Source organism: Neolamprologus brichardi, chromosome 11 (assembly GCF_056152115.1).
Source record: "Neolamprologus brichardi isolate AB-2024 chromosome 11, ASM5615211v1, whole genome shotgun sequence".
In the NCBI taxonomy this organism is placed as follows: domain Eukaryota; kingdom Metazoa; phylum Chordata; class Actinopteri; order Cichliformes; family Cichlidae; genus Neolamprologus; species Neolamprologus brichardi.
In genome coordinates, this window is record NC_142114.1 from 14,835,505 (window position 1) to 14,979,391 (window position 143,887).

General features: G+C 40.8%; 6 protein-coding genes across 13 annotated transcripts; 2 read left to right on the plus strand and 4 right to left on the minus strand.

The window, feature by feature from the left end:
* Nucleotides 1–14,370: 14,370 nt before the first annotated feature.
* ino80c (INO80 complex subunit C) lies at nucleotides 14,371–17,946 on the minus strand. The gene is made up of 5 exons (XM_006801339.2): nucleotides 17,661–17,946; nucleotides 15,949–16,068; nucleotides 15,733–15,844; nucleotides 15,227–15,294; nucleotides 14,371–15,116 (listed from the first exon to the last, which is right to left on the minus strand). The coding sequence occupies exons 1-5, from the start codon at nucleotides 17,838–17,840 to the stop codon at nucleotides 14,985–14,987; spliced, it is 612 nt and encodes a 203-aa protein (XP_006801402.1). The 5' UTR covers nucleotides 17,841–17,946; the 3' UTR covers nucleotides 14,371–14,984.
* Nucleotides 17,947–27,831: 9,885 nt separating this feature from the next.
* galnt1 (UDP-N-acetyl-alpha-D-galactosamine:polypeptide N-acetylgalactosaminyltransferase 1) lies at nucleotides 27,832–80,842 on the plus strand. 2 transcript variants are annotated; one of them, XM_006801337.3, is made up of 15 exons: nucleotides 27,832–28,241; nucleotides 44,051–44,163; nucleotides 58,396–58,535; nucleotides 58,631–58,799; nucleotides 68,460–68,626; nucleotides 69,240–69,367; nucleotides 69,467–69,546; nucleotides 69,925–70,095; nucleotides 73,353–73,470; nucleotides 73,783–73,963; nucleotides 75,489–75,628; nucleotides 75,727–75,825; nucleotides 75,948–76,082; nucleotides 78,356–78,493; nucleotides 78,599–80,842. In XM_006801337.3, the coding sequence occupies exons 3-15, from the start codon at nucleotides 58,397–58,399 to the stop codon at nucleotides 78,608–78,610; spliced, it is 1,677 nt and encodes a 558-aa protein (XP_006801400.1). In that variant the 5' UTR covers nucleotides 27,832–28,241; nucleotides 44,051–44,163; nucleotide 58,396; the 3' UTR covers nucleotides 78,611–80,842. The 2 variants fall into 2 exon arrangements, with proteins under 2 accessions (XP_006801400.1, XP_087704297.1); XM_087848171.1 differs by having other exon boundaries at nucleotides 27,835–28,241; nucleotides 78,356–80,842.
* Nucleotides 80,843–86,035: 5,193 nt separating this feature from the next.
* Nucleotides 86,036–101,291, minus strand: tmem245 (transmembrane protein 245). Of its 4 annotated transcripts, XR_015719774.1 has the most exons (19): nucleotides 100,617–101,291; nucleotides 99,410–99,527; nucleotides 98,783–98,878; nucleotides 98,371–98,478; nucleotides 97,811–98,020; nucleotides 97,543–97,712; nucleotides 94,420–94,443; nucleotides 92,348–92,452; nucleotides 92,181–92,263; nucleotides 92,005–92,095; nucleotides 91,821–91,919; nucleotides 91,601–91,729; nucleotides 91,131–91,253; nucleotides 90,355–90,500; nucleotides 90,171–90,271; nucleotides 89,891–90,065; nucleotides 88,353–88,547; nucleotides 87,995–88,266; nucleotides 86,036–86,685 (listed from the first exon to the last, which is right to left on the minus strand). XR_015719774.1 is itself a non-coding variant. In XM_006801334.3 (18 exons), the coding sequence occupies exons 1-18, from the start codon at nucleotides 101,289–101,291 to the stop codon at nucleotides 88,215–88,217; spliced, it is 2,700 nt and encodes an 899-aa protein (XP_006801397.3). In that variant the 3' UTR covers nucleotides 86,036–88,214. The 4 variants fall into 4 exon arrangements, 3 of the variants coding, with proteins under 3 accessions (XP_006801397.3, XP_087704298.1, XP_006801399.2); XM_006801334.3 differs by having other exon boundaries at nucleotides 86,036–88,266; XM_087848172.1 differs by having other exon boundaries at nucleotides 86,036–88,263; nucleotides 100,617–101,263.
* Nucleotides 101,292–101,581: 290 nt separating this feature from the next.
* On the minus strand, nucleotides 101,582–105,946 carry frrs1l (ferric-chelate reductase 1-like). The gene is made up of 6 exons (XM_006801333.3): nucleotides 105,810–105,946; nucleotides 105,370–105,594; nucleotides 104,947–105,031; nucleotides 104,543–104,681; nucleotides 103,322–103,568; nucleotides 101,582–103,234 (listed from the first exon to the last, which is right to left on the minus strand). Exons 1-6 carry the CDS (start codon nucleotides 105,886–105,888, stop codon nucleotides 103,062–103,064), a joined length of 948 nt encoding a protein of 315 aa, XP_006801396.1. The 5' UTR covers nucleotides 105,889–105,946; the 3' UTR covers nucleotides 101,582–103,061.
* Nucleotides 105,947–121,611: 15,665 nt separating this feature from the next.
* alg2 (ALG2 alpha-1,3/1,6-mannosyltransferase) lies at nucleotides 121,612–126,760 on the minus strand. Of its 4 annotated transcripts, none has more exons than XM_006801328.3 (5): nucleotides 125,777–126,189; nucleotides 125,380–125,551; nucleotides 125,151–125,288; nucleotides 124,376–124,543; nucleotides 121,612–123,428 (listed from the first exon to the last, which is right to left on the minus strand). In XM_006801328.3, the coding sequence occupies exons 1-5, from the start codon at nucleotides 125,785–125,787 to the stop codon at nucleotides 122,688–122,690; spliced, it is 1,230 nt and encodes a 409-aa protein (XP_006801391.2). In that variant the 5' UTR covers nucleotides 125,788–126,189; the 3' UTR covers nucleotides 121,612–122,687. The 4 variants fall into 4 exon arrangements, with proteins under 4 accessions (XP_006801391.2, XP_006801394.2, XP_006801395.2 ...); XM_006801331.3 differs by lacking the exon at nucleotides 125,777–126,189 and adding an exon at nucleotides 126,596–126,760 and having other exon boundaries at nucleotides 121,613–123,428; XM_006801332.2 differs by lacking the exon at nucleotides 125,777–126,189 and adding an exon at nucleotides 126,335–126,388 and having other exon boundaries at nucleotides 121,613–123,428.
* On the plus strand, nucleotides 126,327–129,684 carry sec61b (SEC61 translocon subunit beta). Its single transcript, XM_087848173.1, has 5 exons — nucleotides 126,327–126,407; nucleotides 126,616–126,762; nucleotides 127,229–127,326; nucleotides 128,173–128,277; nucleotides 129,147–129,684. Exons 2-5 carry the CDS (start codon nucleotides 126,760–126,762, stop codon nucleotides 129,232–129,234), a joined length of 294 nt encoding a protein of 97 aa, XP_087704299.1. The 5' UTR covers nucleotides 126,327–126,407; nucleotides 126,616–126,759; the 3' UTR covers nucleotides 129,235–129,684.
* The last annotated feature ends 14,203 nt before the right edge of the window (nucleotides 129,685–143,887 follow it).

The following is a 143,887-nucleotide window of genomic DNA, read 5'->3' on the forward strand; positions in this document are numbered from 1 at the left end:
CTGTATTTTATTTTGTTTGTTGTCCTGGTTGGTCAGGGGTAACATCAGTAATACCAACACTGAATTAGCACTGAACTCCTCCTGTGGTTTTCCTGCTGCTAAAAACCTAAAAACGAAGACAGCAAGAAAAAAATAGACTGTGAGAAAAAGCTGTTTTCTTCCATGCAGTGTTTACCTCTGTCAAATTCTCCTCTCCAGCACATTCGATTTTTTATTTATATTTATTAAAAATTAAAACATACCAGAAAAAGATACATTTCTTGCAATATTTTCTACTTTTGACTCGCTTCCATGCTCACAAGACTCAACAGATGAATAAATTCTGTATAGTAAGCTATACAAGCCACAATTAAATAGATTATGGGTCAACAGTGAGCTTAGTCTTCATGTGACCATGGCCAAGGTTGTAAAAACCTTTCAGTCAAACAAAGAGAATCTCATCTTAAAAGTACTTAAATTAAACCTGATTTTAAATTAGCTGCTGTTCACTTCGAGGTTGTCGTTTTATGAAGTGTAGCCCACTTGCAGGAATGTGATCACGAGCATGTTTATGTTTTTCTCTTTCTTTTTTAGGAGACAGTCTTTGCACTGTGAGTTCAACACCAACACTGAGTTTTCCTATAAAATCCACAGGGATCCGAGCAAGAACATTTGGTCCCATTGACCTGAACTGTGGTGTGTGCCATCATGCACCATTCACAGCACATTAAAAATTGATTACGTTTTTTTTTTTTTTATCAGACCAACACAAAGGTTGCTCACCAACAGTCATACCTGCCAAATTTGGTTCCCTGCAACTACACTGTTGTCCCCAAGTGCATTGCAAAAGCTCAGCAGTAAGCAGTGCAGCCTCAGAGGGATATAACCATGAAGGCAAAAGTGCTGTTAAAATCAGGTTTAGAATTCAATTCAGTTTTATTTATATAGCATCAAATCACAGAGACAGTCACCTCAAGGTGCTTAATATTGTACAGTATCTACAAAACAAGTTTTTACTTGAATGGATGGTTGGACTTCAATTTAATTTTATTTATATAGCAACAAATATCAACAACAGTCGCCTCAAGGTGCTTATATTGTAAGATAAAGACCCTACAATTATACACGGAAAACCACAACATTCAGATAACCCACTAAGAGCAAGCACTTGATGACAGTGGGAAGGAAAAACTCCCTTTTAAAAGGAAGAAACTTCCTGCAGAACCAGATTCAGGGAGGGGCAGCCGTTTGGAGGTGACGGGAGGAAGACAGGACAAAGACACATAGTGGAGGAGAGATAAAGATTAATAATGATTACATGCAGAGTGGTGTATAAACACACTATTTTGTTTACACCTGTAAAGTGCAATTTTTTTCTAAATGTCATCTTTCAGCTTTTTTCCACAAATAAAAACTGTGCGCAAAAGACCCCCAAACTCTATGTTTTCCAGTGTCCTTAATGTCTACTTGTCCTTGATTAACTGTGAGATCATTCAACCTATTCATAAGAGCCGAGACAAAACAGCACAATTCATCTCGAACTCCTGCATTACCCATCATTTGCAGACGGACATTTAGTCAGGGATGTATCAGACCTCTTCACTTACCATACTTTGTCAGAGAGTATATCATATAACAACTTTCTATTTCTGTGCAGAACCTTGTTTTGTACAGTAAGTGGAGCTGTCCGTTGCCCGCAACCCTCTTCACTCTCGTCTCTGCCATCGGTGGTTCAGCTGTTGTTTCTCATTATAAAAACCACCTTATTGTGTTTCCTATTATCCCAAGCTGCTCCGAGCAACCAGTATACTCTGTGCATCCGAGGGTGTGAGTGTGTCTGTACAGTAGCTGCCAAATGGAGTCTTCATTTGCCTCCAACCTTCTCTCTCTCTCTCTCTCACTCTACTCAGGTGTTTGTCTCTTCTGTCCCCTCATTATAAAGCCACATCACCCCCATCTAACCCCTTTCTCCTTTGCATCTCTCTCTCTCCTTTCTCCTTCGTCCTCTTCATTCCCTCTCCTTCCACTCATCTCTCACCCTCCTTTTTCTCTCCCCCCTCCCTCCCCCCCTTCTCTTTACCTTTCTCTGACTCATTATCCAACAGCTTGAAGCAACCAGTCAGCCATATGTGAGTGAAAACTGCCACCTCACACTGTTAGCTTGTATTATATCGAGCCTTCTCTCTGCCTTTAACTTTGCCCGAAACCTTTGGCTATTTCTGTTCTTTTTAACAGTCAAACTAATTAACCGAGCAGCTCGCAGCCAGTTTCCAGCCGTGTGAATCTATCTCACAATTCTAGCTGGTTTTAAACTCGTGTTTGTGTGAAAATCCTTTCTCTATTATCCTTTTTTCTCCTTCTCAGTGTAGCCAATTAGTGAACAAAATCACTATCAATCTGGCTCACCGAAACCGTTGGCCACAAATCATAGATGCCATTTTAAATTATGTATCTAGAAATTATTCATATGTCTCAAAGTAGTAAATTAAAATGATTATCTATCATATAACAATGGAGCAAATGACTGCAGTGTGAAAGTTATTCGTCGTGGTACTTCCACAGAGAATTCTTTCCTTCTCTACCTTCGCAGCAGGTAGCAACTGGTGAGAGAGCACAGTGAGACATTTAATGGTTTAAACATTTGGTATAAAGCAAAACCAGAGCCAAAAACAGTAAAAAAATAAATAAATAAAAATCCTGGATTTGCATCTGTGAAGCTGTAAGAAAAAGTGCACAGAAAAAGTCTGCTTTTGCTGTTGGACAGATGTCCTCCCTTCTGACTCTAGAATACTTTGGTATGCAGAGGAGCTCATGGTCGACTCAATCGCTGCAAGGTGCCCACGTCCTGTGGATACAATACAAGCTTTAATCATCAGCGCCCCGCCACCGTGCTTAACAGTTGGTATGAGGTGTTTGTGCTGATAGGCAAACATCTCTACTTTGTTCTCATCTGTCCAAAGAACATCATTGCATTATGCAGTTTGTTCAGACACAACTTTGCAAACCTAAGCTGTGCTGTCATGTTCTTTTTAGAGAGAAAAGCGGGTTGTTCTGGTTCGCCTTCAGTACGTTTTTAGTCTTTTTCTAACTGTACTGTCATTATCGCTACCTTTAACAAGTTAACTGAGGCCTGTATAGTCTGAGATGTTACATTTGGGTTTTTTGCTGCTTCTCTGAGCATTGTGCAGTCTGACCTTGGGCGTTTACATCTTCAGTTGTGCAGAAAATGTTACAGTTCAAACCAGAAAACCTGGATCACCAAGGAAGTGCAGACCCTGCTCGTGAACAGTGCCTCTGCATTCAGGTTCAGAGACAGGACCTGGGACAGGGCTGACCTAAAAGTACACATCAGGAAGGCCTAAAAGGACTATAAGAGGATAACTGAAGACCACTTTGCTGACGATGCCCTCAGGTGGGCTTGGCAGGATACACAGAACATCATTAACCACAAGGAAAGCATTCCCACAGTCACCAACGTGGACACCACACAGGCCGAGGTGCTGAACCGCTTCTTACACTTTGAGTTTAAAAGACCCAACTCAGACACTCCATCCACCCACTTACTGTACACCCATAATCATTAAGTACTTTGAGAGGCTGGTATCAAAGGACATCAAATCAGTCTTCCACTGGCTCTTGATCCACACTCATATTATGCCAACAAAGTGAAAAGACCCACAAAGGATGCCATCGCCACAGCTCTGCATTATCCCTTGAACTATCGGGAACATAGTATAAACTATGTGAGGTTGTTTTTATGTTGACTACAGCTCAGCATTTAACACAATCATCCCAGAGAGATGATCAGGAAGCTGTCTGACATTGGCCTCTCCTCTTATACCTGCTGCTGGGCCAAAGACCTTCTCACCAACTTTAGTTTGCTGACAACACCACACTGGTGAGATTCATATCAGGGGTATACAAGTCCTATACAAGGGCTAAGATCCAACAACTGGTCACATGGTGGTCAGCAAACAATTTGCCAAGAAAACAAAGATTTCAAAAAGGGCAAAGCAGACCACCTCTTCCTGTTCATCCATGGAAATCAATTTTAAATTCCTTGGGACTCTCATGTTCAACAATCCAGTGTGTGAATGTGTGTGTGAATGGGTGGATGACTGGATATGTAAAGCGCTTTGGGGTCCTTAGGGACTAGTAAAGCGCTATATAAATACAGGCCATTTACCATTCAATCTCACCTGCTCAGAATCACAGCCGCAGTTATGAAGGTCCAGCAGAAACCTCACTTACTTAAGAAGAACTTTCTCGATGAGAAATGGACACCATGGACACTTGCTGTTTGACCTGTTGGCATCTTGTAGACGCTACAGGTCCATCCAAACAATGAAAGACCATCCAAGTGCAATCACTGCTTTAAATCAAACACAGCACTTTTTTTATTTAATTTTTATTTAATCATACTTATAAATATTTATTTCCCTCTGCTGAAAGGACTTGGTTTTACTCTGTGGATGGCTTGTTTTGATACTGTTTGTTATTTATTCTGAGGCACCAGCAGAATGAGCACCTAGGTGTCATTGTGTTTATAATGCAATGACAATAAAGAAAGTCTAATTCTAAATTTGCTTCAGTTTCCCCTCCTGGGAAAACCGTGCCATTGTGTTAATGCACAGCTGAATAAACCAGACCAGCAAAACACCAAAACCTCCACTTTTGCAGAGATGACTACACTTTCTGATGTACATTTGATTAGCAGCACCTGGGTGTATTAGCTTAGGTTTTTGTATTTTATTTTTTCACAATACTGCAAAGGATTTACACAACTGTTTCAAATTGTATGAAGCTTCATATCAACATATGTTAGATATCAAGCTATAAAGGCTTTTTTAGGGTCCCAGTTGGTTAATCAACATTTTATTTTTTATTTTTTTTATTTATTTGTTTATTTGCTAATGCACTATAATTATTTATGTACTGGAAAAGACAGTTTAAACAGATCTTGATCCATAGTTGATGAGAAAACAGAAATGCATCAGTGATTGTTCTTTGACTCAGATATGAGAGATCTGTCCGCTGACAGAGTCACTCGAGTGAAACTGTCTTGCATCTCACTGCCACTCAGGTTAACAAGATGATTCTATTTCTTAAGCAAGCAAGTCAGCAGTCTTTGCAAAAGTCCTCTCCACAACGATGACAACGCTGTAATTCACTTCCTGTGTCCCAGAGGGTCAAGCGTGACTTGATCCAATCAGAAATCATGCCAATTAGACGCCTCAACTGGCACTTAATTACCACTCTGAAGAGGCTGATGGGCCATTAATTAGGAGGACATTAACAGGACTGATTGTTCATTAACAGCAGAGCATATTAGAGAAGATAAGACCCGATGTTGTAATGGACTCTGGTTGGGGAGGAGAGAAAGGCTGACGTTGCCTCCAATGGAATTAGGTGACCTGCTACGGTGGTCAACTCTGGGATAATAATGTTAGCAATGGCTATTTAAGGGAAATACCACTTAATTTTAATATTGGGACTATATCATTCATATTGCTGAGGTCTGTGTTAGTGCATATTCCCATCTCATAGATATAGGAGACACATTAACCCAACAAGTACTTGCAAGGCACTGGAGGTGGCTAATTACTTCAGGCTGTAAAGCTGTCACAAACACAACAGACCAGGAAAACATGAAGATGAATCAGAACAGTGGAGACATTAGATTTCTGTCAGAGCTGAGGAGGCATATTGTACACTGAAGATATGGGGAGTAGGGGTCCAAAGAAGGATGTTTGGGCCACAAAGTGAATCAGACGATAAAGTAAGGCATATATTACTTCATACACAAAATAAGAGAAAATGGAAGAGGGGTTTATTCATCAAAGCTAATGATCAGTACCAGGCTAGATCAGTAACTTGCTGCTAATTGTAAGTGTACATTATATATGACTAAAAGAATATAACCAAAATTAATTGTTTGTTCAGTTCTACTTACCCACAACTTGCTTTTTGTTTTTCCCCCCCATAAATCAAATAGGTAGTTAGCCTCTTCAATGCAAACCACAAGTGACTTTTGCAAACTTCTAGGGTTCAAAGCAATGACATAGATGTTTACTCCTACCCAGTTGTCCCTGCCCGTTGGTACCAGAGGTTGGCAGCAGGTCGCTCATCTGTCTCTCTGCCTGTGTGACGGAGACTTTAATCAACACATATATTTGACTTGCCATTAAAATATGAACTGGCTACCATGCCTTCTGTGTTGGCTGAACATCAGTACTCCAGGACTAGGATGTTCCCTCTGATTTGTTAAAGGGCAAGAAACACAAAAAACTCATCAGCTCAAAGTGGCAAACATCAGTATGGCATAAGACTTTGTAATCTAGAGAATCCTACATTCTGTTTAAGTTAAAGAAGAAGACGTAAAGTAACTCACAGATGTTCTTAACCACGCATATCATGCTCTACCCACCAGGGGGCGTATTGATGCAGTGACATTAACGGTTTGATTTCGTTTGTCCTGATCTATCTTGGCCCGGTCTGTGTCAGTCCGCTGTAGAGGTTCCCTGGGGAAGGAATGTTCTAACATTTCTGACTCTTCATTTCACGCTTCATTTACCACCACAGTCTCCTAAAACACTAACTGTGGTGCATCTGTGTGTGTGTGTGTGTGTGTGTGTGTGTGTGTGTGTGTGTGTGTGTGTGTGTGTGTGTGTGTGCGTGTGTGTGTGTGTGTGTGTGTGTGTGTGTGTGTGTACTTGAGCTTGTTCTTTCTCTCCTTTTAAATACTCTTTGTCTTTCTCTTACTGTACATATGCAAACACACACACACACGCATACGTACACACCATACATAAATATATATGGATGGACACACACTTTAAAGGGTAAATTTTAATTAGTGAATGAGAAACCAGCTTAGAGGAGCTGGAGTCAATAGGTACTGTGTTGTTCTCCAAGGGCAAGCAGAGCATAAGACAGAATGGGCCAGAGTTCTCTTTAATGCGCACTGATATTGATGGTTGAGAGGTTTAAACACACATTACACACAAATGCACACCCACTAAGTCTGTAACTGTTGTTTTACTTCTAAAGTGAATGCAATTATCTCTTTCCTCTCTCTGCGGTGTATCCAGTGTGTATGGCTATGGCTCGGAGACATGCAATAAAAGTGTGTCTCAGAATGTGTGTGTGTGTGTGTGTGTGCGAGAGAGAGAGAAGGGAGAGTTTTTATATTGGAGACACTGTATCTCATAAAGCCTCTGCAGTATCAATATCAGCTTCTTTCATACAGCCACAAAATAAAGAATTTTGCAGCTAAACGTTACTTTTTACTTTGAGTTAGTTTTTGCTACACGCAAACAATAACTGTGAGCGTACTGCTCCCATTTGTGTATTCATTTGTATAGATCTGAGTGCATAATTGTGTGATAAAATCTTTGTACACTTTGGTGAAACCAAATATTTCAGTACAGGCAAATCCGTCTGAGATTATTTTTCCAATTTGGCAGCAGAAATTTGCACAGTTTGGCTCAGACAGTGAACTGCCTTTTGGAGCTGAGCTGGTGGTAAAACATCAGATTTGGGACACAGGTTTGAAATTACACACACACACACACACACACACACACACACACACACACACACACACACACACACACACACACACACACACACACACACCTGAAAGCAGACAAATCTAGCCTTGATGTGTAATAGCTTTTAAGCACAGTGAGGCATTGAGTTGTGTCACCAGAAGCAGTGTGAATGGATGGACACTATCATTACAAGCAAACACACACACACACACCACGCTTGGTTGGTATGAATAGATGGTCTGTCTCGGATTTGTGAGATTGGTTCCATCTGTTGTAGAGAAGGTTGTGGGGTCACACCCCGCCTATTACCTTTTTCTCTGTCCAATGACACTTTATTTGCCCGACTATAGGTTTGGCAGTGTTCGATGGATGGAGCTAATCTGAGAAGGAGAGAGATGGGGAGGACGGCAAGTAAAAGTAGATACAATATATGGACAGATGGATGAAAGTTACACATACAAACAGGGCTGAGCCAGAGCCTTTCGATATAGGCAGTGCTTGCGAAGATTGAGAGAGAAAGAACAGCAGAAGGCATATCAATCAGAAACCCAAGAAGATTCGGCAGAGGAGAAAGAAGACGGGAAAGAAGTTGAGGAGAGATAGGAGCAGACAGGACACCAAAATGAAGAGGAGGAGAAGGACGGAGAGGAGACGGCGAATGTGGCCCACTGAAGGACAATCATTGTCTATCAGCATGAAGAATTGCCTTTCTTTCTGTCCCTTATGGCCACATGTGAGCGCACATACACACAGAGGGGAACAAGCTGACCTGTGAGGGAGCACTGATTGAATCTTCAGTGGGATTAACAGGGATTTAGCCCAGTGTAATGATATCTGAACGAGTTGATTAGCTATCTGATGACACTGTCGTTTGACCTCTGCAGCACAAGAACACCTGGTAACTCATTGCATTCACTGAGGCTGCATTCAAACAAGGGGGTGAAAAATTGCTACCGTGGGCCTCCTTGAGGCAGCCATCAGGGCTTCTTCTTAGCTAAATGAACCATGAAACTGTGTCACTGTGTGGGCAGCCACAGCATGATCAGCTATAGTTAAAAATCTGTTTTCCCATGGTCTGTCCCTCTTAGGACAGTGCCAAATCACACAAGCAGTGGCAAAGGGCAAAGGCTTCCCAAGAAGGTGAATAAAATCCCCCCAAAAAACAAAAGAAATTTTGGTTATGATAAAAGGAATGAGCTGATGAGTGCTGCTGCTGTCTGCCTAGCCTGTTCTCATTCTCAGGACATGAAATATTGCCGTTTTACTGACCACAGATACAAACAAGGTGTCCTTTGGTGTCAGTTCCATAACACACCAGGTTTATGGCAGCAGTGAGAAGGGTCTCATTCCCAGCTCATCCCATATGTCAACTTGAAAAGGACCCTTCGTCATCACATTTAAAAGCATTGTGTAAGCTTTCAATGTGGAGGTCTAAATTAGGATATCCAAAGTCATTTTTGGTCCTATTAGCTAACCAGCAAGGAAAATCGAAAGACAGTCCTGACTGAGAAACTTGTGACTTATTGCACCGGCACACCTAGAAATGTCTACTGTAGATTTTATTGCTCTTCGAAAGAGGACCATCATCTCTCTTTGTCCAATGCTGAGCAGCCAGTGCATCCCGGCACTCAATACTGCCTGTATATGTCTGCAACAGTAGTGGCATCTGACAGAACGGTAGACCTTAAGTTCACCAGTTAGCACATTATATCTCTGTTTATTCTTCCAAGACCAAAGCAAAGATGAAAAAATGTTAGTTTGGTTCTGATTATTATATGTGTGGTTATAGACACTTAACACTGACCCATGAACAGTGTTGGGGAGTAACGGAATACATGTACCGCCGTTACGCATTTAAAATACAAAATATGAGTAACTGTATTCCGTTACAGTTACCGTTTAAAAAGGTGGCATTTAGAATACAGTTACTTTGTTGAAATAAATGGATTACACAGCGGTACTTCCCTGTTTCATATTGTGGCGGGTCAGGACTGTTTGGGTTTTGTTTGACAGCTATGTTCTGTTGTTCCAGGTGGCAGCGTTACGGTTGCCATGGTTACAGGGTGACGCTCTCTCTGCGTGTTTCCTGGGTGAGAGAGGCCTTTTTGTTGTTGTTGTGCTAAGTTAATAGGCAGAATGCTACCGGTATAGCTCTAAAGAATGTAGCATCATAGGCAGTGTAGTCCGTGCTGCAGGAAGAATGGACTGCCATACACGTTATGTGTCTGTGAGCGAGGGAGGGAGAAAAAGGAAAAGTACGAGCTGTCATCGAGCAAAAAGGGGAGCTGGAAGCATGTAAATATAATAATAATCACTGCAGCCAAGAAGAGTGCCTGACGAGCCCAGTTGTAAGTAAGCTATTAAGACTGACTGTACACCGTGTTCGTGTTTTCCTCCAAAAACAATAAGTTCCGTTGGAGCAGCCTTTCAACGCCTCTCTCTGTCTCTCGCTAGCAAAGTTGACCCAGACAACAAAGTAAAGCTAGTTTTCGGCTATGAGCCCGACACAGAACCCACCATATTAGCCAGAGGTCCCTTTACTACGGTTCGGAGCCGCGGACCTTCAGTAACAGTAATAAATCACAGCAATAGTACATTCATGTAGTTGTAAACAGCATGATAATATATTAAGTAATCCAAAGTATTCAGAATACGTTACTCTCATTGAGTAACGTAACGGAATACGTTATAGAATACATTTTGGGGCATGTATTCTGTATTCTGTAATGGAATACATTTTAAAAGTAACCTTCCCAACACTGCCCATGAATCATTCGAGCATTAAAAAATGGACTTTTCTACTAGTATCTCATATGGTACTTTTCTATTCTACCTGAGCACTAAAAGGCTTGTGATACGACATGCTCAATTCACACAAGCACTTTTTTCCCTGTGCTTAAGAACTTTCTAACATTCACATTCAGAACCAGGCATCAGAAAGCAACTAACCTAACCAAAGATATTTGAGCTGCAGCCACTTCAAGGGATGCGTCAGTGTTGTGTCTACACATAACTGAGAATTTAGCAAAGAACCAACTTTAATTCCTCGCTTTGTTATTAGCAGACAGTCACAAAAACATAATTTATTCCTATTTTTTACATTTAATGTACAAAAAATTCTAATGATAATACCGTTTGTTGTAAAATATTATATAAAATATCATTTTTGCACCAATAAGGTAATTTGCAAAGAGCTGTTACCTGGGATATCTCTGCATGGTGTCCAATATGGCCTTAAAGAAATTTGAGGAAATTGGACAAGTGGGGCAGATGAGCAGTATCAGAAAGATATATTGCTGAGCAATAGGCGGGAAAATTCTCCATCATCATCCACAAGTTGTTATGTGAAAGACTAATAATCAGTTAATAACGCAGAATGTATGTAAAAGATGAGCACGAGAAGGATTTTGTAATCAGTAAGATGTGAAACTGCTGACTGAAACTATAACCTCATCAAGAGCGTTTTTTTATTGTCTCCCTGATTTCCAAATGTCTTTTTAGACCACAGTTCTTGCCTCCTAACCAGAAACAATGTCGTTAAGGCACTTACATGTTAGCTTTATTTTTAGCTATGTCCATCTTTTTATACAATCTATACTTGATACGTGGGCGTTTAAGAGTTTCACTGCATTTCAGATTCATTCTTTTCACATTAAATCATCATCCCGAGGACAAAAAAGAGCTTCTATATATAATCTGAACAAGATCAAACAGAGCGACTTGTGAACTGGAAGCCGTCCTCATAGTGAAGAAAATCCATAAACAGACAAAAGAAATTAAATATTGCATTTACAGGAATGGTCCACAGGCAGCCTCATTTTCTGGTGTGTGTTGAACACGAGCTGTGATGGAAAAAGAGGCCGTCCGCAGAGAGTTTGTCTGCCATCACCAGTCAGATCTTTCCAATCTGTTGTTTAGAACTTGATTTGGATTCAGTGGCACTACTCACATCTCTAACAGTGTGGTTACGTGAAGATTGAAACGAGAATTTAAGGACATTGGGAGCGTTGCCCTTTTTAAGATCTATCCACATGTGATCAGCGTGAGAGCTGATTTGTGGAAGATACAAAAAAGAAATCAAAGATATTTTTTTTCTTTAGTTGTTTTATCTCTGTAATTTTTAGTACTTCAGCTCTACTAAATTATTTTGTCTGGAGAGAAGCTGTGGAATCAAAATGAATTATTTTCATCTTGAAATTTTCCAATAACAGTTGATCGCTGTTATCGGCATGATATTTACCTTCGTGCTGAATCTACTGTGAAACTGATGTCCAACATAAACATTGTGCTTCAACAATAATTCAGGTGTTGAAGTAGCATCAAACGGATACAGACTGTTAAGTCTTTGTTTACAGGGAGTAAAAAAGTTCACTCTGCTACTTTTGCTGTTCCAATAGGTCAGAAACATAAATATGAAAGTTTCCCTGCTGACTCGGCAGGAGCTGAAGTTTGTCTATTGATCAGCCTACCAGAGCTGCTAGTCCATTTTTCTGACCTGGCATTTGAGACTAGCTCTCTTCAATTTTTCTTACATACTTTGAGATTGCAGATGAATAATGTAACATGACCGCTATCATTAGAGTTTCCCCTGTCTGTTGTGAAGGGCTTGCCCATGTGTCCACATAGTTCTGAGGGCTCCTCTCTGAATGTGAGGGCACAGGTGAAGCCAGTGAAGCTGTGAATCTGATCTGGTAATAAGTTCTGCAAACCTGAACACATGCGGTAACAACTATGTATCCGCTGAAGAGTTAAATGTCCCAAATGATGCTTTCCTTGCTTCATGTCCTGTTTACATTCAATAGGCCCAATAATGTAGGTGAAAAGCTGCCCTGTAAAAAAAAAATCCATGTGCTGGATGTGAAATAAATGAGTACAGCTCCACCACCACTAAAATGTGACATTGAAAAAAAACTGAGACAAACTGGATGAAAATAGGCACAAAGACGATTTTAGATCATAGAATGTGTCTCCACAGGGTATCAGAAACTTTCAGAAAACTGCAAAAGTTCAGCGAGGGAAGTACTAGAAAACAAAACCGACAGAGAAGTCACTCATTGATTTCAGCCGGTGCGTGTGCGTTCTCCAAAAACGCACATTTTATGCAGTGCAGCAGGTGCCAAATCCTCCATCAAAGCGAGATGAGCCTTTTTATGCACATCACAATCAATTTCTTAATGACGGTTATTATATGATTGAGCTGTAGTCCTCGATTACTTACATCCTTTGCCATGCCTATACTAAAATTAGTGATAATTATCATCAGCCTGTTTAAATCAGTGTGCTCGTGTTTATTAAAGTTTATTACATGCTTTAAGGTAATTATGGATTCTGTCTGCATGGCGGTCAGTGCAAGCTTTCACTCTGTTGTGTCTTTACTAGCCCAACTATAGCAGAAGTATTTCTAATTTTTCATTATACTCTTCTTAAACTTGAATTTATGACGACTTCTCAGATGGTAGTGTTTATCCTCCACCACCACAGTGGCTGAATAAGTTCTCCTGCCGCAGTTCGACTTAACGAAGCCAATGTTTTGCTCAGAAATGGACACCCTGCTGTGACATCCATGACTCATCATGGGACACAGACTTGGCAGAAAGGGCAGAGCTCTGGCGCACCCAAGTGGAGATGAACTGTGACTACAAAGACAAGTGCACCATAAAACCTGCTGGTTTCCATTTCTGTTGGGTGAGATACACTCACTTATGCATGCATATGTCACAAATATTCATATATAAGTCGTGCAAAAAAGCCTCACATAGCATGTTTGAGGCCTTCTATAAATCCTAACTCTAAGCACAACATAATACTGTGTAGCTTCTGGCATGTGAACGCAGCAAAGAGGGCCCAAAATGTAAATGCACACACGCATGGAGACACACTCTGCTGGGCTGTGTGCTTGGGTAGTAGAAAGCTCTGATGACATTCATTAATCACGGTGTTGAGGTTTTGATGCCACAGCAGGAACGGCTCATGGATAAACTATACTGCCTTCATCAGCTTCACTCCAGCCCAGAGCTGGAAGAACACTCAGCCACGAGTAAGACGAGTCTTTTGCAGAAGGACTGAAGCATTGTGTTTGTTTTTCTGGAACATACCACCCAGTGTGATAGTGTTATTGGTGTTTTAGCTGCTGTTAAACAGCAATGGTGATCTTATGTTTTATATACAGGTTTTAGCTGAACAGGCAGTAGTGGGATCAGTTTATTTGTATAGAAAAGATGTCAGCTTGTCCTTCATTGATAACACATGGCTTATTGTTTGTATTGGGCTTCAAGACTGAAGGGAGGATACAGGGTAAAGTGTAATTACACATCTTGAGCAAATTTAAAAAATGTAAAAAAAAAAATTAAAAATCAAGGAGGAACTGAAGGAAATTATTTAGATTGTTGCACCTGTTTCGCTGTCTCAACAGGTTGGGCTCACAGCTTAGTGGTTCTTGTCGTATTCACGTATCCTTATTTGTGCTGTTTAGCCTGTATTTTTATTATTTGCATAATAGGAATCCCTCTCATGAGAAATACAACAGAATTTATTCTTTAATTTTTCATAAAGCACCATGAAATATCTTATGAAAATGATTGTGGCTGCCTGCCAAGTGCAATTTCTAACTCAGGTAAATTGTACGTAAAACGCTGCTTGTGGAACCAATGCTATATTTTTGTAAATGATACGTGAAATTAAGTCCATCTGATGATTTGCTGCTTATAAAAATATTGATTACACCTTTTTGGCTTCATCTCTCTTTGACTGTGTGACTATCCAAGATGTAAATGAAGATGTAAATTTACACATTTCATTTACGAGAGCGCGGGTGGAAAAGAGACTCAAACTTTAGTACCACATTCAAGCTAGTTTTAATAGGCACATTATGAAAAGTAACTGAGTCAATGAAAAAGACGGGGGGGGGAAAAAACAGGTTAAAAATTGGTCTTCTACTCTTCATTTCCACCAATGAAAGCACAGATCATTATAACAAAGTGGGACACAGAAACTTGCGTGTAAACAGTTACTACAGCAGGGAGGAAGGAGGAAGAAGGGAGACGTAATGGGAACATAACATTTACATTTGAGGAGATTTTTTTTTAAAACGAATAAGCAGAAGCACATCCTGTTGCTGACTTCTGAATGAACTTTTCCCACTGGGATATTTACAATGTAACATCCAGCTACTGACAGAAACATGCCTTATAAAAAGAATAAGCAATTGCGCAACACAATCTTTCTAGATGAAAGGAAAATCAATTTTGTTTAATTGATTTTGTCACATAGTAACAATTAAGATGTAGCTCACCCTGCTACTAACAACAGTGCAAACGGTTAGCTACAGTCAGCTTTTGATCTCCAGCAACTGTCTAGACTACCTGCTCTCCTCGCTGGCCTGACAGCTTCCTACGCTGACATGAGGTGAGTTCAGGTTTGAACCTGTTTTAGCTTTGAAGCCTTGCTCGACTGTCAGGGCACAATGCACGTTGCCTTTCGAAGAGCGAGATAGCCTGTAACAACATCAGTGGGCAGGAGACGGATGTAGGAGAACTCCTCAGAAGATGTGAAGCGCAGCTTTGTCTGTGGGTCTGTGTAGTTTGCCTGAGGAAAGACAAGAGAGATTACTCAGTGTGTTCTTTGTACAAGACTTGGCTAAAGTAATACTGTCCAACTTAAAATATTTTCTTTTCTTTAGCAGAACGGTTACTCACAGGGAGTCCAGAGATGTCTGAGTATTTCTTGGCTGGTTTCAGGGATGGCGGAGCATCAATGTTGTAGTCTACAAACACAGAAGGGTCATAAAATGAACTACAAATTTGAAATGTACTATTATCTGCACTATTTTCACAGAGAAGTGGCTTTTAAAGTCTCATCAGTCTCATTACTAATGCAGCAATTCTCAAACTACTGCATTAAAGATGAGAGTCACTGCAGGTGGGATGCAGATGACTAGAGCAAAATACAGAGCAAATCTTTGTTGGACAAAACAGATCTTTGGGGGGGGGGGGTCTTTTTTTAAGTGGTAATTTGTGCTTTTGCTTTAAAATGGCAAATCATTCTCTTTTTATTTAAAATGTCAGCTTTGTTAGTCACATTTTAAATACAAAGAAATGTGTTTTGGTATTAATTCACCACCATTTAATAAAATGGAAATGGAGCTGGAATTGTTTATAGCTGACAAATGCAAAAATGACTCCAGTTAAAAGAAGAAACTCACAGTTGGGATCATTGAGCTTCCAGGGTAAGGTACGCTCCAATGCCAGAATCTGTTTGAGGTTCTTCCAGGTCCGGTTCTTTTTGCCTGCTGCTGCTCCGCCAATTCCCGAATGCTGCCAAGATTAGAAAAGCGGAGGGAAAAAAGAAGGAGAATAAAAATTTAAGGAGAAACAAAGGAACAGGATGAACTCAGATTCATGCAGACATATGCACCCACCATGAATGTGTGGTCTTTAAATGGTGGAGGCTTTACAGTGGACTCTGTGATGGTGCTGGTTGGACCGCTGTCCGCCGATCCCAAGGCATTCACCTCAGCCACCGTCTCTACTGTTGTCATCTGATAAGACACAACAGTTAGATATACAGCAAACATGTTTGACTTAATTCACATGTTCAACATGTTATGCATAAATGGCAAAAGTTGGCTATACCCAGCTTAGACTGAAACCTCAGGCGCTTACAACAAGAAAAATAGTTTACAATCATACCTGAGCAGGAGTAACAATGCAAAAGATAATTTGTTTTTTAAAAATAGAAAATACAAACATAATCTATGACAAACAAAAAAAAAGCAAAGCACTATTCAACAATGCTTCAAAGATATATTAAGTATAATGTGTATTTTTCTTCTAGTATAATATATCATCCTGTTTGGTCCTATTATCCTTATTTGTACTTTCTGAATGTTATGCATTGCTTTTCTGCTGTTCTCCACATTTCATCACCTTTTGTGTGTGTGGTCATTTGTCAGGTCAAGTCTAAGTATAACTTCTATGTATTGAAAACAGAATGTTCAATACATAGAAGTGAATAATTATCATATAGTTCAATATCTTAGAGGTTGGACAGATGGGAATTAGTAAGAAATACAGATACTACTGACAAAAGGACTCAGCAGCATCTGTTCTGTTTGTGAAAAATCAACTCATTTGAGGGAATTATATCAGGAATGTCTCAAAATCATTTTTACACAACTAAAACAAATGAATAAATCCGAAAATCTAAAAAACTTTAATTCACTGAGAGTTGTTAAACATCAAATTTACTAGAAATGCACTAGTTGATTGGCCAGGGCCCAGGACTGGACGATTTCCAGTGGTTAAGGCCCTTTTCGATGACTGATCAGCCTCCCACATGACCAGTTGTGAGCCATGCGTGCACACACAGACACACACACACAAACTCTCTCAGCCACACATTGACATGTCGTTAGCGTGGAAGCTCCTCACTGTGATCCATGAAGATCACCAAAGTGAACCACAGGGGGACTAGTATGAAAATCCTCATAACAATAAACCTAATAACAGGTGTCAAAGCTCAGAGCCTTGGTATGTGCAAAAGACCAAATCAAGTATGAGGGAAAAAAATGAGAGAGAGGAAAGAGAAAACGGATGATGTCCTATTGCCTGGTAAACATGCTGGAAAATAAGGAAAGTACATAACACTGGTTTGTCACATAAATCTGTTGCAGCCGCTTTCTTTGGTAAACTAAAATCTGTCAGGTAAGGCTTGGTCTGCAGCAGCTCATTTTCCTGTTAATCATCTGTACCCGTTTCCAGCAGCAAAGCACTTTATTTTTCGTTGTGTGAGTGAGAGAAGATCCTGTAGCTTGCTGCCGTTTGGGGTAACTCTAAACTTTAATCACTTCTCTTATTGTGAAAATAATATTTAGAAGAAAAGAAGACTTTAGTTCACATGTGCAGTCAATTATAGTTCTGAGAAGAAAAATCGGAAGTCACAATTTAAAAATTGGCAATCCGAGTCGGTGTATTTCTGCCTTTTATGTTTGATCATGCTGATTGTTGGTTTGTTTGTTTTTTATGGACATATTTTTTATTATTACCTAACTCTTGGTGCGAGTTTTTGATAATGACAAAAAGACGTTGAAACACACCTGAGGTGTTTTACTGTGCCTCGGTTAGCTTTTACCTGTGCCTGGGTTGTTGCTGTAGTAACCACTGGCTGTCCTTTCTTCTTCTTGCTGCTGTTCCCGGTGCTCTGCTGAGCGGCTGAAACCGCGGGACTGCCGGGACGTTTCTTCCCACGGAAAGCGGCGGTGCTGGCGGCTGGCGGGGGAGTCTTGACGGTTATAGGGATCTGAGTTGCCATAGGTGGTGATTCTCGAGCAAAGTACCTATAATATATAATTATAAACGTTGTTTTCTCCCTCGGCACTTAGCATGAGCCAACCACCATCCTGATTGTAAACAGCGTTTCACCCGGATGTGGAATCAATTCATTTCCGCCTACGTAAGCCGCTAAATAGTTGACATTAATATTTATTGATGATTATAAACTATACTGTGTTAACCACTAATTGTAAAAACATAACATATATATGTTATTAAAATTATATAAATAATATACAAATAAATATATATATTTATGTTACCTCCACCCTCCACATCTTCTTGAGCTCTTCTGTGAGCCCTTAGTACTTTTCCATCTCCTGGTGTTCCTTCTTCCTAATGTTCCTCACGTCAAGTCAACTCAAAATGTATTTCTATAGCACATTTAAAAGACTAGTGTACATCAAAGTCCTTCACAATAAAACCGCAATGTGGGCAGAACAAGGAACAAATAGTTAAAATTACATTACATGGTGTAGTGCAGGCTGAATGAAAGTCAAACTAATTTGCATCGAAAGTGAACAGGTGTGTTTTTAAGCGTGATTTGAACGATTGAATTGATTCCGATGTACAGCAATGGCAAAACCTCTGGTTTTTAAACGAGAACTTGGCTGGAGGATCTAAGGTCTCTCTTTGGGTTGTACAGATCAAGGAGATCAGTTAGGTAGCTAGGGGCCAGGTTATTCAGACTTTTAAAAGTGAGCAGAAGGATTTTGAAATCAATGCGATTCCTGGTGGTATAGCTACGTTTATCACTACGGCTGTCTTCTTCTGCTTGTCCACCACTACTATATCCGGTTGGTTAGCCATCACCATTTTGTCCGTCTGTATCTGGAACTCCCACAGGATCTTAGCTCGGTCTCAGCTATCTTAGCTAGAACTTAGAACTTAGACTTCAAACTTTTTTTAATTGTCATTGTGCAGTTTCTGGCACAGCGAAATTGGATAACAGGACCACAAAGGTGCGAAAGTAAAGAAAACAATATACAAAGAAGAAGAAGCAATGTATATATGTATATGTGAGTAAACTATATACATGGTGTATGTGTAGAAACATTGAAACAGAAACATTGTGGGACTGTATACAAGGGGGCTATGGTCATTTAGGATGGGGATGGTAATTCCACTGAGAAGGGGTGTCTCCCATTTTTACCTCGGGACTTCCAGGTCTACTCGGCACAGATGTTCTTGTATACTATGCCGGCCACTTGGTTATGGCGTTCCATGTATGCCGTGCCTGCTATTTCTTGCACCCTGCTGTTATGTGCTGGATTGTCTCAGGGGTGTTTTTACACAGCCTGCCTGGGTCTTGCCTGGTCTTGCCTGATCTTACTTAGGGCTTGTTCCTGTGCTGCCATGATTAGCGCCTCTGTGCTGTCTTTCAGTCCAGCTGTGTTTAGCGACTGGTAGGATTTCTGGATGTCAGCCACTTCCTTCTGCTCGTGGTACATACCGTGCAGGGTCCTGTCCTTCCACGATGGTTCTTCTCCTTACTCCTATTCTTTCTTGGGTTTCTGCTGCTTGAGGTATCCACTAAGCACACGGTCTGTTGTGGCCGTCTTCCTGATGTACCCATGGATGTTTGTTGGACAGTGGTTCTGACACGCACTAGTCCTCTATGCCCTTTCTTTCGCTCCTCATACAATTTCAGGGTGCTGGATTTGGGGTGAAACCATGGCCAGAAGCTTCCTTGACTTGATGTCACTGGCTTCTATCTCCTCCTTTGGCCAGCTTATCATCCCAGAAGGGGACCTGATTATCGGCAGGACATAGGTGTTAATGCCTTAATCTTGTTCTTTCCATTCCAGAACTTGCCTGACCCACTGCACGTATTTGGTGGTTCCGGCTTTTCTAGCAGCTTCTTCATGGTTCCCATTTGCCTGTAAGTTTCACAGACCTCAATGTCTGCAATGTTGCCTATTGATAGTGCAATCCTCTCAGTTCTGACTACCTTTCTTCTCTTTGTTACCATCCAACTGCACTTCTTGATCCCCAATGACATTCCAGTGTTGCTGCTATAAATCCTAGTGGTGTGGATGAATGAATCAGTGTGTCGTTCATTCCTGGCAAACAGCTTGATGTCATCCATGTAGGTGCCTGATAGTTGCTCCATTCCATAGTTTGTATCCTTAACCACTCGTGTCAATGATCTCACTGAGCTGGTTCAGAACAGAATAGAATATGCAGAACAGCAGAGGGGACGTGTCTTTGGTAGATCAATTGGCTTGAAGTTGGCCTCTAGTGTTGTTCACCACATCCCCATTGAGTTCCTGATGAAGGCTGTTGGGGTTCTTTTGATCTTGTATAGTTCTTTTATATATTTTTTAACTCCAAAGCTGTCTAACTAATGTTTCCCCTTTTAAACATTGTAAGAGCCACTTTGCATTCAGTTGAGCAGCCACAGGTCCTGTATCTTTTTGCAGCGTCCTTGTTCTTTAATAATGTAGTTGTGCAAGATTTTGCATTTGTTTGTTCCCCTGAAAGCCTGTGTTCAAAAAATGTTTGCATTCTACAAGTACAACCACTGGATATATGGTCACTGGTGACTCAGAGAACATGTATTAATTGAAATTATGTGAAGTTCCCATATAATCAACAGTGACTTTTAGAGGATGGGAAAATGACAGTGTTCCCCTTGCTGTGGCCTACCTTCCATATATTCCACAGAAGGACTTTAAACGAATAATAAAACAAGCAGATTTTACTGTGACAACATCATAGAGCCACTGAAGCTGATGCTGAGAGGAGAGATTGATTCCACCAAGAACATTAGAAGCCTACAGATTTTATGGTCACGCTGCTAACCCCGAGGGGAAATATAGTGTGGCCACACTTCTGTACATGGACATGAAAACGACACAACAAGAGAACTGGAGTCTCATAAACCACTCACCAGGTCCTTGCTGTGTGTAGTTACAGTGTTTATTGCTTCACCAGTGAGCTGCCCTCATGGACAACATCAAGCTTCAATCAGTATGAAGCTCCAGCATTTACTCCATTTAACCTGTGAGCCTCATCAAACTCTTTTAGCATTTTGCATTGTAATAATTCAGTTCACATGTATTTTGAAATTATGTAGAAAGGATTCTGGAATCTGGAAACAAAATTTCTCATTTACTCAGAAAGTGAAATAGTTTTTAAAAAGCTATGGATCTGACAGGGAAAAAACTGAGACTGTAAGGTTCTCTGAATTAAGAATTTCAGTTTAATATTGTGCTCTCTGTGTTAGCCCTGTCATAGGCTGGCAACCTATCCTCCTGCCCTGTCAAGCTGCAGGCTCTAGCACCCCTGTGATTCTGTACTGGGAGAACAGATAACATGGATGGATGGATGCCTGCAAATTAGTAGAGACTCTGTTAGTCTCTGCTAAGTATAAGTATGAATCAGCCTATTTTATAAGATGGAAAAATGATAATGTGGCCCTTTTTGAGCCTTCTCTAAATTCAACTTAATTCCTTTGAAGGATTTTAAAATATTGCTCATTATTTTCAACCCTGCACTAAAACAAGCAGTAGTAAATTATTAATATTGAACATTTTAATGTTAAACAGTACAACTATTATCACAAAGGGATGTCAGAACTGTTGTCAGTGTTCTTCTTGAATGTAAGTTAACATATCCGCTGTATCTGAAAGAAGCCAAGAAACAGAATGTGTTATTATTTGATTGTTAGACTTGACTCTCCTAAAACCAATACCACCTTCAATATAGCTGTCATTAAGCTTAGCAGTGACAGAAAAAATCCTGTCAGTGGAACATTGCTGCCACCATGTGTTGTTCAGGAGGTACCACACAACTGGAGGCAAACCATAAAGAATCCCTATAAAAAGGGGTTATACTGAGTGAAAATACATACTGAAGGGCTGCCAGGTGCCAGCAGGTGTACAGCATCTTTAATCATTGTGTCCCTTTGCACTCATTGAGACAATGACCCTCATTTTTATTAGCTCTAACTTACAAAAATACATTTATGAGTTGCATCCTTGCTGAAACTCAACGGCTATTATTGCACAACAGTTGCTGAAATAACAGCTAATAGTTATTGAATTGTTGAATTAGAACCAAGGAATACACAAATGCACAAAGAGACATGTACATACTTGTGCATGTGTACGTAAGACCTTTAATCCAAATTTTAGGCTTTCTTGGGTACTTCCTGTGGTTTCTTAGTGAAAGAGTTGGGGAAATTGCAGTCAGATAAAATGCAGTACATTTGTTAAACCATTAACTTGTATAATTTTGTTGTTTTGGGTTTTTTTAAGTTAGAGATTGGAGATTTTTCAGAATAGCTCTCAGCAATAGTAACATGTCCTATATTGCACCACATAAATAGTCTGTGGCCCACATTCAGTTTGTTGGTATCCGGTCACCCTATTTAAGGAAAGTTTCTTTTTTAGATTCTCAGTAGACTCAAATAATAATGCTGCAAAAGGTTACAGTGAGTTTTTTGTGACCTCATTGCATTTTACTTTGGAGGCTTTGATTACACTATACAAACTCGTAATCTTTCCACACTCAGATGTCTTATTCTCTATTTGAGCTCCAGATATGTTCATACAAATTTCCAAAGACAACAGTATTTCTTTCTTTCTTTTCTTTTTTTGGCAATAAGATTACATGAACTGTGGGACTAGACTTTCTCTTATTTCCTAAGAAATCCATAGTACTGCTTGCTTAACTTTTTCCTTCCTGCAAAGATTTCTGCACCAGCTTACAGCCTCTTATCTTGAGTCATAAGGTTCTGTGCTGCTATCTGCTCTCATTCTACAAATTACATACAAACATATAGGCTGATGTCTGTACAGATTATCAGGCATCTCAGTCATGGTATGTCCACAAGAGCTAGGTCGACCGCAACTGCTTTAGATCTCCAAGCAATCTAAGCCCATTTTCTCTTTATCATATAATGTGGTTTCCAGGCATTCTCCCTTGTGAAATGAAGCACTACCTGCTTGCAACCCCGTCACAGTATTCCACTGAAATTCCACAAGAAAGGAAATATATTTATGCAGCGGTTAAAGAAATCCAAAAATGTAATCGCCTTTACTTCCCATACATTTCATTGCCCCTCACATGTGCCTATCCAAGTGAGCATGGTAAAATAATAATACATTTCTACTGAACAGTCAAGGACACAATTTGACCAAACTCATTAAAGCATTTTCTTATGAAATTTTGTTTATCACTATATGCTTATCATTCAGGGAGAAGACACTGGGACACTACATCAATGTTATTTGCTTCACCTGATGGTGCTTTTAATTATGTTGCTGTTCAGTGTGTATCTGCAGCCTGAACTGGCCTACAGTAATCCACTTGTTGATCAGAGCATTATGCCATGCCTTGGGAAGTACATGCTTGTGCTCTTGTCATTCAGTCACTGTGTTTTACACAAACACCTTTGAGGGGGAAGTGCCTCCAGCAAATCCATCATTCTGTGCTGGCCCACCAGGGAAGAACCTGTCAGCATTTAGCCAGCTTACACAACAAAGATCTACCACATCCAAATTCAACTCGGTGCCCTCCGAGCTGCTGGGAAGACCTTGATGAACTCAAGCTGTGTGTATGTATTTTAGACACACACAGAGGAAGACTGCTGCTGCTCAGCTACTTTGCTTTCCCCGTCCTCACTGTGACTGGAGGACGAGGCTCACCAGGGAAATGCTGATTCAGAAGGTCTTTCCAAATGCCTCATTCATTTTTCAGTACTGAGACACTGCTGCTGCCAGCTACATCAATAAAGTATATCTAGAGACTCTACTTAAGCTCAATTGCAAACATATATGAATGTTTTATGGCTCAAGTTATGAGATGTAGCTGTGGGGCACTGGACTTGCACAAGCCACTTCTAATGAACACATCACCTGCTGTATTTGGTCAAACAGTCGTCTGGAGCAGCAGGGCAGAACCACCAACATCAAAGTAAAAGATTTGGCACCAGATGTCAAGCGTACAGCCTAAACTCACCTGGGTGCCACACAGAGCTCTTCTTTTCAACAAGGAAAGCTGTTTTCTGTTGCTCTCAAGTATCCTGTTGCCAAAAAAAAAAACAGACAAAAAAACAATTAAAAGATTTTATTGGGGTTTTTCTGGTGGAAAAATGCACACATGCTGTGTGTAATTTTATAGAACGTTGTGTAAGCCAGTGCGGTAGCTCTCTGCTCTAGTGGCTCTGTGTGGTATGGGAGGCAAACATGTAAGCCACAACCTGAAGCAAAACTTATTGATCTATGTAAGCAGGCCATTGACTGGTGCTGGGTGTGTGTCAATGTCTCTTATGGGAATGGATAGCATTTGTGTGTGTTTGAGCGCAAGCAGGCCTGTACGCCTGCCTGGATCCTTCCTAGCTTATGTGCATTTGTATATATTTGATTATCACTTAGATATGAATGAGCGCACGTGTTGAAGCAAAGAAAACGTACAGTTGAAAAAAAGGCTGCTTTAACCATCATAAGATCCACAAGATCACCGGCAACCTGTTGTAAAGGTAAAGGTAGGTTTTTTTTATGTTTACATCTATAGCTTTTAATGGATTTTTACCATTTGGCATACACAAATGGAAATCATATAAGAGAATAACTCTAAGAACCAAAATGCATGACTTAAGACTTAACTTAAAAGATAACATCTTCTACTTTGTGAAATGATGCTTGGTTAGGATACAATAATCAATACATATGCAAAATCTCCAAAACTGGCCAATGTTGACTGTGCTATCAGTAGAAAGATGAATAAAACAAAACAAAACCACCCCCTTTCCCCCCTTAGTTTTACTTTGTATTGCATAAACAAATGCTTGCAATAAATGATTGGGCATTTAGTGTCATTCTAAGAGGTGCATCAGTGATATTTTAGCAGATGACATTCTCCTTTCCTACTCCAAGGTTTAAGTTTAAAACAGCAGTCCCCCCCCCCCCCCCCCCCCCCACCCCCTCTCCATCCCACAGGCTTTAAACTGGGGTTTTTCTTTTGTTGGTTTATTTGCATGTCAAGCTGATTCAGGCTATTTATCTGTTTGTTTTGTTTTGTTTTTTGGGTTTTTGTTTTTTTGTTGTTGTTTTTTTTTGGGGGGGGGGGGGGGTTGCACATGTGAGATTTAAATATAGAAAAGAAAAAATAACAAGATTGTCGGAACTTTTTGTAAATGCATGATGACTAACACAAGATGGCAAGCTTGTCCGGGGAAAATGCAAATAAGTTGAGCATGTGTGTGTGTGTATCACATATTTAATCATTCACTGTGCTATATGCTGCTTTTTGAATACACTGTGCATGTCCTGACCTAGAAGTGCAGCTGTATTGCTATTCACATCTCATCAAGTCGAGGCAGAGTGTTTTCTGTCTGTGCAGGTAGAGCGATGACTCATAAAAATGAGACTCAGCTCCTCGCTGACTTCATTAAGTCCAACAGGAGTTTGGCACCCGTGCTGACACAAACCAATTTGCATGTGCAACCCTGAGAGAGTGGACCAACGCCATATCTTGCACAACATATGTTGACCGCGGTGTATCTTTCAAAATTACGCCCGTGTCTGCTTTGCCAATGTGGAACAGAATTTACCGTTGTAGGCAATGTGCGGGCAATAAATTGGTATGAGTTGAAGAAAATGAACTCACTGAGGCAGACAGCTAGCTCTGCCCAGCACTGGAAATGGTGTGAGCGCTCCCAACTGCTTCTCTTGTTCTGGTAATAAATTGTGACAAAAAAGGTTATGTTTTCAGTCAAGGCATCTAAACACTCTCTTGATGGAGCAGGTAATGGTGAGCAATACTGTTGACATCTTATTTATAGCTTCTTGTAACTGAGCGTGTCCCATTTCTCCCTTTTTCTTATGCCAGAAAAGAAGCGCCCATTCACCTTTCTCTGCTTTTCCTTCTTTTTTCTGTGCAGCTTTTATCCTCTCTATATAGCAATACATGAAAAGCCATTAGCTGGATCTGAGGTCTCATTGGATTGATGGTATGTGTGCAAGTAGTGGCCTATAAAAACAAGCTGAGGTAGCCCTCTTTTAAAATGGCCTATTAGTGCTTCGTTGTTGTTTATTCCTATGTATTCATATAAAACTGTATATTTTATTACAACTGTGACAGAAAGGATGAAAAATGTGAGTAAATGGCCTGATAAAATATATTGCTTTCAGCAATGTTTCCCAGTTGATATTAAACTTCCCTGCATCCTCAAGACACTATTAACTAACGCCCTGATGGAAGCAGCTTCTATTAATAGGGATAGATACGTTACGGATATATACTCACTGGTCATTTTCCTAATACCTATTTGGACCCTTTTTGCCTTCAGCGCTGCTTTAATTCTTTGTGGCATAGACTCAACAAGGAGCTGGAAACACTCCTGTGTGATAGCATCGCACAGCTGCTGCAGGCTTGTTGGCTGCACATCCATGATGTTAATTTCCTGTTCCATCACATCCCAAAGGTGCTCTCCTGGATTGAGATCTGGTGACTGTGGAGCCCATTTGAGTACAGTGAACTCACCGCAGTGTTCAGGAAACCAGTGGGAGAGTTTGAGCTTTGTGACATGGCTCATTATCCTGCTGGAAGCAGCCATCAGAAGATTGGTACGCTGTGGTCATAAAAGGATGGAGGCAGTCAGCAGGCTATGGTGTTTAAGAAGTACTCAGTTGGTGCTAAGGGGTCCAAAGTGTGCCAAGAAAATATCCTCCACAGCATTACTATCGCCATTCTTGTCTGACCTCTGGCATCAACAAAGGCATTTTCACCCAGAGAAAATGACTTACTGGATGTTTTCTCTTTCATGCACCATTCTCTGTAAACCCTAGAGATGGTTGCAAAATCCCAGTAGATCAGCAGTTTCTGTAACAGTCAGACCAGCTCCTCTGGCACCAACAATCATGCCACATTCAAAGTCACTTAAACCAATATCATTCCAAACTTTCTGCAAAGCTTTAGTTGAAAACAAAGGGCTTTCTGTATTTGCTTTAGGCTTTTGAATGTCTTGAATTTGGCTTACTAAATGTAAATGAACCCACCCAGTAAAAGATTAAAGAGCTTGCACTGATGAACTAAGGGCTATAACAGTAAGTAAGGCAGGTTTTTAACAATGCAAAGTTTCAGAATGTATTTTTCCCCCTACTGATGAAACAGCAAAAAGGGTTTGCTTTTAAATTTTGCTCACCGACGGAAACCTAACTATGTCGATTTTGCATGTTCTCCCTGTGCCTGCATGGGTTGTCTTGCAGTCTGAAGATGATTGCCTTTTCTCTGTTTTGGTCTTGTGACAGGATGAGATAGGATCAATTGAGTTAAAAGAGCTGTTTTTTTTAAAGGAAACACAGTAGCTTTCCTGACAGGTGTGTTGCTTAAAGCTTCCTTCTTTGGTTAAAATAATAATGATAATAATAATAATTTAATTTAAATTTTTTAAAAAAAGTCCATGCCTTGCAGATTTACAATACTCAGTGCTTTCTGACTCTGAGTTGGACATTAATTTCAAATGAGAAAAATGACATTTACTTAGTTTTCTTCCTAAATATGAATATTTCCCACAAGGGAGCTGTAGGAAGGAGAGTGCCAGTTAATACCGTGTTACAAGTGTTGCAGTTCCAGAAGTTTTCACAAGAATCACCCCCTGCTCATTTATACCGCGTGGTTAATAATTATAGGCTCATTACAAGCACCATCTCACTGATCTGACTTTGGGCTTATTATTATAATCATTATTACTATAATTATGACCTCTATAATGTTTGTTTTATAATACATCACTCACGTCACACGAGCTCCAAGTGCATCATTCACACTAACAAGTAGGTTTCAATCAATGAAAATATGCGTAAATAAATAGTGGTGATCAATGAACTGAAATGTTCTCTTTTTTGGACTGTGTAAAAATAAAAACAGGGATCAGTTACAGTATTTCTTCCGGGTTGTGATAGTCGAAGGAGGGATGAGCAGTGATGCTGCCTGTGTTTGCTCCGCACATCAGCAGCCCTGCTCCTCTCTCTCTCTTTCCCTCTCTCTCTCTCGCACAGACCCAGGCAGAGGTTGTACGTCCGCTCCGGGAGAGAGAGCTCACACCGCATAGCGCTACAGCCGCCTGACACCGACAGTCCTACCGCACGCTCTTTTCAAATGGATGTCTCCTCCGTTCACGCCTTTTGACACCGGAAGGTGCTCCTGTAGCTGCGTGAGAAACACCTCATCCCTGGCTTGTTTTCTTAGGCAACTGCCTTCTCTCGACGACACAGAGAGAGCCATACTCACCCCCCTTTTCCTTCCATCGTTAGCCCGCTAAGCTAGCTAGCCCGCTAACTTAGCGGTGATACTTTGTACCGAGTCGGTGTCAGTTTTCTGCCTGCGGACTCTTTGCGCCACGGCTGATTGAGGTGACCAGTCACTCTAGGTAAGGTGAAAATACTTGTTTTTTGTTTTTTTTTAAAGCCTAAACACCAATTGCAGTGATTGTTGTTTCCTCTCTTAGCCACATAGTCATTTTTGGAGGGTTGCTTCTGCCCAGTGACCCCCCTACGGTTATCTGGTAGCAGGCAAGCAGCCGCCGTTATGGCAAAGCGGGGCTTGTTGACAGAAGCAGCCGAGCAACAGGGATGCGATGCGACTCTCCGCTTAAGGCACAGATTGCCACTTTGCTTTCAGGTGAATTAACCGGTAGATGCTGCTCCACAACTGCACCAAAACACGCCAAGTGAAGGGAAAGCTGCTTCCCTGATAACGGTGCTCATAAATACTTGTTTTCTATCCATCCCGCGTTAGCGTTCAACCCTGACTGTTGATTTGTAGCGCGAATGGGCCACTGCCGGGGTCAGTGCTATCGCACACTTGCCGCATTTGACTGCAGCGACTAGTTTCCCCCCTACTAACGGTCAATTCAAATGAGTGCTAGTTATCAAGTTTTCCTGACTGCTCTGTGATCTCACCCAATGAGATGAAAAGAAAGCGTCTGTTTAAAGTAGAGCATAATGGTTACAGTGGAATGTGTATCTGCTCTTCCCTTTGCTCTTTTCCTCCTTTCTGAACATTTTAATGCTTCATTGTTGCATCACAACCCGAAAAAGATGATGTGTAAACCCGGAATTTAACCTGGTCTGTTGTTGTGCGCCTAATAGAGGTCAGATGACTTTAGCTGGGAAAAGAGGACAAAACTAGCCAGTGCAAATTTGAAGAGGTTAGTCACTTTGAATGTAACGCAGTCACTAAAAAAGACGTTGTAAAGGGTTACTTAAAGCACGTGGGGCTTGATGTGTGCGTGTATGTATGAGTGAAAGAAGAGAGAATGTGCGGGCATTAACAATGCTGTAATTATCTCAGAGATAAGAAAATGGATCCACTATCAATCCTGCGAGACTCGGCAGCTCTGCACAGCAGAGCTGATGAAGCTGTAGGATTGACAGGGAACCAATTAAATTAATCTGTCATGTTCCTTAAAGGGAGAGAAAAGAGGAAGCATGTATTATTTATCCTCTGTGTGTGTGTGTGTGTGTGTGTGCGTGTGTGCACACGTGTGTGTGTGTGTGCGTGTGTGTGCACACCACACACGTGTGTGGCATTGCCTGTAAGAGTGCAGCAGGAGAATATGCTGTGTTGCTTAAGGGAAGCTGTGCTGTACCTTGTTCACTACCTGTAGCAGCGGTCCCATGGTGCAGGCGAGCTCAAGGCTTTGATCATTTTTAACAGGATTATCTGTGTGGTAGCGCTGACTACCAAATAGAAGAAGAAGAAGAAATAACCTGACCACATAGTGCTTGCTTCCTTGAAATCTATATGGGAAGTTGAAGTTGTGGAATCATAACTGGGGTTTTGTGCCATGTTGAGGATCTTTGCCTCAGAGCTGGATATCTAAACTCAGGCTTGTGTTATAAGGCATGACTATCCAGCTCTGAAAGGAAATGAATCATGTTCCTCATTTCAAGGCCGTGGAGTCTGCATGATGTGTTTCCTGCCCTATGTTGCGTTGACTGTGTGTTCAGGCTGTAGCGGATTTGCATCCGTGTGTGTGCTTGTGTAACCATGTTTGTCATGGCTGACACAAACTGGGAACATTTTGGCCAATCTGTGGGACGTACAGCATTGGGAATATAACAAAATTAGTTTTTTAGTGAAGGAGATTAATTGAGGAGGGAAAAAAGTGTGTGGGGAAAGTACGTCACTGTGGTTTTAAGTCATATAGTGAGTATGACTAAGTAATGAGTTGTGTATGTGTTTGCTGCAGGTGGATATAGTCATTACAAAAGCATGTTTTTACAAAACATCTAAATTATAAGGGACAGTTACAACCAAAGTGTCTTAACCTTTTCCCTATTTTTAATCACAGTGAGAAATTAGTAGCTCACGTTTTCATTGGCTTTGCTGCTGAGTAAATAATCTGGAAAGTGAAGGCGAAAATCACTGCCGTCCTGTTTGCGTGTTTGCTAGTGTTTGTCATCAAGCGTGGCTGTGGCGCATTTATTACTCCGAGCTGCTCTGGAACAATAGCTCTATTCTGATCTGTGTCTCCGGAGGGAAGCAGCAGCATTCGGGGACCCTGGCGATCTGTGTGCCAGTGAGGCTTGGTTTGGGATTGGGTTTCCACAGCCACCTGGAGCTCAGAGCACAGGAATGCCATTGTTCCTACTTCCAGACTAAGACCGGATCGCACACATGCACATAAAGAGATACATGCGAGAGGAGCTCATACCAGCCTGCCTGTCTCCCCCCCCCCCCCCCCCCCCCCCAAAACCTGGGTCACCCTGCTTTGTTACATTGGTATTGCTCACATGCACAGCCACCATGACCTGGCAGTGGCTGCTGAGCGTGTGAGTGCTTTAAATATCAGTGAGCAAAATTTATTGCACTTCCACTCTTTGTGCGTTGTTCATCTTGCTTACCACCTAACATAGGCCTGTGAAGTAGGTGAGAAGTATTTAATAAAGTGTAACTAGAACTTTAGAAATTGCCCAGTTAATCATTTTGTTATTGCTTCACACAAGTAAAGTTGGCAGTCTTTTTGCCTGTCATTGCAAAATTCTGATAGCAGCTTCTCTAGTGTGCACAACTGGCAGCCAAATCTGTGTCGTCTTTGTATTTATTTATTTTAATTAACTTCTAAGATTTGCTGTGCTGCTTAGACAAAGACGAGACATTACCTCAAGGGCGCCGTAATGAGCATTTTTCAGTGTTTTGTCATTTTCCGCTAAAACAATAAGTCATTTAAATATTTATAATGATGGTAACCGTTTATTTGCAAGAACAAGAAAAACTGGGACACTTTAATCATATGGATGCATATTGTCATAGACAAAAGCCACTGGCGGCGACAGATTTTGTGGTATCTGTTGTAGCTTGTCAAATGTCACTTTTGCTTTCTTTAATGGAATCTCGCTCTCACATGAAAAAGACTGCACAAACATCAGCTGTCAGTGCATGAGCTGATTACTGCCTGCTTACCAACCAGCTACTCCACTAAGATGGGTTTTGTTGTTAATAATGTTGTCTGATCACACTCACATCAGACAGAATTATCTCTACCCTCTGCAGCAGTTGGTTCTGGCATTGGCAGTGCAGCTGAAAGCTCATTTTCTTGTCACAGAGCAGAGTAGAGTTGCCATAAATTGGAATAACATCACCAACTTGGAGCTATTATGTATAATATATGTTTGTTTTTTGTGGTGAAACAAGTATGTTTTTTTTTTTTTTTGTGCTTCCAAAAATCTAAAAAGTATTTTTGAAAAATAGACGATGGTGGTTGAATTAAAGCCAGTTTGAGCATGCTACAAGATTATTTTGCCTGTATTATATCTATCCCAATATCAGAGAGAATTAGCGAAAGCCGACAAGTCAACTTGATTGAGGGGGTGGATCTAAACATCTGTTCTGCTCAAAAAAGGCAGCCAATATTAAGTGTGGCCCTGTAGCTAGTTTAGCTAGATCAGATAGCAGAGACCTAAATGGCTGATCTTCAGACAAGTAAGAGAAGCTGAAAACAGAGTGTAACGAGAAGGAGAGAGAGGGGATATTGGCAGCATTTAGCAGATTTTTTTCCCCTGTTTCTCAGTCCTCTAGGGTTTAGGCAGACAAGTTTAGTTTTGTGCGCTTGTGTGTGTGAATGTGTGTGCTGGTGCTTGGCTATACGTGTGTGTCCTCTGGCTCTACAGTGGGTCACTTTAGGGATAGAGTTGCATAGAAGTGGGTCAGCCAGTGCCACCGGGGAGTCTTGCCAGCTCTCTGCTCCTATTCAGCATTGAACCGACTGAAGGCCTACACAAAAAGTGTGCGTCCACATATGTAAGGATTGTTCCCGAGAATTACACGTTGGTGTGAAAATCACGCCCTTCACACTCAGCGATCTTTGCTGGATCAGCCATTTACCTAACATGTTCCTTCCTCGTTTGCTGCACTTTGACTCCTCATAAATATGCTTTGGTGGAAAGAAACTGTAACTGTGAAGGCAAAAAGAGCAGCACGCCTATATGTGGCGCAGTATGTTTAAACTGCATATAGGACCTCTACAGATGATTCAGAGCCTGTCACAGCCAGAGTGTCTCAGCTGGATGGACACAGTGTTTCTGCTGGCTTAATGATAAGGAAATAGGATTTAGCCCAGCATTCAGCAGAGGTTTATTTCAACTCCTAGCTGCAGTCTCTTGTTTTCTGCTCTGGCTCTCCTTTGACAAGGAATTAATGGTCTATTTCTGTTTTCATTTCAGTTGCGTATGTAAGTCTTCACAAGGTAGCACCAAAAAACCCAAATATTTGCATAGATGAAGACTTTGTTTGTCACGGTTTGTCGGGAGTCACCCCTGACTTTTATCAAATACAAATACAAAAGCTAGTACTACAGTAAACTCAGTGATGCTTAAAGTGTTGCAAAGTGCTTTTTTTCTGTTTTGTGTTCCCCACAAGATGCTACAAACATCCATCCAACATAGCGTCTCTGTGTAGAAGCTTTTGAACCATGTATTTATGCACAATGTGACAGTGTGCTGTGTAAATGTGTTAATGGGTGTGGTAAACTCACAAAATATGATCTGCCAACTCTGCAGTTTTTCTCTCTGCATGGTTTGTTACAGTTCATTGAGTCTGGTCTATAGTTCACAACTTTTTTTTTTTTTTAATTTGTTGCTGTTGCTGAGCAGTAGCGTTTAGTCAGTTAATTAATTAGTTAATAAAAAAACAACTTAACTGACAATTACTTTTATTTATTCATAAGTTTATTTATTTTTCAGATGAGCATTCTAAACATTTACTGATTTCATTTTCTCAAATATTCAAATAAGCTTCAAATATATTTGAAGCTTCTATTTGTTCAAATAATAATCTGTACAGTTTGAAATGTTTGAAAAAGTTTTTATTATTGCTATTATTACACATCAGCTACAGAAATGTAGCACAAAATGGCAAACTGGAAAAAGGCTGGACAACATGTGGACCATTGTACAGCTAAAAAGCCAAAGATTTCCCTCATGACTTGGTGGAGAACAAAAAAAACCCTGAATGTTATAATTAATTTATCAGGTAGCCAGAAATACACCTTTTGCATGGTTACTAATGCAGTTTCATATCCATTGCATGCACGACTGTTTGATTTTAAGTTTGCCATACACATCAACTTAAAACAATGTCTATGTTGTGTTCCTCTTAAGTGGCGAAAAGAGGAAGCTGGAATACTGAGGCCGAAACAAGTCGGTTTATGGGATGTGAGCGTTTATTGGTTTTAAGAAATTGTAGCAACTTAAACGCCTAATGACAAGTGTTGGTTGCCTGCTACTGTTTGCTGCACGGACAAAGTACATAGCTTTAAAAGTCACCTTGAAGGTCTCAGTAGAATGAACTAATACAGCATGCAGCAGCTCAGCATAGTCACATTGAGTAACAGTATATGCTGTTATCAGCTTTGCTCTGACAATTCCCCTCTTTGTAAAAGTGTCCTGTTCGTGTGTGTCCGTATCTCGCTCAAAGCATCTGTTTCACTCTGAGATACTACTCGACAGAGGTAGTTTCCATGGTGACAGTCGTGCTCCTTGCCCCCCCTCCCTCCCCCTCCTTGCTCGCCATAGGAAGAAGTGGTGTATGTTCAATTACTGCTGACTCATGGAGAAACAGCAGTGTGGTCCATAATTAGACAGACACGTCTCTTCTCTGTCTGGCTTGGAACCAGTTTGTGTCCCCTTTAATATTTTACACTCTGTTTGTTTTGTGTGTGTTTTGGCTTCTGTATTCATCTTTCAGAGTTGTTTGTTTTGTTAGATTAGAATTTTCTAGACAGTTTTCCCTGCTTGTTTTGACTGATTATGCCGTTAAATATGAAAAAGATTTCTGTAAATTTGGTTTAAAAAAGTGGGACACACTGATGTAACATGAACTTCTAAAGCTGTCAGGAACTTAAGGAAGCTAGCAACAGGGTGTTTTTCTGTTTATAGCGTGAATCTGATAAGTATGCACGTTTTTCCTGTAGGAACTTTACAAATTATAAACACCAGTTCTTCTTTCACTGTACACAAGTTAGGCAAACAGTGCTAGCTTTTAAGTCCTTTCATGCAAATTCTCTCAGCAGTTGGGAAGTAAGTTTAATTTGCTGGAGTCCTAGTGAAAAGTCCAGAGCAAGGGAGAACCAGTTGGAGAAATAGTTTTGTACATGTGCAAAGTCTAATTTGAGAGAAATACCAGTGCAAACCTGAAAGCTGTAACTCCCTTTAGGGCTATCTGGCCTCTTGTGAATAAGGGAGGACTTATTTAAGTAGCTCCTTCTTCTATCAGATTAGATACTCATTTGCGACAGTATTATGACAGCACGACACAACCCACCCACTGCTTCTAGTGCTGCTTCTAGTGCTGCTTCTAGTGCTGGGTAGGTTTTGTCAGGAAGCATCTGCTTAGCCAAACACACATACAGTCTATGTTATACACCTCAAGTCCACCACTTGGTGAGCATGTGTAGGTGGTGCACTGTAATGTAAGTTCTCAGCATGATCAAAAAACAGCCAGGCACTTGGACATCTGCATGGACGCTTGTGTTAAGTGGACTATAAAAAAACTCTACTATAATCCCTGCTTAAGTCAAAGGTGTTAACCCTGGATCCACTGAACTCGTGCATTTTCTCACTGAAATGGTTGAAAGTTCTGTCATCCAAAAACTAGCTCAGAGAATCTCTAAACATCTTTATACTTGCTGAAATTAACCAGGGAGAAAATCTGTCTTACAGTCATGAAACCCACAGCTGATGAGCTCAAAATGAAAATTGACTGAGAAAATCATTCTGACTGCTTCCTGCTTTCAAGATATCATATTTCATGTTTTACTTACATCCGAGAAAAGGCTTCAGTCGTATCGTCCACTTCTAATCAGGGTACTACATTAGAGTCAGTCCAGTGAATCTCAAGAACAAAATAGGCCTCACAGAATAAGCGTTTTAAATACTCTTGAGCAGTCTAAGAGTATTTTGTGTGTGCACGGTAGCCTAGCTAAGTTGTGTATAATTGACCTCTGTGGGGATATTTGTTTTCAGCATTTAATCCAGCCTCACTGTCCTGGAGCAGCTGGCAGCTACAGTCCACTGTACAGAGTAACTCCATTTCTGTAGTCTCTGTAGTGCCTCATGGTCTGCAGTACTGGCTAAAGCAGGGCCTGTTTGTACTCGGATGACAGCTCTTAATGTGTCTTTGTTCGCAGCGCTTTGAACAGTTAAACGAAAGATCTTGTTGTGGAAAAAGTCACCCTCCTTAAATGATAGTGATTAAAAGCTTTTAGTCACTCTTACTACCTGACAACAGCAACCAATGAAACAAATAACAGTTATCTCACTCTGGATGTGGGTAAAGAGGTTAAAATTCAAACAAAATGTATAGAGATAACAGATGGATTGCCAGTGACTACAGTTGGAATACTGTAGTCACTGGCACTATTAGTTGACTGTAATTAATATTACTGTCAACTACTACTGCCAGTATTAGTATTAGTTGACTAATAACAGTATTAGTTCATACTTTAATTTCCTTCAGAAATGTAGATTACAAACGAATTGAAATTTGCTGCCAAATATGCTTGCTGTTTGAGTGTTATATAGTTAATTGCTGAGGAATCTTTTTAAAACCCTGGGGTTTTCTCTGTGTGCTTGTATATCTTATGTAATAATGGGTGGGGGATATAATGTTTGCTTCGTGACATATAAATATGGTTATATGAGACCTCAGGCAAGCTGTTTGGTGGCAATAAAAAATGCTCAAATGCTTTTGCTTTTTGAACATTTAGCTGCTAATTTTCATTGTGTTTGCCTGTAGGGTGATGTTTGTCTCGGCCAAATTATTCAAGGGCAGCACAGGTAAAAAGGAAAGATAAATAAACAAAGGCAGTCTGATACTGCTCTTCATATTCTTAATTTAAATGTTTTCAACTCCACTGGGAGTAAATTGTGCTTGTTCTTGGCTTAGTTTCCACGTTTCTACAGAAGGACACTACACTCACACAAAGGTGTGACCGCAGTGCCATTCTCAAGGTTGTATAAATAATTAATTGATGCAAATATAACTGAAGGCAACATTTGTATCCTATATGGAAATTTGTCTGTAAGTTATTGGTAAGAGAGAGAAGCAGAGGAGGGCAGAAAGGACTGACACTGCTGTGGAAGCTCTGTGCTCTGTCTTAGCCGTGTGACAGAGTGAGCTATCTGCCTGGGGCTCACCCTCACGAAGGCACAGCTCTCCCCTCTACACACACATACACACAACTGTCCATCTCTGCCTCTTATCTAGTGTGTGCATGTGTGTGGGTCTGTGTGGTTTTGTGTGCTAGGTCTCTGAGTGAGCTTGTTGTAGACCAGGCACACTGATAGTCATATCAACAGTTAGTCTAGGCTGATGGACTGCAGAACTACTCGTCCATTGTCCTTTTTTTTTTTTCAGTGTGTGTGTGTGTGTGTGTGTGTGTGTCTGCTAAGCTATCAGAAATTGTATTTCTACAAGCCACGAATGTCAGATGCACTGTGTTCATGTATCTTGGGAATGTGTGTGTTGCATGTGATGCAGTATAATCTGCCACAAGCTTGGATGTGGGTCACTGTGGCTGCAGCTCCAAGGGTCAGAGAGAGACAGCAGCAGGGATGCTGCCTCTGTACTTGCTGCACATGGGCAAGCCTGAAATATATTTCACAACAGTACAAAGTAAAAGAAGAACCAAGCTGCACTTGAGATCTGATTTGAGTTTTCTTTTTAACATAGCCTCAAGCAAAAATGCCATGGTATTTTTAGTTGTTCAAGCCGTTTTCTGTATATTTACATGATTAAAAGTGTTACTTATGGGCACCTAAATTTCTGTCTATAGATGTCTACAGAGGCATACTGAGATATAAATAGAGATGAAAATTTACATGACTTCTTAATAAGGTTAGATATGAAAGAGGATGACCAGATTAGTCATGCCTGCCGCTCATAGTGGATTTCACCTGAAGTAATTAAGCCAAAGTTATTGCTGCACATTTAGAACCCACAGTGAAACTTATTGGAGGTTATGTAGTGTGACGAGGGGTGTTAGGAGTGAGTGTGTGTGTGTTTGTGTGTGGGTGGAGGGGCTATTGACCTCATGACAGAATTGGTTAAATGAAGTATTGATACTGCTAGCTTTGTTAGGATGTGTGTGTGTGTGTGTGTGTGTGTGTTTATGTGTGTGCGCATCTGCAGAGCTGTATGTGTGTATTCAGATATATTTACCCTGTGATGGATTGTGCATTTTGCAGATGCCAAAAGGCAGTAGTGTGTCATAGATCAAACAACTTGAGCTGGCCCAGTGGTGTTAAATTTGTTTGAGGATTATGAGAACAAATCATGCAAACAGACAGGCAGGTTATGCGCCAATCATAGAGAACGATTAATAGAGAATGTCTTTTCTTGTTAAAAAGTTCATTTTATTTTGTAAAAGGTTTGTTTTTTGCTGCAGCCTGAGGCCATAGATACTGCAACTCACATCTTTACAACACAACATTGTTATCATTTTAGTGACTTTTTCACATCCTTTCAACTCCCCCCCCCCCCCCCCCCAAAAAAAAAAAAAAAAAGCACGTAGTGATAAATCTGTGGACACTGCTATTCTGTGAGCAGATGTCTTGCCCTCCGGTTCTCTCTTCATCTCCTCTGTTCACCTAGTGACCGAAAGCAGAGAGCAGCAACACCTGCACAGAGGCTGTGCACTGTCAGAGGAGGACATTAGAAGGGACAAAATGTCTTTGTTAACTTCCTTTCTGAGATGATTTCTTTCATGCATCTTAACCTCAGACTCTTTAGTTTATGTGTTTTCTAATTTTTGTCAGAAAGTGGTTATAAAAACACGAATGTTCGGATTTCAGTATTCGCTATTCTGGATCCGATTGTATTCATAACAGCCCTACTTCTATGGACCAAACATGCTTTTCCATGCCACCTGTGCTGTTTATATGTATGTATTGTAGAGAAGGGATCTTGTTTATGCCTCCAGAACTGTTTAGTTTTCTGCTGTTTTTGTGCTGATTTGCACTTCCTTATGCTAAGAGTAAGTGGAGCCAACTGCTAAAAGATAAGAACATTTGTGAGTGCAGTTCAGTTGTTCTCAATGCCAAAAACACAGCTGCAATTGGAAGTCTGCTGCTAACATTTCCAAAAATATTTTCATCCAGTACAGTTCTTATAAACACGGCGTAAGCAATCAGTCAACAACATCACCAGTCCAACATCCCTGCTGTTGAATTATTTTCTACGGGGCTGCACAGAGCTTATTTTCAGAAAGAGAGCGAGAGAGAGTGGATAAATGAGAGGCAACTCTCTTAATGCTAGTCATATGGTGGTTGGAAACCAAAATTATTTTGACCGTGTGCAGTCCACTTTTGATCTTGTTGCCTAGGTTGCTTTGAAATGGTTGCTTTGAAGACAGGAACCAGGTCTGCAACCACTTGCATTCAGTTGCTGTCTTCTAAGCAACTTGTGTGACACTGTTAAACTAACGTGGCAACAAGACGGAGTCAGTTTGCTGTCAGTTTGCTATTGAATGGAACTAAGTTGGCAGTTATCTGCAATCTTTTTGTGATAATACAGCAGTTGTAACTGATAAATTGGCAAAAATTGCATTTCAATTGGAAATTCACATTAATTTCGTACATTCTGCCCAAACCAAAATGAAATGAACGCTTACCAGTCTTGCTTTTATATAGGAACAGAACCACAACACAACAAGTTGGCAACTAGTTGAGTCGAGTCTGTTTCAAAGAAATGTGTCTCACAAACTGCACTTATCTAGACAGACTGCCTCACTCTTATTGTGATGTGTTGGCAGTATGTTTGCATTTTTGAAGTAGACACCAAATATTGGCAACCCATCGCCAGTCTGTCTTTGAATGATTGTGATCAGTGAGTGGGGCTGCAATTGGTTTCAGACAGGTTGTCTCTTACTAGGTTGCCTGTATGCTTGCATTGCTTGCACTCCAACAGAAAAAAAGGCAACCACTGAGTCACTAGTCATAAGGAGTTTGCCATCCTATTTTTACTCTAGTGTGACTGAATCATAAGATAGAAATGTGTTCTAAATTTCATAATGTAATTATAAATACTTCTCATTTTTCTTTTCAAGTATTTCCAAAGATATTTTTCCAGAAATTACAATGTATTTGCAGTGAGTGTGGCTAAAAGCTAGCTCATGTGATAGGAAACTGCATTAAATCCACACTTTGACTAAACCACAAAAGCAGTGCATTGCACTGCCATGTGGAATTGCTAGGAAGTCTGTCTTAGATTGGTGAATGTTGCCGGGAGCATTTGTGCACACAGCTGGGGGTGTGCATGCGCTTAAGCTTGATCCTGTTAGCACGGCGGCTGGCTAGAACAAGGGCAGAAGGGAGATATAAACCAAGAACAAATCACAAGCATCCAGATGTTACCAAGATACACAGAGATGGATGGGGAAGTTGATGATAAATCTGGCCTGTCTAATCACTCAGGACACAGAAGAGGGAAGGTAGTGTGTATCTGTGCTGTGTGTATTGTCACTACTGTTAACAGTCTTGTGGCCTGGTGCTTTGTTTCCTGCAATCTCTGCCGTCAGTAAACAGGAAGCAGATCTCTGTCTTTCTGTTACACGCTCTGTCCTTTTCTGTCTGTCCTTTGGTTCCTCTTTCTTCCTCTTCCTACACCCGCCTTCCTCTGCAAGTGCAAGTTGTATATGTGGAAGAAATAGGCATGTAGGTCCCAATGCACGTCATTAGTAAGGTAAGCAAAAGAGGCAAAATGGTGAGCTGTTTCATCCAGGATACGTATGACATGTTCAGGGATGTTGGGCCAGCTGCATCTTACCTATTTTCTCCTCACGCTATTCTTGGCATTCCTGTTTTTCCCTCCTGGGCTTCCCCTGGAAAGATGTCAGAAATGGTGAGCTACGGCTGCAATCACTTGTGATAATGTTGTTGTCATCTTTTGTTGCCTTTCCTCTAGTCCCTATTTAGCATTGATTTGGTTTTTGTGTGTGTATGGTGTGCTTCAGGCCCTGTAAAGCCTTCCTTTCCCACACCACTTGAACCACGAGGTGATTGACAGAGCAAGAGGTCAAAGGGAATGCTGAAAGGATTTGGACGGAAGTTGTAGTTTGTTCAGGATTGGCACAGCACTGTTTGTTGTTGCTAAGACCAAAGATGCCATCTTTAAGCTCCCATTGTTACAGCATATGCTACAAACAGAGTCGCATATCACACGCACGCACACACACACACACACACACACACACACACACACACACACACACATTCTTCATGCTCTTACTAAGCTATCACATAATCATATCACATAGTCTAAAAGAAGAGGCCATTCTTCCTGTCTATGAGTGTCTCCCCTCTACTCTGTGACTTTCTGTGGCAGTCTTTGGAAAGAGGGGAACAGTTAGGTCTAATGCTTAGACATGGCTGGTTGATCACAGTGTGCTCACACTGAGCTTTGGGGGATTGTGAAAGACTGATTTGACTGTCTGTTAGTTTTAGCTGTACCCACACTGCACTCTAAATTGTCCAGAACAAAGGTTGTTCCAGAGCTCCTCAACCTTGTTTGGCTGCAGCTGTCACGCTTTAGCATGCCAGCTTTATCTTGCAAGGTGTCATGTTGGACCTTATGATATTCTCTTTCTGCAAAATGTCTTGCTTACAGAGAGAGAACCTTTTATGCTTGCGTGCAGAAATCTCTTCATTAGTCCGCACATGAGCACCTCCTCACCTCTGCATTTGTTAGTCCGCCTGAGTCACTGGTATTTTGGATTTACGACAGGAATTACGTCGGGTCAAGCTGAATGGAAAGAGGCCTAAGTGGGAGAAGAGACTGTTACACTGAATTAATAACAGAGGGTGTTCTGTAGGGACTGAGATAGAGGCAAGAGTAGGGTGGGATGAAGACACAGCCTTTTGGCTCCTATCCTGCATTCTCTGGTTTGGTTCACAGCTGGAACAAAGAAGAAGGGAGGTGTACAAAACAAAGGAATGGCAAAGACTGCAGAAAATTAGAAATGCACAAACCTTTTGCCTCCTGATACTGATTGTGGTGTCTGTAGTAGGAGATCTGCCTTCACAAAAGCCTACCTTTGGGAGAGGAATTTCTTTTGCCAAATTCACTCATTGACATCCTTCATATATTAGTACTAAAACACCAACTTTCAACTGTACTTTAAATTTTTATGTATTTTTTATGTACATTGTGCAATTTGTTCTTTCTTTCTTTATTTTTTCTTTTCTTTTTTTTTTTTAGCAGGAACTCCAGCAACACTTGAGGGAAGATGAACAACTTATAACAACAACAATAATTGACCAACGCGTCAATTATTAATTGACCTTAGTTAATAAACTTTAAAATTAACTTTAATAATTGACCAACGTGTTTCGGCTTGTGGCCTTCATCAGGGTCATGATGACCCTGATGAAGGCCACAAGCCGAAACCTGTTGGCTATGTGATTTCTTTCATCCTCTCCATGCACCTTGGAAGCAGGTGAAGTTGTGCCAGAAAATTTTTTTTTGCTGCTTTTTTTATTTTATTTTTTACAATGCATCAGCCATAATCAGATACATTTTCCCATATTTTTATGTAAGGCCTTACAGCGATAAAATTAGCTCACTGCAGTAAAACTGGCTCAGTCACATCTGGCTCATGTGCATAGCAGTGTCAGTGCTACAATATATGCAGGCCGTGTTTTGGAGTTATCTCATTTCCGAAGGTAAAAGCTGGTATGATTTTGGTGCAGCAAGAAAAAAATAAATGGCTTTATCCCCAAACATAAATAAAAAAGTTCCTTACTATAAGTAAGGAAAATTTATGTGTTCGGCCTTCACAACCACATCACACCTCTTAGCATGCAACAAAGTGGACACTCACAGCATAGACTTCTCTTTCTGCTCTCTGGATTAGGGTTCTTGTGTTGGTTTACATAATGTCAGATTTCACTGGCACAACTGTGTGTTTGCCAGTGTTTGGACGAGTCCATGCATGCTCACTTTCTCTGCCTCATACTTCTGTCCATATGTAAGCCAAAACAATGTGCCACTATATTTTATGCCTTGTGAACAGTGTGTTTGTGTGTGCTTCATTTCTGAAATGGGGCATGCTTTGGTAGCAGGAGTATCTATTACGAAATCATTTTGTGGTTGTAAAGGTACAAAGTCAAGATTACATTTGTAAAAAACAGTCATTCAAAACTTCACAAACACTGAGGCTTTCTCTCATTTAGATTTTCACATTAGTTTATTATCACGAGCGTTACAAAGGGCACTACTGCCAGACACTTTTCTCACAATATTCATTCTCTCATCATCACTGCTGTGCTTGCTGTCTGCCGTCTTGGGTTTTGTGGTTTTTGTCATCTTTTTTTCCACCCAGACATGTAGCGCTCATAAACTCGCAGAGAATGAGACAGGTAGAAAGCATTCTGACTTTAAAAAGAGCAAGAGGTTTGCACAGACAAAGACAGAGAGCGTTGCTATTTGCACTGCAGTGTTGTGTGGTCATGTGTGAGTGTGTGGTGGGTGTTCTGTAGTTTTATTTTGTCATTGTCAGGGGAATCTGATGAGTATTTTTAGAAGCTCTTGCTTGTCCTGCTTCCAATTTGCAGATGAATTACATTCCACTCAAACTTCGTGGAGGTTCATTTAAATCATGTAAAGAGTGAGAAAAGAAGGGCAGACAGAGAGACGGCTTACGACGTATATGAGAGATAAAGTAAGAGAGAGATGAGGATTGATGACTCACCCAGAAGGAGACAGGCAGACACCTTTGGTGGCCACGGCTCTTCTCATACTGAGGCATACCTGCACTGCAGCACAGCCTCCTCACACTCACTAATGCAGAAGTGTGTGGGCTGGCAGGAAGAGATTTATGGTATGGCTGCTTTTGTAATACAATTCCTCAATATACACATATATACACTGGCTGGCAATATGAGGCCCCAGTGGACCAGAATGATGACTTGGCTTTAAAGTAGGCCAAGGGCCGGATTGAAGGACACGCAGACCCGCATACACACAGGCCCACTCTGAGTCATATTCGCTCTCATCTCTGCTCTCTGTGGACTTTTCAAAAATAGCAGATTAATCCAGTGAAATGAGCAGTTCTGAGAATTCGTCAGTTGTCTATCCCTGCTTCCCTCCACCCCATCATCCCCATCATCCCTCTGTTTTCCCGCTTGCTTTTTTTATCCTGCTGCGAAGCTGGCGGCGTCTTTGGTCATGTTTGACCTTTAGATTTCCGCTGGAAAGAGGAACGATGATTGGTTTATGACATAATAAAAAGAGATGCGGACCTTGGATGCCAATTTTTAATTGACTGAGAATTTTCCAAAGTCCACTATACTGGCACGTTTGACTGAATCATGACTCATTTGCATAATTTGCTGAGTGGGAGCTTGCCTTGTGAGATTGTGTCGCTAACTTTGTAATCTTACAGGAAAGAATAGCACCATTATTGTACATGCAAAGCAAAGAAGTGTGTTTTTGGCTTCCTGTGGTTTTTTTAATAGATCAGAAAATGTCTCCTTTCCCAGGCATTTGAAAAAATACGCTCCCTATGTACGATGCATGAATTTTGAAAACAATAAATAAATGAAGAGCTGTTTTAAAGCATTTCCTTATTCTAGTTTCAAGATTGCATAAGAGTTTCCTCTAGCCAGCATGTTTGGTGTCTTTTAACATCCTTAGCACAATAAATATTTATTCTAAATTTATTTCTCTTTTCTCTTCAAGGAGCATGTATGAGTGACGAGCAAAGGAGGAAGTGGGATCTCTGAAGCTCCGCCCCCTCTACTGGTGGAGCACCCTGCACATCTGACCAGAGACCCCTTAACTCACTTTGAAAGGTACGAATTAAGGAATAGCTACACAAAGTGATGCAACAAAGAACAGTTAACACGACCGTTTTTGTAGATAGGGTTGTTCATATTGAAACCTAAAGGGCTGAGTTTTTTTTTATTGTACTGTGTATTGAACTGGATATATTAAACATATTTACTGGTTCATGCATATGTAACTTTTTCTTTTTTTTTCTTTTACTGACCTCAGCTCCCCTATGGTGACCCTTTCTTTGCTTTAATAAGCCAGTCTATCTTCTGGTTGAAAAATCCAATTTCTTTAACAAGAGAAGTTCAGTGGATAAAATTCAGTCTAAATATAACCTCCTTTTAACATTGCACCCCATATGATCCTGATGTATACTACAAACTAGATTTATTCACCTACGGACAAAATCAAAATGTGTGCTTAAACTATTTTTGAGAAATTACATGTTACATTGTCAAACATAAACCTCAGCACCCCATTAACAGCAAAGTGCCTCTTTTGATTTTGAGTGCTGACCCTTTTGATTGCAAATTAGGCACATTTGCATTCACTTTGAGTCAATTCTGGTGCTCATGTTGCATTTCTGCTGCCTTTGTCAAAGAGGTTAGCTAAGTGAAAGGCTTTCCATTGGAGAGGTGGGTCTGCCTTGTTGTTGCCTGAGTGAAGCGGGCAGCGGGAGCGGTGCATGCAATTCTTTGTAAGCTGCATGGTGGGGTCCCCATTTATTAGCCTCATTCAGCTGTGCAATCATGTAGAAAGCCCAAGTTACAGCAGCTATATTTAATGAAGAATATACATAGCTACACAGATAGATACTTTATTGATCCCACAAGGGAAGCTACATTGTTACCATAGTAGGATAAAAAAAAAAAGTATAGTTTGAAATAAATAAACAAAATAGTTAAAGTGCCACAGGCTCATTGTGAGGGCAAAGTCTTTATATATATACAACAGTGATTAAAAAAAACAAGAAAATAAAAATGAGGTCAAGTTAAAGAAGAGTAAAAAGAAAGAATGAGAAATGAAGACATAACAAGAATAATAGCTAGAGTATTATTACAACTGTAAAATGAATGTAGGAGAGCACTGCTTCATCCGATCTCATATCACTTATTTCTCTCATTTTTTACTATCAGTAACTCATTAATGCGTCATAGAAACAGCTTGTAACAGTTATGTAACTGTCTCGTATTGTCTTCATATTTCAGACTTTGCTATGATCTATTGTTTATGCTCTGTGTGTTGAACCCTTGAACAAATTTATGCCATTGTCACACATTATTATACTAGCACACTATTTGTATACACAAGTTTAAGTATTCTAATTAAAGTGTTGTTAAACAATTGTTGAAAAACAAAAATTAAGGGTCATAGGTACATAAGTAAGGATTGAAATCAGCGATTAGTTTGTAAATTGCTCCTGTTATCAATTTTGTGCCTATAAATGTGTCAAAACTAAAAGAAAGTCCCCAAAATAGTGATGCGTGTCTTTGCAGCACGTTGCTCTCTTTATGGCTATTTACTGTCTGGTGGCTATGTGTGAAAAAGGGTAACGTGCTAAATACAGAGATGAGTCAAATCTGAAAATCCAAAGGCAAAATGTGTCATATTGTGTCAGTGTGGGAAGTTAATGTTAGCAGAAGATTCATTTGCAACACTACATTAGTGTTATTGGCTTCTGTGGTTCCCCTTTCCCCCCTGTTGCTGACATCCAGCAATGCCCTTCTCTAAAATTTACAGAGCTTTATTATATCTGATTTGTTACCGTATTTGAAAAATCCAAACTACCTTTGGCACATAACTCTGTTGGGATGTTTCTTTGATCTTATCAGCTGCTGTAACAGCAACTATAAATCAACTTTTATCAAGCTTTTTCTGTTCCAGAGAAATTCAGTTAATGTGAAGATTGCATTAGAGTTTTCTTAAGGAATTTTAAACGACACTTAAAGCGCTGCTGTGTTTGGTTCTAAAATGGGAGTGAGAAAGTCAGAACACTGATTATCAATAATGCTAAAAATCATAACAATGGCATAACGATGAAAAGAGGGTTGCAAAAGAACCATCAATGCAACATAATGCAAACAATGCAATGCAACAATACAAAGTATGTTTCCTGATTCCTTGTTGTTGTTGTTGTTGTTTACTCTTGTATGTCTGTGTGCTTTATAATACAGATTAGAAATGGTGTAACACAACAGATACTTTAATGCAGTGAGCTATCAGAGCCTAGTTAACCTTTGATTTTTTGTTATTGTGTGTTACTCGGGGGGCAGCTAAACATATGTCTGCACATTGGTTTTTACATTGTGTGTATGTATGAAAATTGACCAGTAGCTCCACAAAAGTCCAAAGAATATGACAAATATATCACATATTATGTGCTGGGGAAATAGACATGCTGACATGGTATAGTCTATTAAGAAGTCATGCTTAATAGACTGCAATGCAGTTCTCTTCCAAGTAGCTTCAGATATAAACTTTAAAGACATTTTCTTTCCTTTTTTTTGCCTAAGGTACTGTAAGACATTTTACAGATGAAAGCAGCCACAAAATTGCAAGGTTGCACTGTAACATAGTCTTAGAAATATTACAATTTTTCGTATAAAAAATCAAAGCATATTGTTAAAGTGGTTAGTAGGCAGAGAAATCCAGCTGTGTTGTCAGAGACTCGTTAATCCCTCCTGCTTGGCATGAGTTATAGTAGGAATAGCAGCAGCTGTAATAGTAGAAAAGAGGGGAGACCAGACACACAAACCCACTGGGCCTAATGGTTCAGACTTTAGGTATTACAGGGTGATTAGGGAGTTTCTGTGTGAGTATGTGTTAACACCAATTAACACACAGCCTGTGATGGTGTTTTAATTGTGTAAACTGTTGTATTATTTGTGCCAGTCAGTGTGATCAAAGCCTCCACTGTGTGTACCTTTGCATTTTTGCGAGGCAAGTGCAAAAAAGTTAATAGTTGTTAAAAGATCATTTACTACATACTAACATCAAACGGACCACCAAGATGATGCAGTCATTTATGTGTTCTTAGGTGTGTTGTGATCAATTTATTTTAATACGTGTACAAAAAAAGCTCCACTCTCTTTCCAACCATCAGGGGAACACCCCTCGTGACAGTAATGTATATTGATTTTGGCCAAAAAGGCCCCAGTGATTGGAGATTGAAGTATTTAATTCCACTTTGCTTGTGAGCCAAGTTTTGCATTGGTAATCAATTTTAGCTGGGACTTTTACGCTGCCATGGGCAGTTCTCTCTGTACTCCTCTTTGTATTTTAAACTGATTTTTAAAACTTTTAACAATGTTTTATGTAAGTAGTAGGGATAAATCCTCTGTGATAATATGGGAAATACATTTTTATGGGATATAAAAAGCATCTATTTTCCTTAGTGAGCACAACAACTTGATAAGAACAGGCATGTCTGACATAGAGAGCTGGATCTCAAACTCTGATTTGGTAAAAAGGAAGCTATTTCAACAAACTCCAACAAAAAAATTGCTTTGCAAAATATACGAGAAAACTGTTCCTGATAAACGTAGAAACTAACTTGTTATATCACTTGGGGCAAAAAGACACCATCATGCAAAACCAGGGTATGAACGTACAGGAGGAGGAGATACTATCAGGTGGTGATGTGCAGGTTGTGTTATACTTAGAATTACAGGGACAACTCCACCACCAGTATTTGACTTATGCTGTGTCACTATGTATAATGCTGTGTCACTACTATTATGCTCTAATGCTGCTTCTGCTTTCACCTTGTGGCGAAAGATTCACACTTTGAATAAGGTAGTTTGTCATCAATGACAGTAGCTCATTGGAAAAGAAGGATGGAAAAGGTTTTATCAGCATTTTATTTGTCCTATATTGTTAGAATTATCATTATTGTAAATTTTCTTTAAATATTGTAATATGATTTTTGAGGCTGTATCACAAACCCCAATAGATAGTTTAGATAGATGCTGCAGGTCCCTCAACTAACAGAATCAGCTGTTTTTCACTGTCATCCACCGATGTGAAGATTCACAAACCAAATTTGGTTTTCAGCTCTGATATTATTTGTTATATTTTAAGAAGAACTGTTCTGTGGTGCCTCTTCCTCGGTTCATAGGCCAGCTTTCTTGTGTCACTGGTTCTCTGTGGCTAGACTGTGTTCGCTTAGTCTGTATTTCATCAGGAACTGTTTATGTTTTGCATTTCAGACAGTTTATGTTACTCTACCAATTTATATTCATGCTTTAGGGACAATTACCAATTGCATTTGGTTTACCTATTGTTCTAGATACACATTTTTTATCACTTTAATAATTTAGTTTACCTTGATTTGTTTTTGGAGGAGATACAAACCCAGCCTCAGGGGGTCACAAGCTAATGCACTCCTAGTGCTGGTCCCAAGCCCAGATAAATGGGAGGGTTGCTCCAGGAAATCTTTGCCAAGTCAAACATGCAGATCCATCCACTGTGACAAACCCATGGGAAATAAGGGAGTATCCAAAAATACTTTCTTTGGTTATTGGAAGGCCATGTTGGTCTGAGGTTGAACAGTGTTGAGGTTTATTTCAGTAATGGTACGTTCTGACTAATACACTTCTGGGGGCTCCCCAAGGTTTAACGACTCACAGGTGTGGTCCCCTGAGAACTACATTTCTTTAGAGTGTTTTCTGCTTGCATTCCCAATGCCAGTAGGACAGTTGAGTTGGAAATGAGACATGCAACTGAAACCAATATAACTCAGCATTAAAAATGACTTCTTTCTTTGTGTGTTAAGTTTACAAGTAGCTGTTAGCTGTAGACAGAGGCTTCCTCCCTGTACTACTTACAAAACCCAGCTAATAGATCATTTGTGCCTGCAGCTTATGTTGATCCGTGACCAAGGATTGTGTCCAAAAAATATTGCCAGATTTAATTTGCTTTGATTTTCATGTTGATGCCCCACGTAGTTTGGAGGAAGTGCTAAAGGTTTTTATGTCTTTAGAATTGTAAAAAAGGTTCCTTTGGTCCTTGTGCATTGTGACTTCAGGTGTTCTTTTTTCAGTGTTGCTAATCAGTGGGTATTACCTGGGATGTTTATTATGGACCTGCAGATTTTTGCATGCAGGACTCTGATGGGTAGCTGACATCTAGTGATCTCTTAACAGCTGATGGTCCGCCCAAGACAGGTTTGACTTAACTTGGGAGATAGCTGACGTTTCTGATTTTCTCCTAAATGCCAAAAATGCTTTTTGTTTCAGTGCATTCACTGCCAGATGATAGTTTACCAAAGCAGTGTTTTTAAACGCCAGGTGCTGACTGCATTGGGTATTTCCTAATTTGAATTTCTATTTGTTTTCCTGAGATTTGGGCTTTTTTGTTAGCTCATGATTTTAAATTCATTGTCGTTGACTGTCAATACTGCTGCTGGAGGCTGAAGTGCTGTTTTTGTCCCTGCTTTTTTTTTCTTCTTTCATTTTTTCCCCTTCATTAGCCTCTTCCAATTTTTATTCTGCTTTTATTACTGATATGAGCCCAGTTTGCTCAGGACTGGTATTACCAGCATAACTTGTCCGATTTAGAAATTACCCTCGCACATCTGTGTGGGAGGGACACCTCGCACAGGAAAAGCAAGGTCTGTGCTTAGCTTGAAATAACTAACATGCCCAAAGGGGAATTCACACGCTACCCAGCAGTATGTGAAATGGTTCAAGTCAGCCCCACCTTTACCTGCAGGAACATTAACATGAACCTGTTCATGCATCAATAACTAAAATCTAGTTGCCATCCAAAAACAAAGTAAACATTAGAGTGAAATGGGTTATTCTCCACAGCAGTTGCTTTTATTTCTGGTGCTTTAAAACATTAATAATACTTAAACTTGTGAATCTAATTTTATATTTTGAATGCAGGCCTTTGACATTAAGCTTGAATAATGATATGAGTCCTCAGGCTTATATGTGGGCTATTTTTTGACAAATATTGATTGAAATCTGTCTGGCCCCTCGGTGAAGAGTGAGCTATTTATAGGTTGCCACATAAAACTGTTGAGACTGTTGAAAGATACTATCATATATATCAGCCATTCCATCATACATGAGAGGTTTCATCTTGACCTTTATGTGAATGACTTTCCATGCTGTGTTTAAAGAAGCAGAAAAGAAGTCTTGATAAAATACCAAACACACACAAAAAAGATTTTCTTTGACATTAGAAATTATGGATTAGGATTCTTGACAACCTCTGCATTCCTCATGTACTGATGGTCATTCGAATAAGACTTTACGTTGACTTAATTGTTTTCAAACGTCTACCTGCTGTGCTTATTTAGAGAATGTTTTAATTTAAACCCTCTAGCAAAATGGAATCGAAAGCCTTTCTAAAAAATCAATAAAGCATGCGAAGATTTTACCATTGTTTTGTGGCGTATGTGCTGATTAATTAGAGTGTGTAGAGTGTAAATGTGGCCAGTAATACCGTGATTTGGTAAAAAGCCAATTTGGGTTTGCTCAGGGGAATGTTTTCAATAAATAAGGTCAGGAACCAGGCATTGATAATACTGGGGGGTTGACTCTGCTTACACAAGTGGCTTAGTAGTACGTGCGGTCTGATATTTCTCAGCTCTGTAGTGGGGATAAAAAAGCCCCAGGCTCCACATCTCAGGAAAACAACCAGACTATAGAACTGACGGGAAAATGAAACTAAACAACTGAAGCAGGGCCTGTTTCAGCTGAGCGCTGCTGTGTTTAAGAACGTCTGCTGGCTTGATTTAGTTGTTGTTGTTGTTGTGAGTGTTGTGAAATTGGAAATGTTGTGTCTGAGATGACATCAGCTGATGTTGGGCACTCCTTTTCTGTGCTCAGGTTAATCTTAATTATTAGATGGTATGTGGAAATCATGAAATGTTCTCTAAGTGGCACCTTTTTCTTTTAGTGAGGTGACTTTCATGCTGAAATGCCGCGACAACCATCACTGCAAAGAGAATAGCACCATTTTGATTTTGGTGTATTGATTTCTTTTAGATCGTTACTAATATCAGTATTTAGGCCAAAGCAAGGCCATTATCAATATTGCTGTTCAACCATACGTTATTTATAATCTGTGACATCAACAAGGCATTTTCACCCAGAGAACTGCTGCTCACTCAATCTTTTCTTGTTTTCAGACCATTCTTTGTAAACCCCACATGGTTTAGTGGGAAAATCCCAATAGATTACTGTTAAAGCAGGTATACCTAATGAAATGGCCGGTGAGTGTATATAAATAATAATAATTATTATTATTTTAAGCCCCTTTCAAAACAAAGGTCACACATGAGTAAAAAAATAATAATAATAACAAAACAATGGACAATAATGTCCACCAAGTTAAAATCATTAAGGATTCATGTGGCATGTGGAAGACAATCAGAGTGAGTAAGCCAGTTTGTGGAGGTGCTTTAAAAAGTATAAGAGTTTTTCTAAATAAACACCTAACACTGATCATTGAGACCCATTCAAATTTTAAATATATTAGTCTGAATGAAAAAAAAAATTCAAAACTGAGAAAAAATGTAGAACATAAATCGGTAATCAATCCCAGAGCCTCGCTCATAACCTATTAATAACGCAGTCCTGTCCACCTGCAGAGCAGCTGCCCGACTCCTGACATGCTACATTAATAGAAAGTTGAACCTGTTTTAGTGCCTTAGAGTTTGTAGCTTTTAGTTCAGAAACTAGTTTAGCTAACTTTGCATGTATTTTCCGCTGGAGCAGAGAACATCTACGCAGCAAACAGGATTGAGTTGACCTCCTCTGCCCCTTTCTGACACTGTTTCCATCTCCCTTATCTATTTCCACTGATGCAGCTAAGAGCATGTCGTGATTGGACTGGGAAAATGATATTTTGACTCATGGGGGATTTTTAAGTGATGATTGATTTCTTCGAGCTCTACAGGCTTGCACTAATATTAACTAAAACACTGTCACCAATGAATCTTGTGGTTAATTAATTATAGATTGCAGCCTAAACAAATTCTTTGTGTGTGTGTGTGTGTGTGCGTGTGTTTTCTGGGTTGTTCATTAAAGTGTCTTGGATTTTGCATTAGTCTGAATTGTCTTCATTTCATACAATGACTGTAACTCATGGTGAAGACAGCAATATGCCATAGAGGTACAGTGCTCGGTATGTTTTTTAAGTCCACTGTCAGATGGGCAGGGCGTGTATTTTCTCTCCCTTTCTTTTGTTAACTGATGGCAGGTCTCTTTCACTCTCTCTCAGTCGTGTCCCAGTACTTGGGGTTTTTTATTTCCTCGACGGGACCAGTCTATATTCTGCAGTCAAGGTTATGATCTGGATATTAAGCGAGCCCAGCTGATTTGCCTCAGGCGACTGTGTACTCCTTAGAGAAGCATGAAGACGGGGCTTCAGGCCACCGTGTTCTGTTTCTATTTCCCTCCCCTAATGTTAGCCCGAGCCTTGTTCTGCTCCAATTGAGATGCATTACGACTGTTCAGAAAATCAGCGCTCCCATCAGCGTTGTCTTGGAAACTGTTGAGCTTATCAAGCCTATATGACCCAAGGACAACTCGTACACCTGAATAACACCGTCTCTGGTTTTCTTCTTAAGGAAGCTTCAAAAAGGCAGCATGTTTTTAGACACTTTTAGAAACAAAATACACCTGGTTGTATATTATGATTTTTAAAAAACAAAACAAAACTGCTATACAGAGGGCCCACGTTTGTAGTTTAACATATTTAGCAGGACAAACTTTGTGTTTATCAGTAACACTCATCATCTCTTTCATTTGCCCTCAGTCACGTACAGTATTATCTCCCTCCCTTCCTCTGAATATTCTTTTATACATATAAACATGAAATCCCTAGAAGGGAGGATCCTCGCTCGTAGTCATAAATTCTAAAGCGAGTGAAGCGCTGGATCCTCTTGCTGAGTTTTTCCAAATGGTTGTGAGAAATAGTGGTTGTGCAATCTCTAAAGAGGGATTAAGCCTGTGGAGAAAAGGAGAGGAGGGGGAGATGAAGAGAGACACAGAGAAGGATGTGAAGGAGGAAATTGTGTTTTTGTAGGGAAGTAGTGATGGCAACCGCTATTGAAAGGAGAAAACATCACTAAGAGAGAAACGGGAGGGAGTGGGGGTGGGGCGGCTGGGAACGAGAGTGCATGATGACCAGGATGGAGGTTTAAAAGAAAGATGGAGGAAGCTAATGGATTAATAAGAACGATGGAGAGTTGTGTGTCTGTTTAACATCATATGAAACCAGGCTGTTTAAAAGAGACTTCAAAGAGACTAGCACCCAACATAAACTAAACTGACAGACACTCACACAGAGAGGCAGAGCCCAGAGCACCAGGGAGACCGGAGGTGTCCTCTGCCATGCCTGATTAGAAATACAGTGAGTGGAGAGGCATGGCTGAGAGACAGCAGTAAGCAGGAGTGTGTGCGTGCACGTGCTTTTATTTAATGTATCTGTTGCTTGAAGCACTGCGGTCTACATTCGCTGTGATCAAATGGCATCTCCGGAAAGAAGCTGACATCCATCTGACAGCATTTTGACATGATGCTGTGAACAGGAATATGTAAGTTTTTCTGTGATGGAAGGCTCCGATGTTGGTGTCTGTATTCATATAAGAGCTCTGCTTTGTATGTGTTTCGCCAGAAACGGTGAAGAGAGAAATATATCCAAGATTCTGCTACATTGTGTGGTTTTGTGTTGTTGTTTCATAAAGGTCGAGCAAGGCCGACGCAGTCTAGCAGCTGTCAGTGAAACAGAAAGGACAGAGAATGCAGAGCGAGTACTGAAATTCAGGCTTCCTGCTAGTCCTGGAATTTGAACAGTTTTGAGAGGATGGAAAAAAGTGAGATAAACAGTCTGGTAAATTCCTTCAGGATATCCGGGGGAATCTGAATTTTCCAAATCGTTATTTTCCAGGAATCTACTACGAACGATTTTATAACTGGCATGTTTCCTTTTATGATGGTTTTCAGTCCAAATTGTGACAAAAGACCAAGCTGGGTTTGAGTTTAAAGTGCATTACAGATGTGGTCGGGTCCTGCACTGTGGCTTACAGGAAAAAACAACAGAAGATAACATCAATGGTAAAGCAAATGTGAGAGCTATAAAGAGATACAAAATTACCATGCTATAGGATGTGTTATTGTAAGTGCACTCAGCTTTTTCACCAATATCGCTGCACAAACCTCTAGCACCTCTGCTGTGAACCATAACTAATGTTAGTAATGTGAACATACTGCACAGTTCAACACTCAGTACGGTAGCAGCTTTACAGAACGCAGCAACCCCTGTAGCTCTCCTTCAGTCACGCATGAGTGCAGACTGCCAGATGCCACAATGATCACCTATTAAACATTAGTTTCTTGTATAACTGTATATAAAGATGTTAGGGACAATAGCAAGACTGTATTTAAAAGATAGACCTGGAGATGATTTTGAAGTCTTGGTTTTGGCATTTTGCCGGTTGTGTCTTTGGCTTTTTGGAGCCAGTTAAAAGAGAATGTAATGAATGATTATGTTATTATGGTAACTAATGCTAGAAAGGTTTTTTGCGTCCACACTCACATATGTGTGCTAATTAGTTTTAACTTACTATAATACAAAAAATCTGTGCAAACAAATTTGCCACACAGATGCATTGTAGGCCCCTTGACGAGCTTTATCCATATCATCATGGTGTCATTATGTGTCCTAGCAACCACTAGGCTAAAGAGGCCCATTTTTAGCATGCAGACCTTATCTAAGCGACCATCTAAAGTATATCAGTCTGCAGAGAGCATGAACAGGTCAAACTGTACAGTAGTGTGAGTAAAACAAAACTAAAAGATTCTCACACTCTAAATGGTTCTATTTCCCGCTGTCAGAGAAGTGCGGTAAATTTGCTTTAACACCACAAACATGATCTAGAAGTCCAGTTCTATGACTCGATTAGCTGCAGTCGATTAGCCTGTCAGTAGCCACCAGTAACTAAAGGCAGCCACTGCATTAATTATGACTTAATTAGACCCTAATGGAACATAATTTGTTGGTTATGTAAAGATTCGCTTCCTGTACACATGCTGCCTTTTCAATGAAAAGTAATGGAGACCAAACATTTTCTTTGTACCAGATTGTAAATATGTTTATTCCTGGTATAGCTCTGGAGGTTTTAACATCCAAAGAGCTTCACTTCCTGGTTTGAGTATTTTTTTTTTCATCCCAGGTCAGGAAGTTCCCATTTGATGACAATTAAACAGTTTTTATTTGTTATATTACCGGTAATATTTTTCTATCATTCATACAGAAATACGACATTTAAATTTTTATTCACATTCACATTTTTTCTGCTGTTTAGTGGCAACATTTAAAACACAGTTATTTTTCTACGTCTTAAAGTAGTCCTTCACAAATATGATAGATTAAACAGTAATGATATGCACAAAACGTATTTGTCTGAAGTGTGTTTTATGTATAAATATCTATGATTTACACATCTATGTTAAGCTCTACGTTACTAGCTTACAATATCCCACTTACTATATCCTCACAAGAGTTTCCCTGAACTTGCTTTTCCCCTACAGATATTAAAAACAGATGTTTAATGTTTATTTTAAAACGTTTTTATTTCTTATTTTAAAAATTCTTGTAATTAATATTTCTTTTGTGTGTCTGATGTTATCTAACAGAGCTGCAGAAGTGATGGTCAGGAAATGTTGCTAAAGGCTGATATGAGGTGGTTTGCAATAAGTGCTTTGTTTTCTTTTATACCTTACTCAAACTGAAACTGGTCGAGTGGCTAAGTGGGAACGTATAAACTGATGTAACATGTTACATTTTAACCTTGTCAAAAGTTGTGGTGCAGCAGTTCAATAGATTTTATTGAATTCTTTTTCTCTCCCCAGGGGGTGAGAGATCACAGTTAAGCGTGTATGTGCTGGTGGGTGGATGCCCTGCACCAATTTATTTTTCTTTTGTGTGTGAACCTGAGAGATAAAATCTTGCAAAGTTACAAAATGCTGTGAAGTACAAGACAAGCTGACAAGACCTTTTTAAATTTACGCCTCCAAGTTGAGTCAGCTTTTAATCCGAGAACAGTAATTTGCCCAACTCTGCTGGAGAGTACATTAGTGATGATTATTGATAAGATTTCATCAATACCAGTGTCATTATTGATTCTGCTAATAGGCCTTATTCTTTATCTATTTGCTTATTGATTCTTGATCAATTTTCTGTGTGAGGAAAAGGCTCACAGATGTTTTATTATTTGAAACAGAAGCAGGATAAAAACGGCTTTCATGTGTGCACTGCTCTGAGTCTGATGCCATAATTTCTTACTCTGCAGCTGCATCTGATAGATTAGATATTCTAGTTCTCGAATCCCATCCCTGGACTACATATATGCACATCATATACGGACATTACAGCTCTAACCTGAACACTAAAACTACTTGACTCACAGGAACAGAAGTCTGAGGAAAGACAAACAGTTAAATCTTCCCTCTTGTTTTCTGCTGTACACGGCACTTTGTGCTTCCAGAATCCTATCAGGTGGAATTTAGAAACGCTGTTCTGCAGTTCTCTTATTTCCCTGGCTGCTAAGCAAACCTAAACTAAGCTAAGCTAAGCTAGCTGTGCACAAACACCGTTTTTTTTCTCCCGGGGGCACGAGAGAAATCACCGTGGCCAAATTAATTTTCTCCCTTCTGCTTGTGCTGCTGCAACCTGAGGGATCATTGAGGCAGAGAATCAGCCAAAGAGAGGGGAGATGGTGCTGAAGGAGAGAAGGAAAGGGGAGCAGTGGAATTTTAATGTGGCTGTGTCTTGTCTCTTGCTGCCTGCCAACGAAAAGCAATTACTATCATAGCTCCCCTCTCTGCTGTGTGTGTGTGTTTGTGTGTGTGTGTTTGTGCTTACCTTTGAGTGGGTGTCTGACTGCACTTTAGCACACAGGGATTTGGTATGTTAAATGTACAAAGGGTAGATTGGCTCATATCCTGCAGGGTATTTGGGAATACTGATATACTAGATGGTTGTTGTGTAGAACTGGACAGTAGTTAGAGTGTTGTTTAGATATCGTAAAACATTGGTTTTTAAACTTTTTGTGCCCAAAGGGCAAGACCGATTTTCAAGTCACACCTGTATAACAGCCTCTGAGTGTCATCTGAGATGTCATCAGTTCTTCTTGTGATTGCTTTTTTTTTTACACCACCTGGACCTACCATACAACACCTGTAATATTCTAAAAGAATGTGTCACAAGGTCCTCTGGAATGCAACTTGCCTCCAACACCTTATCAGACACGTTCCTGCAATCCAACAAACAGTTTAGCTTCCTTTGGTTCAAATCCAGCTCTCTTTTTGAAGCGTGCCAAGCGACTCTCAAAAGGGATATTTGGTTTCCAAGTGCCTCCTTAACTTGCTTGGCATGTCAACCTTAGCCATCTTCTTCTAACAGATGACGCACGCAGGCCAGAGGGCAGGGGGTTGACACAATGAAGCTATAAGATGGCCAGCTTACAGGACACCATCTACATGCAGTTTTCATTTTTCCCTTTTGTTTAGCTGTGGGGTCCTTGGCATTGGTTAGTTGTGGCTAGCTTGCCATAAAAATAAATCCCCCCCCCCCCCCCCCCCTTGCTGTCAGTCCTGACTCAATCATAGGTTTTATTTGTGTCAAATATTTGTAATATGCACCATCTAGAAACTGTACAAACAGACTTTTCTGGGATTTTGTTTTTTAGTTTATTTTTTAGTGGATAGAATTTGTCAACACACAGGAAATTAAAAATTTGTTTGTCTTTGTGCAGTTGTGTAATGCAATATTTATGTATGGTTGTCACAAAATCCCAAGGAACACTTGGACGTAGTACACTGATGTTCTTTGGCAGCCCCATTCTGGAACCACTGCCTTTAAAAAAAACAAAATCTACTCTATAAACAATTATAAACATTCATTGTTCTTAGTTAACCACCCTTATAGATTTATTGCTTTGTTTCTCCAGTAAGACAGGAGTCCGTCATTTTGAGAATCTCACTGAGTGTAGAGATGACCACTTAGAGGGGCCCTGATATAAAGCTTGACAGATAGGAGACAGGAGTCAGGCAGACTGATGGACAGGTAGAAGTGTTTCCAGCACTCTGAGGCTCAGAGCTGTAGGAAGGCCAAACGCTGAGTGGACTGAGTAGAAAGGTGGGAAAGATATGAGAAGAGTTGCCTCCTCTACCATGCTTTCAAAGAAACCCTCTGATGGTAACTACCTCCCTCTTCTCACTCTACATTTTCAGGATGCGGAGGTTCGCCTACTGTAAGGTGGTTTTGGCCACTTCTCTGGTCTGGGTGATGCTGGACATGTTCATTCTGCTCTACTTCAGCGAGTGCAACAAGTGTGATGATAAGAAGCCGAGAGGACTGCCCGGGAGAGACGGTGAGGGTGTATCACCACACAAACCCATACACAGACACATTTTTATGGCACTGTCAAGCATCAAGTTTGAAAAGCTGAATATGTATCCTCTGTAGACACCATGTCCAGACCGCGAGATGGGCCTGGTGAAGGAGGGAAACCTGTGGTGATCCCTAAAGAGCAGCAGGAGAAAATGAAGGAAATGTTTAAGATCAACCAGTTCAACCTCATGGCCTCGGAGATGATTGCTCTCAATCGTTCGCTGCCTGACGTCCGCCTAGAAGGGTGAGCTGCCTCTCCCAGCAACAAATCCTGTGTTTTGTCATGATAATAACAATAATACATCTTTTATTAGTGTTATTATTTTTAAATGGCATCACCTATACAGTATAGCAAAATTAGAAAAACTTTAGATAGGAGATTTAAAGAAATGTCTAGTAAAAATGTCATATCTTAAAATGGGATAACATGCAAAAATAAATGTAGGTTAGAAGCACCTCTGAGTATTTGTTAGGAAGTTATTAAACTTTGATACTCGGAGAGCAGAGAGGGTGTGGTGCCCTCAAAGATCTCGAGGGAATTTGAACTTCCTGAAAAACAGTCAGGAGTTCCTAATTCGGTATTCATATTGTATGAAGCATGGCCTAAATATCCTCTTTGTGTTATGTTGTGTAGTAAGTATAAACATAAATCATTATATGTTAATATTAATAACAGGAAATTATACATGTCAAATCTATCCAGTGTCACCAACACTGACAGCAGAATGTTTTCCAAAGATGTAATGTTTGTGTTTTGTTTGGGGTTTTTTTGTGGTGTTCACAAAGCTTCCCACAATTCATATTATTATTATTTTTCCAGTTTCAACCAGCTTCTGTTTTTCCTTTTTGAAAATCATTTGAGAATGGTTTTCATGGAGAAAAACATTTAAAAGACAAATGTTTTTGGAGAGCTTTTACACTGTGTTAAAACAAACTCTGCTGAGCACCATTTGTGTTGGTTTCAAAACTGCCAGTTGAGCTCTGGTGAGAATCAGTGTGCAGGATTTCATGACAGTAGATACGGTCATGTGAAACGGGAAGTTTACACAGGGCTCTGTGATTAAATGGCTTATGGGACCACCTTTAGTTGTAGTAACTGGAAGTAATCAGTTTTTCTATGACTGTATATGTTTCTCACATCAGTGATGAAGAATTATTGCCCACAATGTTGCTTCAGTTCATTGATGTTTGTGAGGGTTTTTTCACAGCTGTCTTAAGGCCCCACCACTGCATTTCAGTCAGGTTGAGGTCTGGACTCTGACTGGATCATTTCAGCACCTTGATCCTTTTTTTAATGCTGCTCTATTGTAGATTTGTTCATCATTGTCCTTTAGTCTGACCCAATTTGGGACAAGCTTTATCTATCACACAGATGTCCTCACATTTAACTCTAGGTTACTCAATGACTGCAAGGTGCCCAGGTCGGTTAAAGCAAAACAAGCCCAGCTGTGCTAATAGTTGCTGATGTGCTCTGTTTGGTTTTCAACAACATAACGTGACCATTATGGTCAAACATCTCCTCATTTGGTTTGCCTGTTGAAAAGATATTGTTCCAAAACAATTGTGTGGGCGTTTTCCCTCAGATGCAACTTTGCAAAATTAAGCCATGCTGCAATGTTCCCTTTAAAGAGAAGCAGCTTTCTCCTGGGAATTTTGCCCAAAAAGCCATACTTATTTAGTCTTTTAGTAATCGTGCTGTCATGAACTTTAACATGCAGTATGCTAACTGAGGCCTGAAGAGTCTGAGATGAAACTCTTGGGTTTTTGCCAGTTTCTCTGAGCACTGGCACAGTTTGACCTTGGGGTGAATTGGCTGGGACATCCAGTCCTGGGAACATTGTACATACCTGAATGCTCCAGACCAGCAACTCGAGGTGCTCACACTTGCTGATGATCAGTTAATCAAGTGCACCTATCTGCTATTTACACTCTTAATTCCTATGGAAGCAGTGAGGGTGTACCTAGTTCTTCACAGGATTGCATGTGAATACCTGTGAAAATGTTCTTTTTGTGACTGCATGTGGTTTTAGAGCGATTCATTCATTCAAGGCTGCTGTTAAATCCAGCTGATGATAAAGTGCTACCAGAACAGTTTTCATTAGCACATCAGCACAGGGATTTTTGTCTGATTGCTCACAGTCACAAAGAAGTAAAGCAGGGCCGTGCTTGTGTTTATTATATGTGTTGTAAAACTGCTTGACGTAGCCAACCCAACAGTAATTGTGTCTTAATATTGCAATCAGTGAATGAAAGCACCATTCTGAGCACCTTTATTCTGCAAGGTTTCTGTAAACTCATGAATGAACATGTGGTGACTGTGGGCAGTCATATTTACACAATTGCTGCCCATAAATAAATCCTAAACCCTGTCACAACAGCTAAAGCATCATTTTAGTGATGTAATGTTTTTTTCAACAACACTTTTATAATATACGTTATGTGTGTAATTCATATATCATGTGAGCAGAATTTCAATGTTGACTGTGTCTGTGTGTGAGTGCAAGTGGTTTTAGGTTGAAGGTTGTTCAGTCTTCAGACAGGCAGACGATGTGCATCCAGCCAACAGCTGAAAAGATATGTCAAGGTTGGCTCAGGGAGGTGGAAAGCAGCCCCCTCATCTTTTTTTTTTTTTTTTGCTTCAGTAGAGGAACATGCATCAGAAATGAAGGTTTTTGGAGCGATGGAGAGTAAGACTGACTGAGAGGCGTAACAGTGACAGGAAGGGGCACATGCACAGTAGACAGGCAGGAGAGTAAGAGGACCTTGATCCGTGAAATGGGTTTTAGTCTTTGAGCGAGAGTTGATTACTAGGTGTGTTTTCACTCAGCCTTCCCCCCGTCTATCTGCTTTTCCAATTAGTAGATAAGACGGAGTCAATATCGTGCAAGAGAACGTGTGGCTGCGTGTGTGTAGGAGTGCATGTATTTGTGTCTATTTCACTGCGTATTTGTGTGTGGATCAGCAAGTTTAGGGAAACTGGCTGAATTCATCAAAATGAGGTTGTCATTAGCTGATACTTTAAAGGGGGGAAAAAACTCACTTATGGTTTATTAAGGCCCGAGCACTGACAGTGCGAAGGCCATATTGTAATTAATTTGTTGCATTATTATGTTTCTGTCAAATGAATCTGGGGATTTTACTTAAATAAACTCCTCATAGTTTAATGTAATCATCTTCATATTTGATCAGTCTTGAACTAAAGACTTTGGTCATGCTACATTGTGAAGCTTTTGACTTTCTTTTGATTGTCGTGTCCGTGACGCAGTGGCGAGTTTTAGTCATTCAGCATTAAATTTTAATGTGTAATTCACACATAAATTGTCCAACTAGCCCCAAGCTTGACGTGATTTATAAGAGTTCATATATGACAGTATTTAACATGTTTTACACTCTGATCGAGGCAGGATCAGCGCACTAAATTTTGACCAGTTAACCCTCAAAGAGTTGATGTTACATTATTATGAGGGCTGTGAGTTTTTATTAAATGGTGGATCCGCTGGTGGCATTCCAAACTTTGATGTGCTGCCACGAGGAGCCAAAATAGTATAACTGAAATAGGCCTTGTTCAGTCTGTTCCAAACTTGACACTTAATAAGATTCAGACATCTATATCCCAATAGTCAATGATATTTTGAGCACCAGCTAGTGGGAACAGGAAATGTCAATTTTACTTTGATGAACTCCTCACAAGTTCACCATATTCACCTGAAAGGTTCTGCGAGTAAACTTCAAGCCTTCAGTTCAGCTCAGCTGTATTTCCACAGCACCAAATCACAACAGTTACATCAAGGCGCTTAAAGCCTTGATTATGCTTTAGTGTGAAGATTATGGCAGTCCACCCTAGGGCCATGGAAATTCTCCATGAATCACCTTTCGTGCAGTTTATATTTAATGGCTTTTGCACGTCAGTGTGGCAAAATGGCTGTTTTGTGCCACCTACAATATTTCAGTGAAGCCACCCCAGCACCATATTTAATCTGCATTTCTGTTGTTTTCTCTTAAGATAGACAAAAAGCCTGGAGTTTTGAGCCATACCTTATGCCCAACAGGAAGTCAGGCATTTTGAATGTAACATGCAGTCTTGGCAGAGTTTTGACCATTTTCTTGTCTTGGACTTTAACAAACTTGTGCAAGAAATTTAATTTGATGAGCTTTATATTTTGTCAGGTCACTCTAAAGGGCACCATCTAGTCGGCCAAGGAAATGATCTGGATCTTTTTTGTGCAGCAGCCAATTAGAATGCAGGCCTTATGACATCCACACGCCCCGGCCGAAGATCGCTACTTTCTGACGTTACGGTCACGCCTGTGTGTGTGTGCGTGTGTGTGTGTAATTCTATATGTGTCTGGGTGGATTTACAGTATGTGAAAATACTTTCCATGACCACACCTTTCAGAAAAGCTTTTTTTTTTTTGGTGATGACTACATTGTTGTTTTTGTTGTTTTTTGAGAATGCAGACTTTTATTGGTGTGTGTGTGTGTGTAATGTTGCAACAATAATGCTGTTTAATTAAAGCCAGTGCGCACGCCCATGTTTAAATATCCCCACAATTCCCTGCTTGAAGACGCAGCCTGTAACTCATTAGCTTGCTTTGCCGTTGCCAAATGTTGCTCCGCCACCCTGACTGTTCGAGTGCACAGGGCTCCCTACAATTGCTCTTTTAAAAAAAATGCTAATACAAATAAACATGTTTGTAACTGGCTGTGTATAGACACACGGTCTTCTTTTTCCTCTGCTACACACCAAAGATCATGCCTTCAGTCATGTTTTTTTCATGTGAGCAAGAAATAATGAGCCGCCTTAGAAAAACATTAAAAGACTCAAAGGCTGTCTCTGTTTTTACAGTGAATCATCGTGTGTGCTCATCGACCTCACTATTTTCGAGCATACGAACATGCACACCCCAAACACTGAGAATTACTTTGTGTTTTTAACGTGCTCCACGGGCAGCTGCAGGAGAGAATACACTCTTGACCTCGTCTTCTCTGTCGCTCTTGCATTCCTTGAGTCAGAATCAACCGCAGAGAGAGTGAGGAAGCATTCCGGCGCTCAGGATGATCACAAGCAGGAGGGGGAGTTATGAAGATGGAGGAAATCAGATCCGATTCCATTTGGCTCTTGTAAGAGCTGAATTTGTTAGAGGAAGGATGTCGGGCTGCTTTCAGTTTCGTCCTCCAACACTTAGAAAACACTTAGACTGTGAGACAGTTTTATATCGGGCTTGCATGCAGGTGTCATGGCAGGCTACGATTTTTGCTTGACCTACAGATGTGTGTACAGATGATTCTGTCTGCTCTAACTCTACCAACCCATACTTAATATATGTTATTCACAGGGATTTTAGTGGAACATGTTGCTTAATTTTGGTAAACATAAACCTGTAAAGAAATTACTTAATTAAAAAAAAGAATATTGTATGTAGTATGAATAGGTAGTCCTCTATGCAGCATTTACTGTAGTCTGTGTAACACTGAAGTAAAGCAGTCAAGGCCAGCAGTAAGGAGTTTTAATGTGACCCCTAAACTGTTTTTGATGGTTTTTATAAACTCAAGGCAACCTAAAACATAGTGAAAGAATTTCTGGAAATTCATTTTAAACATTTATTTGTAGGAGCGGGTATCTGTGCTGCTTTACAGCTAGTGCAATAAAACGTTATGAGCAAATAAAGGCAGCTACAGTGAAGAGACATAGTGTTGGAGTAGCTACATCGAGCAAGAAGGCTGACAAGAAGACATCGGAAGGCTGATTTTCATACTGAACTGAAATCAACCTTGAAATTGTCAGATTTATTTAAACTGTGCAAACTTCGTGCCTAAATCCTAAAGCGTCAGACATACAGGCCAAAACTGAGCCGACAAAAGGTCCAATCCAGGGGACTGGATTGCTTTGCGAACTGGAAATTGCAGATAAGAAGAGAATAACTTTTTATTGTTTTGCACCAGGAAGTATTTTGTCATAAATCATTAGAAACGGATCAAGTCTTGAGGGAGATTGTCTGAACTGTTAATTTAATTGGAGCCAGAGGTCTGAATCATCATCAGTTTTACAGCCTGACAAAGACATTACCTATGGCCTGCCATGCCGCACTGAAGCGGGATGCTTCAGCGAAGGAGCTGTGCCCACACATTATTTTGATTTACGACAGGAGCGTTTCTTTGTAATGACAGCGGACTGACTGAACGTGAATCATCTGTTTTATAGCTGGATGGTTCATTAAGTGTGAGCCTTTTCAAAATATGTTTGGACTTTTTTGCACTAAAAGAAAGGGGCTAATCTGGAGGTGTGTGTGTGTATGTATATATATATATATATATATATATATATATATATATATATATACAGTGGGGCAAAAAAGTATTTAGTCAGCCACCGATTGTGGAAGTTCCCCCACTTAAAATGATGACAGAGGTCAGTAATTTGCACCAGAGGTACACTTCAACTGTGAGAGACAGAATGTGAAAAAAAAATCCATGAATTCACATGGTAGGATTTGTAAAGAATTTATTCGTAAATCAGGGTGGAAAATAAGTATTTGGTCAATAACAAAAATACAACTCAATACTTTGTAACATAACCTTTGTTGGCAATAACAGAGGTCAAACGTTTACTATAGGTCTTTACCAGGTTTGCACACACAGTAGCTGGTATTTTGGCCCATTCCTCCATGCAGATCTTCTCAAGAGCAGTGATGTTTTGGGGCTGTCGCCGAGCAACACGGACTTTCAACTCCCGCCACAGATTTTCTATGGGGTTGAGGTCTGGAGACTGGCTAGGCCACTCCAGGACTTTCAAATGCTTCTTACGGAGCCACTCCTTTGTTGCCCGGGCGGTGTGTTTTGGATCATTGTCATGTTGGAAGACCCAGCCTCGTTTCATCTTCAAAGTTCTCACTGATGGAAGGAGGTTTTGGCTCAAAATCTCACGATACTTGGCCCCATTCATTCTGTCCTTAACACGGATCAGTCGTCCTGTCCCCTTGGCAGAAAAACAGCCCCATAGCATGATGTTTCCACCCCCATGCTTCACAGTAGGTATGGTGTTCTTGGGATGCAACTCAGTATTCTTCTTCCTCCAAACACGACGAGTTGAGTTTATAGCAAAAAGTTCTACTTTGGTTTCATCTGACCACATGACATTCTCCCAATCCTCTGCTGTATCATCCATGTGCTCTCTGGCAAACTTCAGACGGGCCTCGACATGCACTGGCTTCAGCAGCGGAACACGTCTGGCACTGCGGGATTTGATTCCCTGCCGTTGTAGTGTGTTACTGATGGTGACCTTTGTTACTTTGGTCCCAGCTCTCTGCAGGTCATTCACCAGGTCCCCCCGTGTGGTTCTGGGATCTTTGCTCACCGTTCTCATGATCATTTTGACCCCACGGGATGAGATCTTGCGTGGAGCCCCAGATCGAGGGAGATTATCAGTGGTCTTGTATGTCTTCCATTTTCTGATGATTGCTCCCACAGTTGATTTTTTCACACCAAGCTGCTTGCCTATTGTAGATTCACTCTTCCCAGTCTGGTGCAGGTCTACAATTCTTTTCCTGGTGTCCTTCGAAAGCTCTTTGGTCTTGGCCATGGCGGAGTTTGGAGTCTGACTGGTTGAGGCTGTGGACAGGTGTCTTTTATACAGATGATGAGGTCAAACAGGTGCCATTCATACAGGTAACGAGTGGGGGACAGAAAAGCTTCTTACAGAAGACGTTACAGGTCTGTGAGAGCCAGGGATTTTCCTTGTTTGAGGTGACCAAATACTTATTTTCCACCCTGATTTACGAATAAATTCTTTACAAATCCTACCATGTGAATTCATGGATTTTTTTTTCACATTCTGTCTCTCACAGTTGAAGTGTACCTCTGGTGCAAATTACTGACCTCTGTCATCATTTTAAGTGGGGGAACTTGCACAATCGGTGGCTGACTAAATACTTTTTTGCCCCACTGTATATATATATATATATATATATATATATATATATATATATATATATATATATATATATATATATATATATATATATATATATATATATATATATAAATTGGGTATTATGCAATGCTTTTACTGATCCAGCGCTGTTAAGATCAAACTGCGTATGTGTGAGGCCCAGCCATGAACAGAAATAAGCTGGACACCTCGCCTAACGAGTGTATACCTGACAATTTGACCATTTAAAATGTAGTGTTTCTCTGGAAATACTGTGGAGAGCTATTTAAAAAGATGTGACTAACTATCTTCACTGCGCTAATATTTGTTGTCTTGTGCCTGTTGTCCTGTGTTAGACAACTCCATCCTTCACTGTCTCTCAGTAAGAGAGTTTGATGTGTGCACTCAACACTGCAACGAAAATGACTCACACTCTAATTAATATCACTAATCAAGTGTGATCATGATGACCCACTAATTCTGTCTTTCTCGGTCTAAATCTGGGGATTTACGCTCGGATACTCGTTTATTATTCACCCTCAGTTTTCTTTGAAGTTGATTACGATGATTTTTCACAAGGAGCAAAATGATGATCTGAGTGATTTTAGGACTGTCTAATGTGGCTTAGTTTTGGTTTTTTTTTTATTCTTATATAAAGTCGATGTAGCTGCAGCTCTCACAGTCGCACAGAGCCCGGATTGTTATGTGTCTCCTAGGATTTTTCTTTTTCCTTTCTTTGTTCAGTCTCTGCAAGTTCATGTTTGTTTAAAATCAAGTCTGCATTTTCACTTACTGCCTGTATTGTTGCCTTTTTTGAAGCCTTGTCTGCTTTTAGTTTTTGATGCATCTCGCACACCTTTTCTTTTTGCTCCTTTGTATTTTTTGTTGTTTCTGCTTCATGTTGTATCTTCAGCTGTTTCATCATTTGTGCTGTGCAGTTATCTACTCTTGAATGAGCTTGCCTTGTCTAAGCAACTTTGTATCATTCGACACACAAAGCATTTGGTGACATTGAAGATTTTTGAAATTTAGAACTAATTAAAATAAGCAGACTGTAGATTAATAACTAATTTAAAATATAATTCAATCTCTGAAATAATGCCAAGTCTGTTTTATAGATACAAATTGTTATACATTGTATCAACCTTTTTCTAACCAGTTCCAAACAAAGTCTTTTAGAATACTGTAAATAAATGATGTACCAAGCTACTCTGACATCGTTCATTAGTTTTGCTTTCTTCTGTTTTGGGTTGAGCGTTCTACTCTGAGCACCTCCCGAACAGACACCATTTGAGCTCGTTTCTGCGTCTTCTATCTGGAGTCTCATTCTCTCAGTCACTACCCACTGCCTGTGGCCTTAGGTAACAGTAGGAGCGTAGATCCCTAAATGGGCCAGACGAATATAAAATAACATCATGCTTGTTTGACCGTCACTTTAAACATTTGGCTTAGACCATTAACTCATGAGGAGCATGTTTAATGAAGTATTAAACAACGTGAGACAATCTATTTTCTATTCTCTAATAGACTTCTTTTTGGAACCGCCCCCATTTGTCCATTAGGTTTATTTAACTTCTGCATTTCTGACTTCACTTTTCAGACCAAGAGTCTACATCTAAAAAAAAATTAAGGAGTTGCTTTTTGAATCATATCTGTTGATCCAGAAGTAGATGGAAAGGTTCAGGTTGATATCATATATTCTGTGTACAAGATTCTGGCTTTAATATCACGTCAGTTCTACTGTATGTCTTCTGGACCAGTTCTGTTGTGGCATCTCTTTGAGAGATGCAGTTAGTTAATAGCATGTCTCTGGGCCTTCTAAGTTTTTCTTTCTGCTTTAATTCATATGGGTAGCAGACCAAACTTGCAACCAAATATTTATTTATGTAGAAATATGCTTGTAAATATTCTTGTATTCTTGCAGCATGGAGTTGACCCTTTTGATTATTTTACCATGTTTTTGATTACTCGCTTTAGGTGCAAGAACAAGTTATACCCCGATAATCTTCCTCGCACCAGCGTTGTGATTGTATTTCACAACGAGGCGTGGACCACGCTGCTGCGAACCGTCCACTCCGTGATTGACCGCTCTCCACACACACTGCTGGAGGAGATTGTTCTGGTGGATGATGCCAGCGAGAGAGGTAAACTCACACACTTACACACACGCACAGTAACACTCACTGCAGATAATTCCTTCAGTCTCTCTCTAGTTTGAGGCTTAGCCTATTTTTTAGAGCTATGATTTTTGCTGGATTCTGCGTAGGTAGATGTTTTTGCACATGTGTGTATGTGCCTGTACTGGTGCCCAAGAGATAGTCAGTGCATGTATGAGGGCTGTGTGTGCCACTCCACCCTGTGCAGTACTGTTAATCCCTGTTTGGGGGAGATTAGGTCTTTAATTTGCCAGACGCAGGGATTACACTCTGTTATTACCCTCAATCCCCCACCTACCCCCCCACCCCAACCAACTACCACCAGCAGAAGCAACCTTACGAGACCTCAGGTTAGATGGTGCAGGTCACGGATTGTGTGTTTATGTTTGCACTTGTGTTCAAGCTGATGGAGAAGCTCCTAGCGGGTACAAGAGGTATCGTATGAAAAGGCCACATACGTGAAAGAAAACACGCAAGCACACAGTTATCTCTGATCCCTGCTGCTACAAATGGAGTGGGTTGGAGGAACAGCTTGTAATCCAGCTTTTGTTTTGTAGGCGCCTGTTTTGCATTCTTATCTGTTTATATATGCATTTATTAGATTTCCTCAAACAGCAGTTGGAGAGGTATGTGAGAAAATTGGAAGTCCCCGTCAGAGTCGTGAGGATGGAGCAGCGGTCCGGGCTCATCCGCGCACGCCTCAAGGGAGCGTCTATCTCCACTGGCCAGGTGTGTGCGCATGTCCACATACGTGACATCCACAGCAACTGCTCTCCATATTGTGTTTGCACTGTAGATTTGTCTTATGTTTTCCCTCCATGTTCTCAGGTCATAACCTTTCTGGATGCTCACTGTGAATGCACAACAGGATGGCTGGAGCCTCTGCTTGCCCGCATCAAACAAGACAGGTAAGGCACACAAACACGAAAGATACGCAGACCATTGGCAAGCCTGGAAAAGAAAATCAATAAAGTATTGTTGAGCCTGCAGGTGGCTTGCCCTTGTGTTTATCTTACGCTTAATTACTCATTCTCTGTTTACTGCTACCCGTAAGCAGGTATACACACACACACTCACACCAGCACATGGAGAAAACGCACAGGGTTTACAAAGGTGTAATGAGAGATGACTGACAGCTGGTGAGAAGTTGGCTTATGACTGTTTTTGGTTCTGGAGGTGACACATCTTGTAGATGAGCTTTTAGCCTTGATTGATGTCCACCCAGGGTTATGAACAGCAGGTTGATGTACTGTGTTTGTGTTCTGATGTGTTTCTGTTTACTGTAGGAAAACAGTGGTGTGCCCCATTATCGACGTTATCAGCGATGATACCTTTGAGTACATGGCAGGCTCTGACATGACATACGGAGGATTCAACTGGAAGCTCAACTTCCGCTGGTACCCTGTACCTCAAAGGGAGATGGACCGACGCAAAGGAGACCGCACGCTGCCTGTCAGGTGGGTGGTACACACAGCAAGATGAGTCTTTAAATTTCATTGCTATTATCCTTTTCATACTTATAAAACAGACTGACAGCAGTTTCTATGCTTCAAGTTAAGTCTTTTCATTTTACCAAAGGACATCTATGACCCTGGGCTAGTCCTGATCTAACTAAATTCTGCAGAGAGGCCCTTAAATCTTACCCTTTGATCCATGTAAACTATTACTTTTGCCATACAGTCACAGCTGATACCACAGTCCTCCTACTGCAACCCTCCATCCTTTGAAACGGTTTGCTCCATCTTTCAACCTGAAAATGAGTCGTACTCTCAAAAGCCACTAAATTTGGTACACCCCATCAGAATAGGGAGAAAGGGTGATTTAAGTGACTTTGACGGAGTATCTCCTAAACCACCATCTGGTATACACAGTATAGTGCAAAAAAGAGAAGACAGTGAGTGGAAATTATCTGGGGAAAGTGCCTTGTTGTTGCCAGAGGTCAGAGGAAAATAGACAGAGACTGCTTTGAGCTGATAGGAAGGCAACAGTAACTCAAATGACTAAGGTATTTTTGGAAGGTATGCAGAAGAGCATCTCTGAATGAAGCAGATGAGCTGCATCAGCAGAAGACAACACCGGGTGCAACTCCTGTCAGCTAGGAACAGGAAACTGAGGTTACAGTTTGCTTGTGTTCACCAAAACAAGATTGGAAGATTGGAAAAATGTTGCCTGGTCTAATGAGTCTCACTTTCTGCTATGACATTCAGTTGATGATAGGATCAGAATTTGGTCTAAACAACATGAAAGCATGGATCTATCCTGTCTTATATCAGCATTTCAGGCTGCAGGTGGTGATGTAATAGTGTGGCAGATGTTTTCTTGGCAAACTGTTTTCCCTTTAGTACCAACTAATAATCATCAAAAACCAAAGCCTACATGAGTATTGTTGCTGACCATGTCCGTCCCTTTATGACCACAGTCTACCCATGCTCTCATCACTGCTTCCAGCAGTTCACGATAGTATATTGCGGCATTAAAGCCAAAAGTTTATTTTGTGCAATTGCATATGAACATGTTTACACACAGGAAGCAGTTATCTTTTCCAAGTTGCAGTTGATGAACACAGGTTACCGTTTCAGGATACTAGTTTATTTCTGTATTTCACACTCGCTTTTGTCAGGCACAAAGACACAGAAACAGCACAGTGGTCGAAACCAAACACATGCACACCAAAACAACCAAAACCCTGCCCAATTCAGTTAAGAAAACTAGAGAGACCTGAACTGCAGCCTGGCACGTTGACGTAAGCTCAGTTTGCTGTCATTAAACTTCACCAGACTGACCTTCTTTTCTTTTTTTTTAGTCTTTCTTATCATGACTCAAAGGATAGTTAAGTCTCATCCCGTTCATAGATGTTTTAAACACTGACACCTGCTTTTACGTAGAGAAGGAGCCACAGGACCTCTGCTCACACTGTGAGCTCCTGGCTGCCCAGTTCTGCATAAAACTCACTGATTGTGATATGTCGCCTAAAGGCCTTTACATTCTTTAATCAGAAACACTTAGGCACTGCGCCTAAGCCTTCCTATAGCAGGCAAAAATCCTGAACTCTTTATCTTTTTCAATCCCTGTTTATTCTATGGCTGCTACAACAGTGTATATGTTACCATTCAGTTTGCTGCTGCAGTTCATCATAAGAGGTTCTCAAGGCAGGAATACTGAAAGAATAGAGTGAACTTTCCACTTCTGTTCAATGCAAGATGTTTATGTAAGATTGTGTTTTTTGTTTTGAGGGGCTTTTTTTGTTGTTTGTAGACCTTGGAACTAAAATCAAGAGCTTATTTCTGCCTGTCTATCATCTCTTTTTCCTGCTCTTGTTTCTAAGCATGCTTGATGCCAATATTCAAGGTCACACACACATAATGTAGCTTATGTAACACCCCGCGCCCCCGATTTCAGTTGTTTTTCTCAGTTCTGCTTGACAAAATTTTCCTTAGGGTGTCTTTTAAGTGGCCTAAAAAACAAAACTGGGTTGTTGTGTCAGGGCAGAAAATTAATTTCCACTAATGACACGATTTACATAAAAACCCTGTTCTGCCACAGAGCACTTTCACATTATTGCACGTATGGAGTTTGCAGAATGAAAAAAAAACTGTAACGAATAATGCTGATGTGGTTTCAAGCTGTGCATTTGGTGGGGGAATTTCTCTTCATTAGACGATGCAAACTGCAGGTCTTTTGCTGTCACTCTCTGAGGAGCTGCATATGTTGACAGCAGAGGAGGAAATCAGCAGCTAAGCTAGTTATTATGGGCTCATCTACCTTGTAATTTACGGCAATGTGCAGAAGTCTCTACTCACTTGGGAAGGTTGTATTTGCCGCTGTTGGACTTTAAAAAAAATACAACAAACAGAAAAGATCTGAAGAAATTCTCTGAACTTGCTAAATGTGTCATTTTGATATTGTATGCTTCAAACACAAAGCTGAGTATTATCTGCCTTTGATGCTTTATACAGTGGCAGTGTTTGTGTTTATTTCAGTCTTGTGATATGTTGAGATGATGAACCACGCTTTTATGTACGTAAGGGCCGGTCCCTGTTTAGATAAATGACTTTAATTAGAATCCAGGATTTGCTGTAAATTAGTGGGTTTTCTTTGTTTTACTGCGACGTGTTTGAGTGTCGTAAAAACAAGTGATTTATTGTAAGCTGGGGCATTTAGAAAGCTTTGATATCTCTTCAGGAAAAAAGGAAAGGATACATAGATCTGTTGTGTTGGCCTCGTCGTTATTGTCTTTTGTTATAAAGCCACATTTTACGAACTGTTTGATGAACTGTTTTTCCATTTCTGGGTTGCTTATTATTTCCCGCTCTTAGCCAACTGCTGGACATGCACCATCAAACTGTGCACGTTCAGGATATGTTTGTCTGTTTGTGTGCAACATATTGTGTTTTTGTAAGAGATTTTAAGCAAAAGCGAAAACAGGCAGTGGAGAAGAATGAGCTCTAAAGAGGAGGAAGCCGTTCTGTAAGCGGGAGGGAAAATGGAAAGAGGCCTCGAGGCCGTTTAACTCTGACATGACTGTCACAGCAACAGCGAAGAGAGGAGAAAAAACAGGAAATCAGCAAATAACAGGGAGTGAGAGGAGTGAAATATAAAACCCTGATGGAATGTGTACATACTGGATGACCTTTAAAAAGCCGGCCGTCAGTGATTTAAGTGGCACTAACCTGCCTTTCTCCTAATTTACCTTTTCTCTGATGTCTCTGTTCAGGACCCCCACCATGGCAGGCGGCTTGTTCTCCATAGACAGAGATTATTTCCAGGAGATTGGCACATATGACGCAGGCATGGACATCTGGGGAGGAGAGAACCTGGAAATCTCTTTCAGAGTGAGTGAACACACCCACTGACAACTGACATGACTTTATTCTTCCATTCAGAAGTGTCAGCTAGGGTTCAAAAACACACACAGATGTTACACCTCTAGATTGACTTCACTGAATAAATTGTTGACCTGACTAAGACTTCATCAGACGTCATCCCGTCTGGCGTTGAGTCAAATTTATTCAGACTGGCACAGCCGGGACCAGTCTGCGTCATCCATCTCCCAGCTGAGTTCACTGGTCTGTCTTAGCTCGTTCAGCGCCCAATTTATGCAATTTATTCTCTAAATTAGTGTTGACAAGGCTTGTTTCTCATAGATTTGGCAGTGTGGCGGGACGCTAGAGATTGTCACGTGCTCTCACGTGGGTCACGTCTTCAGAAAGGCGACGCCCTATACGTTTCCAGGAGGAACAGGACAGATCATCAACAAAAACAACCGGCGTCTGGCAGAAGTTTGGATGGACGAATTTAAAAACTTCTTCTACATCATCTCTCCTGGTGAGTTTTGCCACATTTTGTGTGTTTGTGTGTGCGCGTGTTTGCGTTCATGTATGTGCTCGCGTGTGGAGGTTAATCTCTGTGACAGGTGTGATCTATCCATTAACCCGCTGACTGCGTGATATTGCAGTGGTGACCCAACAGTGCAGGATGGGGGGAGGCAGGGAGTAATTTCACGCTACAAAGCATGTGTTAACTTGCATGAACACACACACACAAGCTTGCAGCAGAAAAGCAACCAAAAGAGAAGCAGAGCTACTGAAATGAAGAATATTTTTAGATGCGAAGCATCTCGTGGAACACATTTATACCTCTCTCAGTTTTGTTGACAGGGGGCGCTCTTCTGTCTTTCTTACGCTTGTTTCAATAACCTGACAAGTTGTATAATACAGGTCTTACAGAGCTGGATGAAAGCATCAGCCCTAATTAGATCAGTTCCCGGGCATAACAATGAGATTATAATTCAGTTCCGTTTTATTGAGTTTTATTTATATAGCACCAAATCACAGCAACAGTGGCCTCAAGGCGCTTTATATTGTAACACTACAGTAATAGAGAGAAAACCCCAACAATCAGACGGCCCCTATGAGCAAGCACTTGACAATAGTAGGAAAGGAAAACTCCATTTAACAGGAAGAAACCTGCAGCAGAACCAGGCTCAGGGTGAGGCAGCCATCTGTTACGAGTTGGGGTTAGGCAAGGAAGACAGGACAGAAGAGAGACACAGATTAATAATAACTAACGATTAAATGCAGAGTGGTCCAGCCCTAACTATATGCTTGATCAAAAAAGAACGTTTTACACCTAATCTTAAAAGCAGAGAGACTGTCTGTCTCCTGGATTCAATTTGATGAGCTTTTAACCTGAATGGATACATGAAAGCACGGATATAAGGGAAAGTTATAGTTGTAATAGTGGCCCAAAGTTAAAAGACAAAGCTAATAATTGAAGTAATTGAGTGCATGATTTCATGGTCCCGTCCTGCTGAGTGAGTATGTAAAGGTACTGTACTGAAAAAACAAGAAGTGGACTGTCTTGCTAGACGGGCCAGACTTCACTGAATTCAAGCCAAAGGGCTGCACCGTTTCTAAACACAATTCAATCATAACTCAACAAAATGATATGAGTAGCATCTCAGCGTTACAGGGTTTTTGTTTTTTTATTTGTAAGCATAAAACACATAAGTGGAAACTGGACCTCCACAGTGTGCTAGCTCCATTTTCGATGTAGTTACTATCAGTTATTATATGAAAAAGATTATTGACCTCCATTGCTCTTCATCAGGCACATGTTTGTTGTCATTGTTGGGTCATTTTCAGCCCAGGTGTTACAACTTATTTCATGTTCTTTTCCAAAAAAAGAAAAAACGATTTAGAAGTTTTGAACGTTTGGCTGCTTCAGATCAGCATGTGGGCCTTTTCTGCTCAATCCTAACACAGTTTAAATAAAGCTTATACACACGGGGGGAATGGCAGCATGCAGTGTTTTGTTTGACCTTTTTGTGTGTGTGTGTCTGCGCGTCCAGGTGTGACCAAAGTAGACTACGGTGACATCACGTCTCGCACTGCTCTGAGGCAAAAGCTTCAGTGTAAACCCTTCAGTTGGTACCTGGAGAACATCTACCCTGACTCCCAGATCCCTCGGCATTATTACTCCCTGGGAGAGGTACACTCGCTCACACAAGCAACACTTGAATCTGTATGGATCAAACGGCGTGGGTGTATATTCAAGCACTGAACCTGCTTCCTGTGTGTTTGGCTCAGATCCGTAATGTGGAGACTAACCAGTGTCTGGACAACATGGCCCGCAAGGAGAACGAGAAGGTCGGCATTTTCAACTGTCACGGGATGGGAGGCAACCAGGTAACAGAGAAATAACAAAACGCTGTAACTACACATGAATTAAAGTGTAAATGTTGATCACGGTTGACATCAGAGTTATTCTCGGCACAAAAAGAGAGAAAGTCTGTGTGTGATGTCTGCAGGTTTTCTCCTATACGGCCAACAAGGAGATCAGGACAGATGACTTGTGTCTAGACGTGTCCAAGCTAAACGGACCCGTCATGATGCTCAAGTGCCATCACCTCAAAGGCAACCAGCTCTGGGAGTACGACCCTCTGGTAAGTGGAAGACATAATAAAAAAAGCATTTTCTCAAAGTGATGCTGAAAAGCTGGTTAATATGTTCATCACCTGGACTGTTATAAGTCATTAGTATCATCTTATTATAAAAGCAGCCTGAAAAGCCTTCAGTTAAACCAGAACACTACAGTTAAAGAAAGAGAGATCATAAAATCTTTGTCGTCATGTATAAAACCTTGACCAATCAAGGTTTTGCCTACTTGGGGTAATCCTTATTTCTCTTTTCTGAACTGAGGGGATTCTGTCAGATTTCATATTTATGCCTGCTTCCAAAATAAAACAATAGCCAGTGAGGGTGATCTCTGCCTGTACAGCTTACCTGGGCTACCAGTGGAAAAAACATTTCTAATGGTCGACAGAGCATTTCTGTAGGTTTGAAAACTTTACATTAAGGGTACAGGGGAGGTCATCGGATGTTGTCTTTTTGTGAAAACTGGAAGCTGGTGTCACCACTACTGTATTTAATCATTAGTAGTTATTAAACTCTGGTTCTCTCCCATAGTGTGTCCTTTGTCCTGCCTCTCTCTTTTCTTCTCCCTGACTGTTGGGGTTTTCTCCTGAATGCTATAGGGTCGTACCATTATACTGTAGGTTTATAGCTTACAGTATAAACACACTGAGGTTATTGTTATTGGGAGTTGGTGCTTTATAAATAAAACTGAATTAAATTGAATACTGTGAGCTCTCACAAAGGTCTTGACAGGCACAGAAAATAGTTCATTTACAGCAGGAAAACCTAGGACGTTAAATTCCCTTCCAACTTTATTTTTAAAGCACTTTAAAACAGCAACGGCTGACACAGTGCTGTGTATTAGAAATAAATAAAATAGAAAGACAATAAAATAAAATAAAATGGGCACAGTGGTTAGCACTGTTGCTTCACAGCAAGAAGACACTGAATGGTTTGTCTGTCTCTCTGGGTTAGCTCTGCGACACACTGTCGACCTGTCCACGGTGTACTCTGCCTCTCACCCTTTGGTAGCTGGGATAGGGTACAGCCCACCCAGCACGATAAACAAGGATGGATGGATGGATGGATGGACAGTAAAATGGAACTAAAGGGTGCAAAACGACACAAGTAAAAATGACCATCATACAATAAAAAGCAAATAAGATCAATGTGTCACACTGGGTCAAAGCCCAAAGAGTATAGACAGTATATTGTTGGGCAGTGTAGCTTCCTGTGAGGGTCCCGGGTCTGAAACCTTGTTAGTTTTGAGGTTTATGGGCTTTGTAGTTTTCTTCATGTAAATCTATGTTTCTTGGTTTTGTTTGAGTTTACATTCATGCAAATTTTCCATCGTTCTGTTCTTAGTGTAGTTAGTCTCTAGTTTTGTATATTTTCTCTTTTGTGTCAAGTCTTCATCACCCCTCTTGTTAGGTTTGTTTAGTGTTCAGTTTTACTTCCCCCACCCCCCACCCCACCACCCCCGTGAGTTTCAGTTGTGTTCCCCACGTGTTTCCTCTCTGCCCCAATCACCCTTCTCTGTATTTATAGTTGCAGTCTTCCTCTTTGTCGTTGTCTGATCGTCTGTTTATCCCTGGTTTTGCTCTGTGTTCCTGCTCCTGGGTTTGTGCCTGTTCCTTTCCCTCATTAGCCTGTATTCCCCAGTGTAGACTGATTTCAGCTCCTGGTTTTCCAGTGTTCCCCTCTTGACTTTTTGTTTACCTTTTGCATTCAATACCAGCTCACTCTAAGTTCACCTGTGCCTGCGTCCTGCCTCTTCACAACATGTAGTCTCACAGAACCTATTTAAATTGCAAAGACAATTTAGTCCATTACCAAGGAGCTGCAATAGAAAATGCTCTGAAAGTTATAAAAGCTCATTCTGATTCTTTCAGAATGAGCTTTTTCCAAAGCTGGAAAATGCAATGTAAACAAACAAATATTCACATTGTTAAAAATGCAAATTAATGTTCAGCAGCAGTTTACAGTAAACTGTGAGCAAATCTATCAAAATGGAATCTAAATTAAAATATAAATAATGAATCTTTTCTAATCCCAGTGCACGTAATTCAACCTAGCATCATTTCTTGTCACAGTTTGGAGATATATCATCGTTGACTCGTTACCCAACCTAACCACAGCATTTACACCACAGAGAGCTAAAACTGAGCCTCAGAGGCTCGCACAGCAGAATTTGATATTCAAAGTATAACAAAGTCCATGTGCTGTTTTAACCAAAAAGAGATTTACATGTTCCTTTAAATGAACCTTTCTAAAGACTGATTTGTGTTTTTGTGCTGTGCAGAAGCTGACCCTGATCCACGTCAACAGTAACCAGTGTCTGGACAAGGCCAGCGAGGAGGACAGCCAGGTGCCCAGCGTCAGAGACTGCACGCACACACGCTCCCAACAGTGGCTGCTCCGCAATGTCACACTACCAGAGGTCTTCTGACCACACTCCTCACACTTCCAAATGCGCACATTCACACACACAGCGGCCCAGAATAAAAAATAAAGGGGAACGGATGTGATTTTTTTTTTTTTTCAGCACCAGGAATGAAAAAGACTTCCCTAGACTGGGATTTGGGAAGGAAGGAGGAGAGATTGGACGGTACTACCTCTGCCGGACGTCAGAGGGAGGAGTGCGTACAAGCCTCCTTAAAGCGAGAAGAGAGAAAAGCCTCCCTCTGAGAGAGACGATGGCTGTTGTTTTACATTCATTTTGTTTTGGGTTTTTTTAAAGAAAAAAGAAATTTTCACCGCGGAGAGTTGACTCGCTCACATGTGCGAATACGAGGAACTAACTGGTGGAGTCATCACAGCTTCCCCCGGACAAAGCAGTCCACCGCTCAACTCATCACTTAACGTTTACTGACTGCCTCTTACAAGAGTGTGTGCACTTATTTGTGTGTGTGCGTGTGCGTGTACTGAGATGAATGTATGCTTTGAGAAGGGGACTGAATTCCTTGTTGATTTTCTTTCGTTTTTCATGTTTATTTTATTTAATTTTTTATGGATTTTGAAAATGTACTCCTGTGAAGAAGGTTGTGCACGTGTGCATGTGTGAGAAGCTGTGATGTGTGTGTGTGTGTGTGTGTGTGTGTGCATCAGAGCCAGTCCTATGGTCTTGCAGCAGTGTGTGTCTCCCTCTGGTGTTACAGTTTAGCATTTCATCTTCCAGGCTGAAGCCTCCGTGCAGAGGGACAACGCATACACACAAAAAAACAAACAAAACAAGAAAGCGATCACGAGGACCGACGTCTGCCGTCAGCAGAAATCTAGAGATAGAGAATTATGATGTTTGTGATATCTTAAGATTTCTATGTCCAGTTTTTACATGGCTTGTCTGTTTCTACTGTTTCAGTAACCCTAGTTTGTCTGTACGTCTCTGTTGTCTTTAAAGATATTTAACATAGAGCTAACACACACACACACTCAGAGGATACATGAGTCTGTTACCGATGTTCACTGCCTATTGTAGTGTTCAACCACGTGGATCTCCCCAGTAAGGCACTACATTGCCACACATAAACACACAGACAGACACACATGCTGTATACATATAGGAAAAAGGCTGCCTAAGCCTGATACTTCAGTCCATTTTTGTCATATCGTCTTCTCAATGACCTCTTAAAGAAAAACAAAAACACTCCAAGGGCTTCTTTCCTCCAGCGGAGTGTGTGGATGTTTGCATTTGTGTGGGTGTGAGCGTGTGTTTCTTCAGTACTAATCCCAGCCCATTAGCTCCCTGTTTACTAGAACAAACGGCGCTCCGATTCCTCGCTATTGGACGAGCAAGCACCCGTAGCGTAGACTGGCAGCAGATTAGCATACCCCTGCTTCCTCCGCCGTACTAAAAGAGCAAAACGCTGTTATTTTTTACACAGAGCCGGGTTCCCTGCACTCCCCCTGCGGACATATCTACAGCAGGAACGTGGCACCGCTATGAGAATTAATCAGGGACAGAATAAAAGCTGTAGAGAGCCAAAAGGAGTGAAAGGGTTGAACTGTGTGATTACAGAGAGCACAGCAGATGACATATCTTAATCCATTACTACATTTCTCTCACTTGGCAAGCGCACCTGCAGCATTTCACTATTCATATCTCAGTCAGAGGTAGACAGCGTGTCTTTTTCATTTCCACTATCACGCCTTCTTTATTCTTATTCTTTGTTTTTTTGTTGTTGTTTTTTTAATCGCTTCTGCCGCTGCGAGTCAGGGCACCAGAGGTGATTTCAAAAAATGATTTTTAAACATTTCAGCTTCCTCCAATGGAGGAAGGGTTTACACAAAGGACACGACATCAGTTCGTCTTCGCCATGGACATGGCAGTGAGTGGAGGCCATCAACAGGTTGTTTTTTTGGGGTTTCTTTTCATGTCTGATCGAGTGACTGTGGTGAAGACGTGAGAGTTTTTTTGATTGTGGGACAGACGGGGAGCGTATCGATTGTTCTAAATTCGGGAGTCGGGTTAGGAGGTGGGTTTGAAATGAACTGACATGTCCAGGCTTCCACACTGAGCTGATCCAAATGTAGAAAATAAAAATGAAAACGTTTACAGAATACTTTGAGGTGCCTGGTGATTTCTGCCTCCTTCTGTCTCCACAGACGCACCACAAACCCTGACCCTTAATTACGTAGCCCAACCAATACTGAACTTTTACAATGATGTTTATAACCGAGAGTTTAAAAACATCTAGCACTTAATTAAAAAGTAAGTGTGCAGACGCTCAGTAATGTCATAATTACATATACAAAAATGGAGGTATGTTGTCTGTGTCTTGAAATTTGTGTCTACGGTTGGTCTCCCCTGCCAAAACACATTTTTATTTACTTTAATATATTTCTTTTTTACTTATAAAAAAGTGTTTTTTATTTTTTAATTGCTTTGAATTGTGTATTGCAGTTTATTCTTATGATGCTTTTCCTGATCACTGGAATGTTCCATTGCTCGCCATGTGCACCGTACAAATAACTCACTGTGAAAAGGCAGGTAATAACTTGTGGGATCTTAAGTGCCAGCTGGTTTTTAAATTCCCCACGTTCCCCAAGCTAAAATGACACAGGAGTTCAAATCTTGGACACATTGCACAGTACTGTATTTTGCACAAACTGCTGTCCACAACAATGAGTTCACTGTACTTCTTACTGTTAAACTGAGGAAATCTCTGGTCCTGGTAGTCGTGTGCTCTGGAAAAGTTAATGATCCAGAGTTCCTGGATCCAAATCTGCTCCAGTGTCCGTGAGAGTCATGGATGTGGAAACGGCTAGGTCCACCTCACAAAGGCCCAGTGCCCTTATTCTGATGGGTAATAACTAATTCACTGACACTAGGGGGACCCACACAATATTACAGTTGGCGGAGAGTGGTTTTAGTGCAGCTGCCCAGTACAGATTAGCTCAAAAGCTCTAGAACAGGGACGTCAAACTCATTTGACATTGGGGAGCCACATGCAGCCACTTGACCACTAAAAGTCCTGTTTGTATCAGTGTAAAGAAGTTTAACTACAAACTTAATCCCTGAGATATTTTAGTATTAGAAAGAAAAGCGCAATGGCAACAGTACGTCTCAGTTGTTCTGCATAACAAAGAAATGCTGCTGCAAACAAATGAAATCTCACTACGACTCTTTTGGCCTTAAATAAATAAATGTGTTTTTATTAATGACAGATCTTATCCTGCTATGGATTTAAACATTGAAAGTTTTTAAAACTGAACATTTTTAGTAATATAATAACAAAAGTTTTTGATTTCCTTCAAGAACACTTTTTTATAGTATCTGAAATATTTGCTGATTCTAGTTATTGCTATCATAGTTTTTATTACATATTGATTATGTTATATAAGAAATCCTGAATTAACACAGTCTGTTGCCAAACCCCTTGAAGAACTGAGTGGTTAAAAGATGGAAGCGTATTCACGGACTCCACTGTTCACTGGGTCTGAGCTGAAATCGGCGCTGCTGGAGACACTGGTGGGTGTTGAAAAGATACATTTCTGCTCTGCTAGAAGTGCTGCAGGAGCGGTGAGTCTGGACCGAAACATCAAGATAAACTCTGTGGGGAAGAGGCTGTCCTCGGTCCTGTTCGTAAACACCGCAGGGTGGTGTGAATGTAGCCGAGTCGGGCTGCAGAGTGTTTTGTGGAGAGTGGATTATTTAAATTCCTCCACTTGATCTGCTGAATTATTCATTTGTCAGGATTAGGCCCGCTGAGAGCCACCAGGAAGACATATTAGACAACAGCGCTTTGCATACTCATCTTTGATAAACGCGGCGATGTCTCGGAATTTGTTTCCTGAAAGCATCTCTATGGTAAATAAAGCACCGGGGTGAATTCATAATAGCGCAGCTGCTCTGTCTTCAAGAAGAAGAAAAAAACAATCAGCATCTCAAAGTTGTGTGGTTTTGACAAAAGTGAGATTATGAATCTCTCAGCTGGTCAGAGAAGCAGAGGCTCAGGAGTAAATCTCTCTCGGCTCACATCAGGTCCAGCCTGAAAGGAGACACCCGTGCTGTGGTTCTGAAGTGATTGTGCCGTTCAGGAGATTTCGAGCTCGCAGAGACTTTGCTCCAGTTTATGTGCAGCGTTGTGAGTTTATGGGAGCTACGGGGGAGGGGGGGTCTTTGATCTGAAGAAGTGAAGCTGAATTGAAGCCCAGAGGGAAACTGAGAGAAAAAACAGAATATTGAAGTGCGCTTTGAGCAGCAGAGTGAATTTATTAACTTGGAAGTCTGCTCATCAAATGTGTTTGTTTAAGGCTTTTGTTGATTTTTATCTATGGAGTCGTTTTTTTTCTGTTTTCTGTTTTATTTTTTAACCAACACGCTACATTTTTGGATTTTAAATCCCATAATTATGCAGAGGGAGATGTTGCAGATGTTATTGAAGTGCTGACTTTCAGCTTTAATTCAAGGGGTTTAACAAAAGAAGAATTGCATTAACAGTTTGGGAATTACAGCTCTGTTTATACACAGTCCCTGATTTTTATAAATGGGAAAATTACCATAATTATAAGAACTGTTTTTAGTGTTGGACTCACAGACATCACCGGGCGCTGTGTTACATCTCTGCCAGGCCTTTACTACAGTTTCTGCTTGTCTCTGGGTCTCTCTGTCTTCAGTTGTGTATTTAGTAAATGAAAAGCATGCTCTACTGTGTTTGGATAAGGTGACAGACTTGATCACTGAAGAATATCCCACTTCTTTACTCTTTAGTTACGATTCATGCACACGCCATTACAATTCCTCCACCATGTTTGACAGATGATGTGTTATGGTCTAAGGATCTTGGACAAAAAAGTGTCTGGACTCCTTTAAGTTTCTTGAAGACACTTCTTAAATAAGTCCTGATGCTTTTCTTTCCAAGCTCCTTGGACTACAATGACCTGGATGACTGAGAACCTTCACAGACTGTTATGCTTCACATCATGAGCTGTTTCTCTCCTGCATTCACACTGATGACACTGTCTCTTGATTGGAGAACCTCTCAAGAGTGCTGCTGACTCAGTTAGATGTTGTGAAGTTGCTTTTCTTAACCAGAATTCTGTTATTGTGCACTTCAGTTGTTTTCTGTGGTCTTCCAGACCTTTTGGTGTTTCTGAGTTTGTCGGTGCATTCGTTCTTTGTAAGTATGTGCTAGATTGTTGTTTTGGCCTCGTTTAAAGTTTCTGATAGAATTAGTTTTTGTTTGTCAGCCTAATGATGGGCTCTTTTACTTGCACTTGACATGTATTTGGACCTGATATTGAGATTTCCAATGAAAAGACAGCAAAAAAAACAACACAAGTTTAACACTTAAACCAAGGTAAGAAAAAGAAAATCTGTTTTCTCAGTTTGGCCCAGGACTGAATGAATTCTGTTTGTTTTTTAACAGATAAACAGTGTAAACCCTGGAAGCCTGTGGTTTCAGTGAAGATCAGCAGTCTGGTGGGGGGATTATATCTGCTGTCATTTCAGATGTCACTCTGTGCCTTTTGCTACAGCACATCAAATGCTATGCGGTCTGCGTGTGTTTAACACCGACACTCTAGAAACCAAACACACCTTTATCACGTGGAATTAAATTACATATTTTCATTTTATGAAGAGCTTCTTTTCTTTCCAGTAACAAACAAGGAAAAAAACAGTGTTACGATTTCACTATGATTTAAGAGCGTGACGACAGGGATTTAATCAGTGTGTTTAAATAGACCGACTGTTGGCTTCAGCAGCAGCCGGAAAAGTGTGGATTTGATATTTATTCTGTCCATCTGTCCTGAGCTTTGCTGACACATTGACAATCTGTAAAGCCTTCACAGAACAGATGACACGATCTGACTCAACTCACACAAACACAGAGGGAGGATTTCATGTCTGTTTATTCAGGAACTTTATTCTTTCAGCTTCTTGGCTACTTCATTTCCACACAAATCCCCCCATCTTACTTTTTAGACAGGTACTCATATGTTACCAGTAAGTCACTGCTTGCAATTGACTCTTTCTCAAATGTGTCTCAGAACAAAAACAAGTTTAAAAAAAAAGAAAAATTCCACATATTTTAACATGAATTTTCGAGACTAATATCAGACGAGCCACTGTTTGCTCATTGATCTTTTTCTGCCCTCTCATTCAGCAATCACGCGGCCCTCCACACAAACCAAGTTAATGTTTGCTTGGACTCTGTGATTTTTGCACACGCAGTAGGAACAAAGGCCAAAGCAAATATTTTCTTTAAAGAACAGATCTGACTTCATTTGAGGGCTTAAAAATTAAATGATTCATCACTTATTTACACTGATACCATAAAAGCCTCCAAAATAAAAGCCAAAACTCTTTCTGACACAGACACAATTGAGATAACCTGCTAAAGTTCAAACTGAGCACCGGGTGATTTAAGTGACTTTGAACGTGATGTGGTTGTTTCTGCCACACTGGAGTATTTCAGAAACTGCTGATTTGCTGGGATTTTCCCACACATCTCTGGGGTTTACAGAGAATGGTCCAGAAAAGACAAAATACTCTGTAAGCAGCAGTTTTCTGTGTGAAAATGCCTTGGCAATCAGAGCTGATAAGAAGGTAGCAAAAACTCAAATAACTACTTGATACAAGAAAGTTATGCAGAAGAGCAACTCTGAGCACATATGTTGAATCTTGAAGCAGATGGGCTACAGCAGCAGAAGACCAGAACGGATGCCACTACTGTCATCTAAGAACTGAGGCTACAATTCACACCCCACCACCATACAGAAGATTAGAAAAGAGTTCCCTGATCTGATGCAACACTGGGATAGTAGGGTCTGAATCTGGTGTAAAAACATGATAGCATGGATCCATCCTGTCACATATCAGCAGTCCAGGCTGCTGCTGGTGGTGGGGATATTTTCTGGGCACACTTTGAGCCAGCTGAGCTTCATTTAAACAGGCTACCCAACCATGTCCATCCCTTCATGACCACTGTGTGCCCATCTTCTGGGCTGCTTCCGGCAGAAAACACACCAAAATCAATTCACCTCAAACTGGTTTCTTGACCATGCTCAAAAGGCCTCCACAGTCCACAGTGAGTCACATCAATCTCAGATGATTTGAGATTGATGTTTTTCTTGTGACATTACCAATAAGTTTGATGTGTCACATGGCCCTCTTCCTATTGAAAAAACAAAAGTTGTATCCAAGATGGCTGACTTTTAAATGGCCACCATGGTCACCACCCATCTTGAGGAGTTTGCCCCCTCACATATACTAATGTGCCACAAACAGGACTTTAATATCACCAACCAGTCCCATGTTATTACGGTGTATCCATATAAATGACCCACCCTGTACTTTAGAGATCTTTAACAATGCAGACAATAAAAAAAAAAAAAAAAACTTAAAAAAACCCCAAAACACTCATAAGTTATTCTTTTCCTAAAAGCATGTAATGCTTTAATCAGAAGACATAAATAAAATAATCATTTGTGGTTTCAATTTAATCTAAAAAGGACAATACAAGACAGTCAAAGTCACTGCAGTTTAGATCATGTTTATTGTATCAGTGCATATCCAGTATTAATAAAAAAACCAAAACCACAGCATCAGTACAAAAGGAAAACTACAGTGTTGGGTTGAAAGTCATAGCACATCACATTGTCCCACTCTCAGACAGCTAACATGGTAGCCATGTCTGATCAGTCACATTGCATACGAGTCATCTGCTTCTTTATTAAAGCTTCAAGTGACCGCAACCTGCTTTACACTCTCCTCTCAGACAAGTGCTCTGACTCGAGTTACAGTGTGGCGCACGGAGTGCAAGAGCAAAAGAGGTTAAAATAGGATTTGAGGTGTGTGAAGTCTAAACTGTCAATGAAATCTTGTGACCGGGACAACAGTCGCAGCCCTAAAAAAAACTTAAAAGGAAACAAAAACTTGAAAGTGCTTCACAAAATTACTCAAGATGTTCTGAGTGCAAAGGTGAGAGATCAGCAGAGAATGTAAGGAATTAAAAGCTTGGTTTCACACATATGTGTACAAAACAATCTTAATCTTTAAATACATTCAAAATAAAATAAAATAAAATAAAATAAAAAAACATCCTCTGATAATGGAACCAGACTAAAATCTGATTGTAAGATGTGTAATCTGATCCATTAGAAGTAGTCATCCTCATCAGTCTAAACCTGTAGCCAATAAAAAAAGATTATTTTTATTATTATTAATAACTGAATCGTACAAACAAAAAAAGACAAACAGTGGTAACAAAGCTTGGTTCAGTAAAGCAGGAGTGAACGCCTTTGTCAAAGCTGAGAATGTCACAGCTACGATCACTGAATCGTGAATGACACAGTAACTAAAGAGTAAAAATAAAAACAGTTAAATGGGACCTATCCTTATATTCTATCGTTCGTGTATCATAGTGTTTATACTACTATCCAATTACAGTGATCATATTAAATGTGCATCAAAAAATGAGGTAAATGAATATAAAACTAATCTTTATGAGAGGCAATCATTTTGCCAACTCCTGACATCAGCTCGGCACAGATTTCCTTGTATGGTGATTAGGAGGCGGGGTTTATGAGCACTGGCTTCTGTGTGGAAGCCAGGCAAGGGGAAGCCAATCAGAAGAAAGAGGGCTTCTTCAAACAGCAGGTGAACTTAGCAGCTGTGTCAGGGTCCATTTATGTTCCTCGCCCTTGTGAACAACGCCGAGCTTTGATGTCGTTTTGGCCAGTGCTACACCGCTTAACTTATGTAACCTCATGCAGCAGCTGCCACAGATTACACAGAGGAAGATGTTACAACAGGTTGAAAGGGAGAAAAAAAATCTTCTGATTTCTTTGGTTCTGGTTTTGACTTCTTACCAGCACTGACATGGACTTTTTGTCTGAGTAGCGACACCTATCGTTCAGGAGAATACTGTAGCGAGTCCTTGCACCCTCGGCGCTGGTGTAACAGGTACAGAGCTGTGGCGATGTCACTGCACGTACAGTGGCCAATGCTTCGAGAGTGTGATGTCAGTTTTAACGAAATACTCATTTATAGTCTCACAATATGAATATGTAGCTAGAAATAAGCGTAATAACAGGTCCCCGTCTAATTACTCAGTTACTTGAGTCACATGAGACAACAACTGTGGCAAGAAGTTTTTTTTTTTTTTTTTTTAGAAAACCTGCCTTTACTACAAACTCTACTTGAGCCTCCATTAGGAGAGAGGTAGGGAGTACAAATACTGCACAACCACGTACGGTAGCACAGATACAGCCAAGGAGTGCAGGCTGGAAATCAGGGGTCTTGTAGATAAAATATATCATCTTACAGTTCACCACAAACGACACAGTAATTTTTAGGCATTTCTCAATATCACAAAATAAATTAGGCACTGAGTTCTGAGCGATGATGCGATTAGCATCGATGGCTCCGCCATACACAATCGTAAACCCAATGTGATGTCATTGGTCCAAGTTTGGGATTAGGGTGCATGCTTACAGGAGTTTTTGTGTGCTGCTGAATGAAAGGAGCTGGTGCCATATCGCTCTGAGAAACCGTTCAGCTAAGCACATAGCATCATGGGTGACCAGCTGCTATGCCTCTTTTTCAGTCAGGGCGTCGCTATGGAGTCAGGCCACACAGGGAGGAGCTTCAATGAGGGGAGCAATTCCCCTGAGGAATCAGCCTATAGGAAGCTGGATGTCGTTTCCTCATGTGCTCATTCACAGGTCTTCTTCAGGACAGAGGGAGTGGCGTCCGTAAAGGTCCTACTAATCACAGACAAGAAGACAACTGACTGGTTGGTTTGCATTTTTTAAAAACATCTAATCTGCTGTTCGTTCTTCATGCGTCTTACCTCATAGGGTGGGGAGGCCAGTTTGGCTGCACTGGTGTGGGCACTGCAGAGCTGGGGCTCATCAGCATAGCGCTGTAGATGTTGGCTGCCACCACCAGGATGCAGAGGAGGATAGGCCCGATAATAGCCCCCTCCAGACCCAGATAGTACGCACCACCTGCCACCGCCAGGCCTGTCAAATATGGGTGTCCACCTCTGAGACAAAGACAAAAGAAATGGTTTAAAACACAGTGGAAAGGCTGGCAGGCAGCTACTGTATCAGTGCACACGTGTGATGCAGCTGAAGGCTAAAACAGGCTAAAAAGTTAGCGTTCCCCTAACCACAGCTGTGGTCAGAAGTTTATATATACCCATCAAAGTTAGTTTGAGCTTTTATCCATTCCACAACCAGTTTTGATGTGTGTTTGAGGGTCACTGTCCTGTTGAAACAAACCACTGTGTCCAACAATTGATTTGAGGTGAAGAATTTAGAGATCCTCCTTCATTATTCCAGCCACTTTGTGCAATGTACCAGTACCACTAGCAGCAGAGCAGCCCTGGAGCATGACAGCTGGTACAGCCTTCTTAGGTTTGCAAGCCTCACTTTCACTCACTACAAACATACCTCTTGTCATTGTGGACAAAAACTCACTCTTTGATACGTCTCACCATCAAACTTTTCTCTAGAAGGTTTGGCGTGTCCATGTGAGCAGCTGCAAATTTCAGTTGAACTTGAAGACGTCAATTTTTGAGCACTTCTTTCTTGGTCGTCATCCTCTCAGTTCATGGTAAAACTAGCTTCTCTGTGGACAGTGACGCTGGTGTTCCTCCAGTTTCCTACAGGCTTCAACCTTGATAGGTCCTGGATTGTTCTCGAATATCCTAACCATTTTCCTCTCATCTGAGGGTGGCAGCTCGGGACTTCCTCCAGACCCTGGCAAACTGGTGACATATCTGAATAACTTGTACTTAGCTAGAACTACTTAAACTGATGATCTTAGAATCTGCATGTGTTTAGAAATAGCTCCATGAGACCTTCACAACTAGTGTAAATCTATAATTCTCCTGCTTAGATCTTCATTGAATTCCTGGGATGTTCCCATTTGGTCAATCCAATGAGTGCTGTCAGTCAAATCCTTTTTAAGCTGGTAAAGAGAAACTGCCAGATGTACTCAATCATAATAACTAACGAGAAATTAATAGACCTTGGCCTTATCAAGTTACAAGACATTGTAGAATCTTCAGCACCGCTTATTAAAAGATTTGAGTTAATTTATGCAATTGAGTGTATATGTAAACTGTATGTAAAGATAGTAGGGCTTGAAGCTCCAAGACAGGAGCATTATCTATCCACAACAGGCAGTTTATGAAACAGAGGCAAACAGAGACGCTGTTTATAGACTCGTACAACTGTACAGTTTTCTTTCAAACCCACATTAGGCCAGCAAGCGGACTTGTATGTATTATGTTAACAGTCACAGGTGGTTTGGTGTGATTTGTTTGTCAGATGTCCCAGGGCCATAAAGAGAAGCTCAAATAAGCTGGTCACGCATACATACCCTGATATATCAGAGTAGATGGCTGTATCCACAAAATATGTTGGGAGCAGGTGGCAGATGAGCAGCAGCAGGGCCTTGACACCTTCACCCTGCGCCAACCACAGGTCACACACTGCCGGCACAGCTGCCCAATAGGTCCCCAGGAACGGCACGGCACCCAGGATGGCAGCCAGAGCTTCAGGCCAGGAAAGAAGGATTCAGAGAGTGACAAAACACTGAGTGTGGCTTGGCAGGTGCGAACATAACGACAGCACAATCTGCTGCGGACACGCTGACTCACCAGAAGGAATGAAGACGATGTTGATGCCAAAGATAGTGTGAGTGAGCCAAGTGTAGAGGCCATAGAATCCGGCCATTTTCAGAGAGGCGTCAAACACTCCTCTTCAAAACAAACACAAATATGGTCAAAAATAATCTCACCAAGGTACAAATTTAGATTCTGTAGCTTTTACGCATGCGACTACCTGATGGCCTCTTCAACAGACTGGCCGATGATGTTACTGGAGGGTCCCGGCTGAGAGAGAGGAGTTAAGCTGATCACCCATTTAACCGGTTTGTAGTATTCTCCACTGGAGCTCAGCAGGTAGAAGAGAGTAGTCAGGAAAATCACCTACAGGAAGGAGTAAAAATGGCAGCTGTGCTAAATATAAGACTATCTGATTAGCTTTTTAAATCTTTAAGAGTAAATGTGGCAGGTCTACTTTATTAAAATAAGAAAGAAAGAGCAACACCATTAAATATACACAGTTAACAATGCTCAGTCAAGTCCTGTATTGTGGTTTGAGGAACAGATGACATGTCCAAGCCCCACCTCGGTCACTGTGGAGTTGACACACTTCCAGGATGCGTGTTTGGCTCTAATGTCAGCTCACTATTTTAGTCCAGTGAATGTTTCCTGGCCTTTCTCCTCTAACTTTAAGGTGAAGCACTGCCTCCATTGCAGAAAGCACAGCAAACAAGCACACACCACTGACACGTTTAATGTTAGTAAGCATTATTTATAAATCAAACCTAAGCACACAGTTGGGAATGATCTTTAGCTAAGTCTGAGTCTGCAGGACATTATTCGGCCTCAGATTTCTATAAATCTATTAGAATATTTTTGAGAAACACTTGCAGTTAAGCTGAACACTTTCTGCTTACTTTTGTGCATTACAAAAGAATAATGATAATCAATTTTGCAAACAGTTGCACTTTATAAAGTAAAGAAAACGACGTGGCTGTGATCAGCGTTTCATACCAGACTCAGTGCAAAGTTGAGGAGCGCCGTGCCGCTGTGGAACAAGACGGTGAGGAGAGTGGTCGTGGTGGAGATGAGGAGGCCAACGTTCCTGCTCATTACAACCCACAAAGACTCCAGGATCTGCAAAATGACAAGGCAACAGTAAACACACCATCCACAGGAAACTGTACTTCTATCTAAGACGCACACAGTTGTAAATTTGCAAATGCTGCTAGTGGGGCAGTGCTGGCATGGTGCTTTCATGGCTGATGTCCTGATCTAAGAAAACAAAATGGTCTTGGACTGCAGAGGTGGGATCTTATCACGGTATCATGCTGGAATTCAGAGCTCCTGAGAGCGACCCATCCTTTCACAGATGTTTGTAGAAGCAGTCTGCATGCATTGGTGCTTGATTTTATGCACCTGTGGCCATGGAAGTGATTGAAACACTTGGCATTATAGTGTACGTTACATACGCCCATACTTACAGACAGTAGTGTCTCGATATTTTCCTGCAGAAAGGAAGCAATGTCCTTCCAGTCCAGGATGTCCCCCAGCCAGCTGTTCTGTCTATGAGTCATCTTATTCCCACGATGCCGTCCAGACTGGGTTACATTCTGAAAAATGTGACCATGGTATTCTATGTAAAACTGAACAATACTGAAGAACAGACTTTGGGAGACAGTAAACACAAAACTCTGACACTACCTTCACAAACCAGGAGTGATACAGTCGGTCCCAAAGTTCTAAAACTTGCTTCTCAATCACTGCAGTTTGGTTCACCTTATCTCCTAAAATCTTATGAAGCTGAACACACAAAGGAAACAGACTGGTCACATTCCTCGCTGTCTGGCTGTATTCCATTATTATCAGTGAAAATTACTGTCCTGACCTTTTGTGTTATCCATTCTCTCCCATGCTGGTAGACATTAGTAGCAGCTGAATTTAGAGCTTTCTGGACCACGCGGGCTTCTGGAAGGAGGCTAACAGAGGACAAAGTAAGGTTGTTTTAGCAAATGAGAGGAAAGTCTAAAAATAAACACAGAAAAACAGAGTGGACTGTCCTACTTGGCCCATTCTGGATGGTTAGATACGGTCTCGTTGATGAGGTTACTGGTTACGTCGATGATGTGAGCACTTTCGTGATGAACCTACAAAGATTAATGTTTATTTTGTTATCCATCATCAGTGCAAATGATGTGAAGTCAGGTTAAAAAAAAAACCCAAAAACCTACCATAGCAGTGAGCAGCAGAGCCATGAGCAGGGTCCCTGTGACCAAGAGGAAGATGATGAAGATACTGATGATTTTATCCAGAGATCGCTCCAGCCACACAACCATCTGGGTGCACAGATAAAAAGGAGAGGAGGGCAAAAACAGGGAGAAAGGGGGGGGGAATAATAGGAAGATGGCAAAATAGACTCATCAGTACAACTTTAAAGGAGGTAAAAACATGCACATGGAGAAACCTGTGTCCTTATCGCTTGTGAAAAGTCATTTTAGACGTAAAAAGTCCTCACAGAGGACAATAACAGTATATCTGTACTCATACAGTGCATGCACCCATTCTTGCACTGAAGCATTAAATCATGCAAGTGGCTTTTTGGGTTGTTGGTTTAACGACAAACAAACATGACATCACTTTCAAAGTGTGCTCTCTGTTCTCGACTCGGGTTTCTCAATGCGCCAAAACAGCATTAAAATCAAAGCTCTGTTAGCAGAACCCTCTCTTTTTGCACTAAGGCCATGGCGTAATGGTTTATTATATTGATGGTGACATGACATGGCATTTTCTGCAAAGAGTCTGTGTAAGACCTTAGGTGAGGGAATCTACAGCGAGTCTTATACCTTCCTCTTTACCATCTAGCTTACCTGAAAGAAGAACAGCAAATAGTTGTTTAACAAAAAAATGGAAACACCACTTCAAAAAGATTTTAATACTGAAAGAAGTAATTAAATTAAAGAAGTTGGGTAATATTGAGCAGCGAGAGGTTTAGAAGAGGTTTCAGTCACTATCACAACAGGGAGCATGAGACCTCTAAAAAGTTATACACAGGCCGCACAGCGACAAACACTACATTTCCAATGCAGCACATCGGCACTGTATTAAAAATATAAACGACATCAGAAATGACTGAACTGAATCAACAGCTGTGATAATTCTAAATAAAAGACACTCTAGTTCATAAATAACAGCCAGAATTAGAGTATAAAGTGCCTTGAGGCAACTCGTGTGATTTGGCGCTATATAAATAAAACCGAACTGAGTTGAATAGATTGTAAACACTTTAAATTTGTACTGAGGTCAAGACAGAAAGCAAGTCTTTTTCCAACCATAGTTATTGTGACTTGGTGGCCTTCAGATGCAGAATGCAGGCTTGTAGGTACATTGAGGTCAACGGGAGCTACAGCCATTCTGTATATAGTTCAAATTGAGAACTACAGAGAGAGTTTGTGGTCTCATCAATAGTTTCAAGCCTTATTAAAAAACAAACAAACAAACAAAAAAAGCAGACTGTTGTATGTTGTACAATATGGTCAAATTTAAGAGTAAAACAGATGACAAAAAAGGGTTTGAAATTTGGTCCTGGCTGCTGACTGAGCATGTAGTTTCCTCAAAAATCTCAATTTGAGCCAAGCCTCTTTTCCGATGTCTTACTTTAAAACTAAAAGAACAACAACAACAAAGACCAAACAATGAGTGACAGCCCAGTGCTAATCTCCATCTTTTATATACAGTCTATGGTAATAACCAGCTCCACAAAGCCAAATGGTTCAAAGGTGGCCAATATATTCACTAAGTTTAGTTCCTCACATTGAATAACCGTGTTTCCATTGTTTTGTCCAGTCCCTTAGCCACACCTAAAAAATAAAAAAATTAAAATTTCCAAAAAAAAAAAAAAAGAAACACTCCTCCCCCCCCCCCCATTTAACACTACTCTTTGAGGCAGCTCACACACATACACGCATACATACACACTCAAGACAAACTCAGGTCAAAGCAGAGAAGATACAGTCGGGGCTGAGGGATTATTGAGTGCAACACCCCAGCTGTAGCTCACTGTCAAAATAAAAGCAGGAAAGAAGCAAGAGGACACATGTTTAGACAGGATGGCAGAGGTGATGACAGTGGATGGGTAAAATGCCAGCCCAAGCCGCTACAAGGTGTGCTCACGCTGTCACACACACCCGCACATATATACAAGTTATTTATTTATTTGCCCTTGTGTTTTCTGAATGTCTTTCACACACAAGCCCACTTTCTCTCAGTCTCGCTCTCTCAGCACTCTGCTCCTCCAAATCATTACCTGCTTGTTAAGCCAATGCCAGAGCTTGGGGAGGAGACAAAGAGACATTGGGAAAATTATTATTGGAAAGAGTTGTGCAGCAGTCATCACATGTACCCGTGCAACAAGAATACAAGCTCTGTGTGGGTACAGGCTCTGAGGGGTCAGAGCGGTGTACTACAAAGTGGAATTCATGTGTTAGCAAGGTATGTTGAGACTATAGCCAGAGGTTTCAGAAGGGCAGCTCTCGTTTTAAAGCTATTTTCAGAGGTTTTTGTCTAACATCATCTCCAAGTGATACGGTTTCACTTCTTTTCCAAACAAGTTGCCCTAAGAGTGATATAGATTATCAGATGACATGCAATCTGTTGAGCTGTACATAACAGCACTGAACAAAGTCTAGCAGTTAAGTTACAGCAGTGCAAACGGTACAGCTGTGGTCAGTTTACATACAATCACAGGTCATTTGGGGCTTTTAATGATTTCTTTGAACTCAGTTGTTTGTATTTATTTTGGCTCTTCTCTAATCCACTAAGGGTCAAAATATATACATAAATCTCCACTATTATTTTGTTTAAATGTCTCTTAGCAAGTTGACCAAATGCTTCCGGTAGCCATCACCAAGCTTTAGGCATAATTCCTGGAGCAGACCCAGCCTTTCAGCATATCCACGAATATTCAAAGGGTTGAGGTCGGGGCTTTGGGAAGGCCATTCAAGAAGCTCAATGCTAGCCTACTTTATCTATTCCAACACCAGTTTCGATGTGTTTGGGATCATTGTCCTGTTGGAACTACCAACTGTGTTCAAGTTTCAACCCTCTATCTGTTCATTTAAGATCAAGTTTAAGAATCTTCTCTGTAATGTGCCTTATGCCACTGGCAGCAAAACAGCCCCAGACCATGATGCTACCACTACTATGCTTGACACTCAGTACAGTGTTCCTCATGTTTACACTTCTAGTCATTGTGGCCCAAAAGTTCAATCTTTATCTTGCCTGACCATAAACGTTTCTCCAGAGGGCATTTGGCTTATCTGTTTGAGCAGCTGCAAACTTCAGAGGAGCTTGAAGGTGTTGATTTTAAAGCAGGGGTTTCTTTCTTGGTCAACACCCTCTCAATCCACTGAAATGTAAAGTTCACTTCACTGTGGACAGTGATGTTGGTGTTCCAACAGTTTCCAGTTCTTGAGCCTTGGTGGTTCTCGGGTTGGGCTCCTTTGAGTTTCCTATTGGTCTGAGGTCAATCAAATGAGTCCTGCCAAGCAAATCCTTTTTGTGCTGGCAAAGAGAAACTACCAGCTGTAGTCAATAATTAATGAGGAGTTAATAGGCCTTGGCCCTGTCAGATTAAAAGGCACTGTAGAACCTTCGGGACCACTTGAGTATGTGTATACATTTGGGCGTGTATGTATATGTTCCAGACTATTTGGATGAGAGAAAATCTAAAATAAGTTCAAACTCATGCTCCCATTTCTTTTTTTTCTTAAAGTCATTAAACATATATGGTCTACAATAATACAAGTCTGGAAAAAGAACAGCTTTTTTTTCGTTAAAAGTCCAAATTTACTATGACGTTTATGCCTGTGATGAATGTAAACTGACAACAGCTGTACATGTTGTGTTTTCACAGGAATTCCCAGGCACTGAACTTGTGTAAATGCTACGTTTTACACTGCTGCGATAGCAGTCTACTGGAATTTATTACAGAGGTTATTCAATTAAGAAAATTAATTTAATTCAATTTGGTCAATAACAAAAGTTATCTAATTACAGTGTCAAACCTGAATGCACTTCATGATGAAACGCATCGTGATTCTAATTTGTAGATCTCTACATTAAATAGCAGCACCAGGAGTGGACTGAGTGGTAAAATAAATATAGTAATTTATTAATTTATGCGATTAATATTTTTCTGCTGAATTGTTCCATCTTGAGTTATTGGCAGCACCAGTATAGCTGTTGCAGTCCATTTTGTGCTAAACAGGAGTCAAATGATGCACCCACCACCAACTCCCACTTTTATGTAAGCGAGGACAGAGCCTGTCACAGAAACCATGGGTTATCATTAAAATTGGAAATACCCATCAGGTTTGAATGAGGTTTTAGGTTTCATGGGGCCAACTAATGCATGAAAACAAAAAAGTCAAACTCTGCGGAAGCTGCTTCGTAGTACACCCCTCAGGAAGTGGCAGGCAAGATACACCAACTACAGTGAGTGTGGACTGGCAATACAAGTGGGATGCAAATCAATGTGATTACAAAGACGGAACACAAATACATCCCAAAACTGTGAGGGCAAGGCAGAAAAGTGTCTAAGATTACAGCAATGACATCATTATATATAAAACCTGAGAAATGTAAACCATGTAGCACTAATCCTGTCGCTCATATGCTGCTAATATGTCGGCAAAAAATTATGCTCTGCATTGCTTTGTTTTTTGAGATTTTTATTCTATATTGAGAGATTTCGAGATATTTTGCCTCTAAATTTTGATTGGAAACAAAACAACTGCATACTTACACATCCAGCAGATATGGAGCAACAACATCACTGATGCACGAGTATTTTTTGCCCACCTGATGATGCGGGCATCTGGCTAATATTCACTCTCCTTTTAGCTCTGTTTTTTAATGAACTGATTTTAAAGTGTTCCTCAGCTAAGTGCTAATTTTGTCTGTCTACCATTTGGTGCTGGGCAGTTTAGCGCACACTTGGTTTAACACAGCTTTTTGCTAAAAATAGCTTCCAGCTGTTGCCGTAAACGACACTGATGAGATTGTTGCAACTGGGTCAAAACTAAAAGGCTGAAAAACAAAAACAGCAGCTAAAATCCTCTGTTAAAGGTAAAGGAAACTAAAAAGCCCCTGTTTTTGGCAATTTAATATGAATTTACCAATTTCATTTTAATAAATTTAGGACCTGACAGATCTTTACACTGGCTAAATTTAGACATTAAAAATGAAACTAACATATGTAATATGACTGACAACAACAGGCCATTTTGAGACTTTCAGTTTTCCTGAGATATTTTGATAAGTAATTTGTTATCAAACAGTTGCAGATAAAGTGTGTCTCGATGAGGAAGTATAAAGCCAAAGGCAGAGGAAATAAGGACATCAGCTTCACAGGCAGCTCCTACATTACCTTAGTGTCGATACGTAGGAGGAACTGAGCCAGGCCTTTGATTGGTCCAGGGAGCAGTGCCTCTTCACGCTCACGTCCAAACTTCTCTAGCACCGTCCACCACGAGGTAAGGGTCCTCTCTGCAAAGCTCTTCATACCAAACCGGACCACCAGCTTCTTCAGAACCCACACTAGATCAGTGAGCCAACATGCACATGAGTAAAATCCGACTGACGAGGAGTAACTGAAAGTGTGCACATATCTGTTCGTATGTCTGTGTGTGTGTTACCGGCCACAGGAATAGGGAGCAGTTGTAGTATCCACAGGTTGAGCCAGACCTGCACCAAGACAATAGCCCAGACCAGCAGAATAAAGTAAATATCACTGGCTCTGTGGGAGCTTTTCTCTCTCTGGAAGAGGCCAGGCAATGTACGAGAGCTCCCAGCGAACCCGGGAAACCCAGGAGTGGAAGGCACGGGACCCACAGACTGCACACCATCTAGGAGCGGATGAGGGAAAGCAGACAGAGAAAGCACAGAATGGGAAGAGAAAGAAAGAACAAAGTAGTTGAGTTTCAACCGCTGTGGCTAAATTGGTAAAGTCAAAGCAGCTACAGTAAAAAAAAGAAATAAAGAATGTAAAACTGACATTGCATATCTTGGGTTTTAAAACTTGACATTTTTCTGACCAATTAACAATGCTCTGAACATTTATCGAATAGTATGTTCAGAGGTCTGATTCCCTCTATTCAATCTGCCAGTTCTCTCATTTCATAAACCTTAAAGCCCAGATATCTGGGACATCTGTATGATCTTCTTTAATACACTGAATACAATACAGCTAGCTTACCTGTGGAGGAGCTTCCACTGAGTTCGGTTTTGGGTTGAAGGTTGCTACAGGAGATTGCCATGTAAATAGTGTTAGCAGCAAATGACAGCACCTGCCCTGAAAGCTCACCTGGGGAGATCAAGAGAGACTGAATATAACGAAACACAAAGGCAGGCAAGGCAGAGCGGAGGATGCACAGTAGGAAAAATCAAAGCTGGTCTGATGAGCGTAGCCCAACCAGTCACCTCAAGTCACTTATATTTCACGTAAAGCTAGGCTTAGGCAAATGTGGCTAAATGCAACTTAATCTAAGCACATCATAGACGTGTGCTCATTTGACCATATTTATTACCTAGTTAATGGTGAGAAAAGGTATCTCATTGTGGTAAATGTCAATGTATGTCAGTGTGTAGGTGTGATAGTATATTTTCACCTGTGCCAGGGACAGGTGGTTTCTCTTGGTAGCCCACGATGAGAAGCCCAACCACAACCACAAATATGGGGACTCTCCATGAGCCAGTCAGAGACACTAAAACAGATAGAGGAATTGGATAAGTGGAAGAAGCTGGATGAGTTACAGATGGATACATTTAACTAGATTGAGAGAAAGCTGTTGTAGTTAAACTGCAGGACGACATTACTGGCTTAACAGGTATATTCCTTGTCAAGCATGACTCTGCTAGTCTTGCCTGATGATCTGAATCATATTCATAAACAAATATGACATACAATGTTGACTGTTGCTATGAAAGCACTTTTAAAAACTTCAAAGCAAAAAACATTTTCTCACATGTGCCCAAAAACCTCCTTTTAAGGCAGAACTTCTTCTTAACCAGCTTTCAGTCACTTTTAAAACTTCACGCCTGAAGCTCAGAGCAAGTGTTAAGTGTGCTAAAAATACTTTTAACATCCTCATCTTACCGTGCAACTCTGCGTGCCCTCTGTTTCAAAGACAAGTGGATTTGTACAGGCAGCAACTTATTGACCACATTTAGAAGAAATCTCCTGCAGTCCAAAGAGGCAGCTTGTATGGCTGGCTGTGGGCGCTGTCCACACTCACCGATGTAGAAGAGCAGGACGGCCCAGACAGGAAGTGCCAGAGTCCTCAGGTACCGCTCAGTTTGAGGACTCCACTTAAAACAAACCGCCAGCAAGTATCCACCCACGACAGTCCCCACCTGTGACGAAATAAAACAAAGATCCACAATAATGAAACAGAGGGTATTTTAATTAAATATACTGAGACTTCTATTCTCTTACATTGCATCATAATGAACCTTTGAACTTCATGAGTCTTAAAAAGTATAATTGAGCAGTTTTTGTGATAATCACTTTGTGTTGATGTTTTTTCTTCCTAAACTCATCCAGTTTCACAAACGCTCTGCTCCTGTTTAGCAGTGAGCACTTAAGACTACACTAGAAGTTTAATCGACTGCTCACGAAGATCTCAGCTTGTGTCGCTCCTCACAAAGACATGCCTTGATGTAATTTAATATAGTGTCCTCCATCCTATTTATAAACACAGGCCCTCTGTCAGCTGAACTCCGCATTCAGAGAAAGAAGAACATTTAATGCAATTTGGATGAGGCGGATGGGTTCTGGCCCCTGGAGCTGTTTGGGGGTAAGGTACCGATCGATCAGATGCTGGAACTGCAGGAAATTAGATCAACTTACATAAAAGTTTGCACACATATTCCAAGAAACACATTTTCTGTTTAGATTAATTGAATAAGTCTTTATTAGAGACACACTGCAGCAGCCAGTCAACTTTAATCCCCCAATTATTCTTTATCAACTATTGCCTATTGCTAAATGGCGTTTATGACAACATGATAATAACATTTATACATTTGTACAGTCAACATTTTTAATTCTGAGTTCATTTTAATCAGACACACAAAATGGGATTAAGTAGGAATGAAATTCACAATTACTGTTATTACTCCCTCTGTAGATTATTTTCTGTGCAAATAACGTGATGTGAGCTTTTCATATTTGATTTTTTTTTAACCAACCAACAATCAAAAGACCAAAAGACTATTAGTTTGTTATCGTAAGATTAATAGTTTACTATAGTAAGACCCACACAATCAGGCGAGTAATAAAATCATTGACGTTTAAAGTATAACTTTTAACATTCTGTCCCAGATAATATTTAAAATATGTGCCACAGTTTACACAGAGCTGACCTAACAGCACCCACTCTGACGGACAGAGGGGCCCTTTGTCATTCTGTCAGAGAGGATTGTCACTCTACTGTCACTCACCCACATAAAGTGGAAACAGTCCAGCGCGTTCCCGATGACCCCACAGACGTGCCCGAGGATCACATGCATACCGATGACACTCCAGAAAAGGTAGAGGAAGTAAACCAGCGGTGCCCCCGCCCCGATAACCAGGAGTATTGTGAGCTTCTCCAGAACTAGCCTACCCATCGCCTCCACCCCATAGTTGAGACACCACACCGGGACCAGCAGCGTCCCCACCACTATGGGCGTCCCGCTGTCCTGCAGGCCGCTGAGCCATGAGCGGCCGAGACGAGCCAGGGAGTATTTGAAGGGGTGGAGGAAGGTGCCGCAGAGCACAGCCCAGAGCAGCGGGCGGAGGAAGGCCTCGAGGATGAAATAGACCAGGACAGCTGCCCCGCAGCAGATAGCCACAAATATCATCGCCCCGGTGTTGTAGAAGGCCTGCTTTATGTTCTTGTCAAACTTCAGGGAGGAGGGCTGGGTTAGCAGTTGGCTCATCATCCCGACAGCCGGCTGGAAGCTCTCCGAGAAAGAAACAGAGCAAGGCCGCCCAGCGTGAGGGCTCTCTGGGGGAGAGACAGCGGCGGGATCCGGCGCCGAATCCTCCTCGTCTGCCATGTTCCCAGTTTCAGCTCCGCCAGCCCGTCCAACTGATCCACCGCGTGAGGGAGGAAAACAATGACGTAGCAACATCGAATGCCCAAAGGCCTCATGGGCAATGAAGTGTCCGTGATGCCGCGCGTTGCTTCCTGTGTTTTTTTTTTTTTAACTTACCACTTTTCTTCCGGTTTATTTTTTATTATTGTTTTATTAATGTTACAAGGTGGTGTTATAAAGTATTTAATTCAAGCAGCAATACACATCATAGCTATTTAAAATATATAAATAAAAATAATTACATTACATTGTTAAACAAAGTGTATTTAAGACAATTAGAGTCATGATGATCAGGTTTTCTGAAATTCCGAGATCATTTTTTAAACATTTGTTTTTTAAATGGTACGGTAAGTTGACTTCAAGTTGACACCACACTAGCTTACACTTCCACTGGGTTTGAATCTCATGGCTGTGTGGGGTCTTTCTGTTCAAAAGCTGCATAATCTCCCTGTGCCCTACAGCTTCTTCCCATGGTAGGCATGCATGTTAGGTTAACTGGTAAGAAAAACAGCCACGCATAAATATACAATGGTTTTTATATGAATACCATTGTATTTGTACATTCATTTACTTTTTTATGAAAATTTCCACAATCCCCTTATTTTTCCCACTGCCCATTTCATCTGCTTGTTACAATGCATGTGTAAAAGGTGGTGTGTGTTTTTGTTGGTTTGTTATTTTCTGTGCTTTCTTGTGTATTTTATCTTCTGCCCAGCCTCTCACGAGTGTGAATGTATGAGTAATTTGTACATTTTATCAGGCTGCACATCATACTACACGTAGCCACTGCTCAAAATCTAATTATGTTACATTCTATTAAAGTCATGCCCTTTGGCTTTTTACTTCCAGAATGAGAAGGCAGTCTCTGCATTCACTGCAGTGTCTGTATTTTGTATAGACTGTGTTCTTAGCAATAAGCACAGCAGCGACAGATGTTTCAGTGGGAGACATCTTAACATATTCAACCATTTTTAATACACTTCAAAAGCTACAATAGCAACCCAGGGGAGAAAAAACATTAGTTCATATAAGAGCAAAATGTTTCTGTTAACCGTGTTATTGCTTGAACAGGCAATAGTAGTAACTCTTCTCATCAGTCTTGCTGTGAGTCACAGTGTCACAGTACTGATAAACAAAGCAGTTACTGTGGTTGAGGAAGTGAGATGATGAAATCAGACAAGGATGTAAAAAAAAAAAAAAAAAAAAGCTTATGAAAATCTTTTACATAGTAGATGCACTGGGTTGTTCCTGAAACCCTGCACTCCATATTTCTAACACCAGCAAACAACATTTTTATTTTCTTTTTTTAAGGCTGAGATCCACAGAAATGTAGCAGGGTGAGGAGACGGGAAGCATTTGTGAGAGCTGTTTTATTTTTCTTTCATCCTCAGAAACTCGTTGTTTTGGCAAAGTTCGACATTAGTCACCAGTGCACGGTGGGTGTCTGAAACCATTCCCAGATTTTCCAGTGCATGCAGGGTTTCAAAGTCATGTGAGATGTATTTGTTGGAATGGAGTCCTCATATTTTTTATATAACTGGAAGCTATCGTTAACACTGAAAATGACTGGCCTATTTTAAACTACTACTACTACTCTGCCCTCTTGTCTAATACTCAGATCAGCACGTCACCTCTAGAGTGTTGCTTTAATACTTCAAGATGCTGTGTGAGTTATGAATATATAGTCTTTCATGTTCAATATATCTAACACAGTCTGTGCAAAGAGGGCACTTGTATGTGGCATCAGATTTAAACTTTTTTTTATTGCTGCTTCATCTTCTCTCTGCTGTGCTGTGCTGTGCTTCGTTATGGCGTCCCCATCAGCAGGTAGAAGGTGAGAGCTACTATGAGCAGTAAGCAGAGGGGAGAATTAAATGTCTGATAAGCTGTGGAGGGCATGAAGATGTCCACGTACTTATAGATGCTGATCATGTGCTCGCTGACTGGAGGACTGTCAATGTCGTGCCTCGTGATGGAACCTGTTGGACGAGTAAGATGAAGGAGATGTCATGGGCAAGGGCTAAAAAAATGGGCAGTGTAATCTGACCTAAAGACTCATCGCTCACCTTGAATAGCAGGCCCCCATGCAAACAGGTAGTACCACGAGAGGTGTAAGTCCACAAGCGTTTCCTCTCGTGGGACGTATAACGGTCGCTTGAAACGGCAGGTGACGCGGTTGTTCTCAAATATGCCCTCTTCGTCTCGAGCCGGATTCCTCTTGATCTCCTTGGCCCACTGGCCGACGTTGTAGAAGTGATGTATCCGCACGCGCCCGTTATCATCGTGCACACAGGCCATAACATCGTCTCCTCCCTAAGGAGACAAAGAGTGTTATTTCCAAAATGTGCATAAATTTAGTTCTTGAAAAACTGACCATTATGATACAGTCAAGGTAAAATATACACTTCCAGGCCAGTTCATTAATAAAAAAAATAAAAATAAAAACATACCCATGAGCCAGACACATGGCTCAGTGCATTTAAGCATTTAAACATTTAAGATATTAAGATGACCTTCTGAAGTTCAAAATGAGCATCAAAATTGGGAAGAAAAGTGATTTAAGTGACTTTGAACTTGGTTGCTGGTGCCATACAGACGAATCTGAGTATTTCAGAAACTGCTGATCAGCTGGGATTTTTCCCATGTAAACATCTCTATGTTTTCCAAAGAATTGCTTGTAAAAGAAAATATCCAGTGAGCAGCCATTCTTGAGATTGTTGCTGAACATATTCATCCCTTTATTGCCACACTGTACCTATCCTCTGATGGCTGCCTCCAGCAGGATAACACAACGTCTTAAAGCTGAAATTGTGTCAAACTGGGTTCTCGAACATGACAACGAGTTCACTGTACTTAAAGGGCCTTCATAGTCACCAGATCTCAATCTAATGGAGCTCCTTTGGGATATGGTGAATAGGAGATTTCAATCGCAGATGTTCATCTGAGAAATCTGCAGCAACTGTGATGCATGTATGCAGCATGATATTGCATGTGATGTAATATCATGCTTGAACAAACTGGCTAATAAATGAATATATGTTTTTTTAAGTTTTAAAAAAATTGAAACAGAGAGTTTATTGTGGAGACCTGCTGAGTCACTGAATTTCATATTTAATGTTTGACACGTTTGACGTGGGACTGCTAATTTTTCTGTACCCTGAAGCGATAAAACAAAAAAATCATAATTATATGCAGCCCAAAAGATACAAACAGATGGTTTGCTGTCCCAAATAAGACACAAGACCTGTGTAACTTTTAGCAGTCAGAGGTGTTGCAGAGCTGCTCACCATTTTCTTATCAGATGAGAAACCTACAGCCACCCAGCCATCCGTATCTGCGCTCAGCTCAAACTCCACATCTGTCCCGATGCGACGATAACTCAGAAAGTAGTCACACGTCTCTGCATCGCACCCCGGCTTCCCATACCTGAGTGCAGATAAATAAATGCAAATGCTCACAGTCATTCACTAGAGATAAGATCTCAGCTGGACAGACAGAGCTCATCTAAACAAATGAGGACACTTTTTAAAAGAAACTGAATCCAGGTTACAAAGAAGAAAGATTAGCTTGCTGAGCGTTCCCATGTTTAGCTCTGGCTCTCTGACGTCAGGAGCATCTGGGATGAAGGACCCCCAGGGGTTACAGTAACACTCGAGCTCTGTTTTGAGAAAGACAGAGGTGGATCTCTAACCTTATGCAGCCCTTTGTTACTCCACAGTCACTGACTTTGATCTTGGCAAAGGGGTCGACTGGGGGTGCTGTGGGGAATGGGTAACCTGCAAAACACAGCAAATAAGTAAATAAATAACATGAATTTTGTTGATTACACACTAAACAGCTGATACATGTATTCAGTGATGAAGGCCAACTGAGGAGAGGCCATCTGCACTCTGTGTGTGGGTGAGGAGAAGGAAGGGGTGGGCAGCTACCATCGGGGAGCTGGCCTGGGTGCTGAAAGGCCTCATATTGAGGTGACAGGTTGGATGCAAGACAACACTGGCACATATTAACCTTTGTCCTGCCCATGCTAGGCCCTGTGTGCTTGTGTGTGGAAAAAAGCATGCAAACAAAACCACTAGCTGCTCATCTTTAGTGGACTGAGCGACATCCTCACCATCATCGGACAGATATCTGGACTCCAGAAACTCGGAGGCGAAGGTGCTGTAGGAGTCCTTGTGAGGCTCTTGGTGTCCAGGCTCTCCGTGCTCTCCGTGGCCAGTCCGGAGTGCTCCCTCATCGGTGGGGCTCGGCGCGACCCCCCACCATCCAGCGTGGATCAGCAGCACCGAAAGCTGCACAAGCCTCCGCAGAAAAATCATGACCAACAAAAAAGGGAACGCTGGTAAAACAATAAATACAAAAAACAAAAACGGTTAAACCGATCTGGAAGAAAACTGGATGTCCATCACTGTTTGAATTTCTGCATCTTCGCAGGTTTCCTTGCAGCGTCACAAAACCGTCTCCTCATCCTGTTTATTCGCAGGGATGCGAGGGGGCACCGCGTCTGATTAGTAGGCTAATCCAGCTCTAAATTACCCAGATTCGTAATCTTACCATCGAATTCAGCTACACGCCCATAATCCTCTTTGAAACCGCAGTCCTGATGGCTTCTAGAGCTCATTAATCTTTTCATAGGCTATTTTTCGGTGTTGGGCCGGATAAATGGTATCGCCCAGTCGCCCTCTCCTCTCGTCTCCTCAGTCAATCACAGTAACGTCCAATGAGCAGACGCTACGTGCTGCTGTCACTATCGATCAATTGGAGATTGAACATCGTTTCCACAACAGCTGACACAGTATTTCACATGTTTGGAGTATAAGATGATGCAATGTAAAATAATTAGCCTGTAGAGTAAGATTTTATTGCCTCGGCTGCAATCGGAATTTTAGTCACTGACACCAAATATACCACAGAGCTTCTATTGTTCTGACGAGCTATGTGTTAAATTGTGTTTATTCATCCAAAATTTGGAAGTAATCTAATCTAACCTAACCTAAAAATTACCAATCATGTTTGCACTCCTCTCTCCGAAAATTATTTACTGAAGACACGAATTTAAGCTGTTCCTTTTACACTGTTTTTCCTCTTGTTTTTAATCTATATCACTCTGTTTGTTATATCTGTGCATATATGCGATTTTTAAAAGGTCCAGATTCTGTTCCATAAAAAATGGTTGCATGTCCACTATGTTCACATGCACTCTCTGGGTGTATTATACATCATTTCTAAATGTGGTGCTTAATGTCACTACATGTCAGTCCAGGTAGCTACATATAAGTGAGCATTTCAAAATCACAGGGACTTTTTAGCTGGGCATGATCGTAGACATACTTTGAGTAAATATGTGACCTTACATTAATTTATCATAACAAGTACTTTTGCATCCATACATCCATTTTCCGTATCTGAGTCCTGGGTCTACCTGTAATCTTCCTGATACTTCCCCTTGGAGAGGCGACCAGATGGTATCTTATGTCGCAGCTGACTATAGTCAGATCCTACAGTCGGGTACCTCGGCCCACCGAAAAAGAAAAAGAGGCTCTGTCCCGTTTTCTCTGTGAGTGCACAAAGTCACAGTCCTGCCACTTGATGGCGACATAAATCCACGGTTTGCTCTTTTTTTGAACTTTTATTTAGTTTCATCATAGAATCATACAGAGCATCTTACACTTTTCTTTGCTGTACTTTATCAACAAATCTGTAAAGCTTCGGCTTTATTAGAAGAGCCAGATGAAACAATTCTGGTAAGTCCCAAATTCAATGTCAAGTCGCTGACGTACAAGAAAAAGAAGAGAAAAAAAATAAACCAGGAGGATCTGCAGCAGATGGGAATTATAAATGCCATTATAAATCATTCCAAGTGCCCCTAACGCAGAAGGGTGACAGCAAAATTTTATGTCCATACATAAACACTTATCAAAAGTATCTGCAAATCTAAAGTTTATTTTAGAAAAACAAAATGGATAGTATTATTTTACATTTTTATTAAAAATAAATCAGCAAGTGTGTGGTTGATAAAATTACCTAAATGTAGACACAAGGAAAGACCAAAAAGAGAAAGTCACTTGAATTTAATACTTCAGTGTTTTGTTAAAAACAAAGCAAGGTGAAATCCATCAGAGTTTAAGATTTTTGGCAGCAACAGCAGGTAAGAATTTCACCAGTAATGCTGTGAATCTTTGCTGTTCATGTCCGTGTCCTGTGGGTGATGCTGATGTTACACTGTGTAAAACTGACTAAAAGTGTAACTAGACTGCAGCAACTGTCAGAGATGTCTGAGTGACATCCACGGTCGCACAGCCTGACAGAGTAAAAAACATTTTTCTAAATAAATCAGAACTCCCAAAGTCAGACTGATATTGACTCAAATTTTGTTTCATAGTATGAACCTTCTGTGAGACTATGAACCTTTTAAAATGTTGCTTTTGCAGCCTGATCTTTCATGCATGTCACAGTATGTCTTTGTGCATGTATGCATGTATGTATCTGTAAGCTTATGTCAAGTCTGGGTCTACAGAGCACCACTCATGCATGTAAAGCATGTGCGTGTCATACGTGTGCGTACATACTAGAGTGTGTGACCTTTAACCTCTCTGCTCTTCACATCATCTCTCTCTTTGCAGACACAAATCAGCCTGATCAAATGCTTCTCTTGGTCTCAATCCGCCCAATTATCCCTTGTTTATCCTCCTATTATTTCCACCTCCACCTCAGCCCTCTCTCCCTGTCTCTCTCATCCTCTCTCTCTCTCCTTCCCAATTACCATTCCATGTAGGGGGCATTGCTTGCTGGGTAATGAGGGATTCTGGGCATACCAATCTTAGCTTAATAGCCTTAAAGGGCCACTCATTAACACAAACACTTACTCTGACTCTCTCTCTCTCTCTCTCTCTCTCTCTCTCTCTCTCACACACACACACACATACACACATACGTGTCCACACTGATCCATCCCCGTACATCATCCCATAGATAGAGATGGAATGACAGAAGCAGAGAATGAGTGAGGGACTCAATGGAAGCGGTAGGAAAGAGAGAAAGGGAGAATGAGAGAGGAGAGGAAGGATATGTGGGGAAGGGGGAGTGGTGTGGGTCTGGTAAATGTCAGTGGTGTGTCTCCTGGGCCTGAGAGATGAGTTAGTGACAGCAGAACAATGGCGGCGGGATCCATTCAGAAACGCAGCTGCTCTGAGTGCATGCCTGGATCTTTCTTCTGCTTAGCTGTCAACCAGCACTTGTAAAGGCACAGCTTTAAATAAACTCACACTAACAGAAAATATTGCATGAGTGGTCCATTCAGCAGCTGCACACAGCTGTGCATGTGGACACACAAGGTAAGCTCTGCAAGTCAGGGCTGTCAGCCAATAAGAGTTTCTGCAGACTGAAAAGTGGCCACTGGAACATAAGTCTTGCATCCTTCTTCTTTCCCTCTGTCACCTTATAGCACACATCCTATGGATGGCCAAAACCGATCATATATCTGATATTACAAGTATTGCTCATGTAGTCCAAACCCAATATAGCATATTCCGCATTTCCTATAGAGGTTTTTGTCCAACTGCGGTTTAAAAAGGGTGAGATTTTAGGTTTAAGAGCTGTCTTTAATTAGGACAAATATGGGTAGTGCAAGTTATTCTTGAGTCTCCCACATACACTAAAGACCCAAAAATCTCAGATGCACACGGTTGTTTATGTTAATATTACCTTTATTTAACCAGGAAGTTGCATTCAAATTTCTTTCAAAGGAAAGACTTGGCCAAGGTAGATGCTGTACAAACTCAAAACATTTAAAAAATGACACACATAAACAACATAAAATGCAGGGAGTACAACATAATATACAATACAAAAAAATGCCAATAACATAAAATATGAATGTTCTCACAAGAAAAACATCTACAGGTTTCATTCACTGCATTCCTTATGAAACGTTCACCAACAGATACAGGCATGTTAATTTATTGCTTTCTGGAAATTATTTTATGTCCAAGGTACATAGTAAGTAAACACTGTTTTCCACAGATCTGTCAGAACTTTAGTTACGTCAGAGCAACCATTTAGAGGAGCATAGGTGGTATGCTGCTGGAATTAGATGGCAGTGCAGAGTACCCAGATTAAAAGGAAGTTTACCTAGAATCAGAGAAAAATATACCAGTGCTGTTTTCTGCAAATAGTGACGGCCAGCCCTCAAATCACACAGAATCCAGGGGTGAATGCAGTGATGATTGCATTTATAATAAAACATAGAGGTGTGTGGCTCAGTAAAGCTGAGGCAGAGACATCCATATATCAAACAGTGAATCACCATAACCATCATAGGTAGAAAAGTAGCTTCCACGAGTATTTTTATTTGAAAAAAGGGTAAGGCAAGAATTATTTGATTCACCATCAGATGTCAGATTTGTAGGTGAATTTTTGTGAATACCATCAATTTTGTTTTTAAATAAAGCTTATTTTAAATGCTGCAAAGCAATTCGTAATGAATAAAATTGATTCTAAAGCTCTTGTATTGCATTCCCTACAGAGAGCGCATGTGTGAATATGATAATATCATCAGCATAAAGATGTATTTTTGCTGAAATTTTATTTGCCCACATCATTTGTTTAAATGAACCCTGTGGGACACCAGATTTATCGCACTCTGCATATACAGACTGATTTCGATTTATAAGATTTCCGAATTTCTTCACAGCCTTAGGACCAAAACCAGCATTATTAAGTTTTTTAATCAACACTTCATTATCCACAAATAAGGCAACACAATGTACTGTCCAGGACACCTATGAGATCATTTGTCACAGCTCTAGCAGCAGTAATGGTATGTGCCCTATCCTGAAACCAAAAATTAATTATGATAATACCAGACTACTACCAGATACTCATACTCGTACTGTAAACTGTAAAGCTGCTATGTTGGTCATCTAAACCACTTCAAAGCCACTTTAAATCATGATTGTAAATTGTAAATTTTAGAATGTTATGGACCCCTTTACCTCAAAGTGTATATACTCCCCTTACCCCAGTCTTTATATTTATTCTTATTCTTACTCTTACTATATTTATTGTTGTTCTTTTACACTGAAGGGAACTGGAGCTTCGTCGTCTCGTCTCTCTATATACTGTACTGTATAGCAGATGACAGTAAAGTTTACTTTGACTTTGAGATAAAAACTGTTTTAACTGCAAAATTACCTCAGATTCAAGGATTTTTGTTAATATTTAAAGCTTTGAGATGGAATGGAAGTTGCTCAACATTGCTGAATCCCCACCTATAAACAACATTCACAATCTGGATGTGAAGTCCTAAATGAGGAAATGCTTTAAAAAATTGTGTTAGAGGGAAAGGTACCCTTTCATTGAAGTCTGCCTCATATTTGCCTTTTAACTATATCTCACCTCTGCGGCTATTAGCTTTATAGGAAAAGTAAAATAATAGTGTCATCCTTTTATTCCCTCATGCAGCAGTAAACCTGCAGGAGTTTTTTTTTTTTTTTTTTACTTATTTTGGGGTCTGAATTGAATATCATTCTCTCATTCGCCACCCAGCAGGACCTAGATCACTTATCGACTCGAGTCTGTTTATAACACCAAGCTATTACTTCTGTCTCTACCTTTCCCTCTCACACACACAAACAGTCATAAAGCGGGGCTGTGATCTAGCTGCAGGGATTAATTTAGGAGTTGTCAGAAATCACTTTGCTCACAGAGGCAGTAAGCACTATTGGCATGCCTGTTCTGCAGGCTGACTGCACTCCAACCTCCTTCACACCTTCAAAGATGCTAAAAAGATATAAATTGTTACCAGTGGTGTGTTTATTGCACTTACCGGGTAATTGTCTGTAACGGAGTGTAAGAACAAAAGCTTGACTGTCTGGCTTATTTGCATACATTGTTTGGTTTGTGCTGTTTGTCTGTTGGGTTCTCTGTGTGTACCAGAGGCTGAACGGTTCCATTGTCCTGATGAAATGTTTGCATTAGCGCTAAGGAGGCGCAGATGAGACATCGATCAGTGCTCATTAAACACCTCCAACTGTGGTGACACACACAAACCCAGTGGTGCATATTTATATTCACATACTGAGCCTCTTTCATAGATACAGCTAACAAACAGAAAAAAGTATTTGAGCTCATTCAAGCCTCATACATTGGTCCCCTCTCCTGCGATTGACTCTCAAAGCTTCTATTGACCGTTGACTTAAAATGCTTGTTGTCCGTAGACTTATCCATTAAGCTGTAACACTGCTCTCTCTCCATATAGACATGACGACTGGCTGGGGCCTTAAGCAGTGATTATGGTGTTGGCAGTGGGAGCTGGGGGCTGTACTGTCATTAGTCTGGTTAATCAGAGCCTTGCTCCAGGTTAAGCTCCGCAGCCTCAAGAGACAGGCTGATGAGCTGAGAGCCGTGCCCAGCCTACAGTTCTTGGTTCTGGGCTCCAGCGGCTCCCCTGGCCCCTGCCTGCTCCAGCCAGTAATCTATAACTCTCCCCTGGAGCAATGGATGGAAGCTCAGCCTTCTGGACAACACTGACACACCATGCATGGTAATGAGACACACAGAATGACACACTGTCACACACACACCTGTTCGCACACACCCACACTTACCACTGATGCAGTGTTAAGGATCATCACTGAGTTTCTATGAGTTTGTTCTGCTTGGCCTCTAAGAGCAAGATTACAGACTCAATAACACTCGGGGAAAAAAAACAAGCGGGTCCTCGTGACCTTGACTTAACGATTTGATATGACTTCTAAATGCTTTACTACCGATGTCTATGGGGACCAGTAGTAACCAGCTCAGCAGAATGAGTGTATAATGACCACAGGGACTGCTGATTTTCAAACAGCAACTACCCAGACGCACACACACAAATACTCAAATAAATTCCCATGAGGTGAAATGGGTTTCACCTAAGCTGAGACCCTCCAGGGAGTGGTGTATCTGAACCAGGCTTGCCATTGGCCCGCCTCCTCTATCCCAGCATCCCCTGTGAGCTCATTAGCCCCAATCATAACCACTTCCCTGTGTTACTTTGCACACTCCATCCATCGCCCTCTTGCCACACACAAATTGCGCTTTCCATCAGAAATGGACGGAGAGTGTGAGTTTGTAACAGCAGCATGTGTGTGTATGCATGTGTGCGCTAAAAGGACAAGGAAGGTCGGAGAGCCCCGAGAGCCTTCAACATCTCCCAGTGGAGTTTGCACACCCTATGGAACATAGAGAAGTAGGCAGGAAAAGAGACAACCAGGTAGAAGGAGGTCAAGAAGTGTGTTTTCAGGTGATAAAGTGGATGACCAGGTTTCACATCAGGGACCCCTTTCTGCTCTTTTTTGCTGTGTGACCCAGATGGGTGGTGAGGGAGACAAAGAGGAAGGAGGGGGAGGCAGGGAGAGATAAAGAAAGAGGGTATTCATTTAAAAAATGAGCATGCAATACAGACACAGGAGGGACCCAAGAGAACCACAGAATGGGATGAGACAACAAAGAGGCCCATCATCAGTTTAGTGAATAGATGTGTCTGTATATCTATCCCTTTTATGTCTCTCTGCTTTCTTTTTCTTTTTTTTTACCATCTCATCTGCTCTTAATCAGCTTCTCATTGTGCTATTAGCCGAACCTGTAGTCTTAATCAGAGGCTTGGCACAGACACCATCACTATCCGCTGCCCTTCTCACACGCGCACAAGCACTAAATAAACAGATTTTAATGTGACACCAATCATGTCATCTACTCAATGAGCCCTCCTCCCTTTCCCTTTTGTGGCCCGCACCCCAAACATAACACATGGGAAGCTCAGGTGCCCGATCCATCAGTCAGCCAACACACTCCCACTATAAAAATGTGTGTGTGTGTGTGTGTGTGTGTGTCTTTTGATGCTGCAGTATCCCAAAGGGAGGGAGGATGATTTTAACTGGGTAACCCGAATCACCTCCTATCCCAAATCCCTTGTGCATGAATACTGTACACAGACACAGACACACACACACACACACACATGTCTGCATACTTTGTCTCTTATGCATGTCAGTGAGTGTGTATTGATAATGGCCATTAGCATATTTATGATCATTGCCAGCCTCTTATTGTTTGCTCGCTCCATTAATCTTCATCTGCTGCCTGCCGACTGACAGCTCAATCTCACAGGCCATCGCTGGGCAGACATACACACACACTAATGCAGACACACATGCTCAAAATCCACAGTTGTACATAAGGCATACTTGCATCAACAACTGAGTGGTTTGTCTCACACATACATACACACATTATGGCAGCCAGCATGATTGACATTCACCCCTGCGAGTGTAATCACCGGAGGTTATCCTCCCCAGCTGCGCGGGGGTCTGCTCAGCATCTCGCGCGCAGTGCCGAGGCATCATACCTGCACGCTGACAGTTCCTTTTGGGGCATAGGTGAGTGATGGCGCCCTTTGATGAGAAGTCCACCAAACCCACCTCTATCAATACACCCCCCACACACTTTTAAAAAATACCCTTTGTCCTTTCCAGCTCTCCATCACTCGTGATCATCAAAGACCTGCGCGAAACTGAGACTGTAAAGAAAAAAAAACACACTCTCCAAGTGAAATTCACAAAAACGCATGCAGGTTAAGAGTTAGTAAACTGTGCTCCGGTAGTGCGTGTATGGGTCTTTAATGCAGTGACAGTCTGTGCTTGCGTGCATGCAAGTAGCCATCGCTGTATTGCGCACTCAAATGTTAATGTGTTTGTTTAGAGCCAGTATGACTGACTGACTCACAGCTGATTACTGGGCGAATGAGTGCTGGAAGCGAGCCAAGTTCAATGGGAGGTCTGTTCTCCTGTTGCCTCTTCCTTTTTCTTCTCTCCGCTCTCCCCCACTCCCCCTTTCTCCTCCTCCTGCATCACCCTGCTGCTCCAGGAAGAGCAACCTGGGAGCCAGGATGTGTGTGTGTGTGTGTGTATTTGTGTGTGTTAAGACATATACTTACCTTGGGTATAAATTTAACATCAAAGATGAATTAAAGCAGGAAGTTCATGATATAAATAAAGCTGTTTGTGCAAGAGCTTCTTGATCGATCGCTGCTCAGGGAGCATTTAGCAGGTTAAAGGAATAGTTCAACAATTATTTTTGAGAGTTTGATGAAACACTTGATCTAAATTTCCTATTTTTGCATTGACTATGAATCTGGACTCAAAAGACAATTGGATTTAGTGTAATGCTGTGTTAAGGTAGGGATGCTGTTTTGTTTTGTTTTGTATCCGTCCTGCCAAAGTCATTTTGAGTCTGCGAGGAAGCTCCTGCAACTTTTCTGCCACAGACACACACAACAGCCAGTTACTAAATGAAATCTCCATTAAATCCTGAAGAGAACTGGTAAACCTCTTGTTTTTCTAATACTTTAGTAAAAGTCAATGGAAACAGAATTCAGTGGACAGACACTGACTTTCCTTTTAAAATTAGGCTTAGACTTTCCTTTTTTTGATAAAGCTTAGAGACAGAACTGGATCAGGTGACTTTGAAGCCATCCTGTAGGTCCAGGCTGCTGGGGGAGCTCCCAAAACACCTTCACCTATTTTACCCCACTCCTGGTGGGCTACAAAGACTGTAAGCTGGTGATATCAGGTATCCTGGCTCTGTCTGAAGTGAAAAGATTTCTGGTTTTATCAAAGTGGATTCTTTATTCAGTCCCTACACAAACACAAATAAAAGCAATAATGACTGTGATGGTTCATAGTATGTGGGCAATCTGTGCCTTTTAAGCGATGAGATGTGGGGCAGGGTCACTTCCAGCAAAACTTTAATATACAGACAGCACACGACCACTCTTGAAATCTCAGATTACTATTAAATATTATCATTAACTTACACTGTGTGGTTTTCTTCCTTACTGTGTTATTAGCTTTTATTTTTCTAACTAAACTTTTACTCATAACTTTACATCTGAAACAAGACTCCCAAGATTTTCGTGATAACCCACCCCTGAACTGGGAAATCGTTCATGTTGGAAATCTATGGACTCGTTTGTCTTTAAGCAATAAGATGTTTCAAACCACAATATACAGGATAGAACAAGTTATAGCGCTCCCCCCCGTAGTCATAAAGCTATTTTTATAGAGCCTATCTATAATATGTCACTAGCAGAGATTATATAAGTTTTATCGTGAGCTCCCACAGAAAGAAGAGTTTTATGGAGCGTCAATAAATCATTCCCTTCATTTGTGATATCAGCTTCTAAGACTGTTTGCCAGTGTGTGAGTGTACGAGTTGCACAGTGTTAACATTTACGGTGTGTAAGCTAATATATTTGAGTACTTTATGGAAGTAGTAAAGTATGAAATACATAATTTGTTAACATGTACCATGTAAAACAGCTCTTAAAGATGAGCTGTGAATACAAATGCTGCTTTTCTTTTGTTAAGGCACATTCTATCATTTATGATCTAGGAAGCTTTTTTTTCTGCTTGCAGTAAAACTCCTGCGCCTGGAGCAAAATGCAAAAATATTTAGAGTTACAAGAAAGGCTGAGCTATATTAAATGTTTGTGTCTACGTGCATCAGAGAAAGCTGAATGAAATATCCTGTTGTGCTTTTGCTTTGATTATGGATTCTCTTTCTGCAGATGCTTGATTTAAAAAAAAAAAAAAAAGCCAGACTGAACCCAATAAACCTTTTTTTCATCACGCCACCTCTTTTTTCCCTTTTTTAAAAACTAATATTACATTTTCTAACAAATCTGTTGAATGTGTAGCAGTACTCTACAAACGTCAATTACAAATTCTCATTACATATTTCAGTGTGGTATTTGTAGTGTTTTCACTGAATGTTGCACAATGGACTTTTACTGTGCAGCTTTTCAGTTTGTTCCTGTCTTCACATGCGATTCTGTGACCCTCACATTCTGTGTGAGCTCACCTCTTTCAGCTGCCTTTCTTAACTATTTCTGTTCTATTAATCGGGGCCGCTTAAACTTTTCCGAGGACACAGTTGTAACACATAAAAGCATCTTCTTATCATTTGTGGTCTGTTATGCTCATGGTGGTATAGTATGCTCATCAGCAACTTTATTAGGTGCACCTGTTCAACTGTTCAAAAATGAAACTATGTAATCACTCAATCACATGGCAGTGACTTGATGCGTTTAAGACTGTAGACATGATCGAGACAGTTCAAACCGAGCATCAGAATAGGGAAGAAAGGTGAGGTTAGTAAGTAATGTGACACGGCTATTGGTGTTAGACCAGCTGGTCTGAGCCATCTCCAGGATAGGATCCCAAGTTGTTGCTGTTTTTTGTTGTTGTTGTTGTTTGGAGAATGCTCTCAAAAAAAGATGAGTGGCAGTTCTTTGGGCAAAAAAGTCTTGCTGATGGCAGAGATCAGAGGAGAAGCAGATAGGAAGACAAACAGCATCCCAAATAATCACTTGTTATAATCAAAGTATGCAGAAGAGCATCTCTGAAGGCACAGCATGCTGAACCTTGAAGCAGATGGGCTACAGCAGCATAAGACTACATGCAGGCTCACCAGAAAATTGGAAAAACAGAAAAGCAGAAAATGTTGGCTCGTCTGATGAGTTTACATTTCTGCTGTGATTTTGTATGGGTCAGAATTTGGCATAAGTAACATGAAAGCATGGATCCATCCTGGCTTATATCAGCGGTTCAGGCTGCTGGTGGTTTGGCAGATATTTTCACTTAGTACCAACTAAGCCTCATTTAAACAACACAAACTAGCTGAGTATTGCGGCTGACCATGTCCATGCCTTTACGATCACATTTCGTAGCAGCCATCTTCTGATGGCTGCTACCAGCAGGATAACACACCATGTCACAAAACTCAAATAATCTCAAACTGGTTCTTGAACAATGAGTTCATTGTGCTCAAATGTCCTCCGCAGTCACCAGATCTCAATTCCATAGAACATCTTTGGGATGTGGTGGAACGGAAGATTCACATCACAGATGTGCAGCTGATGAATCTGCAGCAACTGTGTGATGCTATCATGTCAAGATGGACCAAAATGTCTATGTTTTCAACACCTTTTTGAATCCATGCCATGAACAAATAATGCAGGGTGTATCTAATAAAAAATTTTACCGATGTAAAGTTAACGTTGGGGTTAAAAGACACCAAACATCCCAGTTTTCAGTCTGGGATTTTGATAGACTTCTCTTTTTTGTAATAAATACCATCACATCTCACTTGGACATAACTCTCACTCACAGAGGTTTTAATTATAATTCATTTTACCTCACTATTAGCAGAATACAACAACTTTTCATACATCTAAGAAAGAAAAAAAAACACCCAAGAGTCCCCACAAAAGAAACTCCCACTGAAATGTTAAATAACATTAAAATGTTTGATTGTAATGTCATGGACGTTTTACCGTCATTTATACTTTTCTGGCTAAACTTTAAAATGTTTTGGCAAAACTGTTTTAAGGTGCTGCATGACTGATGAAGTTGTGAAAGTTGCTAGTTGCATTTTGCTAAAATGCCAAAATCTTCTTGGAGTAATTTAATGGTCTTAATATAGAGTTTATTTAAGTCTTTTTCATATCCTTGCTCTCTGATTTCTTTGGAATTTGGTTTGATATTACTTAATTGGATCCTTAACCTACACCACACACATCTGAGCACCATCCAGTAATTATGTTTATATCCCATGCCCATGACCTGGTTATTGTGCAGGAGGAAGAGTTCAGATTGATGTATTACTGTAACACTAACTGTGTTTCTTTCATCATCAGCTTCATTTGGCCTGTGATTAACTCCCAATCAAGAAGCTTGATTAAAAGTGGGAGTAAAAATATTCCATACATATTTTAATACCCCACTAACAAGGAAGCCAGCTCCCAAACTGCCAACAAAATAGATATACACCCATAACACGCATGCACTCGCACATACATCTCCCTTTTTCTCGCCTGAAAACACACACCTAAACATTTCACGGCTATCTCCCCCACACCCCCGATGCCGGCTAGGTGGAATTAGAAAACCAACCCCGCGGTCTCATTAATTAATTAAACACCATGTGCCACTGGCACCTGGGTACCGGTTATCACTGCCACTCAGACACACCATGATCTCAATAACCACCCCACCACAGGGCAGAGAGAGAGACGGGGGAGTGAAGGGACTGCTGATTCTTCTTTCCCAACTTTGAGGTAAAGAAAGGAGCGAGGAAACCAGACAGCAACAGAAGGGAGACCGCGGACTCTGTGTTTCTGTGTAGGCGAGAACGTGGAACTCTTAATGGAGCCTGATCAGTGTTTACTGCTGCATGCTTTTGTTTGTGTGTCTTTTCGCTCGCTTACCGACTCCGCGGGACCGTTTTATCATCCACCCTAGCAGGGCCCCTAAATCACTGCAGCAACACGCTCCTCATCATTTGCTCTTAATGCTTCTGGATGTGGAAACAAAGCATGAACACACACATAAATACACACACGCTTTTTTGATTCCTAGCCAATGAATGGTTTGCATTCTTCTTCTTCTTTATTTTTTCTCTATAGAAAAACATATTTTGCTAATCAAAACCACAATTGTAATTTAATTGTAAGCAAAGAAATTTTTAGATGTTGTTCATGATCTTAAAACAACAAAATTCTTTAATTTCATAAAGGAAACCTTACAGTCGACACCTTTAGTAAAATCACACTACAAACACTCATAAAATGTCTCACAGAAACCCTTTTTTACTGTTACCTAATATCTGTTAGAAGTTCAGAAAGCAAAAGACTGATTATGTCCTGAAAAATGACTCATTAAATATGTTTTTTTTAAAAAAATATTGTCCATCTATCCAACTGATTATCAACTTCCAATCAAGCACCAGCAGATCAAACAGTGGACAACAGATCAAATGTCAGGTGTGTAAAGCAGGGATTTCTCAGGCTAAACCATTCCTGAATATTAAATCGGAGAATGTATTTTACCCTATTTGCAAAAGTCAAACGTATCAGGTTCACATACATAAATTGATGTGAGGAGCATCGCTGCAATATTCCACACCTTGCTATCTATTTTAAATTAAATCATGGCCACCAGCACTAATTGGACCTATAGGGACAAATAATTTGAAGTTCTGAAAAATAAGTGGTATCGCTGTTGGTTTTGTTGCCTTTCAGCTTTTGAAATTGACTCAGAAGAAAATGTCTGAATCAATATGAGATGAGGGATTTGAAAACTCAGTGCAGGCGAACCGTGCGACTTAATCAAACTAAGAGAAACATTTCTGAATATGGAATATGACTGAGATCCCCGGTGTCCTGCACAAAAGTGGAAAAATATAGAAGATACTAAATTAATATGGAACATGTAAGGCTCCCTATTATCATGAACTACTTAGAGTCAAGTCTATCTGGAAAAAATTAAGAGGTTTGACATATTGCACAACCCGTTTACAGAGCCTTATAAATGGAAGGTGCCCTTTTGTCCATCAGTTGGCTTCAACTCACAGCAGCAATGGATGTCATGGGAATGTGCAACTATAATTCTTCCAAATTGACATGGAGACAGGTGAGCATTTATAATATATGCAGAAAATTTACAACAGTTTGGGTTTGTTGGTCATGCTTTCCAGTGCGACTGGATGTATAAAACCTAGTTATTAGCTAAGTTTTTGTTTGTTTTTCAGCCAAATTTCATGGTTTTATTGAATTTCTGTGCACCAGCTCTGCTCTTTGTTTCTGCAGATCGATCAGAGTGTGTCCACAACAGAGGTGGGACACTTGATTGAGTTTGCAAACCCATGGTTGGGTTGTCTCTTTGGAGTGTTTATATGGGAGAAAGCCAAGTTTTCCATTTTGGGTGTGGAGGTAAGAAATGTTTTCCCTGCTACACGCTGCAGTTGAGCTGGCTGTTGTGTCAGCTCAAAATGCAGTACGTTTATTTAAACTCCTCTTCTTTTTTTCTCCCCTTTAAGATGAAAATGTGACACAGAAAGCATGCCGCAGCTTCCTCCAGATGATGATTCCAAAGTCGAGCAACGACAGCATTGTGAAGAAGACCAGAATTCGCACGCAGCCCATTACTGAGATCAAAGTGCCTCAAGAAACCCAAATCAGGGTCGTCAACAACAACAAACACCGAGACAATACGCTGTCACTGTCAGAGTTTCCTGCACCAGGAGTTGAAATATGACCTGGTGAATTTCAACAGTGAGCATTTCGCCACTTTTGTTCAATACAGCTACGCTGTGTTCAGCTAGGCGGGTGAGAGATACAGTAGAGTGGCATTAAATCAGTTGGTTTGGGTTGTTGATAAGCAGCGATTAGTTGACTTATTTTATACTCAAAGATGAAGTAATGAAGTGGCTCCATGATGTAGTGGTTTACACAATCATCTAACAAGTGAGAGATCGCCCATCACTGACCTGTTGCACCCATCGGCGTGTGTGGCGACATAGTGCGGTTTTCATTCGTGCACAAAGATTTGGGGTAAAATAATGCACTGTTTATTTGCAGTTTATGCACCAGAATCTGTGCGATAAACTACATTTTTCTGACATATTTTGGAGAGATTTTTGCAGTGACAAGCAACAGAAATATCAAAAAGTCTTGATAGGGTCATTGTTTAGCTGTTTTTTGCTGAGTTGGGACTCTCTGTGTCTGGCTGATTTTTCACCATGCTGGTTGGTTCTTGGTTTCTGAATCACTATCTGGTTTTAAAACACCAAGATGGTGAAAAGTCTCCGCTTGAGGTTTCAGAACAGATGTTCATTAATCAAAGGGTGACGTCACAGTAGCTATATCCATTTGTAAAGTTCAGAAGTATTTTCTAGAAAATTGATATTTTGCCATTTTTGGATAAGAGAATACATTTCATATATGGTAATGTTACCTTGTGTTCTAAAATATAGTGGACTGCATATTATTTTCGAGGAATATTAATGGTCAAATGATCTGGAAAATAACCTTTTGGCCTAAGGGTACATCTTTCGCCATCTTACAATGCTGTGATTGCAGCCATTCCCCAACTCTCTGTGAATGGTACTCATGGCCATTGATCAGTGGTCTTTGATCAGTGGGTTTTGGTCAGTGGTTGTTGATCAATGGTCATGAGAATTTGCATAATTATGATTAAGGAACTGACCTCACAGCCCATTGTTCCTTCAGTGGGCTGGTTTCAGTCATTATGCAAATGTACTGTTTATAAGGTTGGGGAAACCTGCAGCCAGCTGAGACTGAAGAAGTCACTTGGATGAGTGACGAAACATTTCTCCCAGAAAACGCTACGTCCAGATGAACAGAATCAACTTTTGGAGAAAATAACCTTTAGTTGTACACCTGATTTACTGATCAAATGATCTAGTCTTTTCAGATCTCATTTAAGAAGAAGAATCAAGCCCACCAGGATACAACTCAGATTCTGGAAATGATAATGCAGCAAAGGGTGGAGACAGAAACTTCCTGCTTTTCCTAATGAGCAAAATGAAACTCCTCTGCTGCTACTTTGTCTGAGAATGTTTTATTTAATAACTTGAGGCACAATCAGATTTATCCATGGCTTTAAGAATGCTTCTGTGCCTCCATGCTCACCCACAAAATCCTTAGTGAACTCTATTAAAGGCCAAAAACTTACCAACAAAGCAAGCTCCATAAGACTCGGCAAACTATGTGTCCTCTTGTTTATTAAGACTTCAGGAATGTCAATAAGAGCATTTCTATACAGTAGGAAGGCTGTAGAGGGCAGCGCACAGACACAATGACCTCCCGCTATTCTCCTCGTTGATAATGACCCAGACACAGGCACAGGCACACTGCCCATCAGCCAGACCTCTAATAAAGCCAAACACTCTCTATCATCTACTAATAACCTCCATGCAGCAGTAAGAGTCATGGACAGGCCGGCGTCTTCTGAATACACGCCGGGGAACAAAGCTCCGAGCGGAAGTAGTGGAACGCATCCTGCTTATCGATCGGCGACTGTGCGCTGCCTGATGGCACACGGTGATAAAGACATTCTTGTTCTTCATCCCCAAAACACACAAAGACAAAGACTGCTGTAGAAAAGAAAACAACAGACAGACACACACACTCAGACACAGTGCAAAACATTTCACTCTAACAATCAATCCTTTGGGTGGACTCATTTGGAGGCTCTTGGTTGCCACGCTGCTTCACATCCTCAACTTCACACACAAGAACACACTTGCAAGGTTGGTATTTTTGTAAAGATAGGATTGGAAAACTCGTTAGTCTTTTCTTAATTGGTATAGAAATTCCGTCCTTTTTTCCCCCTCACAGCAACCTCTCCAGGGGAATGCTGATTAATAGTCCTCCAAGTCCTCATGATACTTCCCTCACCTCCTTGCACATATACACATATATCCTCGCTCCTACTCTCTGTAGTGCCGAGCCATCCATACTCAGCTTCACTGTTCAGCAGACGATCATTTCTTCACAAGTTTTCTCCCGTCTCTCCTCCAGCTTTCACATCACTGGCTCAGCCTGACAATGTATCCATACAGCTGGTCTGAGAAGGCTTGAAGAGAAAATTTATCTTCTACCCTCCTCCTCCCAGCTTGTCCCATGTCCCTGCGGAGGTGTGGCTCCCTGACGAGCCTCTCCATGGCCTTAGAGAAGGCCTCGGCCGTGGGCTCGCACAGGAAGCCCGTCTCCCCGTTTGCCACGCTCTCCAGGGGGCCCCCAGAGTTCACAGCGATAACGGGGCAGCAACAGTACATGGCCTCCACGGGAACTATCCCAAAATGCTCTCTGCTAGGGGTGTAGAGGACGGCGGTGCTGCCCTGCAGCAGCGCCACCTTCAGCGAATCTGAGGGGGAGCGGAGGAAAGTAACACAGTCCTCCAAGTGGAGCTGTGCTGCTAGCTCTTTCAGTTCAGTGTAGTGCTGAACATTCTCAGTGACGCGATCATCGTAGCCTCCTGCCACCACCAGGTGAATGCCTGGTCTCTGGCCAGGAGGAAGGCTGCTCCTCAGAGTTGCCAAAGCCGCCAGAGCCAGGCCTAAATTCTTCTTCCTTTCGTATCGGTTCAGAGAGAGAAACAGACAGGTAGTTCCCTCGGGGAGCAGTCCTTCCAGGCTCTGTGCTTCAGTGGTTGCCTCATCAAAGGTATGCGTATTGAGGGAGGGATAGAGGACATCTGTCTGGACTCCGCTCAGACTGCGGAAAGTCTCCCTGAAGATGCCTGCGGTGAACTGGCTGTTTACCAGAATCTAAAAGAAAGCATAAAGAGATTTGTTCACAAAGATCTCACATAAATCAGAGGTATTTTAATTCCCTATAACATGAACAGCAGCATAAGGCCTTTGATCACCAAAAAGTGATCAAAGGCCTTAGGATCAATCAAAATGTCATCAGATTTCTCTCAGGGCCCTGAGCTCTGACACCAGCTCACATGTGGAGATCAAATCCTTTCGCACTGGTGAATAGCTAAAGAGCTAAAGCAGTTGCGAGGAGAGAGAATTTACTTCTCTCAAACTTCTTTAGGCTGAAAAGCTAGGTGTGCTCTCACACTAGGTAATCTGTTCTGTACCCAAGCAAATTGTATCTGCAAAGTCCAGTTTTCTGGCCCATGAAAAGATAGGCTCGTTGTAGTTGGACTACACAGTAAGTATTTAGTATAACTGCTAATTACACACAGGCACAGAGCGTCTTCAGGAACAGCTGATTGTGAACGTCAGCGGAGTTAAAAAAAAAAAAAGCAATAAGGCAATTGAGAGGATAGTGGTCTGGACTTCCAAAAATCACCCCAAACAACCCACGAAAGCCATAAAATCATTCACTTAGTGCTCTGCAGGAATGCTTTTCAAGGTTGTACATCTACACGACAAAGTGTGAGAGAGAGAATCAAATTCAAAACGAGAGATTAATTTTCCATGGTGATTTAGCAAAACTCTTTTGACATAAAATGGTCAATCCCTTTATTCCATTAGTCTACAAATTAATTTTATTATTTTAATCATTTGTAATCAGATGTGCACCGGATCAGCCTTTGGTAGGCCCACAAACTCTGATTGAAAAGTGTGCTGGGGTTTTTTGAACTTCTTTCATTGGTTCACTGATTGGTTAACATTCCTTACTATGTTTATTATACAAATGAAATAAAACAGTCGGTCCTGTCCTGTAATCTGACCATGTTGCTGTGTGTGATGTTACGCACCATATCAGCCATGCCTGTGGTTCGTTCCTCCAGCCAGTCGATGGGAGTACGGTAAAGCTTCTTCAGGGCCGACTTCCTCTGAGTCAGCAGCTGGTCTGGGAAGTGACAGTAGAACAGAACCTTCTTCCTGCGGCGACCCAGTCGTAACACTGGGATACACACCGACACCTGGGGTCAAAGGGAACAACGATAAGATCAAAATACAGAAAATGTGACATGTGCCCATTTAACAGAAGTGCAAGTCATAAAACGGCTGATTGTTTTTAAATGGTATTGTAGTGTTTAAAACACTGCACAAGGATCAATCAATATAAAATTCACCAAATCTGGAAAACAAATCCCACTGGACCCACTTGGAACCGGCAGGATTTTAATTCCAACTGTAGCTTATTTAATGAAGCCATGTGTTTTATCAAGACAGAGCATAAATATATTCTGCCAGCCCTGAAGGTTTCCACCCCATTTTAATAGTAAAATGTGCAGATTCATAAATATGCTAAAGCTAATGTACCAAATGTTTAAAAATAAATAAATAAATCTGCTCCTTCTTCTTGAGATGCTCAACTGGGAAGCGCCCACTCACTGTTTTTCATTGAAAAAACAGCTAAGTTACAGAGAAGTTACAGTAAGTTATGAGACACAGTTTTCTCAGAAGAACTGAAAAAATATATGGCAGTCATTCATGCTGCCTTTGCCTCCAAACGGGGTTTTAAAAAGCCTTTTTATATCCTCTCTCTTAAAATGTCTCTGGCACTTATTGTGCAATACAATTCACCTGATCACAGAAGATGACATCATATTCCACACCGCTAAGGAAGACCAGGTAGAGGGCCACATAGATCATCCTCAGGTAGGCACACAGGGCATGCAGGTAGCCAAACACACTGGTGGGTAGCCAGTCACCCACACACACCTATTAGAACAATAATAACAGGAGCAGTGACAAAATGTTTGTGTTTACCAGTGATATAATTTTTTTAGTAGCATAGTGCACACTAACACACCACAGGAAGTTCCGCATCGAGGGTCTCAGAGAAGCAATGTGTTGGGTCATAATGGGCCGTCCAGATCTGAACGCTACATCCCTGAGACTTCAGAGCAACGGCAGCATCGACCACCAGCCGCTCCGCTCCCCCAATACCAAGGTCAGGATGGAGGAAAACTACCCGTGCCATCCTATAGACAAGAAGGAATACAGTTAAAACCGAGATGAATAAGGGCAAATAGCTAATTTTCCAAAATCAGAAGTACAAAGTTTAGATGAGCAGCTTTAAGGTTAAAAAGAAGTCAGTGTTAACCTCGGGCACAGATTAAAGAAAAAATACATTTTCTGTGGCATTCAAACAATCCAAAACTTGATGCTGATGAAAACAACAAACAGTTTTCTCCAGCAAAAGGTACCCGGGATTCATGCATCTAATCTTTGAACGATTTCAGGGCTGCATTGTTGCCAACTTGAAGAATCTGTCCTTGTGGTTTTGTACCATCACTTAATTTATAACTTTTATCCCTGAAGGTACTTCAGAACTGTTGACAGCAAGGAAATACACCCACAGCTTCTGGCAACCACCCTGTCTGACTGTCACAGCCTCCGTCACCTATTTGAGGACAAACAGCTAGTTCACAATATAGTAGAGAGAAAAAGTCGAGCTAATAACAGGTTATTCCTGATTCAGGTACCTTTTTTGCTTTAGATGACAGTTAATACGATTATAAGCCGTTTTAGACGTTTGTTCAGTTATTATTATAATGTGTTATCCGTCAACCGCGGAATTTGTAACGAAACACAACCACATCTTTAGGTAAAATAATTTAGGCTCGGTTCTCCGCACTAACCTGTCCAAATGTACCAACCTGTGATTATGCCTGTTCAGCTGTCTGTAATACCGATCAACCGTCCGACAAAGTTACCGTTTAGACGCCATCTTGGCTCAAATCAAACGTTACGACTAGACTCACCCCGCTTCGTGCTTGAGCCACAATGGCTAGCGTTTCCTCCGACGTGACAGACACGTCTCTTTCAGAACCGAGGGTAATCAATTATTTGCCTTTGATTTAATGTACATATTTATAAACGAATTCAAAACATTAGAAATAAATATTTTTATAATTATTATTTAATAACTCAAAAATGCATAAACACTTGAAATGATGTTCTGTTGAGTGTGTGTTTTTGTACTAAATGCAGTCAGTTACTCAGGCTTCTATCTGGTCGCCTACTTTGGTCTTGTGTTTTGTAGTCGTGTCCTTTTTAGACGAGCGTCAGCTTTGTGGGCTCTCTTCTCAAGTTTTTCACACACTGACTGTGTGCCGCTCCTCCGACGTGGACATCAGCTTGAAGAGCTCTAAAGCGTTTTAGCTCGCATCTGGACAAATAAAACAAAATGGTAAGCTCCTCAGATCTGACTGGAACGGCTACTACTGGTCACGCTAGCCTTGTCCACCGCATTCATTCAGCACTCAGCTGTTAGCTAGTATGCTAACGTTAGCTCATCAATTGTAGACGTGGCTCTTTTAACTACGAATTAAAGGGTCTCAAGACAAAGTTTCAGGCTATTGTAGTACTTAATTAAGTAAATGTTAAATATATGTGATTGCTTTAGAAGGAGATTTGGTACTTGATGCTTGATAGTAACTGTAGAAGTACCCAGCCAGAGTCTTTGTAATCTGATATAGACGTAATATACACTTTAAAGCCAAATATAAGTTATTTATACACGAAGCATTTATTGAATCTCATGACAGAGTGCTGTAGGTTAGTTTTAGGTGTGAAAATGTAACAGATATGAAGGTTTGTGATTGAATGCGCTGTAACATTGTCGTATATTTTTAACGTGCTGTTATATTTTCTAGCCTGGACCAGCAGCAAGTGCCACCAATGTTGGAGCCTCTAGCAGATCGCCCAGCAAGACAGTGGCTCCCCGTGCAGCAGGCTCCACAGTCAGACAGAGGTATGCATACACACACTTTATGCCATCAGCATTTTAAGCTGATGACAAAAGGGCACAGAGGGTGTCCTGAGGAATTGATAGATATTGCAGCCTTCACTGTCTCTACACCCAGTTTAACACCAGATTTTCTTCCACCATCCAGTGAGAGAATATCTTTTGTAAGAAAGATAACTGTGCTGCACAAACACCTTACAAAGCTTGAAATTACCCCTCTCTCACACACACACACACACACTCACTCAGTAGTGACCCATCTATTAATGTAGTCATCCTGTGAATAGGTGTTGATAATTTGTGTGTGTGTGCACGTGCGTGTGCATGTGCGTGCTCCTTCCCATAGATTAGAGCAGATAGATGTTATGCTGTTGGCTTAATCAGTGTGTAATCAGAGACTCACTGCTTCCTCTCAGTCTCATTATTACCCATTACTACCACCATCTTCATTACCTCATTAACCTCTGTTTAATCTCATCCAAAGAATGAAGGAGCAATGACTCGGAGTGCTCTTTCATCAACAGCTGCTGTAGCTGAAATTAAAATCATAATAAGCCGTAGTGTATAATAGATCTCACTGTTGTTGTTGATTTTTTTTTCCCCTCTTCTGGTGATTTATATATGGCAGCCTAAAAGAATGTTTTGATTTGGTTTATACAGTTGAATAAAGTTAAAGTCTGATCAACTTTGCCACCAGTATGATTGACAGAAATTGTGTTGTGCTTGTTTTTTAAAATCCGGTTTCTTTTCCATTCTGGAAAAGTGTTGTAATGTGATGACATTTTTTAATTTTTTTAAGAAATAGCTGATTGTTGGTAGAATAAAAGATCGTTTTGCATCTGTGTTGCACAGGAAAGCTACCAGCAGTGGTACACGCAGCGGTGGCAGGACCACAGGATCTGCTGGCACAGGCGGCATGTGGCGCTTCTACACTGAAGACTCACCGGGACTCAAAGTGTAAGTATAGTTTATAAAAGTTTTATAGCCACAAACCAATCCAGCGTTTGACATTTTGACTTTCGTACACTCGCAACTCCAAAACGAATCCTCAGGATTTCCGACACTCGCCATGTTTAATGGTGGGAAATTGGCCAGACGTGACTCGGCAGTAAAGCAGTTGATGTATTCAGCCTAATAAGAGTGTGAGTGTATATACACACGTAATTATGTGAGGAAAGTACACATTTAGAAAACTCTCAAACTTATATTCTGCTCCATCCTCAACGCCCAACCCCCTCCAACAGCAGAGGAGGCGTCCTGCCTCCTGGCCATAGCCAGTCATTGGTTGATCAATGGTGCTGTGGTGGTTATTGAGTGCGTCTCTCCAGCAGTCGAAGGAGGGCATGCTCGCCATATACAGTGCTGTATATCGAGTGCATGTTTGTTCCTGTGTTAGACGCCGGCCTCAAAGCTTCATTAAAGGATCCACTCTGAAAGGTCAACTCAATTACAGCCTTCTGACAGAGGGGGGAGGAAAGGGAGGGCCGCGGAGGAGAGGGTTGGCATGGCAATGCTTCTACTTAGCAATGCGCTCCTCCACCCTCACCCCCACCCCCACTCAGAGCCTCCTTCAGAGATGAGAGCCCCTTCCTTGTTTCTGAAACTCATCAATAAAATCAGCCTCTCCTCTAAGACTCGCACTCTGGTTAGGGTTACAACAATGTGTGTGTGTGTGTGTGTGTGTGTGTGTGTGTGTGTGTGTGTGTGTGTGTGTGTGTGTGTGTGTGTGTGTGTGTGTGTGTGTGTGTGTGTGTGTGTGTGTGTGTGTGTGTGTGTGTGAGAGAGAGAATCTGGTTATTAATCATCGTCTCATTGTTGTGTGACAGTGGTCCGGTGCCCGTGCTGGTGATGAGCCTGCTTTTCATCGCGTCAGTCTTCATGCTTCACATCTGGGGGAAGTATACCCGCTCTTAAGCAACCCTGGCCTGATGACCTTTGACCCTGCGCCTCAGTTTCTTAACTCTTTGGACCTGGACCAAACAACAAATGAACCACCATACCCTCCCCACGTCCTTTTCTCTGCTGTCACTACAAACACACAAATTGGATTTTTCTGTACACGATCTTCATCTGCGTCTGACTCTGGTGACCACCTTGTTGCTCCTTCCCATCACTGTGTGCATGTGTCACACATGATGGGGTGAATGGAGAGAAGCGGTGTCGCTGTCCCTTTCAAGCAGCAGGAGTAGCCTGTGTTCACTCCAATGCTGCATGAATTAAGTGCAGTGCCCAAGGACATAGTTGTTTTCAGGCCCCCCACCAACATTTCTCCCCGTAGCCTGAATTGCAATTTAATTTTTTTTGTTAACAGCATTTGTACAAAATGTGATTGTATTATTGTACAATTAAAAAAGTAAAAATTAATGTGTGTGTTTTTTAAATTTAACCTTACTTTGTTTGACAAAAAAAAAAAAATCTTTTGTTTTTCAAGTCATTTGAAGTTGAACGAGGCTTTTTGTACACTGAATGAGGGGACAAATATTCTCTGCCGCGTTGTTAGTGACAAGTGAAGTTTTCTCACTTTTAACCTTCTGTATCCATTACCAGACTACTGAAAGCCGTGCGTTTTCACAAAAGGCATTTACTAGTGTTTGTTTCGACTAAAATTACAGCCTTGATGGTGCTTTTAGATGGATAAAAACAAGGATATTAAAACAGAAATTGAAATGTTAAGTGTTAAGTTTCACTGTGATTGGCAGTCCACTAAACACTTAAATAAATTCCAGCTACTTGTAATTTATCCAACTGAGACTTTGGCTGTAATTCAATAATCCTATTTCATGTTCTTTTTGCTAAAAATTACATTTAAGCTCATCCTTTACTCGGTTTTAATTGCATATGCATGCTGTACATTTAGCAACTGCTTCAAAATTAAGTTTGAGTCGATGAAAGTTGGCTTTTTAAGTTTGGGTCTTACACCCAACTGCCAAAAGGTTGTTTTTGGTTTTATTTGTACTGGCGGCATTAAATGTGTCATTCTGCAGACTATAAAATCTATAAATACAGGCAGTCACTGTGTAAACAGTGGCAGAAATGCCTCAAGGCAAACCTTTGAAATAATTTTAGAAATTAAATATGTTAGCATTCCTTCTTTCTGCCTGAATGTCTCTTTACATTTCGGGGCAATTGTCTTTGTGAATAAAGCTCATATAGAAACCAGAGAAAATTTAATTACAAAAAACACAGCTTGCAATAACTTTTAATGTTGACCAAACCACTAATACAAATATGTACATCTACACGATCACTAGATCCAAAATCTATCCTAATTGCCACTCCTGTGAATTTTGCCCAGGTGTGTTATTTTCTTCTCCTGAAGGGGGCGCTGCAGACTACTTTCTGAGCGCCACTGGCTCAGTAGGTACGAACTCATAAAGCTGTTCTCTCTCAGGGACAAGCATGAACACATGTTACGCCTAAGTAGTGATTTATTTAGCCCGGGCGAAACATTTTTAATGATATATATTTCTGTATGTTCTTCTACAGCTACAGCTATACTTTATCACATTGAGTAGATTTATATTGAAAGAATTAGATGAGATAAATAGCTGGAGACATCAGTTTAAACCATGTGGATCATTAAAAAGTGTATTTTCTCTGGTTTCACTGATGCTGAGAGACCATTACTGACAGCTGCAGGCTGGATGTTTTTGTACTGTAGAAGAAGTTTTGGTCCTACGTGCATCAGGAGGTTTATCTGCGTTGAATATGTAACCACCAGCTGGCATGGCCTTGTGTGTGTGAGTCTGTGTGTGTGTGTGTTAAACCTAGCATTCGTGTCCTTTTCATTAATTCATTCTGTTGCTATGGCTTTACTTTCCATAAGGCTTCCAGTTCTCGTGGCAAACTCAGGCACTATTGCCACATCACTCTCCCTGTCCTACACACACACAAACACACACACACACACTGAAAAATACACTCACAGACTCCACGGCCCAATTCACGGTGGCACAACACGGCAGTGAGCCAGAATAATTCAACATAATAATTAAATATGGAGGAGCCATGGTAAAGCTGTCCCTCAGGGTTCAGGAGTCAAACGGGCCCGAGCAGCAGTGTGTGTGAGCGCTGTGCCCTGTAGTTTCAAACTCCTCCTGACACCATCCAAACACATCAGCTCAGCATTTCACTCAGGGAGGAAGGAGGTAGCTTTTATCTGCTCATTGCTACTGCTAGAAAGGTCGCTGCATGGTTCACATAGATCTGTAACCTTTGTATGTAAGGGCTAGTTTGTATACTGACAAATAAAACTGAATCTGTATTATAAGTCAAAGAAACGCCATTAAAAAAGGCACATGAGCATCCAAGTGCATCATAGGTCTCAAATTACCCCCAAAAGAGTCCTGAAGGGACATTTATTAAACTATAGCCTATTTATTTATATTTTATGTATTCCCACTGCATATCAGATTATCTGATACAAGATGTATGGTTCGCATTCATTTCCACTACATCAAAGTTGTAATTACGTGCATCTGCATGCTTGTTAAGTTACAGTCAAAGCCTTTATTTCCTGAACATGCACACGTGAAACGTGGTCTGTCTTGTGGAAAGAGGAGAAGGAAAGAAACGAAAAGAAGCTTTCTTCAGAGTGCTTCCTCCCTGTCTCTTTTTCACCAAAAACCCATTTCCTGTGAGAAAAAAAAAAAAAACAAACCCACACACATGCGTTCACAGGGGATGGTCCCTTACACTGAGAGAGGTGAGAGAGGTGAGCACATGTAGATACGCACACTTGAGGAAACCTGTAAATAGGTCACATGTGTTTTCTGTTCTACATGACACATGCAGCTCGGGGCTTTGGCATGGAGGTGAAAGAAACAGTCTCTGAGCCCGTGTCGCTCTCCCGCTCGTCCATCGCACACATGCTCGTGCCCAGAGGTGTCCCACCGCGCAGGCAAACACAGATTTGAGGATTTCAGGTGCAGCTGAAGGCTTCCTTCCTCTATAAGACTAAAAAAATATTCTTTACACGAGAGTAAAACTTTCAGCACATTTACATTTTTTCCAGATTTTATTGAAAATCATGCAGGGTAATTGTATAGTCAGGGCAAATAAAATTAAAACATCACAGAATTGCTTTGTTTAGCAAAAATGTAAGAAACCGCCCTTTTCAGGCACAACAGCTCACAAGTTCTTCTACTTGACGTTTACTTTGCTTCCAGCCTTCAGTCCAGTCCACACTGAGGTAGCTCCATGGAGTGGAGTTCTTGCTTCTGTTTTTTGAGGGGTCTTCGTCTTGCAGTATAATGAACGCCTGGCTAATTAGGTTGTGTCACTGAAAAATACTGGAGAAGATCTGTCCAGAGTGAAGTGAAGGCCGCCGGAATGACGTGGACCCAGCTGAAGAGAACGGCCCAGAACAGAGTCCATTGGCGTGGTGTTGTTGCGGACCTATGCTCCACCAGGAGTCTACAGGAAAATTGAATTGACTGAAAAATACAATGTTAGGCCTTTGGGTTAGCCGTTTGCTTTACACAAGTTTAGATACCATCAAGCTTCTATGTTTAACAGTTGGTGTCACAACAGAAGAAGGACCATTTTTAACCTCTTCAATAGTATTTATTAGTCTAGAAGACTTTCTTCCAGTCTCCATTAACACACTATTTGGTGCCCAGGCAACAATATTTTGTTCGTTTTTTAACCCTTTTTTTATTGACACAAAAATTGCAAAACTTGCAGTCTTTTGTTCACAGCTGAAAAAGAGTGAAACCAAGATTTGCTTGCTTTGAAAACTGCTGAGCTTGAAGCTGTCGTCCTGACAGCCACCTGTCACGTGATCGACTGTCTCTTGAAACTTGTCTTCTAATTCTGTTGTGGTTTCGGATTGACTGGAAAGCCTTCTGTCGGAGTTTCCTCCAACTCCTTTTCGATTGTAGTCACCTGGCTTTCTTTGTATTTGATTCTAAAGGAAAACGCTTAACTTTCAGTGGTTCTAACGATCTGACCATATGCATTTCTCAGCAAAAATCAAGACATTTGAGCTTGCATCGTTTTTTAAATCTTCTGTCGTCCCATTGTGGTGAGCTCGTGTGAATTCTGTTTGTAGCTGATGCTTCAAGATTCAACGTGTTGTGCGTTAAGAGATGATCTTCTACACAGGTTGTAATTAATGGTTATTTGATTTACTGTTACCTTCCCGTCAACTCCAACCAGTCTGACCTCTGAAATCAACAAGGCGCTGAGAACTGACGCTTATTGGAATTTTCTCTTTTTCGGACCATTCTCTGCAACAGGGTCAGAGATGGCTGTGTGAGAAAGTAGATCCAGAAGATAAGCAGTTTCTGAAATACAGTTTGAACTTGAGCAGGTCATCTCGGCTATGTCTACATGCCTAAATGCTTAGTTTTGCCACCATGTGATTGGCTGATTAGATTTTTGCATTCACAAGGGGTTCAACAGTTGTATCTAAAACGTGGCTGGTGATGCCTACAGACATGCCTACTCATGCCTACAGACAGAATCACTTAAAATGCTAGGATATAAGGATATAAGTTACAGTCTATTCTAACAGTGGTTTGACAGACAGTCTGAAGAAATCAATAAAGTTTGGGACACATGTATTAGCTTCCAAATTTTGATTTTTGTCCACTGTTTATTAATATAACTCAGAAATCTGCATTGTTCTTTAGCTTTTGGTGATCTAAACTCTGTTTATAACCTCTTGAACCACTTCGGGTCATTCACTTCACTTTAACTGTTGAAATTTCAATAAAACTGGGGGTGTTCGGAAACTTTTGACCAGCCGTGCATGTCAGGTATGAGCGTGTGTGTGCATGTGCGTACTTTTTGAGCAGATCACATGGTTGATAAAGCGTGCAATGGCTGGACGGGCGGATAGAATCGATCCAGACTTTTTGACCAAGTGAATCCTGAAGGATGTCCCAAAAAACTGAGGACTGGAAGAGGTTATACTGGGACACCTGTGACAGGTAATGGCAAATGTCTGAAAACTACTCACAAGCCAGTGGGCAAGCTCACTTTTAGGTGTATTGTTTTAAGTAAGGGTGATATCCCATTTTGCCCTGTATTATCGTTATTACTTCTATTTGTATGTTTTACTGACTTTCCATACTGTTTCTGAATTTTAAAAAAGATTAAAGGAATAATAAAAATAATATAAGATAGTACAGGAATGAGAAAAACCTGTCGTTTTATATAATCTGCATTTTTATGAATGAGATTGCATCATAATATTAACTATTCATACATACTATAACTTGTGACCTTTAGAGTTTGTGCCAGTTTAATATCTTATTGACTTCATCATTAATTTCACTTATGCCCTTTACCATTATGTGTGCTACTTTTATGATACTTTTTTTTGTTATTATCCACTTTAAAGCACACTTTGTAGACCTAAATCTTTACACCAGTGCCTGGAAATTCTTCCAGAATAAAGCATTTTTACTCATAGCAAATGCGTGCAGCTGCTGTGATCATAAGACCGGTGACTAGCGTAGCAGTCAATTGGTCAAACAGTTTGTTAATGGCCAGTGATCAGTAGCACAGTCTGATCTGCTGAAAGGTGAAAACTTGTTCGCTGTAAAATAATCTGACTCCATATTCTACCATCCACGGCTCAGGGCTGATGTCATGTGTGCTGTATATGGGTCGGGTAGGTGGGTGGGGGGATTGAAGATGAGAAACTGAGAATTTGTGAATGTGTATATGTGAGCCAGCTGGACCCTCCCTGATCCTTCTGGACTTAGATCTACCTTCAGAGAAATAGGAGCGTCAGGGTGAGAGCCAACACTTAGTCAGCATCTATCAGTACCTCATCTCTCTCTCTAACCCTCCTTGTGACACACACTCACCTCGTGCTCAATGCATGAAATGTGAAAGACATAATAACTCATATCAGATTTGATTAAAACTTACTTAACCAGTGCTGTATGTGTAGGAATAAAAGCAATATGTATATATAACTATTTAAAGTCAGAAGTGATTTTTATTTGGTTCTAATTATTGTGATAATTTTTGATGATTTGCATAGAGGAGTAAGACATCTCACTGCATTCTGCAACATTAAATAAACAATATTCGATACTGTTAGTCACGAATCTGCTTCTAAAGCACTTCTTTCCCCCTCAATTTAGAAATAGCTATGTTTTAAGATTAAAAGAAACGGTCTACTCAACTTGCTCTTCAGCACAGATAATATCAGACAAAAGTATATGTACGCTAAAAAAAAATTTACTTCTGTTCATTAAAAGCAAAATCGCAAAACAAGATTTACCCACAAAGATCTGTTCAGAGAAAATGTCCTGCTGCATGCCGGCCATTAAAAGTGGCATGATAAGGAATTGTGATGTATCAACTATATATGATCCAGGACAGAAAGGGCAACATCTGTGTAAAAGAAAGAAAATGTTAGCAAAAGGAGAAATATGAAATACGAGACAAGAACTTGTCTAAAAATAGAAACACAAGTCAAATAGAAAAAGGAAATTGAGATCTTCAACGATAAAACTCCAACCGTTGAGTTAAAAGCACAAGGGAAAGAAGACAAATATACCTGGAGTTAAAAGAAATAGAAGTAGAGCAGAAAGAAGCTGTGAAACAAAAAGAGATGAAGGAGCACAGGGTGCTGAAGAGAGATATGAATAACTACAGGAAGATGGAAACAAGTGGAGACAGTCGATGGTGGGAGAAAACCAAAAGAAATTTAACAGGTCTGTTGCGATTTAACAGGATGGAACAATGTGGAGGCTCAACTACACATAACAAGATCAGAGCTGAATAAAACTTTAAAGGAGCAGCAGGAAACCAAGCGCTGCTTTCTGATGAGAAGGCAGCAAGTGCAGGGCGAGGGATCAGCTGCCATACAGACAAAAAAAATTAAGCACAAGCAGACAGTGATTAATAAAACACCACTGCTCAGCACGCTGTACCGACATTTTATTATAGTCCTAGTGTTTTGCTTGTCTATGATTGCTGTAGTAGGCATATGCGGGGGTGGGGGTGGAGGGGTAACACGACAGGGTATCCCGACACAGAGGAATTTTGGTCTCAGTGACCTTTTCACACACATCCCCATCAGCAGGATACGTCAGGCCAGATGATGCCCCGCGTGATTGCCACAAGCACGGAGAGCCAACTGGGCTGTGATGTCATAAACATGTGTAACCCTCCCCGCCCCGAAAGCCCCCACCTCATCTCACCTCATTCACTTAACACCCAGCAGTGGAGCGGATCAGACTGGACTCTAAGGGACGCGGTGGATGAGGCTGGGCTAATTTAGGGAGGAGGGTGGGGTGACTGGGGGTGAAACCGAGTGTCTCAGATGTCACCTGTGTGCTTTATAATATTAAAGACACTTGGGCCGTGTGTGAAAGGGTGTGTGAAGCCATGTGTTTTGTAACTGTGTTGTTTATGTGCAGTGTATTTTTAGGTGACTGTATTTTCCACTCCTTGTGCAGCGCTCCAGAGCAGGGGAGAGGTGAGGAGGAGGGAGGGGAAGCAGGGGGGACTGTACAGTAAATGAGGGGATCACCTGGTTCTTATATAACAATGTTCTTCAATAAAATATTTTAGGCCACACATAATTTAATTTATAGTTCATTTATACTTCTGTGTCTTGATAATATGTATTTATTAGTATTTACTGAATGTCTAAAATGTTTGTGGATAAATTTGTGAATAAAGTTTCTATCTCTCTCTCTCTATATATATATAGAGAGGGGGGGGGGGGGAGAGAGAGAGAGAGAGATACATATAGATACATGTATAAATATAGATATATATCATCCTGAGCATACCTTGTAGATAATTTTGCCACCTTCCCTTCTTTTATTGAGTCAAATATTACTGTGTGTTTTCATTTAAGCCCACAGTTGTGGCAAAAACTATTTGCATACTTTTGTATATAGGAATATATATGTGGATCCAAGTCTGTGGCAATTTGTTAATTAGTCATGACAGCATTCAGGATATCAGTTTCTTTCTTTCGCTGTCTGTCCCAAAACCATCAAGCTTGCAGACTGCAACCGTGTTGGTTTTGTGGTCTGTGATTTCATAAGCTTTCCACATGACGAGCACGAGAGCTGCTGCACTGATGAATGAAGAAAGCAGTCGCATACAATGAGAGCAGGCTTCAGTCACATCCGCTGGACAAACACTGAACATGACACTCGCACATAAGTAATGAATAACTTCACTCGCTGCCGACTCCAGCTATAAATTAGAGATGATTAAACATCATCTATCTCGGCCGCTGTGCTTACCATTCATCTAAATGCTTTCCTAAAGGGCTGTTTTAAAACACTGTCCGGTAGTTTTCTCTTAAATTAAACCTGCTATTAGAGAGGAAGCCGGCTGTAAACACAACACTGACATATCAGGCTACCGTATAAGGCTGTTACAAAACGGTCACCAGTTTACACATTCAGCAGATATAGAGCAGTGTTTGTGTTTACCACACAGTGGCCTCCAGGCCTGAAAAATGACGTGAAAGGGCCAAAAACCGCATTTCCGCTAATGACCACTTAAAGGCTTGTTTCCCAAATTAAATTACACACCATCAGGCAGAAATAATCACACCAATGGTCTGGTGCTAAAAATGATCTTGGTTTCTATAATTATGTACAGGTATAATTCTAACTTCCCCCTTCATAAAAACTGCACATGGTTACATTTTTTATTCATCCCCTTCTTAGATTAATGTTTGAAGTTAGGATTAAGATGGGTGCGCTGAATAAGCACAATGAATTTTAGCCACTAGTTTTTTGATAACTGCAGTCACTCAACTAAATATACTGACTGTGTCTGTATGGCTTGTGCTTACTGAAGCATTTCTAATTCTGCTGATTTTTTTTGCAAATACATTGGCTCCTTTAAATTAGTTAATATAGGTTAGTGCACCTTTAAGGGTAAATTCAAAGTCATTAATTCTTTACCAACCATAAACACAAATAATCTGGCATGCAAACATCATTGTGTAGCCCCTTTATGTTTGAATCTCAGAATGAGTAATTTGCATTTTGTAGCCGTCACATTCATTCAGCTGTGTACATCAGACAGGTTACTGCATGCTATCTGTGTATGCATGCAGCAGGTGAGGTGAACATTGGGCCATCCCAGGTTTTCAGAGAGCAGAAGTCCTTATGGAACAGAGACGTAGTGTGCATCACGTTCTCATACACGGCATACCCCCAGAGTCAAATATAAAGCAACATATGACCAACACTGATGCTTTGTTTGTGGATGAATCTCATGATTTTATGGCCACCGTGCTCGGATGATTTTATATAACAGACTTTTACGAGTATTTCTTGCATTTCACTTTTGGCCACGTGGATGCGAGGAATGCTTGCTGAACTCATTTACAAACTGCAATGTTATTCATAATTCTCCAGCACAGACAACACTCAGCTAACCTCTCAGAAAGTATCTCGCTGTGAGCCAGCAAGCAATTTTTGACGCACTACCCTGACTTATATGAATGAGTTAAATGAGCTCGTCCCCTCTTATTAATAATAATAATAATAATACATTTTATTTAAAAATAGCGCCTTTCAAAGCACCCAAGGACACTGTACAACAGATAAAAACACAAAAACTGAAAATATACACAATAATAGTAAAAATAACAGATAAAAGTTAAGAACATACAGTGGTTTAAACATAAGCAATTTTAAACAGATGAGTTTTGAGGGTGGACTTAAAAAGAGGGAATGAAGTAATGTTTCTGTAATGTCTGAAGTAATGTTATTGAGTGAAACTGTCATTATTATCCAACCTACACATCTCTTTCCCCATCAAGCTGCTGTACACTTGAGTAGAGAGTTCATGTTTAACATTCAACTGTAAATCAGGAGTAGTATTTCAGAGAGGGGGTCTTACAGGCATGAGCATGTGTAGACACATCAGCCCGGCAAGCAAAAAGCAAGCCAAGTCCACCATATCTAATGTCTTGTAGTTTACATGTTAGGTAAGGAGTGGGTTTGTCAGGGTGGTTTGGGAGGAAAGAAAAGTGGAAACTTCCAGTGTATGACGGTACTTGCATACTTCATACTTGCATAGTGTATAAATTTTGGCAAGGTCATGTTGTAAATCATGTCGATCACATCAGACATATGTGCTTGATACATTATTGAATTATTACTCAAGTTCTGTTCATTCATAAATGCACAAGTCCGTTTTTATATAGTTTAATTACTTTGTAACAGCTTAACAGACTGATAAAGAGGCCCAGCTCTGTCCTAAACAGTACCCTAGACTCCATAGAGGAGGTGAGTGAGAGGAGGATGTTAGCTATGCTGATGTACTTTATAGACAACACCTCCCACCCCCTGCACGAGACTGTGGAGGCCCTGACCAGCAATAGACTTTGTAGGACACACAGGTCGAAGTGTGTAGACAGAGGAAACATGCAATAGTTACCGGCAAGAAAAAAAACCAATAAAACTTGGTCACACTTTCTATTACAGCTCGGTAATAAAGTGGTAATAATAGGGTAATAAGGCCAAAGCAAGAACATAATAATGTGGTAATTTCTAAGTTATTACCACTCAATTACCAAAGCAATAGTCAGTTATTATCATGGTGGCAACATGGTTAAATTGAGTAAATTACTGTATTTAGCAACAGTAAATAGTAGAAATTGATTTATTTGTATTTATTTATAAACATTTGTTTTTGCTTTTACATTTTTGTAATATAGCCTTAATTTCCCCAGTGTGAGATTAATAAAGTCTACGTCTACAGTTAAGTTCAGCGTTTCACACTTTTATTAGCATAGAAAAGCTAAAGTTCTGCTAAACCAGTTAATGCTAAACATTATTTTCTTTTTTGAAATAAAATTTTTGTTTAATGAAATATTTTCAGCATCACAGGGTTTTTAAGTGAAACTATGAGAGAATTTTAAAAGTGAAAATGTTTCTTCGGGGAAACCACGAACAATTCACACGCTGTGCTTCATATATTTATACTCACACTTGCTTTCAAATGCTTTCATGCATGTCAGAAACTGAGCGTGGAACTCAGTACACCGAGTACACCAGGATATTTGATAAATGCTCAAATGAAATGCCTCAAAGTTCTAAATATTTGCAGCAGTTACTCTTCACAACTTCCTCATCCTCCTCCTTACACCACACTGCTCCGGGCTCCCGCTCGGCCTCGCTGCTCGCCAGTTGCTCGCATGAATAAATGGATGAAAAGCAGGTAAAACAAACCCACAGTTACAATCTGCTGGGGCAGAAAAAAATGCAGACTTGCAGATTCTTCTCACAGACTTTTGTCACGGTGAATGACTGATGACAGTAAGCACGATACACATGGCAGTTGAGGCATATGTGTGTGTTAGCCACGAGCTCAGGACTTGAACCGTTTCTCTATATATTATTAAGAGGCTGAGAAATACATGAAAACACTGAAGCTCGTCTTGTTTAGCAGACAACTCGTTATTCTTTGATGAGAGTGTTTCATATTGATGACTGTGTTGTGAGTCAGTGATTTGAAGCCAAAGAGGAATAACTTTTATTCCACTTCTTGTTTCGGGAACTTAACAATGACCTTTCGCATGTGCTCACATATATGGTTTAACAGTTAGACTGGATTAGTCACAGATTTAAGAGGTTAAAGACAGATAAGCACAAGCTTTGAAGTCCTGGCTCCAAGTTATAGTTGGATGTCACATCTAATATCATCACATGGACAGTGAAACTCTATTATTCATGAGATCAATGCTGAGATTCAACCAGGCCTGATATATGGCAACCTGCCCCCCTCCACCCCTCCAGCTCTTCCCTCAATCCCTCCATTGTGCCTCGTCAATATGTTTCAGAAGATTATTTTTTCTCTTTTCTGCTGATTTCTGCTCATTATGAACATGATAACTGAGGGTGTTCACTAGGGGTGCAACGATACACAAAATTCACGGTTCGGTTCGGTTCGATACTTTGGTGTCACTGTTCGATATTTTTTCGATACAAAAAAAAATGTTCATGCCTTTTTAATTTGTCATTTATTAAATTTTCACGGCACATTCTGCACCACATCTCTGTGCGTTCATCATTTGTTTGAAGCCAGTTCACCTCCTGCAACCACTTTTCCAAGAATACGCGCTTCTTTTGTGGTTCGGACTCCTTCTGACATTTCTTTGGAGGTGGAGGAACACCAAAGTAATTGCTTAAAGGAGCTTCTTCGACATCTTTAAGAGTTCTTAACAAATGTCTGTCCTCCTCCAGAAAATCTTATGTATGCAAACACGCGTTGCAACTTCTTATCTTGTGCGCGTTTTTTATTTTGACAGCGAATGCGCACCTGCGGACCACTTATGTGCAGCCCTGGTTATATAGCTCGTCATATTGCAGCCACAGAAATTCTTTTGTCCATGAAACCATAAAGCTGCACTTTCTTTTTGCCTTATTGTCTGATTTGTCCTAACTTTTCCGTTTTGTGGTAAGCTTTTCTTTGGCTGTCACTTCTTCACCCTGACCTGTCTTATTTGGCTCAGCAGAACTAAAATATATATCCTGCTGCTTTTACACACGCACTAACATAACGCTCAGCGATTCTCTGTGCGATCAACCTCTCACATGTTTAAGCTTGCTGCGGGAGATTTCACTTGTCATGTTTGCATAGTAAGCTAACGATTGATAAGATGATGTCAGAGGAATTGGTGCGCAAATTATCATCACTCACCAATCAGTGCTGTCGCTCTCTATACACAGTTCGCACGATTGCAAAGTGAAAGCAAAAAACAAGCGCAAATTCAAACGCGATTTCAATATGTCACATATTGACAGTGGCTCACCGATGCCAAGGACATAATTACCCAGCTACATTTCCGAAAGAATGCAAAAGCATTGACATATATTTTTCCTTCCTACGATAGGCCGACGGGCAGGGCAGAGATAGATTTTGGTAGCCCGACTGGAAAAATCGCTAGCCCAACGTCCTGGGGCTAGCGATTTGCGAGCCCTGTATCTGATTGAGGAATCACTCATCTTTGGAAAAGAGAGATTATTACAGAGAAATGTCTCTTTCCAAAATAAAAGCTATACTATACGCTTCTTCTGGGCTATATTCTCAGCAGCATATTAAACATATCAGGTCCCCATAAGGACAATCATGTGTTAACGGCTGTCTAAATGACTCAGGTAAAGTTTGTAGCATGTGTGCTTGTTGTTTTTGTCTGCTTCCACTTGTCTTTGCACTAGGATGATGTCGGCGTAAATGTGCAGTCATATTTGTTGTGTTCCCACTAGTGCTGTCAGCGTTAATCTGAAATGAGGTTAACGCCACAACACGGCAAATCTCAGTTAACGAGCTACCGCGGATCGCCTCGTGCATGGGGCTGGACGGCCAACACGTTAACGAGCTAACTGCGCTAACACACTAGTTCCCACCAATGTAATTGAGCATTGCTGGCACATCCAACATACTGTTTTACTTTAGTGACCATGACCCGCTTACCTTCAGGGTCATACGTCACATGAAAACCAAAATAGTTCCAAACGCAAGATCTGAATGAGGATAGGGGAGGTTCAATTTGCCATGTTGCAAGGAGAGCTTAACTTCTGTCTCGCTAGCTTGCCCTGCGCTCAGTGAATCTGCGTTCGACTTCTCCGCCTAGGCTGCACTGTCGAGCGCAGATCCACTGAGCGCTCAACACAGACAGCACCGTCAGAAGGAAAGTTGATAAAATAAATTAAAAATGTTGTATTGTTCGATACATATGCGTACCGAACCAAAAGCACTGTATCAAACGGTTCAATATCGATACGAGTATCGTTGCACCCCTAGTGTTCACCTCCAGAGATGATTGGAAACCAGCGCCTGGCTTGAGTGTGCAAGGAATGTGGAGGAGAATGAGGCGGCAGGGCACGGGGTAACAGTGCTGGTTGAATGGAAGACGCATTACCAGGGAAGAATAAACTTGCTGAACGCTACCCAATTTGTAGATAAAGATCAAGTTCCTTTGTTTGAAAAGACAGGTTTGTTTTATAGATGCATAACTGCATAACTTTTTCTTTTTTTCTTTGAATTTCATTACAAATTAAGGGATTTCACAACTTTGGGAAAATATAAAGATATGTTATCTGTCTATCTTACAATGTTCTACATTTATATTACATTAAATAAATCAACAACTCTGTAAAAGTCAGAGTTACTCAGATATTAAAAGAACAATATTATAATTCCTTTCCACGAATACTCCCACGCTCAGCGTTCCACCTACACACAAATATTTGTATCTTTCCATGTGGAAAACACGTGTGCCAGGAGCCAGACTGACAGGAAATATGCCTGCATGCTACAATATGCCTCCAAAGCGTCAATGAATATGCCGACCTTTCAGTACAATAACCTCACACCATGTGAAAATATCATCTGGGAAGGCCTGCTGTATCAAATACTATAGAAAATGGCATTAGTGCCACACTTGAGTTTTGGCGCTGATAATGGAAACAGCATGGGATCACACTAGAGGCAACACTTACTGACATGTTGGCCTTTAAGGCCGTGACTACGCAGTAGTCATCAGTTGTACTCAGTGCTCAGTCTGCACCATCTACATTTCTGACTCTTTGGTGTCTTACGCAGTTCTTACTTC

Excerpts from the sequence above, each read along its gene's own strand:
- alg2 (XM_006801328.3), bottom strand. Across the intron at positions 125,289-125,379 it reads TCGATGCGGAACTTCCTGTG|GTGTGTGTGGGTGACTGGCT; the intron begins GTGTGTTAGTGT and ends TTGTTCTAATAG. Across the intron at positions 123,429-124,375 it reads CCACAGGCATGGCTGATATG|ATTCTGGTAAACAGCCAGTT; the intron begins GTGCGTAACATC and ends GCTTTCTTTTAG.
- sec61b (XM_087848173.1), top strand. Across the intron at positions 127,327-128,172 it reads GGCTCCACAGTCAGACAGAG|GAAAGCTACCAGCAGTGGTA; the intron begins GTATGCATACAC and ends TGTGTTGCACAG. Across the intron at positions 128,278-129,146 it reads GACTCACCGGGACTCAAAGT|TGGTCCGGTGCCCGTGCTGG; the intron begins GTAAGTATAGTT and ends GTTGTGTGACAG.
- frrs1l (XM_006801333.3), bottom strand. The coding sequence starts at position 105,888 with ATGAAAAGATTAATGAGCTCTAGAAGCCATCAGGACTGCGGTTTCAAA. Across the intron at positions 105,032-105,369 it reads CAGATATCTGTCCGATGATG|GTTACCCATTCCCCACAGCA; the intron begins GTGAGGATGTCG and ends TGTGTTTTGCAG. Across the intron at positions 103,569-104,542 it reads TCTCATCTGATAAGAAAATG|GGAGGAGACGATGTTATGGC; the intron begins GTGAGCAGCTCT and ends TTGTCTCCTTAG.
- ino80c (XM_006801339.2), bottom strand. The coding sequence starts at position 17,840 with ATGGCAACTCAGATCCCTATAACCGTCAAGACTCCCCCGCCAGCCGCC. Across the intron at positions 15,295-15,732 it reads GAAGCTCAATGATCCCAACT|ACTACAACATTGATGCTCCG; the intron begins GTGAGTTTCTTC and ends CTGTGTTTGTAG. Across the intron at positions 15,117-15,226 it reads CAGACATCTCTGGACTCCCT|GCAAACTACACAGACCCACA; the intron begins GTGAGTAACCGT and ends GTCTTTCCTCAG.
- galnt1 (XM_006801337.3), top strand. The coding sequence starts at position 58,397 with ATGCGGAGGTTCGCCTACTGTAAGGTGGTTTTGGCCACTTCTCTGGTC. Across the intron at positions 58,536-58,630 it reads AGGACTGCCCGGGAGAGACG|ACACCATGTCCAGACCGCGA; the intron begins GTGAGGGTGTAT and ends TATCCTCTGTAG. Across the intron at positions 58,800-68,459 it reads CCTGACGTCCGCCTAGAAGG|GTGCAAGAACAAGTTATACC; the intron begins GTGAGCTGCCTC and ends TACTCGCTTTAG.
- tmem245 (XM_006801334.3), bottom strand. The coding sequence starts at position 101,291 with ATGTTGCTACGTCATTGTTTTCCTCCCTCACGCGGTGGATCAGTTGGA. Across the intron at positions 98,479-98,782 it reads ACCACCTGTCCCTGGCACAG|GTGAGCTTTCAGGGCAGGTG; the intron begins GTGAAAATATAC and ends TGATCTCCCCAG. Across the intron at positions 88,267-88,352 it reads TGGCCTCCCCACCCTATGAG|TAGGACCTTTACGGACGCCA; the intron begins GTAAGACGCATG and ends GTCTGTGATTAG.